This window comes from Juglans microcarpa x Juglans regia, chromosome 2D (assembly GCF_004785595.1).
Source record: "Juglans microcarpa x Juglans regia isolate MS1-56 chromosome 2D, Jm3101_v1.0, whole genome shotgun sequence".
NCBI lineage: Eukaryota > Viridiplantae > Streptophyta > Magnoliopsida > Fagales > Juglandaceae > Juglans > Juglans microcarpa x Juglans regia.
This window is the reverse complement of record NC_054596.1, coordinates 42,831,983-42,963,993: the sequence shown is the minus strand read 5'-3', so window position 1 is coordinate 42,963,993 and position 132,011 is coordinate 42,831,983. Positions and strand designations below refer to the sequence as shown.

The window sequence follows — 132,011 nt, the reverse complement described above, 5'->3', positions numbered from 1 at the left end:
TAAATTTCTAGTCATAGCTGGAATTGATAAAAGATAAACGTGGATAGCTTCTTAATTGCATGAACAAAATCGTCACACGAGTCAATGTCAGCCTCTTGCTAGCTATATAGCTATGACTCTCCAGGTCAGCTCCTTGGCTTTCTCTCCATATATATTACAGATGTGAGGCAAGCATGTCATGATCTCCTTATTTAATATACTGATTATCAATATGCATGTATGGTCAAATTAATATCAAGAATATTTTTGCTTGATTTCTATTTTTTTTTTTTTATCTTATATATTAAAGATGGGAAATTAGATAGATAATAATTAAAACTCGTTTCTTTAAGGATTGACCGGAGTAGTAGCTAGCTAGCTAGTTTCGCAAACAAAAACAAATTTGAAATATTCTGCTTGCAGCATGGAACGTTCGAACTCATGATCTTTGATCAGCACAACTTTCTGTCTAAGCTGGAGATCACACTCTAATGGAGCTCCGTTTGAATATATATGGATCGAGCTAGCAGTACTACCACTCGAATTCTGTCCTTCCTTTAGTGATTATATTTTTATCAAATTTGACACGTAACTGTGCTGCCATGGTTTCTAGATCAACCGCTAAATGCATGAAGTCCTCCAAATTTCTGTACATACGTACGTGTACATACTTACAATAATATTATAGTACTTTCGAAAAAGTCAAGGTCGTCCAACAACGGCCTTGCAATTTGGGCTGTAATGGGTAGGCCGTCCATGGATGCAAGGTCGAATTTGATCTAACATATGAGCTTTTGGGGGCAGATTTTACATGGGCCAACAGATTAAAGTCCATTGAACTCATGAGTGATTTGCGCTCTCTCTCTCTCTCTCTAAGCAAAAAGCATACTGTGGATGTTCGTCTCGCTATTCTCTAAATATATAATTAGAGTCCACATCAATGATCACGTCAAACTCCAGAAATATTCCCCCTAATCCTTGTCTTTTCTGCAGGACCCACCTCTCCTGATGATCTGAACACCCTAGAAAGGAGAAAAAAATAGACGAGCAAGTTCAAAAAAGATACGAAATAATATATAATATCACTCCAAAACCCACCACAGTAAGCACCATATCTTCTTCAAAGCAAACAGGATTTTAAAAGACAAGCCGACATCATGTGCATTACCTAACCATCTCTTCCCCACAAAACTCCTTTCCAAATGCTACCATCCATTTCGTATTGGACTTTCTCTCCCACCCTTTTCCTTCCTTCAAAAAGTCCTCTTGCCCACACATCCACCAACTCAAGCCTCACTAGACTAGCCTCCGAACCTCTCCTCTTGGATTTTGTTATACAGTAGCCGATTCCCAATTATATATGGCATCATGCCGAATCAATTTTTAAGAAATATAAAGACGCAAATGAATAAACTAATGATAATTAAACAGAACTAACCTATCTCCTGTATAATGTATACACTTCTGGCCCGGACCCTTCATATAAAAAGGTACTCTTTTCTCCAATATTGGATCATAGGCAAAGTAGTGATATCCCACCATGGCTAGCCCCTCCATTGCTCTCCTTCAAGAAAGGTTTAGGCACTTGGAGAAAGTTAAAGAAAGAAGGGAGGAGAAAGAGCTTCAAAAACTGTTATCAGAAACTACTGAAAGGAGTACTGCACAGATTATGCATTCTGAGACTTCAAAGTTACCATTTCAACCTCATGAAATGATCACTCCACAAATTAGGTCAAATCTTCAAGATCCACTCTCCCTTGGGCTTAACTTGCAGACCAAGCAAGATGATATTCGAGACAGGAAGATGCTACCCTTGACAAACTTATGGCCGCCTAATGGTGCAGCGACGGCGAGCACATCAAGAAGTTCTGATCAGAATTCGGACGTTGATACTTCTCTCCATCTGTAGGCAAATCGTAGTACTCTTTTTGTTTATGGTTTTCGACTGCAGTATACATTAACTTCTTTGTTTGTATTTAAGGATGGAATAATTTAAGATGCTAATCTTTATCTATGCATGTTCTCTTAATTGCCTCCGTGTTCAGCAATAATAAAGGCCATCTTAGAATTAGCCGGTCGGGAGTTGGTCATGGAGATGTCAATAACATACATGAGTTTTTTTTTTTTAATTGTTATTATTCATTTAAAAGTCTCATTTGGATACATAGATCATCTCATCTCATCTCATTTAATCATTATAATTTTTTTAAACTTTCACACAAAATATAATAAACAATTCAATTTTTTTTAAATTTCAAAATAAAAATTATATTAAAAAATTATATTCTGACTATATTTTATTCAATTTTCAGTTTTCATCCCATCTCATTTGTATAACCAAATTAACGAGGTTTAGTTTAATTTTCATTTTTTTCAATCGGTTTCACACTTGAAGCTTGAAGCTAGCTTCAGTAGCCAAGATTGCAGTGATTTGGAAATAAACCTATACATATAGATAGACAGTTTAATTCCTTGACAAACCATTCTAATGATCTTGAAGTACTAGAAATACTCAAGGAAATATACATATGATTCTAAAGAAATGACAAAAATAAACTTCTAAAGTGACGTGTGTACATTATATATATCATAAATTTTTTTATATATAAAATATATATTTAGATTATAAGTTTTACTGCTCATGTGAATCTATTAATCGGATATTTGTCCAGCGGTGCTTTGAAGTCTCAACATAATTACGCATGCATCAATATCTCAGAGAAAAGCGTCCATCTACTATATATTTCGGAGTCAACAGTACTTCTGCCATAATTATACTTCATCGGAGGATATAATTCTTTTGAAAAATCACATGATCTCATTGTCGTCATTTACATGAGATGATTCTTTAGAGTTAAGTTGTGGTGGTTGTTATTTTTTGCAGTTGAAGTTGTGATTGTTTTATCATATGTTGTATTAATATATATATATATATATATATATATATATATATATATATATATATGCGCGCCTGCATGTTACTATATATGCCAGTAGTGGAGGATTTCATTTTCATGGGAGTTCTAATATTCTGATTTGATGATCTTATGTAATGCGTGAGGCATGCATGATATAACGCCCCAATCGCATATGGGGCTTTTTCTTTTTTCTTTTTCTTTTTAAAATAGACGAAAGTCCCTTATCCACGAGAGACCCCATCTCAAATTTATTAAAAAAGCCTCAATTATGGCGGAGGAATACCGTAGTAACAATCTCAAAACCACCAAAGTATCCTAACAAAATTGTAATACTCAGAACCAAAAATCACCAGTAATAAAATAAACCATCACAATCACTTTCTAATATATGGCATTCCAAGTTTATCTAATCGAATTAATCCCCGAATACGCCCTTGAATGATAGACGCATCACAAAAATCTGACGTCAAACCTTGAGCTCCCTGCTTTGCCAAAAAATCTGCTACCATATTAGCTTCTCTATATATATGTCAAAATCGAACATTGAGCTCACGTACCATGCTTGTCACTTCCTCCCAAAAATTCCAACAGAACCAATACTTGCATATCTCGGAAGCTAACCAACCAACAATAACTGTCGAGTCCGATTCTACCAACACATCCCGTAAATTTAATTACCGGCATAACCGAAATCCATCATACAAGGCTCTACATTCAACAATGGTATTAGTGGCATAAACATATGAATGTGCAAACCCCCCAATGACATCACCATTTGCATCCCGAAGAATACCCCTTCCCCAGCCTCACCCGGATTACCACAAGCTCATCCATCCACATTTAGCTTTATTTTACCTCTCTCTGGTGGACTCCACACAATTAACTTAATAGGCTTGGAAGAAATAGGTATGATCAGACAATCTAGCCACTCCATGACCTCCCTATCCTCACCACCCATATGCTGGAATTTTGTAACTTTGCAAGCAATATTCCTAATCCATACTTTAACAGATCTAATAACATTTGCAGGAATAAAATTAATACCTTCCATTTTAGCCTCACATATTTTCCTCAATATCGCCCAAGAGATGACTATCGGGAGAGACCCTCGAAGCCACCCAACCTGAGATCCCATCGAAGCTCTATGCCACCAACTCCACATCATCCCCTCCCAACTTCTGATCTGGGTTAAACGAACTCGGCATGCATCTGCAAAAAAACTCCAAACCATTTTAGCCCCTTCCCCTTCACATAATAAATGGTTGAATGTTTCAACCTTGGGCTAAGCACAGCACTCGCATTTAGACACTAAAGGAATTCCTAACTTCTGAATAACATCGTCAACCGGAATAGCTCTCCTCTTAGCTCTCCAAACAAAACAAGACATTTTCTTTGGTAACCAATCATTCCAAAGCCATTTCTTCCATGTACAAATTTCACCCCGATGCCGAATTAATTGCCATGCAGATTTGGTGAAAAATTCCCCATTGACCGAGCATTTCCAAACACACACATCACGACCCTGTCCAAGTCGAATCCCCGCAGCAGAGATTTTTGTGATGATCTCTTCATTAACCAAGTCACCTAAGCGGCTCAATATGGGACCCGTTTCATCAAAAACCTCCTGCACTTTCAACTCAACACTTACAGTAGCAGGAATTAAATCAATTAGTGGTCCATCTCCTAACCAATTATCCAACCAGAAATTCACATTACCTTCCCGGACTAACCACTTTGAATTATTCAGTACTTTCGGCATTAAGTCCATAATCCCCCTCCAGAATCTCAAGCCTTTGTTCCCCTACATAGCTGAATGAACATGGCCATTACCAACATATTTTGAAACAAAAAAATCTAACCACATCGTACCACCTTTGATTAATTTCCAAGCAAACTTCTTAAGCAAGGATTCTTGAATCTCATGAAATGCCTGAATCTCGAGTCCCCCTTCCTCCACCAGTAAACAAATTTGCTCCACCGGTAAACAAATTTGCTTCCAAGAAATCCACTTTCTTTTCTTATTTTCTGCCAAGTATCCCCACAAAAAATTCGAAAAAATCTTCTTAATCCCCAAGCTAATTCCTTTTGGAATGTTCATAACTGATAACATATAAATCGACATGCTATTTAGCACATGTTTGATTAATACAATTTTTTTCCCAAAAGGCAACAACTTACTCTTCCACCCTGCCACTTTCTTCTGGACTCTAGCCAAGAATGAATCAAAAATATTACTTCTCATGACCCCCACATATAAAGGCACTCCAAAGTAGGTGCATGGCCATATTCCCCCCACAAAACCAGACATTTCTCTCAAGCCCCTCTTCCTCTCAATCGAAATAGTAAAAGAAAAAAATATTGCTGACTTACTCGAATTAATCATTTGACCCGATATTGATTCATATTTCTTCATAACTGCCATCAGATTTTGCATAGATGACCTCTCTCCATTAGCAAAAATCAATACATCATCTGCATATTACAAATGGGAGATCAGTGATCCTCCATTTGAATGAAAATGTTTAATCCGTCCCAAACTAAATTCTTTGGTAATCATACGCGAGAGAATCTCTTTAGATAAAATAAATAAGTAGGGTGAAAGGAGAGGGGATCACCTTGTCGAAGACCACATGATGCCTTGAAAAAACCTTTAGTACAACCATTCAGCATCACCGAGAAAAAAGGGGAAGAAATAGCATTAAACATAATACTACACCATTTTTCCAAAAAACCCAGCCGACGAAGGACCTCTAAAAGAAAACTCCAATTGACCCAGTCATAGACTTTTGCCATGTCAATTTTCAGCATCACATTTCCACCTCTCACTTTCCTGTTAATTCCATGAACCAATTCCTGAGCTATCGACATATTATCAAAAATACTTCTTCCCCGAATGAACGAGGCCTGCTCATTAGATATGATTTTATCTAGAATCGGAGCCATTCGAAAAATCATAATCTTTGACATAATTTTATAAACTACTGAGCATAGACTAATTGGCCGGAATTGACTAAAACCCATAGGTTCATCCACCTTCAAAATCAAGACCAAGTTGGTAACCCCAACAAAAGTGGAAAACGATCGTCCTGCAATTACATCAGTAGCCATTTCTAACAAATCATATTTAACAATATCCCATGCTATCATGAAAAAACTGGCAGCAAACCCATCCTGAGCCGGACTACTATATGCTGGAATAGACCATAACGCCTTCTTCACCTCTTCCAAAGTAGGCTCAACACATAAACTCTCATTTTCAGCCATAGTAACAATCGGATCAAGTAATTCCAAACTATTCGGATTCCTTTCCACCTGCGACGCTGTAAGTAATTCCTGGAAAAATAAAATCGCCCCCTCATATACAGCATCCGAAGTATCTAGCAGTATTCCGTCTACCAAGCTCATCTTTTCAACCCGTTTATTCTTTCTCTTCATCCGCATTGCAGCCTGGAAGAATTTAGTGTTAGAATCACCTTCCGCATCCATTTCATACGCGATTTCTGGCATGCAAATGTCTCCTCCCGATTAACCCATTGCAGATGCTCATGTTTGCACTACAGCAGCTCATTTTCAACATGCCTCAAGTATGTATTGGAAACCTCAATCTCCAAATCAATAATACGCTCTTCTAGCCTTTTAATCTCATCCTCTACTCGGCCAAAAGTGGTTTTATTCCAATTCTGAAGAGCACCTTTGAGTAACTTTAATTTCCTACTGATCCTCACCATAGCACATCCAGTAATACTAGAATTCCACACCTCCTTCACTAGTGGGATAAACCCCTCATGCGATCCCCACATACGAAGAAATTTGAAAGGCTGAGTAACAAACTCTCGTTCTCTAATAATCTGAACAAGCATCGGGGCGTGATCGACTGATGACCGAGGCAAGTAAGATATCTGAATATCACCAAATAAATTCAAAAATTGCAGATTGACAAGTACTCAATCCAGTCTTGCTCATATTTTTCTACCACCTGACTGTCCATTATACCATAATAATTTATTCTCAATACAAGGAAGGTCCACCAACGCACAATTGTTTATACAATCATTAAATTCCCTTTTCGAGCGAGAAGCATGTAAAAGACCACTCACCTTTTCATTATCACTCCGAACAATATTGAAATCCCCCCCAATAAACCAAGGAAAACCTCCAGAATTTTTCCCTCTCAAAAAATCCCATAGCTCCACTCTCTTAACCCGAAAACAACTCACATAAACAAAAGTGACAAGAATCCGATGGCTGCCATGGACAAATCATCCACTAACCGCTTGATCCGACATAGCCAAAAGTTCAAATTCCAAATCATCAGCCCAAAAAATCCAAATTTTACCCCTACCTCCGCATTATTTATAAACGACAGCAATTTCATCCATCTTGCCCATCGACTACATTTATTCGAATGTAAAAATGGTTCTAAAATAGCCACCATTGAAGGGTGACTTTATTCAAAATATGTCGAAGCCTACTTTTCGACGAAAGAATTCCCCTGATATTCCAAGTAAGAATATTCATCATGATTAAAGAAATTTTTTTGAGCGAGTACGCCGCTCTAGCACCACAATCGATTTTTCTTTTTGGACCCCCTTCAATTTTTTTAAAGGCACATTTATGTCCTAGGGTTAATCATATCATATCGTATTGTATCATACAATATCACCATATCATGATATATATATATATATATATATATATATATATATTTATATATATAAATCTATATACCATGTTTAAATCCCGTGGTAGGATTGTACTATCTTCGGTGGCCAAACTAGACAGTATCAGAATGTGAAATTTTCTCTCATTCATTCTCGGAACCTCGAGTGTGGACACAAGAAAGAACACATAGAAAAATCACTTTGTTTTCAAAGTGGATGCACTCGTATCAGAGATGTTGGTACCAACCATATAACAGAATCATAACCATCGTATCAGAACCAGAAACAAAATCAGATATAGAATCATAACAGAATAAAAAAGTCATGTCAAAGGTTTTTCAGATGTCATATCATATCAAATAGAATACTAAACATTTTCATATCATTTTCCCATAATCAAAACAGATTCAAGCACCTTCTTATAACATATACGAAATTCACAGATTTCATATTTGTTCTTTTGCATATTTAAGAAATAACATGTCAAAATATTGTTTATGTTTACACCAGTAATGTCAGAAACACTTTCTCTTTTATACAGATTTCACGAGTAATGCAGAACACATAACTGAGGTTGTTTTCACATTTCTTTTCAAAACATATCATGCACATTTTTCATAAATTCAACCTCAGTTCATTTTTTTTTTTTTATGTAAACCCCGCTTATTTGAAATTTTTAACTTTTTTGAATTTTTTCACAATAGTAACAAGAGAGTATAAATCATCACCTATAAAAAAAAATCATGTAACTTGTGTGAATTTTTGATTGAATGCATACTTCGTAATTAAAACTTAAGATATTAAAAATCTATTTTCCCTAAATCCCAAAAATGGTCTAACTTATTGTGGGCCTAAATTCTCAAAAATTGATAATCTCTCTTAAACTCATAATGCATCGGTATTAAAATTGCACAGCCCATGTCCTTGTCAATATGCATGGCCCAATATCAAATATACGAACCTATTTGCAAGCCCATGGCCCATGTCAATATGCATGGCCCGTATTGAAGAAACAACTAATTTACTTGAGAGTGAGGGAGAAAAAGAGAGAGATACTTACGTATGGTGGGAGGGGTGTGTTAACCGAGAGGGAAAATGGCATGGGGAGGAGCACGACTGTGAAGCACGAACTTAACCGATAGGAAAAATGGCATGAGGAGAATCAATGATGGGTAGTGGTTGGCCGAGGTCGACGGTGGAGCACGAAGGCGACAAAAAGGTGCAATGTCAATGGGATGCTTGATTTGTGATGATACGGTTTCCGTTTGGTGTTGGGTAAGGGTGGTTGGGCATGGTTGGGGTTCATGTCATTTACTGCTGAGGGGAGGCCGTGAGGGTGCCGCTATGAGGGACTGATGTCTGTCGTGCTTTGTTGACGCGATGCTCTGTTTTCACCATACTGTTGTTTTGAAGTTGCACGTACGGGGCTGAGCAGTGGCTCTGTCCTTTTGATTTCAAACTATGGTGCTGGAACCAGGCGAAGTTTACATTGGTTAACTTGCCACCTGTGGTGTTGTTTGTTCGTGGAGGAGGGGACGTGTGGCAACGTGGTGCACAACGACTACCTAGCAGCTCTGCTTCGTGACTGTAAAACAAGGGTGACGGGCTCTCGGCTCAGTTGGGGTTAAGTGATTCTCGCTCGAGGGATAGTGAGGCACAATTGTTTATGCCTAAGAGGTGAGAGACAGGGGTTGTCAGCATGGAGGAGACTGGGTGGCGGAAAGGAATCCATATATGGACTGGATGCTATCAAGACCGAGAACGGGGCCTTGTGAGAGAGAGAGGAACCAATGCGTGGGATTAAAAGGAGGGAGAGAGGGTGGCGTGGGGCTTATTCCATGGTGGTTGATGGTTGAGTATGGTTTGAGAGGGAATGACTTGCGGCCTGAAGTGGTGGTTTCTTGGCGAAACTCATAGAGAAATGAAGAAAGAGAAGTCTGCATGTTGGGTGCAAAGAAGAGAAAACTAAAAATAGAAAAATTGTGGGAGAGTGAAGTAACTGTTGAGAAAGAGACTTTTGGGAGTGGATAGACCGAAGTGGCGTGAGAAAGGAATGATATGGTGAGCACACAAAAAACAAACGTGGGAAAGAAGCGAAGGGGAGGAGATAAATACAGGGAGAAGAAAAATAGAAAGGATAGAGGGAAGAAACTGCTGGGCGGGTGTGGGGAAGATGAGAAAAAAAAAATTTACCAAAACCACTCGTTCTTACAAGCGGGTTAGGCTTAAATGATCTTGGGCGTAAGTTTTGGGCTGGGTATTAGAGCACTCTCAATTACTTTTGTAATATACAAAAAATATAAATTATTTGAAGAATTTCTCTAAAAATGAGTTCCATCCGATTATGTAAAATGAATTGTAAAATATAATTCTTTTACTTTGATTTTCATCATATAAGTAAATTCTTTTTATTGTTCGTCATTTAAAATACATATATTTCATTTTCTTCTAAAAAATATCTTGGAAATATTTATAAACAAAATTTTTCATATTTTGATTTTCTTTTTCATTTTTATTTGGCTCATAATATATTTTTGTTTTACGTGTATAGGATTGAATTATTTTATATTGTATATATAAAAAAATTGCAAATATAAAAAAAAAATATATGGATATTGTAAATTTATTGATAAAAATGAAACATTTAAAAAAAAGAATATTTAAATGATATAGAGAAAAAATAGATAAGCTGATGAATGACACATTGTAAAAATTAGTATATAAAATAAGAAAAAATAAATTTTGATGATATATTTTAAAAGATAGGATAAAAAATTTATTAGAAGTGCTCTTACACATGAGGCAACTAATACGGGCTTCAAAGTTATTTTCATCAATTTAATTTGATTTGGGATGGGATGGGATGTTATTGTTGTTTCCGCTTTGTGCTCGTGCATGACAAGTATTATCTAAAGTCGCCAATATTGTACACACTGTTTTAGCACCTAAACATGTAATTATGATCTTTTCTAGTCATATAGCGTCAACCCACTATTTATTATGAAATCCATTTTAATTATAAAAAATCAAAATACTATTTATTAGTTGATTTGGTACATTCCTATATGATCCTCTACGTTACGGGTGTATCGTGATGTGTTAAAATCTAGACTTATAAATAGATTTTTCTATCCTATTTTATGCTTCTCTCATCTTTCTTCTTTCCTGATCAAGAAAAGTCTCTCTGTCTCCTTGTTTCATAAGAGAGGAGGGTAGTGCCGTCCTCTCATCTTCGTTCCATGCACCTTCGGCAACACATTTTTTTATATGTTCTTTTACTATTTTTTCTAATTTTTTCTTTCTACCAATTTAGTCTAGGCCGATTTATCGTTTTCTAACAACTGGATGTCTACATGTGCCCCACTATACAACTCTTCAACCACTGATCTACTAGTACAAGGCAGAACCATCCTGAAAATCTCGATGCACGAGTCTCACGCGTGGCTTAGCCCACATGTGGCCACCACGTGACATTACATCGAAACACTTTTTGACAACACATGCATCGTATCAATAGATTCATCATCCCAATATTTGTTAGATCAAACCCACCCCATTCTAATACCATCTCCACATGGAGGTGCATGGCCTCCATACGTTGCCATAGTTGTGCTTGAAGAAATCTAGCGACTGGCGATTCGAGCTAGTCGATACTATCTATCCCACTATATTTTTGTTTTTTCTAACTGAAAATCTTGAGAATGAAAATGTCAATCTCTTTTTCGAATATCAAGCCAACAAATTGTAATGTACCACACCACCTCTAGAGATGGTGATCAACTTTTTAGTCTCAAAATTTGATTTATTTTCTTCTTTTATATTGTGCTTATAGTAAAAGAGGTGTTTGTAACGTCGACTAATATTTTGTTCAAAAACACCAACCACCTCGTGTACCTTGATCTTTTTATTTTAATAAAATGTTTGTTTTAGATATATGTTTATGTATATATTTATGATGAGAAATAATATTTATAGTCGTGAAATGTATAAGTATTGTGTATTTTTTTAAAAAAAAAAAAGTAAGTAAATTCAAGACTTACATAATAAAAAACTAATTTTTTAATTGTAGATCTTGCTTTTTTAAAAAGGATTACACGACACTTATATATTTTCGATTGTATCTATCTTACTCATTTATGATGCTTCTTAAAAAAGCGACTTATAAAACCAAAGTTTTTTTTTCTCTAAATTAGTTTTTATTTTTATTCCTAACAAAATGATCAAAACACCCCCCAATGATCTTAGCCGTAATAGAGAAAAATGAAGGGGAAGCTGCACATTTCTATTCATCATTTAAAAATATATAATTTTATTTTTTATCTTTATATTCTATATTCTATATGAGAATAAAAAAAATAAAATCATATAGAATTATATGAAATATGAGATTTTATTCATATAGAATTATATGCAGGGCTTATGTTTATAATTTTTCAAAAGTGAAAGCCCAGGCCCCAGAGCCACAGGCATTCTCGACTCTCCAGAACCTTCCCAAACCCCTATCGGAAAGGAAACCCCTACTAAAACCCTAACACCCATTCTCTTGCTCACACTCGGACACAGTCGCACACTGATCAGAGCCCGCACTCTTAACGCACGTACTCTAGAAGCTTCTCTATTCAGCATGCACAGGCTCTCTCGGCGCTCCGTTTCCTCTATCCTGCGCACCGTCGGTGGTGCCGCACGGTACCGTAAAGCCGTCACCCCGATCTCCTCCTCCTCCACCTCCGTTCCCATCTTCGACTCCGTATGATCTTCAATTTTCTAATTACAATATTTTTTTTTTAGATTTTGATTAATCATTAAAATGTTAAATTCTTTTACCCGGTTTGTTCATTTTTTAGTGAAAAAGATCCTCTTTTATACCTTTTTAGTGGAAATTGATAAAATATATTTGGGTTTTTATTTTTTTGCATGTTAAAACCATTTTCTCTCCCTCTGTATGTGCGTGCCCGCATGGAAATTCATGTTTTGCTTAGATAATCATAGCTTTATGCTAGTGTAATCGCATTTAAGAGCTTATTATATTGTTTCACCTGTTTGTTACTATTTATATTATGTAAAGGCATATGTCTAGCATTTATTATTATTATTATTATTATTATTATTATTATTATGTCAAGGAACCTCTCCAAGTCAAGGCCTGAGAGTAACGGTCCAGTGCACCACACCTTCGGAAGTTTTTCATACACGAAACTGGTTAAATCGTTGGATTTTCACCGGGGTTTGTGGTCCTAAAGGATTGTTTGAACGCATATGTCTAGCATTTTACTTTTGTACTTTTTCTAAAATTAATTTTTTTTCGTAACTATTTATTGGTATTACTGTTTATACTGCATTTGATAAGTATGCAATTTATCTAAAATTTTCAGTTGCCCGGATTGGCGGATTACCTTATTTCTTGTTAATTTGTTTTCTAAAATTGTACGGACCTTTAAAATAGGTTAAAATTGTTGACACTTTTAAGACTGATCATATTTTTTCCATATAAATTGGTTCAACTGGTAGTGCTTCTAATAAGAACTGTCTTGTCCCAATTGACTTTGAAATCTTTTGGACGGTTCTGTTAAACTATTTTATCGCTTCATGTTATTGGTGTTTGTTTTGTGCTGCACTGCCTTTTTCTTGGGGAATGATGTCGGATGTTTGATAATGAGTAGGTGGGAGTGGACGAGTCCAGAAGTCGATGGTACTCAGTGTTACCTGGTGGTAGAAGTGTTGCTATCAAGTCTTCAACTCAAGTAAACTTGAAAGACTCTCTGATCTTGGGCAGGAGATATGAGTCTGCTGCTGCGGCATCTGATGCATCAGCCACCCCACCAGCTGAGAGATACGAGTATCAAGCAGAGGTACACCAGGGCTGGTGGAGCTTTTATTACACAGCATAGTGGTTTTGAACTTTTCTTATAATTTCGTCTTGGTTCAGGTCAGTCGTCTCATGGACCTCATAGTTAACAGCTTGTACAGCAATAAAGAGGTGTTTCTTCGGGAGCTTATCAGGCATGTTTTGATTCATCTGTGGTGCATGAGTAATATTTTCTTAAATACTTCTGCCTAGAATTATTTTCTATCTTGTTAAATTGGGATTAGAGTTTAAAATCTGCAGCTGTTGGAGCATAGGCCGGTCATTATCAAATTGCAAATTCTTCTCTTGTAATCCTTCACACTTTATCAACATTAACAGTTCAATGAATTATAGGATGATGATTATCGTTATTTTATTTTTTGTTTTTTGTGATTTCGCATAATATCATTATTCTGTCCTGAAAGTGGATGTGAATTTGATGGGAAGCTGCTTGGGTTTAACGGGGATGGCTGCATTGTAGTTGCTCACTAGCATTGAACTTCGAACATATTCTGAGAAATATCAACCCCAAAGAAAGTTCAAGTTACATTTGAGTGGGATGGCACTAATTATTTCTGTATGTGATCTATTAATACCAACAGCAATGCAAGTGATGCCTTGGACAAGCTACGGTTTCTGAGTGTTACAGACCCTGAGCTTTTGAAGGAGGCAGCTGATCTTGATATTCGTATCCAAACTGATAAGGACAATGGGATTGTAACTATCACGTAAGCTGCACTCATAGTTTCTGAAATGATCTTTCCATTCTCATATACCATTGCTGAAGCCCCTTCTGCTCAATGCAGGGATACTGGCATAGGTATGACTCAGCAAGAACTTGTTGACTGCCTTGGAACTATTGCGCAAAGTGGAACTGCAAAATTCTTGAAGGCATTGAAGGTCTTATCTTCTCAAAACACACTTTAAGTTCGCTCGATCCTTGTGCTTTAGTCCAAGAAATGTTATGTACTTAAGGAGATTGAAAAACCTCACAGGATAGCAAGGATGCTGGTGGAGACAACAATTTAATTGGTCAATTTGGTGTCGGATTCTATTCAGCATTCTTGGTTTCTGATAGGGTATGTCTCTGCCTCAAAATCCAGATTTCTTGCCCTTGAATTCCAAGTTTTAATGGTATCTGTAAATAACATATCTGTTGTTATTTTCAAGGTGGTTGTCTCAACAAAGAGCCCAAAATCTGATAAACAATTTGTGTGGGAAGGAGAAGCCAATGCAAGCTCCTATACTATTCGGGAGGAGACAGACCCTGAGAAACTTATACCTAGAGGAACCCGCCTTACATTGTATCTTAAGGTGAGAAAGTATATTTGTTTAAGAGGAATTTGTTAACTGTTGATTAACTCTCCAAACTTACTTTGTGCTTCATCTCCGTCTGATTTCCAGCGTGATGACAAAGGTTTTGCACATCCAGAGAAGATTCAGAAGCTTGTGAAAAACTATTCACAATTTGTTTCATTCCCAATATACACCTGGCAGGAAAAGGGATACACCAAGGAAGTATGGAAATTTGCTCCACACCCTTAGTTATAATGTACAAATTTCACAACATATTGTCATAAGTAACATGAGTGAATACACCCTCTAAGATCTCAAAGGTTCTTTTTACCTTTTTAATTAGCAAATAAAGTTTGCACATCTTGTGCATTTATCCTCTTGGGCTCTGTTTCAGGTTGAGGTTGATGAGGATCCAGCTGAAGCCAAAAATGATGAACAAGATGACAAAACTGAGGTATAGTTTCTTGATTTGATTTTCCATGTTCTCATTGAACACGAATTGCATTCTGCTTGTAACTAATATTATGGGTTTGCAACCATTGCACAATTGACCCATGACTTTATATTGTAGCAGAAGAAGAAGAAAACCAAGACTGTTGTTGAGAAGTACTGGGACTGGGAGCTAACTAATGAGACCCAACCTATATGGGTGAGCTTGAGATTTCATAATTTCCATATTTACTGAGCATCAAGTAACACCATTGGTTTAGAAAAATCTAAGGCATGATCCTGTTGATTGTGCAGCTTCGCAACCCAAAGGAAGTCACAACAGAAGAATACAATGAGTTCTACAAGAAAACTTTCAATGAATACTTGGATCCATTGGCATCTTCACACTTCCCAACAGAGGTAATTATGATAATTGCACTCTTTTACAATACTGCTCGATTATAACGCTCTTGCTTGTTCCCAGTTTCCTATTTTCCTCTTTGAAAGCCCATTCACACATCTTTTGAATCGTTATGTGCTACTATCATAAAATTCAAACTTAACTCTAATTGAATGAATAAATGACAGCTAGGCTTTTTCTTGTTCTCAATTTCCTTTTTCCTTTTGGATTCTCTCACGTATATTTCAAAATGGTATTTGCTTCTAACATTCTGCAAAGCTTAACTCTATTTTTTTTTTTTTTTGACAAGAATGCTGGACTCTAATTAAATGAGGAAAGAACGGCTTAATTCAGCATTTACTCTTTCGCGGAATGTGTGATCTTTTCTTCAGCACATATGCTTACATTATGGTGGCTGTTTATAGTGCTTTCTGAGCTGATGGAGGCTGTTATTGCAGGGTGAGGTAGAGTTTAGGTCTATACTTTATGTGCCAGCGGTTGCTCCCATGGGAAAGGATGATGTAATCAATACCAAGACCAAAAATATAAGGCTTTATGTGAAACGCGTGTTCATTTCTGAGGACTTTGATGGAGAACTGGTAAAAATAATGACCTGAGTTTGGTCGAGACAGGACTTTATTTAGTTTTAACCTATTAGTTTTCTGGTGCTAATCATTTTCATTTATGCTTGAATAGTTCCCACGATATTTAAGTTTTGTAAAAGGTGTTGTGGATTCAAATGACCTTCCACTCAATGTCTCACGTGAAATTCTTCAAGAGAGTCGACTTGTAAGCAACATCTATCTTTTTATTGGGGACTGTATCTTTTTTTTGTATAGCCATATCACTTCTAAGTTTGGTTCTTTGCTGTACTGAAGGTACGAATTATGAGGAAGCGTTTGGTTCGAAAAGCCTTTGATATGATTCTGGGTATATCGTTGAGCGAGAACAAAGATGTATGTCATCATAATCGTTGTCATCTTCTTCTTATTCATGTTCCTTCTCTCCCTACATCATGCTTGTTTGTTCCTGCATGGCTGTGTGTGCCTGGTGTACATAAGAACAAGCTTGGCAAACTGTAGAGGACCATATATTTCCATTGTTGTTTTTACATATCTACCATTTGTTCTAGGATTATGACAAGTTCTGGGAGAACTTTGGCAAACACTTGAAACTGGGTTGCATTGAAGACCGTGAAAACCACAAGCGTCTTGCTCCATTGCTTCGATTTTTCTCTTCCCAGAGCGAGAATGAGTTTATCAGCTTGGATGAATATGTTGAGAACATGAAACCTGAACAAAAGGATATCTATTACATTGCTGCTGACAGTGTAACGAGTGCTAAGAACACACCTTTCCTGGAGAAACTTAGTGAAAAGGATCTTGAAGTATGTGCTTGCTTTTCATATATGTTAGGGTTTATCCAATTAGGCTATGCCATGGTTTTCATCTGATAGTTATGTGTGTTTTACTTAATTCTATTGGTAGGTGCTGTTCTTAGTTGATCCTATTGATGAGATTGCCATCCAGAACCTGAAGTCATACAAGGAGAAGAATTTTGTTGATATTAGCAAGGAAAATTTGGATTTAGGTTAGCCTGTTGAATTCTTGTGTGAGAGGATGCATTTGTTTCTCTCATATAACAGCCATCTTGTTCGCCAGAATCAGTAATGTTAATAATGATAGGTGGACGGTTCTGAATAACAGACTTAATTGAATGGTGCAATTTGGATTTTTGCAGGTGATAAGAATGAGGAGAAAGAAAAGGAGATGAAGCAGGAATTTGCACAAACATGTGATTGGATGAAGAAACGTTTGGGTGATAAAGTTGCCAGTGTTCAAATTTCAAACCGTCTGAGCTCATCGCCCTGTGTTCTGGCATCTGGCAAGTTTGGTTGGTCTGCCAACATGGAAAGGTAAATTTCCTTCTTTTATTGCTGTTAAATACCATGCTTTTGAGAATATATATGACGTAGTCTACCTATAAAAAAAAAAATTATATGATGTGGTCTGTCACTTTCAATTCATCGTAGGCTAATGAAGGCACAAGCTGTTGGCGATAACTCTAGCTTGGAGTTCATGAGAGGCAGAAGGGTGTTTGAGATCAATCCTGACCACCCAATCATCAGAAACTTGAGTGTACTGTTAACATAAAAAGCCTAGCTAAACGAACACGCAGATACACACAGAATATATCTAGTGGCAACTTACACAGCTTTGTAATAATGTCTCAACACTGTTTTGCAGGTTGCATCCAAGAGTAACCCAAATGACGAAGATGCTCTGAGAGCCATTGATCTTTTGTATGATGCGGCTCTGGTTTCCAGTGGTTTTACTGTGAGTTTTCATTCTTTCTGAATATCTCCTGCTCTGAAGATTGCTCTTATAATGTTGTATTTGGCCTACATTTTGATTCTTGAATCTGACTATCTAAGGAAACCCATTATCCGGTTTGGTGAGGCACATGAATGTGCTTTTCTTGAAGTCAGAGAGGTGCCAGTGTGGCAAGTGGGACAATTGAATTCCCCAAATAAATTCGGTACCACCTAAGAATGCAGTAGAAGAACCAAAGTGTTCGTCAGTGCATTTGTTATGAGTTCTATAATAATATATCTAGATGACATAATCTCTTGTTTTGTAGCCTGAAAATCCAACACAGCTTGGTGGGAAGATATATGAGATGATGGGCATGGCTCTTTCTGGCAAATGGTCAACACCTATTGTAGAAGCTTCTCATGCAGATGCCAAGTTGAACAATACAGAAACAATTGAAGCTGAGGTGGTGGAACCTGTCGAAGCTGGTAGTAAAAAATGAGGATCCAGAAATATAAATACATAATATATTTTTAATTTATTTTCTCATTCGACCTCCTATAGGACATACTCTAATTAGCATCACCTCCTCATTTGGAGGTCTCGGCTTAGGTAGACTTTTTGGTGTAATGTTGAATTGATGGGATTGTCTTTTTTGTTTTTGTTGGCTTGGCAATCTGAAATTTATTCTCTTTTGGGACATGGTTCCCGAGTAGTAACAAATAAAAAAAAAATTTTGTAGCGGTCGAGTAGTAGCATGGGGTAATAAACCACTAATTACACCTAGTAACTGGTCGATGTTTCCCAAAGGTCATTCTTTCTTGACCTTCGATGTGGCAGTAAGAGGAAATTGTAGCACCACTACAGCAGTTTGTTCATCAGTAGCAGGGGGCATTCGGTTCAACACTACTGGTACTAATCCAAAGTACCAGACCGAACCAACGGGAAGCGATGGCTCTATGTGAAGGCATAAGGGAAGCAATTGCCAGGTCTATTAAATATATAGTTATAGTCGGAGATTTTCATTGTCATTGATGCTGTTAAAGACCCTGAAAAGGCCATGGACTGGTCAATTCAGCCTATAGTAAGAGACATCAATCATCTCCTCCTTTCCTTTGAAAGCTGGAAGCTTTGGAAAATATATCAAGATTGCGCATTCAATTGCGTAATGGGCAGCTTCAACCAAAATGTTTGGCTGCCTTCCTCTCACCTTTATACCGCAAGTTTGCTGCCATTACATAGTGGGAAAGATTCTCCAGTGGATCTATAGCATGAACACTAGTTTCCGTTTTGTATTAACAATAGACAATGTAATATAATCTTGCCTTAAAAAGAAAAAACAAATAAAAAAAAATCATAAAATAAAGCCTGCATTATGTATTTATTTCTTTTAAGGATTAATTTAATACAAAAAAAGAGTTGTGGGCAAAGATGATTCTTTAGAACAAATATTGGAATTATTATATATATATATATATATATATATATATTATTGATGTATCGAGAATAAATGAATCATCCTTCCAATTAAAACCAATCAAATTCAAAACTCTTAAGGTCAAAAAATTCCAAAAAGCAGCCGAACCGAGCAGCGTCTTTGACCAATTTGTCCAATCATTGGCCGTTAATTCTAGAAGACTTTTTTCCTGCGTAAAATATAAGAGAAAAAAAAAAAGTATCTGTAATGGTAAATTATGCCACCGTCTATAATCATTTTGAAAAAAATAATAAAATATAAAATTTATATGAAAAAACTTTATATATATCTATATATAAAAAGGCGGGCTGTGTTCCCATTCTGCCCTTGAAACACGGAGATTTATATTTTGGGACCCTTCCCACTCCTCTCCGGGCAATCGAAGTTGTAGTCTTCATCCATCCGCTTGGATCTCAGCTCGGCAAAGTTATCTTCTCAAGCCTTCTCTTTTCTATCTTCCGGTGAGTTCTATTTCCTTTTTAATTATCGCCCTCATAAAAGGGCGCAAACTTCAACTATATTTTTACTTTCTTTTTCGGTCTTTTTTTCAAATTTTTTAAAGCTGTCCTCTTTACGAAGCGGAAGTGGCTTTTTATGCGCTGATAGATTTTTTTTGGGGGGGGGGGGGGGGGGGGGGGGGGGTTACTTTTTTGTTCTTTCGTTCTCTCAGTAATCAAACATGTTGGGAAAACTTGCTATAAACAGGTCCGTGGTAGAGTGTCTTTTCCTCGGTGATCTGCTGGTTTTATTGATATGCTGTATTGTTTATATTATTTTATTTCTAAAATGCTTTTTGACCTGTGTTTATATTGCCTGAATTATGTGCTGTGCTACTTTGTTCTGCTGATAAATTGATCTGCATCAGCATGATTGTGTTTGTGCGCAAAGCTTGAAAGCTGATAAGACACTGAAATATTGGTTATAGATGAATTTTTGATCGAATATTGATCATAGATGATTGAATTTGTGTGAAGCTATAATACATGCATAAACATTTGAAGCTTGAGAATACGCTGTTTTTTTTTTCTTTTAATTGGCACTGAGTGTCCGGAAATACCGTCCCAACTAATTCCGGGAGTGCACAGGCCCTCTACAAGGAGTATCCTGCAAGTGCACTTTGGGTAATTCAATGGAGAAATCCTCCATCCTGACCCCTAGAGATTGTTTGCACCTAAGGGGATTTGAACCTTAGACCTAGGGGGAGCATACCCCAAGCCTAAGGCCTTTACCACTTGAGCCAACCTCTTACCCATCTTGTTTAAGTGACTGTTTGCCTAATTTTCTCAGTCCATATGTTTTGTGGAATGATAATAATCTTTTGTCCTCGATTTTATGAATGAAAAGTTGTGCTTTTGTGTTTGTTTTCTACTCTATATAGCTTTGCATGCTTGAATGTTTGGTTTGAGGTATATTCTGCTATCTTAAGTTTTCTTGGTTCTTCATTCAATGTGGTCTTTAGGATAAGAGATAAGAAGTTATAACTTTTGGATATGGGTGCCAATGATAATTAGTACAATGATCCTATTGCCGACCGGCTTCAGGATTAGTGGGAAACTGATTGATGGGTACACCATCTAATTCTAATATTCACCACCAATCTTCTTTGAAAATGCTGCCTCCCCGTCAGCACCCAAGGCCTGGAGGACTACAAACCTCACTATCCCTTGTCTCTTCAGATGCCCGCCTCTCCCCAGAGGAACCCAGATCGCATTCTGATCAAATTCGTGAATCCCCAACCGAGAGTGCTAGTTCTCGAGAAACTTGGCCCACTGCCGATGCCATCATGGCAAAGAAGATGATGGAAAATGGGAAAGCTGAAAATGATTGTCCTGCGCAATCAGTCATTCGCCGAGTTTCTATTGCAGATAAGATATCTCTTCGGGACATAGCAAGAGAGAGAGTTGATATTATTTCTGAAAAGATGCATCATTTACCTGATGAGGTTCTAGAAGAGTTGAAAAATGGACTCCGAATTATCCTTGAAGGCAATGGTGGTTCACAGCAAAGAGAAGAATTTTTAATGTTGCAGAAGCTTCTCCAGAGCAGAACTGATTTAACCGCAAAGACATTGATTAGAGCTCACAGAGTACAGCTCGAAATTCTTGTTTCAATAAACACTGGTATTCAGGCATTCTTGCATCCTAGTATCAGTCTCTCTCAGACTTCACTGATTGAGATATTTGTCTACAAGAAATGCAGAAATATAGTATGCCAAAACCAGCTCCCAGCCGATGACTGTACATGTGATGTATGCATTAACAGAAATGGTTTCTGCAATCTTTGCATGTGTGTAATCTGTAACAAGTTTGATTTCGAGGTAAATACCTGCAGATGGATTGGGTGTGACTTGTGTTCTCATTGGACTCATACAGATTGTGCTATTCGTGATGGACTCATTAGTATGGGTCCTTCTGTTAAGAGTGGAGCAGGTCTATCTGAGATGGTTTTCAGGTGCAAGGCATGCAATCGGACATCTGAGCTTCTTGGTTGGGTTAAAGATGTTTTCCACAACTGTGCACCAGCCTGGGAGCGGGAGGCTCTGATGAGGGAACTTGATTTTGTTAGTAGGATCTTTCACGGAAGTGACGACCCTCGAGGGATTAAACTCTTTTTGAAGTGTGAGGATCTCAAAGAAAAAATGAAGAGTGGATTAGAGTCATTGGCAGCTTGCCGGGCAATTTTAATGTTTTTCCAAGGTACATATACTTAGAAGCATTCTAAAACTTATAGAATGTATGGTGTTTTTGCTCTTTCTTTCTTTCTTTCTTTCTTTAATTATGATATATCTTTGTTCCTTATGAAGAGCTTGAGGTGGACGGTTCGAAGAGTATGGAAAATGGGGAAGGTGGACGGATGATTGCCCCACAGGAGGCATGCAATCGTATTGCTGAGGTGGTGCAGGAAGCCGTAAGGAAGATGGAAATGGTGGCTGATGAGAAGATGAGAATGTTTAAGAAAGCCCGCATGGCTTTTGATGCTTGTGACCGTGAGCTTGAGGACAAGGCAAGGGAGGTAAAAGAACTGAAGCTGGAAAGGCAGAAAAAGGAACTGCAGGTCGAAGAGCTGGAGAAATTTGTGAGGCTTAAACAGGCAGAAGCTGATATGTTCCAACTCAAGGCCAATGAGGCAAAACGAGAAGCTGAGAGGCTTCAGAGGATTGCTCTTGCCAAGTCTGACAAATCAGAGGAAGAATATGCGAGCAGTTACCTGAAACAACGGTTAAATGAGGCTGAGGCTGAGAAGCAGTTACTGTTTCAGAGGATTAAGCTGCAAGAGAGTTCTCGTGCATCACAGAGCAGTGGTGGGGGTGACCCTTCTCAGATGCTGATGTATTCCAAAATCCAAGATCTAATTTACAATGCCCCACCTAAGTCCAACGGCCAGCCAAATGAACGTCACCCTCTCAGGACAAATCCGTAAGGAGTGGTTTGTAGTATGTTGCTAACTTCACCATATAATTATTGAAATCACTTTGTTGCTACGCTAATGTGGATGAATTGCTGTTTGGTTGTGTGTGATATTTGAACAATTTTATCTGTCTAAGGTGAGCATACTACTAAAAATCTATTTGGAACTAAATGCCGACTCTTCCATTGGTATATCTATGTACAAATGCTTTGGTGACCACACCATGGTGCTGGTGCTGCAGTATGTATATGAAATGAGATGAACTAAATTTATAGATATTATACTGCTTTTTAAAATTGGTGGAACTTCAGATGTGAGGACTTATTTCATTACTGGCTTTTTCTTAAACCTGTTATATAGATCATGACTTGGACCAAGACTTTGCTTGATTATTTGTCCCTGGAGTGGCAGTATTATTTTCCTACATACATGTTGCTTTTAGGTTAGTTCGCAGATGGCTTATGCATGAGGAATTGGTCTCCTTTTTCTTCCGTCTTTCGTTTGTGTACATTCTCCTTTGCGGGCACTTGGTTGGCCAAGACACTATAGGAGCAAATAAGAGAGTAATGAAATGAGGTTTCTGCAAAGTTCTAGCAGACTGGCACTAAAACACATATGAAGAGTGCTAATAAATAATATCATCAGATGTCACTAATAAAATCTTTATGATAGTGGAGAGCTAATCCTTTCTAGTTTCTTCAAAGTGGGTTGGATGTAAAGTGCTCAGGAGGTTCACATTACAGCTAGAGAAGGCAAACGTGATCTAGGATATCTTTGCCTGCTTGTTTGAAGATGGGTTCGAACATTATAGTAAAAAAATAAAAAAAAAAACATTTATTATGGATAAAATGATGGAAAAAGTTCTCTTTGTCGTGAATGAAAATTGAACAAAAAGACAGCACCATGAAAAAACTTGATAAAAATGTTCTGATTTCATGAAATCACATAGAAAAAACGCAGATTACTCGTGTTGCAAAAGCCACAAAGTAGAGTTCAAAAAAAGAAGGCCAAAAAGTATCATGGTTAGATGAACAGCTACAATCCTCCAATGTCTGCAATATTGTCTCTACCTTGATTAGGTTGTGTGTCACCTTCTGCTTAGTACCTAACGGTGTTTTATTATACGATGTGGCAGGACCCATATCCAAAGGAATCGTGCCTGTGACCTCACAATTAATTCAAACCTCAATCTTAATAGTGCTTTGTCATTTAGTTGATAAAAATCTAGGATGGCCTCCCATTTAGGTCGGGACAAGCAACAAGGGTCAAAGCTGATATGTAGAAGAAAGACGATGGCTTACTGTACTATCGATTGCTTCTCATTTCCTATATATAATTGAATCCGGTTCTGGATTTGCAATTGCATACGGAAATTGGTAGGAAAAAACAATGAAATTCAGGGGGGAAAAAAGAAAGAGTTTTAGGAGAGATAAGCAAGCAAGTGAAATGATATTTGCAAATCGTGAAATGTGTCAGCGTCGCGCAATCCCTTTAAGAAAAATGAGTAAATATGTGATCCACATGAAAAAAAAATTAATTTTTTAATAATGAATCTCACTCTTTTTCAGAACGATTGCGCGATGCTTGTGCACTCTACGATTGTATGTAACATTACTCACTGATCGATCATATTGGTCAAATCGAAATATTTTAGGAAATAACTTAAAGCCATTTAGTTAGGTACGAAACTTCCTACAATTATATAAACAAAAGCTAATAATTGTATAAATTTAAGGCGAGAATTGGATGGGTTTTTAAACTCAATCCAATAATCATGCATGCAAAAGGCTAAAGCCAGTAAACAAAGGATTAAGCCTGCGTGCATGCATCTTCCAATAAACCAATTAGCATATGCTGACTTTATGTTAAATAGATTATTTTAGGTCATATACTAGTTTTTAGGTTCAACATTGATTGATTAGGTACCTAATCAGAGACAGCAAAGCTAGCTTAGCTACGACTGCATCATGCAGATATATTTAAAAGAAAATAAACAAATATTAATGTGACCTAACCTCACAAAGAGGCTGATAAGGAAAGGCCAGAAGCAGCCCAGAATCCCGAATACCCTCAAAATTTTTGAGCATATCTTTGGGGTGAGCTGACCACCTGCATTCAAACATATATGTTATTTAAAGAAAATAAATTCATACAAAAATTATAAAATGAATAAATAAATAAATAAATGTTGGAATAGATCTTTTTTCTTTTTCCCATGAATACTTTCACATGAATATTGTTATCAATAACTCATGAGAATAGAGAATGCATGCATGCAGTACTGGCGATTCATGAACATGATCATGGGATTTGCAATTTCTATATATGTTTTCTTTAAGGTAGTTTCAAGATCAAGGAACAAAAATCCTAGAATATTCTTTTGATCCATCTTCTCCAAGCTCCAAACTTGGGCAAAATTAAAAGTAGGCATGCATGAGATTAAGATCATAGATAGATACTAACTACTGTTTGTAGTGCTCGATCTAAGAGATCTTTCTATCTCGGAAGATTGAAAAACTTAAAAAGCTAACTCAATTATTTACTGTTAATCATGATTATTAATACACGGGGGGCGTGGAGAATCTTAATTTCCTCCTGTACCCCACCACCACCACCACCACCACTTGGTATCACATGGCATACAAAAACCAAACCATGCCCTACCCTACAGTGCAATGCATTAATAATTTATTTGTAAGAAGGAGAAAAAAAAAGGAAGCTTGATTCAAAGTATGCATCATTATTGTCTACATCATCAATTAATTTAAACCAAAGCATGTGATCAAGCTCACATCATCTGCTAATTCATTCTATAATATCCATGATCACTATATATATATACACATATATATCGTGATTTTGGACACATGCATGCAGGAGCTGGGCACCATATACATATATATATATATATATATATATGCTTCTGCACTCATGTTTCCTTTTGATTTCTTTGCCACCAAATGAAGAAAAAGTGGAAGATATCCATCCATCCATCCATCCATCCACGTTCAAAGTCTGTCTGTCTGTCTGTCTCTGTCTGTCTCTCTCTCTCTCTCTCATCTAGCTAGCTTCTCGTCTTGTTGACTTCTTCCCATTTAGACAAAGGCAATGAATGAATTAAAGGCCCTTGCAAAGTGAGCCATATGCATCACTATCAACAATAATATTGGTGCATGGTTGCTCACAGATAGTACTACTGATCATGATCTTTCCTTCACCTCTCTTGAAAAAAAAAAAAAAAAAAAAAAGCATGTATAACCTTCTCAGGCTTTCCATGTCTCAAATATTATTGTTTCCCTTTCTTTGACTTTCAAGTGCAGAAGGTGTCCTTGTCATTTTTTTATTACTATCTATATACGTACTATATATGTATCCACTTGTGTGGAGTGGTCATTGCTTAATTAATAATCCATACATTATGCCAGTTTGCTTTCAGAAATGAGAATAGATAAATTAAAATTAAAAAATTAAATAAAATATTGTTAAAATATATTTTTTAATATTTTTTTTATTTTAGAATTTAAAAAATTTAAATTATTTATTTTATTTTATATAAGAATTTGAAAAAGTTGTAATGATAAGCTAATAGCTTTTCAAAGTTTTTAAAGTTTTAGATTTTAGTCTTGAAAATAAGTTAGGCTACTTTTGAATATTGAGCCGAGTTGAATTCTTTATGAATAGTCATGAGTTGAGATGGTAAAGTAAGTTTTGTGAGGCTCACTTAAGATGAGTATGTGTGTTTAAATGTTAAAATGAGTTTAGATATATATATTTATGAGAATTTGAAAAAAAATTGTGGGTCTCGTATGTAAAAATGTATTGAATTGAAAAAAATTGTGGGTCTAGTGTGTAAAGAGGTTTTGAATTGAGATGAGTTTAGTGATTTGAGAATTGGATGTTTGAATATTAAACTCAGGTTAAAATTAAATTGAACTGAATTGATCTCAATACAATCTAACAATCAAACGAGGCCAAAAAATGCATCTCTACTGTTAATGTTACTCCATTTATATATAATTGAGTTATTCCATTCTCAATTTTTTAAATTTATCTTTTAAATTAAATTATAATATGTAAATATATTTATTTTTCTGATCCAATCAAACCCCGGAAAAATAAGAATTATTAAGAATTGAGAGAGAAGGTGCAAAATGTTGTGATCTTTCTTTCAAGTGTTTGTCACTTTGATGTACAAAATGCATTTACTAAAGCGATTTGTAGGACTTTATTTATACAAAATAAAACGATTGTTGTATACAAAATAAATTATTTATATTATATCTTAGAACTTTATTTACAAATATTCACAAGCATGTCAACGATCATTTGCAAGCATACAAGTCTTTTTTAGCTGGACTTTTCTATTTCAGCATAATTTGTAGGACTCCAGTTTTCATGTTTATGATAAAAAAGAAAAAAAAAAAAAGGGCACTATTGAAAGTACAGAAAAAAAAAAAAGAAATGAAAGTGAAGAACAGAAAAATAAGGGAAGGAAGATGCTTGTTGAGAATAATTATAGAGTAAAATAATAATTTGGAGATGAACAGTAACTAGTCAAATTTAGAAAAAAATATAGAATTGCTATAACTCAAAAGTGGAGTTTTGAATGTTTGCGTAGTCCAATGCAGTTCACTTTTGAGCTACCTAGCCAAATTTTGACTAGCCTTAGAGCATTGGCAATGGCTAGGCCAAGTTTAAAATTTAGCTAGAATCTTAACTTTCAGTTATAGTATCAATTTTTGACTAAATGAGTCTATATTGGATTAGCTATCTTAAAGTTAAAATAATAATATAACATTATATATATATTTTTATTTTTTATTTTTGCAAATACAATTCATATATTTTCTAGATCTTCATGTTTTGTAGAAATAATGTGTCTACTCTATCAATATTCGCAATCAATAGAATAAATAATATGCATACCATGCATGTTTTACCATTCAAAGAGAGAGGGAAGTGATGAAATAATAAAATATTGATTTCCATTGTGAATAGTAGCTAGCCATATTTGGAGAGGACTTAAGATTTACTTTAGTTCAAGTATTAAGTTTTGGACCATTGGCTAATCCAATGTGGAGGTTTTTTCTCACATCTAGCTAAAGTTTGGACTTGCATTGACATTTGGCTAGTCCATTACCAATGCTCTTAGCATTTATACATTTGGCTAATCCAATGCCAAGTCTAAATTTTGGCTAAAATTTCAATTTTTAACTATAACATTAATCTTTAGCTAGGTGAATTCATATTGGACTACTCATCTTAAAGTCAAAATAATAATATAATATTATATATTTTAATAATATTTTATAAAAAAAATTTGTAATATTTTATAAATACACTTTATATATTAATTAATAATTTAATTTTAATTTGATAATTTAATTATTATTAATGAAAAAGATTAATGTAGAAAATAACCAACTATTTATCAAAATAGAAATGGATAACATAGACTTTAATATAGCTAGATAATATAATGGTTGTTAGAAATAATTAAAATATTATTTTGATGAGTAAATAATGTCTAGTTAAAAATGACTATAGAGCTTAATTTCTAAAGCTCGGTTTGAATAATCTAATGTAGAAGATTTTACTATGAATATGCATTTAAGTTATATAAAGACTTTTAAATATAATTATTATTTTCATAAATTTCCGTTTTATCACCTGTAAGTAAATATCGGGATTGCCCCTGGCTCCATAAGATGATCAAGAGAGTAATCGAAAAAATGGTCGGTGGAACGTGCCTTGACGTAGCTGATGTGTCGATTTTTGTGATGGTCCAACAGATTCTTTTTATTTTTTATTTGTTTTTACTTTGGAACTTATTCATAATAATAATAAAATAAAAAAAGTAGAGGTGGGAAAAAAGGTCAGAAAAGTTAAAGAGAAACGTGATATGTCAGTTGCAACTGTCATTGGGCCCACTTTCACGATTCCCCATATATCTTCCCTCCCTCCTACATAATAATATATATATATATATATAAATAATTTTAGAATTTTAAATTTTCACCATTGGCCTTGGGTTTACGTGTCATCTGATCTGCGTTTTTGTTTTTTTATCAACCATAAAAGAAATCGATTTTAAACTCAATTCATATAAATTATAATGTAGTTGAAAAGTATGTATATATATATATAATATTATTCAAACTAAATAATTTAAAATACATTGTTACTATATATTTTTTAAAAAACCATAATAGATTTAAGATTAAAGTTTAAAAGTATTTTGATCATTAATCATGAACATAGTAATTGATTATTCTTCATTTTGAATTTGAGACATTTACCAATCATATTAGTTGATATAACTCAATCTAAATAGCGTTTTATATCAATCATTTAAGTAATAAATAAGTCAAAATATACTACATCATTAAATATAATTCAAAAAATCCGTAAAAATAACCATATTTATTATTTCTCATATTATAAATATTAAAGAATAGTTTTGCTACATACAATCGCTTTTGCATAATTCTTACGTACTTCACTAATTTGATTGATCAAAATAATTATTTTATATTAAAAAAAGTGTACAGAGTCAGAGAATATGCAAAATGACTGCACATAAAACTTTTGATTAAAGAATTGACCATGATCGACTTTTATATTTTTAATATAAACATCATTAAAGACGATCCACTTCTTATAATAATCAAGAATCCCCACCTTAGTGAGTGAGAGGAACATGATGCTTCTTAGCTCATTGGACCATATGATATGATTTGCTACACAATCCATGATTTTACTCATCATCTAGGAGAAACAAAGAAATTAAAGCAAGTGCTAAATATTATTATTTCCAAATAATAAAAAGGAAAAAAAGAAATCTTCATTGGGAGAATAATAGACATACATGTGTGAATATATATAATGCCAACCGGATATTATAGTAATGATTGAGGTAATGCTTTTGGTGAATATGGGCCATTGGCATTTACAAAGCAAGCGAAAGAAGAATTCCAAGGGGTTCGCACGTAGTAAAAAACCAACACCCCCATCAAATGGCTACAACTACCAAGTGCAAAAGAACTTGACCAAAAGATTGGAATTTTAAAAGCTTCCAATTCCATCATATACATATACATATACATATATATGCATGTATGTATGAAAGTGGGTCACATTTATGGAGTTTGACCCTTCCAACCAACTTCTTAAATTAACCATATCACAAAAAATAAAAATTCTAGACTTAAGCTGCATACTCCTTATATCATTTAAAAATATGTAATTTTACTATTTTACCATCATATTTCTTATTTAAAATATGAGGATAAAAAAATAAAATCACATATTTTTTAAATGATATATAAAGTGTAAAATTTTTGTATAGCATGACTCCACAAAAAAATACCCACACAACAACCCTTTCAGCTACATGCTCACCTTCCTATTCTTTTTTTTTTCTTTTTTATTTGTAAGAAGAACGATGATGAGATTTTTGTCATTTACCTTGTATCATATGAGTTTCTCACAAATTGATTGCAGCCCATCTCCTTTTATTTTGGACAATCTTAAATTTACATTAATACATCAATCTATTTATTATTTATTAACGTAGGATCTATTTGTAATTAAAATATTTTTTTAAAAAATAAAAATAAAATCAATATGTACATTGGTTTTGAAAATATAAAGACAAATTAGACCCTAAAATGATTTTCACACGTGGGTTTAATATCAAAATAAAAATAAAAATAAAAATAAAAATTTATTTTGATAAAATATATAATCTCCAAATAATCATAATGGTTGTGTTATAAAGTGATTAGTTCAAATGATGTTTTCTTTAGTGTGCATTTTCTTCATTCATTATTTTGAAATGGTGGGTAAGGTATAAAGCCGACATGAATTTTCATTGATGCCAGTCAGCAACACCAAATGCAATTATGCATCTTTGTTTAAAGCACGCACGGGGAGATCAGTAGGTTAAGCAGCCTGCATTGACACAAATTCCCCGACTAATTGCCCATCTTTTAATTTTCTCCTACAAATTACATTAATTGGCAATGCCTAATTTCTACGTACCTTCCTTCCTAAATTACTCCATTACGTTTGAGTGTTGAACTGAGTTGAGTTGAGTAAAATATTATTAGAATATTATTTTTTAATATTATTATTATTTTAAAATTTAAAAAAGTTAAATTATTTATAATATTTTATGTTAGAATTTAAAAAATTTATAATAATAAGTTGAGATGAGTTTGATAACCAAACGTATCCAGAACCAATAAAAATAACACATGAGAGCCAAGATGGCAGCATGCAATTAGAAACCAATCAAAGACTCGAGCCAACTTAATATCCCGTGATGCAATGTTGCAAAACTTTCACAGTACTCATCTATGAAAATTCATGTTGCTTGAAGAACGGAGCACTATAGATCCTTCATTTTTCTATCGTGGGTGATAAAAGATGCGAAAGATTTATACAGTAATGGCTTATAAGCCAAGGGAGGAGGAAAAGGGAGAAGGGAGATCAGGAGTGTGGGGAGAGAGATATTAAACGAATCTTCTTAATAAATTTATTAGTTTTAATTGTAGTGAACACAATATTTATTTTATATAATCAGAAATGGAAAATGCTAAATGTATTTAAGTAAAATTTACAAAAAATACTTACGTTTCGTTTGTTTTTACAGATAAGATGAGATAAGTTGAGAAAAGTTGTGAAAACAAATGAAATCTTATTTTTTTATAGGTTAGTTATTAATAGGCTGAAAATCATGAAATTTAAAATTCAAAACTTGAATTTCAAAAAAAAAAAAAAATTAATAGAATGAATTTTATAAGTAAAATTGTAAATATATATAGCAATGCTCTTTAAAAAAATATATCTCAAGAGATGCGGAAATATGGCGATTAATCACATCTAATGAAAATAAATGAAAGGCAAAAGTAAAACACCCTCGAAGGATGCCCCCACAATATTTCCCATTTTACAGATTACACATAAAAAATATAAAAATGTTACTCATAAATTGATATTAAAGAGAAGAAGTTTGCTATGTTTATTTTGGGTCGACCCCAAGTTTACTATAAAATCATTTATATTTTGCAATTATCTCGTGAAAATGTTAATAGTTTTAGTGGATCATGCTACAGTCACAGCTCCTAGCTCCAGTTAAATATTGGATTTTTTTTTTTTAATTTTTCATACATGTATTTTTTAATACTTTTTAAATATTTTTTAAAAAATAAAAAAATTCATAATATTATTAAAAAATACATTCTTGATCATTAAATAAAAAATAAAATAAAAAAGATAAAATAGAACGGTAAGAGTATCCATAGTTTTATAACCGATTGTCAAGACCCAAGACTCAAACGCATTGGTGGCCATTTGCCCAAAAAAGAAAAAGAAAAAAAAAAAAAAAAAAACATTGGTGGTATTGGTAACACCTCACTCGCTCTGTCTCTCTCTCTCTCTCTCTCTCTCTCTCCCCTTTTAATTCTCATTCTCTCTCTCACTTTCAAATCCGTATGCCTGCAGTCTGGCAGTAAACGAATGCCCATCTTTAATCGCTGAATGGCGCAGTCTCTTTCCATCTCTCTCATACTCAACACAAAAGCAAAAGTACAGCAAAAGCAAAGTAAGTATAAACACATAACGTTAAAATAAGAAATGATGCGTTCGAAACTTGATAAGTTAATTTACGAAGGTTTTGGTGAGATATGGGACATGGGTTTTGTTTGCTTTTGCTTAACCTTCCCCACCACATGATGAGATAATCATGCGGCTAACCTCAATATCAAGCGCTGGAGACCAAACTGAACAGTAACAGAGAGGAGAGAGAGAGAGAGAGTGTGTGTGTGTTGGGTTAAAGAGGGAAAGGAAATGGGTTCACTTTTTATCCCCGCCTGATCATTGATTCCACTTAGGTTGGGTTTAATCCAAATTTTCTTGATGATGGGTCTGCTTTGAAAATGTTCCACTCTTGATGCTTCTTTTAGGCTATACGGTGCTGTGGGAGGCAGAAAAACCAGTTATAGAAAGAGGCCAAGTTTTTTCTTATCTCACTGATGATTCCTCACAGATTTGTCAAAATGACAACTGGGTTTTGTTCAACTTGTTTGCTTGCCATGATTATGACTGCTTGGTGTCTTTCAAAAGATGGGTGTGGTTTCGAACGGCTTTAATGCTTCACTGATTGTGGAGAAAAAAACTTGGTACTAGATAATTGAGACCGGGAAGTGGAAGACATATGTAAAGAGGTTGGATCACTTTGTTTTCGTGGCATGTGGATAGTTGGAGCTGCTTTGTTAATATAGGAATTGGGTTTCCAGCAATTTCACCTTTTTCTGGAGCTTATTTGAGTGGGCTTGGTGAAGAATCTGGTCGATTTTCAGCAATTTCACCTTCTTGTGGAATTGTCACTGTTTTCTTTAAGAGGTCTGATTTTGATGACTTGTCCTGCCGGAGCTGGGGGCTTTCTCAAGCTTTCAAGGCTCTTCGTGAAGATACATAGGTGGGCTTTGGCAAGGATGTCTCTGAATTGCAAGCTCGCTGGCTTGAATGGAAGATTGCCAGCCTGCTCTAAGTTGAGGAAGGCAAAGGAGCCGTTGCAGGGGCCAAATTCTGTCAGAAAATGGAGAAGAAAGCTTCTGTTTCTCTTGCTTATTCTTGTTTCTTTAGGAAGCATATGGCTTTTCTCAATTTTAAATGGTGGGACTTTGAGGGAGAAGAATAAGAATCCAGATTCCTGTGAAGAAAAAGCTCAAATCTTCCTACAGGAATTCAATGTCAGCAGGAACCAGCTTCACGCTTTGGCGTCCTTATTCCCTAAATCAGATCGGGTACTGTGTTTATAGCTCTTAGATTCCATCTTTAGTAGTTCTGGACTCTTTCATGTCTTGGTCTCAATTTTCTTATTGTAGCTTGAAATGTTTCTGGCTTTGCTTATGTACAGTTTTACTCTTCGTGGAACCTTGTTTCGTATTGGAACTTTTATTTGGACGTGTAGTGTTGATTTTCTTCCCACCTTATCCGCTCTTCTTCTTCAAAATTACAGCCATCTGAATATGATGAAGTAATTTGGAAGCATTAGAAATCATGCCAGGAACTTTAAACTACGATGTAAATGCTTTATTAACGTTTTTTAGTTTGGATGTTGATGTTACAGTTGGGAATGTGTATTTATTTACACGGGGATATGTAACTACGGCCTTTCTCCGTCCTAAATGACGGCCATGGGCCATCGATATTAGTGGGGTGCCTTTTTTTTTTTTTTTTTTTTTTTTCTGTTAATGTCAGGAGTATCAAGGAAATCATGCGGAACAAGGGGTGTAAGGAAATGTAAGTATAACATATAATAGCTGCCATGTGACTAGAAAGTGTAATTTTTGTTACAGATAGTGACTTTACATAAGCAATATTAATTAGATGGCATGTTGTGAAAGGATGAGACTACCACATCGTCCGTACACCAAGTACCTAATAATTTTACCGAAGGATGAGGACCAAACATGAACTTCACACATCTGCAATTAGGAAGGAACAGATCAATTTAAAGGTTTATAATCAGACTATATTAGGAGTGTCAAACAATTTCTTGACTGAGTTGATCTGCCCACATAGTTTCTTCATTCTGATAATGATATACTGGGTTAGGGATCCTATCTATGTACAAAAAGGGCCCAAGGCATGTACAAGATACTATTAGATGGAAAGGATGCATGGTTTTGTTGTCATTGTTTACTTGCTTTGTATTTTAGTTCCTCTCACTAGTCAATTCATTGCAGATAACGTCTCTACGGTGTACTAAAGAGTTAGGGCCCAAAATGCTGTTAAGTGATGGTGTTACTTGTGCTCTGAGTTTACCATGTTCAGAGGTGCAGGAGTTTGACAAGCAGCATATATGGGTTGCAGAAAATGATGAACCTAGAGACCAATGCCCTGCTAGAGATGAGTTCATCTCCAGGAAGCTTGGAATGTCTATAATAGACGATCGACATGTACCATTTGTTTCGCCATCTAAAGTTTCACCAATTTCTGCCAATCATCAGATTTGTGGAAAGGTATGATCATGTTGTTGTAAAATGGAATGTGAATGCTTCATGCTTGACAATTTTAAAACCTTTCATGTACTTGGATATCAGTCTCTGATTATCAATTGAGTCTTGACTTATTTATAAAAAAAAAAAGAAAAAAAAAAGAGAGGATATATCAATAAAGTCTAGACTTAATAATCAACCTACACACGTGTGCCTAGACGAGAGAGTTAGAGAGAGTAATATGTATGGCTACTGAGTGCACAAGAGTATACCACCAATATACTTTATGCATACCATATGATAGGCTTCAAGATTAAAATTTGTTGTGAAAAAAGAATAGATTTTTTTCACTTCCTTTTTTCCTTTTAGAGTAGTTTGGGGTGGGATGGGGGGATCAAGTTAACTAGTCAAGGGTTTGGTGTGGCGCCATGCTCACGAGATCATGCCATTAATGTACTTTTATACATAAACAATGTGCTTTAAATATGAAAGTTTGAGCAAGGGCTTTGCATGTCTTAGGTATACTCATGTATATTATAATACCTCTTAGACTTTCTGATTCAGAATTCTAATTGAGATAACTAAATGTTTCGACAATGCAAAAGATTATATCCATGCATGATGATATGAAGAAAAAAAAATCTTTCTGTCTTCAACCAGAATGTATTGCTTATGGTGGCACTGGCCGGCTGTGAGAAAGAGCATTGTGAAAGTTTCTGTACTTTTGTTAAAGTGAGTTGGTTACTCCTCATAGTTGTAGTGAGCTGCACGATGTTTGGCTTGCACTTAAAATTGTCGGGGAACCAAAGGGAGAAGGTTGTTCATCAGCCTACAGTGGCCCAGCAGCAGAAGCAGCAACAGCAAGTGCACAGTCCTCCTAAAGGTGCTGGGAAGTGGAGGAAGAAGCTCCTGCTTGTATTTGTGTTGCTTGGAATTACTATGTCAATTTGGTTATTTTGGTACTTAAATGAAGGAATCGCTTTGAGGAGGGAGGAAACACTAGCCAACATGTGTGATGAGCGAGCCCGGATGTTGCAGGATCAATTCAATGTGAGCATGAACCATGTTCACGCCTTGGCTATTCTAGTCTCTACCTTTCACCATGGAAAACATCCTTCTGCAATTGATCAGGTTAAATTCCCATCTTCCTTAAATGTTTTCTTTATATATTAATTGTTTTACTTTAATTATATTTACAAGCATATGTCAATGATTACAATCATATTCAACCCTCTGTACATAATAGTTGCTTCCTTTACAAAGTTACCCTCAAGTATTAACTAAGAATCCAATGGTATAGTTTCTTGAACTGTAGTTGTAATGTGCAATGTGGATAATAGTCCATGATTGGAAAAAATCATGCTAATGGCTATCTTTTCCTTGTGTGATCATGGGCATATAGTCATGCAAAACCTTGCTGAAAGGATGAAATCTTTGTGAAGTGTTGACTTTATCTATTTGAGAATTCAGCTTTGATGTAAGAAACAAGTCATTAATTCACGAATTAGTATGCCGTCACGTGATGTTCACTTTGGAGTTTTCTCTTTTATTACAGAAAACATTTGGTGAATATACCGAGAGAACAGCTTTTGAGAGACCACTTACTAGTGGTGTTGCTTATGCTTTGAAAGTTCCTCACTCAGACAGGGGGCAATTTGAGAAGCAGCACGGATGGACAATCAAGAAAATGGAAACAGAGGACCAGACTTTAGTCCAAGATTGTATTCCAGAAAATTTGGATCCTTCACCTGTTCAAGATGAATATGCACCTGTAATATTTTCTCAAGAAACGGTCTCCCATATTGTCTCTATTGACATGATGTCTGGAAAGGTGTGCTTCATTGAGCTAATGATGTTCCCGTATTAGTTTACTACTTTCCACTTAATTGAGCAAGACACTCACTCAGACTTGTATTCACAATTTTTGCCCTGCAAAAAATCTCAAGTCTCCTTCAAATTGATGTGGTATAGAGCTGCCAATGGATAAACTTCCACGTAATGGAGCTTATCCTGATTGATTTGATTGACTTGGACATTGACCATGTTGATGATTGAAACCGTTTGCAGTACTTTGATATAAGAAAAATGTTTATAGGAGGAATTTAAAACATTCATTTAGTGCCGTGTTGTTTGTCAGTGTGCTTAGGATGTCATCAGTCAAAGTTAGGCAACCTTCACATATGCATAATCAGGTTTGATTTTTATGGGGCTACTTATAGTGGTCCAGTAATGAAGAACTTTATGCAGCCACGTGCTTTCAAAGCAGATCTCCCATTTGAGATTTTAATCTCAATGTGTCATTATGGGTCAAGATTACAAGTACTTCAATATGATTGATGTTTAGGCGCACCACTTTAAGGTCAAGATTTATGTTTAGGCACATCTTTAAGATCACACGTCTCTTTAAGATCTTATACTGTAAAATAGGAAGATCGTGAGAACATCTTGCGAGCAAGGGCAACCGGAAAGGGAGTGCTTACATCTCCTTTCAAGCTATTGAAATCCAATCACCTTGGCGTTGTTCTCACATTTGCTGTCTACAACACTGACCTCCCTTCAGATGCTACGTCGGAGCAACATATTGAAGCTACTGTGGGGTAATTCTCTCCCAGTATTTTCTTTATTCTGGTGGCCTAGAACTCATGTATGCCTTGTTGTGAAGTATACAATCTTATACCATTGAGCCAGAACTGACTCTTATTCTGGGACTCATTTTGTATAAAGGTATCTGGGTGCTTCTTATGATGTCCCATCACTGGTGGAGAAGCTTCTGCACCAACTTGCCAGCAAGCAAATGATCGTTGTGAATGTTTATGATACAACCAATAAATCTTCTCCCATCAACATGTATGGTCCTGACATCACTGATACTGGCCTATTGCACATTAGTAACCTTGATTTTGGGGATCCACTCCGGAAGCATGAGATGCATTGCAGGTTAGCCCCTCAAGTTATTGTTTTCAAATCAGCCCTTGATGTGGAATCACATATTTTTTTAAGCTCTAATTATGTTCCTCTGGTTGCAGGTTCAAACAGAAACCTCCGTTACCGTGGACGGCAATAAATGCATCATTGGGACTCCTAGTTATCACTTTGCTTGTCGGACATATCTTTTATGCTGCCATAAGTCGAATTGCGAAAGTGGAGGATGACTATCGCAAGATGGAGGAACTCAAAGTTCGTGCTGAAGCTGCAGATGTGGCAAAATCTCAGGTGCATTTTATTTCTGATCTTTAGTTCTTTTTGGTAAGCTTTTTGGGCTTGAGAAATATTGATAGATGACTACTCCCTATGTTTCTCAGTTTTATTTTTTTTTTTGATAAGTTGTGTTTCTCACAGTACATAATTTTTTGCATTCACAGCTTTAGATAATAACATCATGATTTTCTCTTTTCTTTTTTCATTTTGTTCCTTCTCTTTATTAGTTTATTTCTTACGAAATGTACCTTCGAGTCATCATGTCACTAAAGTTTTCTCTCCTCTGCAGTTTCTTGCGACTGTTTCCCACGAGATCAGGACTCCAATGAATGGTGTTTTAGGTATAATGAGTCTTTTAATTACAGAATATGATATGCAACTCCCAAAGGATTAACTAACAAGATACTATTTACAATCATATTACAGGTATGCTGCAGATGCTGATGGACACTGAACTTAATGCAACTCAACTGGATTATGCACAGACTGCTCATAATAGTGGGAAAGATCTAATATCACTGATAAATGAGGTTCTTGATCGCGCTAAGATAGAATCAGGCAGGCTTGAGCTTGAAGCTGTACCTTTTGATCTGCGTTCTGTTCTTGACAATGTTTTGTCACTTTTCTCCGGAAAATCTAATGAAAAAGGGATCGAGGTAAAATCGAGTTATTTTCTTTTAAACTCTTTTGCTGTTCTTGTTGATATCAGTTCTTATGTCAACTTGAATGTTGGTGTTCTTTTGGGCGAGAAAAGTTGGCAGTTTATGTCTCGAATCAAGTACCTGAAGTCATCATTGGTGACCCTGGACGGTTCAGGCAGATAATCACGAATCTTGTAGGAAACTCAATTAAGGTTAGTTGTTATTTTTCAACATATGTGAGTTGAGTCCTTAGGGAAATTACGCAACATATGTGAGTTGAGTCCTACTGTCATATGGAATTGTTGTATTTTTTATTTATCCATAATAGAGGAAGGCATATTCGAAGTACTTGGAGGTATACAACAGATTCACCTAGTGTGTGTGTGAGAGAGAGGGAGGGAATCCTGCAAAGTAAAACTAGAGAAATAAAGGTTTGCTGCCATCCACTGGTAAAGCATATTGAAGAAGTCTTGAGAGTGGCTTCTCTAATCTCTTATACAACACCATTCTATCAAACTGCCCCTTTCATTGAGATTATGTCCGTTGTCAGGAGTGAACTGCAGTTTAAAACTAGAGAGAGAAAGGTTTGCTGCCATCCACTGGCCTGAAGAAGTCTTGAGAGTGGCTTCTCTTTTTTTTTTTTTTTTTTTTATAGGTAAAATAAATTTTAATTGAAACATAAGAAAAGGCATTGCCCAAGTATACAGGAAGTATACAAAAGAAAACATATAGCAGAAAACCAAAGAAATAAAGTGTGTAAGAAGAGATTTCTAAGTTCATCCAAAGAGCGCTCCCTATCTTCAAGGCTCTTCTCATTCCTTTCCAGTCAAATACACCACATAAGACAAAGGAATCATTCTCCGTGCAGCAGTCACATAAGGACTGCCTTGAAGACCATTGCAACAAGTTAGAAGATTCACTATTCTTCTTACACATATAGCACCAATCTATAACAATAAGTCCTCACTTCCTCAAATTGTCCGTAGTCGAGATTTTCCCAAGGGACAGTCCCAACGAAAAAAGTAACTTTGGAAGACACCTTACTCCTCCAAATACTATTCCAATGCAACTTGAGACTGGCTTCTCTTATCATACAACACTGTTCTATCAAACTGCTCCTTTGACTGAGATAATGTTCTCCATGCATTTCCACGTGTTAAACTTGTGCTACAAGCATGCCAATCAGATGGTCATTTTTTATAGTTCTTTTATACATGTTAATGCACCTTTAAGGATCATTTACTGGTTGGATAATGTTGGTCTGTTAACTTTGTACATATTTAAACTGCAGTTCACTCGTGACCAAGGACATATATTTGTTTCGGTGCATCTGGAAGATGAAGTGAGGGGCGCCCCAGATAGCATGGATGAAGTCCTGAGACAAGGCTTATGTTCTGTTCAAGACAACTCTGACAAAACTTATAATTCATTGAGTGGGTATCGTGTGGTTGATAGATGGAAAAGCTGGGATCATTTTAAAAAGCTACGCAGTAGAAATCCAATGGAGGAACCTGAAGTGATCAGATTACTAGTAACCATTGAGGATACAGGTGTAGGAATTCCTCTTGATGCGCAAAGCCGCATCTTCACACCTTTCATGCAGGCAGACAGTTCCACTTCACGAACGCATGGTGGGACTGGAATAGGATTGAGTATATGCAAATGTTTGGTGGATCTCATGGGCGGTGAGATAGGGTTTGTGAGTGAACCTGGCATTGGCAGTACTTTTTCATTTGCCGGACCTTTCAGAAGAGGAGAAACAAGTTCTCTGGATACAAAGTGGCAACATTATGACACAGCTGTTTCAGAGTTCCAAGGATTTAGAGCATTGGTAATTGATAAAAGAACCATCCGAGCCGAGGTCACGAGATATCATCTGCAGAGGTTAGGGATATCCACGGATATAGCTTTCAGTCTGAAATCAGCACGTTCTTATCTATCAAATGCTTGTGACACAAGGTAGATTTTACTTCCTGAATCCTAACTATTTTTAGCATTGGCTGCTTCTTTTGAACTTTGTTGTTTCATGAGCTGGACCCATTACATCAAATAGATTTTTCTAGTCAGAGCCGATATCTTGGACCGTCTACTGTCTAAATAAAGGTTTATTATCTGCCTTATCACAAAATTAAGAAAAAGGAATGAGCTCATCATCGGTAAATTTAATTATAAAGAATACTTAAAATTTTACTGTGTAGTCCATGCTCGAATTTGCTAACACATTTTTGATTGATTGGTTTGCAGTGTGTCAACAAATTTGGCCATGGTCCTTATTGATAAAGATGTTTGGGATGAAGAAACTGCTCTCTTTTTCCATCATTCACTCAAAGATCATGGGCAAAACAGCAGGACAGAGATCCCCCTAAATCTTCCAAAGATTTTTCTCGTGGCTACCTCCATTTGCCCCAATATACGCAGTGAGCTCAAATCTGCTGGGCTTGTGGATGATGTACTGAGTAAGCCTCTTCGGTTAAGTGTCTTAGTTGCCTGCTTCCAAGACGTATTTGGAAGTGGTATGAAGAGGCAAATAAACAGAAAAAAAGCATCTACTCTTGGGAATTTACTAAGAGAAAAGCACATTTTGGTGGTGGATGACAATGTAGTTAATAGAAGAGTGGCAGAAGGTGCTCTAGTGAAGTATGGAGCAATTGTGACCTGTGTGGAGAGTGGCAAGGCTGCTTTAGCAATGCTTAAGCCACCACACAACTTTGATGCTTGCTTTATGGATCTCCAGATGCCAGAAATGGATGGGTAATCAATCTTTCTGTTCTTTACTCCAAAAATTTCCTATTTAATTTTTTACTGCAAAGGGATCTAGATGTGTACACATCAGACAAAATTGAGGACCTTGAAATTGTCTACAGCACCTGTTGGGGACCTTGTTTGAGTTTCTCAGGGCAAACGGTCAGCTTATCACCTAAAATTCTCAATCCAAAATCTATCTTTTTATTGGTCTCTCGCCCGAGTTGTTTGTGATAGTCACTTAATCTCTGTTGATAAGAACTCGTTGAATATAGGTAATAGAGAATGTTTCAGTTGGGCAGCATATTAATCAGTCGGACCTCCACCTAGTCACTGTTATAAATTTTTGTTTAACTCTAGTTTGAACGCTGCAACTTTTATTGTAATTATTCTCTCCTTTCTTCTTCTTCTTCTTCTTCTTCTTCTTCTTCTTTTTCTTTTATTTTTTTTATTTTATTGAATGGATTTTATGCCAAATTACCATGAAGTTTACAATGGGGTTATAAAAGTGGGAGTGCCTTTAATTTAGCATCTCATATGGCATGCTTTCCATTAAATAAATATTGTCCTGTGTATGGGTTTTATTCTTATACTCTATCTGCAATTATGCAGGTTTGAAGCAACACGACAAATCCGCTTTGTAGAGAGTGAAGTTAATGAGAAAATTACATTAGGGGAAGTATCGATAGAAATGTTTGGGAATGTAGCTCATTGGCACACACCAATATTGGCTATGACGGCTGATGTGATTCAGGCTTCAAATGAAGAGTGCATGAAGTGCGGGATGGATGATTATGTGTCAAAACCATTTGAAGAGGGGCAGCTTTATTCAGCAGTGGCACGTTTCTTTGAGTCTGGTTGACGAGCTGGACAAACATATGACTGAGGTTGTTCATCAGTGGTTCGGCCAAGCAGTTCATCTGTTTTACCTACCGGATTGACCGTCATATCATTAGAATTCTCCAGCTAACAACAAGCTTCACAGCAATGAGCTTGTGGTCAGGCTAATCCTAACTGCATTTTCCCATCTTCACAGATATGGTAATTTCAACATTACTCTAGTTGATGTATTGAATTTGGGCATGCATACTGGCATCATATTTTAAGTTTTTTAATGTATTGCAAGATTCATGTTGACCATGTCAATTTTAGCAAGTAATAATAATAGTCTCGGCGAACTTAGATTTTTGGTACAACATCGACATTCTGTACACAAGAGAATATGGTCTCGTGTCCATGTTTGCTCATAATTTTCACCAACTAGTATTTATTCTCAGGAATCTGGGCGGCTGACCAAGGTAACATGCTCAACTATGTGTGAATTCTGGAGGAGAGCGATCAAGTACCTACCAGTATATCATCATCCATTCCGCATTGCCTGATCACCCTCTAAGGAACATATGGCCTACTGGAATGTATTATCCCACTATTTGTTTGTATATGAGTGCCCCGATTTTTTTATTTATTTTATTTTATTTTGTATGCATTATCCAATGAAGTAGGTTAAAGATAAAATGTAATGAAGAATCATCCATTTTTGAAACACTTGTGAGATAATATATATTTCATCTTCTCAGGAATTGTATTAGACTGTGTTACTGACTTGTAACATATAGTTTGGTATATGAAATAACAACTAGTAGCTTAACAGGTAATATCTCTTGTTTATTGAACCTGTTGATCAAACATTTAACCCTCAACAGGAAATCAGGAAAGCGTTGAGAGGTATTATGATATCATTGAGAGTGATTGTAAAGGCATATAAAACCCTTTGTTCAAACTATAATATCTAATGCACAGGATATTATAGTTTAGATTGCAACCCCATCAAACCATCTCTCTCTCTCTCTGAGATCCTCTTTTATAATTTCCAGCAGATACAACTAGTCGCTCTTTCATTTCCATCCATGGATTTCTTTTGAGAAAAATGGGGGAAAACATGTTAAGAGTGCAGGAACTTTGAATCTAGTCTGAATAATGGTACGCTAGCTGTTGGGCCAGGATTCCTTTGGTTTCTAAGAGTTCAAGCAGAAGAGAGAGCTTGGAAATACATGGGAAAGTTAAAGTAGATGGTGTTAAGTTGGAAAAGTAGGTTGGCTTTGTTGTTCCATCATTGTATTCAAGTACCTCAGATAGCATGCAGCATGATTATGACACTAATGTTTGTCTGTGGCAAACATGCCTGACTTCCACTTCTAAATTCACTTGTCCACAACTGCAAAGACCATCATTAATAAAGATCAAAGATGCGTGGTTGAAACTACTTAAAAAAATAAAATCTCTCTGATTGCATGTTTTTCGATTTGACAATTGTGTCTCACCGGCAGACAAGGAATGGGTCCCTATAGACCGCCCAATGAAGGTGGTGATTGAGAAGGAGCCCATTTTGCACCCACCAATCAAGTAAAGTGATGATAATGAAGCACTCAATAATCAAGAGACTCGTTGGTGGTTAACGGGTACTACTATATTTACACATCTTATGCTTTTTTTTTTTTTTTTTTAAGAATCCCAATTTTATTAAAAATCCTAACTTATGGCGGAGGAAATCCGTGGTAACAATTCAAACACCTAGGATTCCATATAGACCAAACCCAGGCATCAAAAGAAATAAAGACCCAAAACTATTTTGTACAAACCCAATAAAAATTCTATCTTGAGCGAATATAAGGTAAAACCTATCTATCAGTATGTACAATAATTAAGATAATACTGTTAAAAAAAAAAGAAAAAACCTTTGAGAAATTGTTGGGTTCCTTCTTTTCTATTGGATTCAATCCATTTATGAACATATAATTGAAAACACACAGCTCTGCAGCACAGGTCAACAACTTTAATATTTTTGGGTTGATTATTTATATTCTTGTAAAATTGTTTACTACCTAAAAAGATAGGTCTTCCATCGAATTAATCAAAACATTATGCAGAGTTTGGCGTGGAATTGAATTTTTCTTATGAATTTATGTTACATACTAATTAGATTTAGAGAGATGCTTAATGTCAAGTTCTCTGTACCCTTATTGACTATCACTCAGGTATATAATTTTCATTACATTAATATGATTAAACAAAAGTTATACAATCACAAATACATTGAGACAGAGGTTGACCTTTTAACTCTAAATTATATAAAGAAATTCTGTATGAATTTAACATATTCCTCTAAACAAACACAGTACTTTTGGAACTGAACAGGTAGGGCAGGACAACTCACATTGTTCTTTGCAATAAATAAATAAATGGATGAATGGGGGAAGCACGAGAATTCAAGAATATTGAGTTCCAAAAAATAGACACACAAGGGTCCACATGTGACCTAAAATGCAAAGGGAAAATGGGTCCGAAGTTAGAAAAAGGCTTAAATCTAGCTTGGGCAGAAGAAGACAAGATGCAAATGCCAATGCTGCAGAAGAGTTTGATGCAGTCAAAATGTACCCCCAAAAAAGCCATAACATGGTCGGCGTGATGACAGGGAAATATGCATACAAAGTCAAGCTCTCTCATTATTATGCCTTTGCTTCATACAACTTTGTAAACTTTAGACAACAAACTATTACTACCTTCATTCATCACTCTTTGTATTTATATATTATGGTCCCAAGGTTTTAGGGAGCTCCATCTATTGGTTTGGGCCCTATACTTTCCCTTTCCTTTCCTAGTATTTTTTTTTTCTTTTTTACTGCTACATCCACAAAATAATTACACAAAACAATCACATAAATTGACGTGACTTTATCTGATATGTTAGATCTACTTTACAATAAAATTAACTTTACAATCTGACAAACGACATCAAACTACATCAGTTTATAAGATTACTTTTGTGTAATTTCTTTGTGGCTAGAGTATTTTCTAGTGAATAATGTCGACTGTTGAGTAGTTAAGATGAATAGTTGATTTTATTAAACATGTGGTTTATATTTTCCCTTTAAAATAACTTACCTAAATTCTCATGCAACTTTGTGGATCTTATTTATAACTCATTTGATAAGAGCCTGGCATAAACATGTAGGGAAGATTTCGAAAAGGCAGTCAGTGGTGGTGATAAAAATTCATATCTATCCAAATGGTATCAAAGATCATGTAAACAATCAAAGCAAATTTGAAACATTTAGATGATATTAGAGGTCATTTTCACTTGAGTTGCATAGAGATCATTTTAACCTTGGCAAGTTGCAATCTATATGAATTAGAAGCAAAGCAATATATATAATATCTCTCTCTCCCCAATAAAAATACAAGAACAAACACAAAGTTTCAAAAGGGCAATCAGTAAAGGAACTAAGGGTGATTGAAGATAAAGAGTGTCTGAGTGTGGGCCATAAAAACACTCACTTGGAGGGGACAAGAAACAACAAGATTCCTTTTTTCTTAGCTCTTTTGTACATTTGATTCCAAAACATTTTATTTAAGAGTAAGAGGAGTGGATCACTTGCAGCACTACATCGGTGGGGTATTATTCTCCCAAAGCAAGGAACCTTGTTTGTCATGAGCTGACTCAGCTCCGAGATTGGTTTTTAAATTTAACCCTTGTTAATATTGATTAATTTATGGCTCTTCTAGAAAAAAGGATCTGCTATTTTAGCATAACATCTCTCACAATTCAATATTTTAAACTTATATTGGCATGCGCATAAAGTGATGGGACAAAGCTAGCAATGGCCAGATACCAAATTCCATCAATGAGAAGATGTCTACAATTCCTTGGCATTGCTTACTTTTTTCGGTTTTCTTCCTCAATGTTATCTCTCTCTCTCTCTCTCTTTTTTGGAATAAATATAGATTTAAAATATAAAAATATATTATTTTATCCACTCAATTTGTCCATTTATTTTGACACTTCATATATTCTATTTTTTTTAATTTTTTTTTTTACTTTATAATTAAGGAAGTCATTATTTATTTATTAGTATATCGATTTCCTATTTTTTAAAAATATTTTAAAATGATAAAAAAATCTGAATAAAAAATTCTAAATAAATAAAAAAATATTTTTAACCTACTTACCACTCTGAGCGGTAGAGTAACACTACTCTTAAAATATTGTTACCTGTAGACTGCATGTTAAGATCATCTTTAAAGTTGCATAATGCTAAAAACTAAGAAGACAAGTACTTTTACCAGTTACAAAAATGAAAGTAACTCCCATTTGATTGTTTTGAGATCATTTTCGTTAGCAATTATCTTCACAATTCACTTTTCACCATACCCGAGTATCTTGACAAACTTAACTGTAGAGACTTAGATCTTTGAGACGAACAAAAGCATAAAATCACCATTTTTTTAGCAAATCAGACAATCAACTTGATAATATATTATATTGAAGATACTGTAAAAAGGCATATTATATATTGAAGATTCTATAGGGCAATTTGCAGACGTGACGAGGCTTTTAGGAGAAAAGAGGTGCATGTTAGCTGAAGTGTAAGGCACTTCTTCCAACGTCATTTATGCCTTTAATGTAAAAATTATGTTCTCTCAGCTCAACCGTGTGGGTCACTGTCCCGGAGGCAGACTAGACCCCATCTTCCTTTCAAACCAAAAAGAACCTCCATTTTCAACAGAATTACAATGTTACCACTCCATCAACAGCCATTACCACTTCTAAATTAATTCTAAATTAATTAGAGGTAACAATACGTGACACGATTTATTAACCTAATACGAATATAAAAAATGGATTTAGATTTGATCTTAATGGATTCAGATTAAAACGAGTTAATCCATTAAGACACAATTTCCTTAACGAATCACTAACGGGTCAACTCGTTATGACTCGTTAAGAAAGTTAAATTTACATTTACACCCTTAGATCTAAGATTGTAATATTAATATTTTATAATATATGTTTATCATATTTGGGATTGTAACTATAATATTATTACAATGTGTGTTTATCATATTTGTGTAATTGTATGTTTATCATATTTGGTACTGTTGAAATTTTAATATCGGTATTTTTATTGTTTGAATTGTAATTTTAGACTTGTAATTAGTTTTTTATTTTTATTTTTATATATATTGTTTATATTTTAATATTTATATAAAATCAATAAGGTCAAACGGATTGAAACAGATATATTCAACCCATTAATGTAAACAGGTCAGTTCGGGTCGATTTCGTATTCAATAATGGGTCGTGTCGTGTCAACCTGTTATCTTAATGGGTCGTGTTAGGGTTTGAAATTTTGACACAAAATCATTAACTGGTTATTGACCCATTAAGTATAATGTACATATGTTAAAACGATACGAACATGACTCGTTAACATGAATTGACACCTCTAAAATTAACATGTTGTTGCAATAATGGAATGGATGAAATAGCCTAAATGTACAACTTAGTGAAGATTAAATTGTTTGATTATCTGTTTGCAACAATTTCTATAGGTATTTTGCAGAGGTCAACTAAGATTTAATACATTTAGCCTAAAAAAAAGAAAAACTCTGGGGAGAAGCCACTGTAGTGGGAGCATCCACTACACACCCTACGTAGTATAAGTAAAATACGAAAAATACTATACAATATTCATCTTCTAAATTTGAAATTACGCACTGAGAGAGCTGATGAGAGAGAGAGGGGATATGAGAGAGAGAGACCGACGATGAGAGAGAGAGCGGAGATGAGAGAGAGAGCTGATGAGAGAGAGAGTGACGATGAGAGAGATCGAGATGAGTGAGAGAACTCGAGATGAGAGAGAGAGAGATGAGAGAGAGTCGAGGAGAGAGAGACGATGAGAGAGAGAGCCCGAGATGAGAGAGAGAGAGAGAGAGAGTCGAAGTCGAGATGAGAGAGATGATGGGATGAGAGAGACTAGAGAAGTCATCTGGTAAAAAAAATAAAAATAAAAAAAATACATGACCAAAAGCATCCACGTAGTAAGTGCATTGTGTACACCCACTACAGTGGATGTTATGTAGCATCTCTAAAAAAAAAATATAATTTAAGATTACCTTGGTCATGTGCAAGCAGCAAGCAATCTTATAGATTAGTTTTGGGTAACGTTTAACTCAACAATTCTCAAAACGTGTATTTTGTTTTAAAAAAGAGTGAGATTCATTATTAAAAAAAATATTTTTTTTTTCATGCGAATTCTATATTTATTTATTTTTTCAAATAGATTATGCATTACTTAAATACTACACGACTATAAATATCATTTCTCTTTACCGATTGAGCCGTGTCTTCTTTAAACGTGCTACTAAGTGGTTAGTTTAGCCGGCTTAGCCTTAATGGAATTGAATGAGCATTGTTAGCATAGTTTCGAGTAGAAATTATAGGGTGGACCCAATAAAGATGGATTACTATTGAATTGAGAGCTACTTCTTGATTTCTACTTTCTTTGAGTAGGTAGAAGAGGAGTACTTAGCCCTTAGGAGGGAAGAAGTTCTCCTTGATTCTACATGTTACTACGTTTGGATATTAAGAATATCTCAAGTATTCTCATTATTATTTTTTATTTTATTATTATTTTTTACCTATTTTTTTATTATTCATTACTTTTTATTTATTATTTATTATTCTATTATTATTTTTTCATTACTATTCATAAATATTTTCAATACTTCTCATATATTCTCAGTATCTAAACGTAGCCTAACCAAGGAAGGGGGAATTTCTTTGACTCGTGACTCGTGACTCGCAACCCCAACCTTTAATCTTCATTATTTTTTTAGCTTATTAGAAACTTTATTGTGTGTAGAAAGGACAGAAGTTCTGCAGATATGTATCGTCGTATTATCAAGTAGATCCAGAGCCAAAAAAGTCTTTTAATGTAAGTGTCATACACCCTCCGACCTTGTGTACAAAAGGCAGAAATCATGGAATTTGTTTTTTTACTCGAAACTCTCTCGTTTAAGTTGCAGGAAAACACAAATTAAAAGGATCATAGTATAGTCAGTGTCAGCGAGGTGCCTTGCAGCAGTTTAAACCAAAAAAAAAAAGAAAAAAAAAAGGATAAAGCAGTGCAGTTGTTAGAGATGCCATCGCATCCTCACGTATAGAATCTTATCTGCGCTTGTTAATATGCATTAACAGCAACAGTTCTATATACTATGTCCACATAAAGCAAATGACCCCGAATCATTTAATGCAACGTCCAAACGAAATACTCATATTAACTTCTGAAAATACTTTTTACTTTGCTGCATAGTAGTAATAGACCTGTTCTTTATTTATTTATTTATTTTACAATATTCTCATTAGGTTTGACGGCTGATAAGAGTAAAATTTCACTTGGATGATGAGAGAGAAGGAAGGGTCGTTGAAGCACATGAAAGTATTCTATGATAAAAGGGGTAGATATGTAGTTTCGTTAACCAGAGGGCTTTTGCAAATTTCCTATCTTTTTAGTCCACAGGTGGTTTCTCTTCAGCTGCGGACTCTGCTCTCTTTTCTCTGCTCTCTCTCTCTCTCTCTCGGTGAAAGACTCGAGTTTGATAGTGGAATTCTAACCTTGGAAACTCGTGGAGTAAGGTGGGTTTGAAAACAACCGATATTAGGATGAAACTGAAACTTTAATTATAGCTATGGTTCGTTTGCTATTGCTTTCCTCTTGAGTGCTCTGTTTTGCGGGATGTTAATTGGTATGTCAAAATCAGTTCCGTCCGGGCAAAATTTGAAAACGAAGTCATTTTCTTTTACATGTTTGAGCATTGCTTGAAAATGGGTTGGTCCCGAAGACGAAATAGAAAATGCGCAGGTAATGGATCGCTGAAATGTTTTGCGCATTTTTTCCTTTGGATTTTATTTTTTCTATTGAAGTTCTTTCCATGATGTAAGATTGAAGCTTGAACCTTTTCATCACCTCTAAATGGTTTAAACTTGGATTTCCATTGTCTGTTGTCTTTGTGTGTGCCTGAGAAAAAGGGGGGGGGGGGGGGGGGTTGGTGCATATTCAAGGAATGAGATTCTTAGTGCTGAACTTATTTGTTGATTGTACAATTTTCTGAAGAAGGATTTGGGTTGTTATGAAGGGTATCATTGGTTAGTGGCATATGTTTTTTTTTCGGGAAAAAAAAAAAAAAAAAACCTTTTTGGGGTTGATGGTGGTGAATGTAATCGATTCGAACTTGCTGAGATTCAAAGCCCCTTTGATTTTTTGACAGTGGGATGACTGCTGATTTTTTTTTTTTAACCTGGGATGGCTTATGATCCGTTAGCTGATATTAGATGGGTGAAAAATGCTGTTAATTATCTATTTCATCTTGTAGGGTTTAATCTATATGCTGAAGTGTATACTGAACTTCACCAGACCTTTTCTAATATGATGGCCTTCCAAATTTTCTTTGTAAAAGTTGCACTTATGTGATGCGTTTAATTGGTGAATTCGTTATACATTATATGCTGCTATAATTTAGAAACAAAGATAGATGAATTTTGTGAGTTAACGAAAGATCTGTTAATGTTTGATGCAGAGTGAGAATGAAGCAGCATACCATAGTAAGGGGTTAAAAGAGAATTTAAGAATGCCCGATCTTACCAGTTTTAGTTAATCAGAATTGGAGACCTCTTTTTATGTGTAGCTTAACTTGTATCTATCATAATCTTCATAATGAACTTACTTCCCATTTTCTGATTTTTTAATTTAAGTTTCAACTGGTCAATTTCTCTTCTTTGTTTATCATGTAATTGTACCTGATTGCACTCCCATGGTTGTGAATGCTTGAAACTTTCCTACTATGTATCGTTAAGTTTCCTACTTGAGTATTCATCTCTTATCTGGGTTCTGCAAGTGGTCAGAGCTAGTAGAACCCCATATAAAAGTTGAAAATTTGTGAATTTAATTTTGTAGGACCCCATATAAGAGTTAAAAGTTGACCACTTCTAACACAATTACACACCCCTTTCACATTCGCACAGTGCTATTACCAATTCATATGTAATTTATCTTCCCTTCTATCTCCAAGATAATTTTAACCCCCATCCCAAATGAAAGATTTCCCCATGTTATCAAATTCCGCCCCAGAATTTGAAGAACATGATTTTTATTCGTTCTTTTTTATTTTTTTAGGGAATGATTTGCACGATTCTGGTACTCTTTGTTGATTATGTGTAATCTGTTTATATACATTTTCTTTGGGGAGAAGTCATCTGAAATTTATGCAGTTGCTGATATTGGTTTAACCAAGGTCTGTTGTTGCCACGCAGATATTGAGCTTGTTTTATGAGAAAAAAAATCCAAGAATTTCAAATTTTCTGCCATGAATACCAAATAACAGCTACAACAGGCCGCCTTCTGGCAAGTGGGTTTTTAGTTCAGTTCCAAAAACTACTGTGCCCTGAAAAGATTCCTCAGTCAAGCGTTTTGACAGGGACTTGGCAGACTCTGCTGGTAGATTATTCTTCAATGCAAGCATCACAGCAGCACAGAAGTTCGGGCATGTCCAGTGGATTGTACTATCAACCAGTTCGAGAAGTTGAGGCCTACTGCTTGCCTCAGTTTCGAGCAATTGACCACCAGCTACACTCCATTGATGGGAGCCAAGGGACCCACTTCTTGGCTCAGAATTCCTATGAACGGTACTGCACTTTGGAGTCCTCAGCAAAGGGAAATTATGCTGTTTATACTTCCCCATCAACTGTCAGTTTCTCACCCAATGGAAGCCCAATGTCGCAGCAAGATTCTCAGTCATGCCCTGCTGACCAGCTTCATTCCCCTGACAATACCTATGGCTCTTCAATAAGTGGATCCTGCATAACTGATGAAGTAAATGACTTCAAGAACAAACTGAAAGAACTGGAAACTGTAATGATGGGTCCTGATTGCAATTTTCTTGACAGCTATGGTTGTACCTTCCAGAATGGCACAAGCAATACCTCACCAGCAATGGACAGCTGGAGACAAATATTGGAGGCAATTTCCAATAGGGATTTGAATCATATTCTCATTCTCTGTGCAAAAGCAGTATCGGAGAATGATATGTTAATGGCACAATGGTTGATGGATGAGTTACGTCAAATGGTGTCGGTTACTGGTGAACCAATCCAAAGATTGGGAGCGTACATGTTGGAAGGGCTTGTTGCACGGCTGGCCTCCTCAGGAAGTAACATTTGCCAATCGTTGAAATGTAAAGAACCAGCAAGTGCCGAGCTCCTCTCTTATATGCATATTCTTTATGAGGTTTGCCCTTACTTTAAATTTGGCTATATGTCTGCCAATGGAGCCATTGCAGAAGCCATGAAGGATGAAAACAGAGTTCACATCATTGATTTCCAAATTGCTCAGGGGAGTCAATGGTTGACTTTAATCCAGGCTTTTGCTGCTAGGCCTGGTGGACCACCCCACATCCGCATAACAGGTATAGACGATTCCATGTCAGCTTATGCTCGTGGAGGAGGACTAAGTATTGTGGGAAAGCGACTATCTAACTTTGCAAAGTCCTTTAAGGTGCCATTTGAGTTCCATGCTGCAGCAATGTCCGGTTGTCAGGTTCAGCTAGGGAATCTTGGGGTTCGATCTGGGGAAGCTCTTGCTGTGAACTTTGCTTTCATGCTACACCATATGCCCGACGAGAGTGTCAGCACTCAAAATCACAGGGACAGGATACTGAGATTGGTCAAGAGCCTGTCTCCAAAGGTGGTGACGCTTGTTGAGCAAGAATCCAACACAAATACTGCCGCATTCTATCCACGGTTCCTTGAAACACTGAACTACTACACAGCTATGTTTGAGTCGATCAATGTGACTCTTCCGAGGCAGAGTAAGAAGCGGATCAATGTGGAGCAGCACTGCTTGGCAAGGGAGGTGGTTAATATAATAGCTTGTGAGGGGCCTGATAGGGTGGAACGGCATGAGCTTCTTGGTAAGTGGAGGTCACGGTTCAAAATGGCTGGATTTACTCCATACCCTTTAAGCTCCTTGGTGAATGCCACCATTAAAACGCTGTTGGAGAACTATTGCGACAAATATAGGCTTGAAGAAAGAGATGAAGCTCTTTATCTTGGTTGGATGAACAGAGATTTGGTTGCTTCTTGTGCATGGAAGTGAAAACTGGCACCGGTAGATGCCATATCTTAGGATTGGAGCAAAAAGCGGAGGTAGAACATGTAGTTTTGGTCCCTTTTTTATTTTGTAAGCTGCTGACTGTTATGAAGAAGGTGCCTTCCTGTGTGTACCTATTATTATAGATCAACCTTGGCCATTAAAAAAATACCTTGGCCATTTTCATCGAGACCATTTCGAAGTCCTGAACTTTCTTGGTTGCGGGTTGAGAGAGAAACCAATTTCCGGTGAGATTGCGTGTTCCTGATGGGATTTACTTTGAGTAATTTGACATAAATGTTATATTCCAAGAAGGTTAAATGCTGGTTTTGGCAAAGTGTCTTCTGTGATCCCGGCTACTATACTCTCTCTCTCTCTCTCGGGGTGGATAAGGTGCATGACCTAGACACGAAACAAATTGCCCTTACATACACAATGAGAATGCTTGTTTGCCCACACTTCTGCATATAACAACATAACGGATGGTATTAGACAGATCAGTGTTGATATTTCTATCGTATTGCATGATCATACCCATCTTCCATGCAAGAATAAGATCTTAATGAATGACACATCAAGACATTATATAATGCAGGAGGGGTAGCAAAAAAACACAGTGATGACGCTGTTAACGAGAAGTAGCTGAAACAGAGCTCATATATTCGTGGAACTGGCTTTGGTCCAGATCATTAGATGCTCACCCCCAAGAAAAAAGAGGAAGGCAAGGAAAAATGAAAGCTCCCTACTTGTCATATGCCCGTGCTGATCATGTCGAGAGACACCATGACGAGAGCATTTGTGACTTTCTGGAACCAGAGCTTCATCAGTCAGCTTTGGACAGGTCCTCATATCAGAATTAAGGAATAAGTTTCTAGGATAGCAGACATCGGCATGAACTCATATCTGTGAGACTATCCCACTAATGACCCCTCTCTGTAGGGAAAAACCGCCACGACACGTTAAGAACTAAGAAGAAAGTACGTTCTTTGTAATGAGCAAAGTGATTAATTTTGTTTTTCCCTTTCACATGCTTACAAAAATTGCAGAAACGTCAGATGCATAATTAGTGAAACTAGACTGACGATTTTAGGTCTTCAAGAAATGTTTGAATAATGATATTTGGCACCTTCATTTTCCTCTTGCATTTAATGGTAAAGGGGAGCCGAAAACACTGAGAAAGCAACCGAAACAGCATTTGAAATTCCAAAATCAGTGGATGCTGACTTTCTAGAATAAACTAGGTATATTGCTTGATTGAGATCGAAGCATAAATCCCTTGTGCAACTTAAAAAGGTTCTGTATTGCTTGAGTTCTCGAGATCTAAGATGAGGTCATTCTAATATCTGTGAGACTTACCAAACCCTGAAGGAATTACAATCTTTTATAAAGTATAAACCACCATGAATGAATGCAGGTACGTACTTGTGTACAAAAAATCCTTGAAACTCAAGACCAAAACATACCTATACGCGTGTGTGCATACCCACGAATATAAGTAACGAATGTTAAGATATAAAATAAAAATCTACCTCTTCCCATGAGCTTAAACTTTTGGGACAAGTGGTGACTTCACATGGTATCAGAGCAGAGGTCCTGAGTTCGAACCCTGATTCTACACTTTATCCCATTTAATTAAATATTCCACTTGTTGGGCCTACTCATTGAAGGGAAGTCTGGCCCACAAGTGAGGGGGAGTGTTAAGATATAAAATAAAAATCTACCTCTTCCCATGAGCTCAAGCTGTTGGGACAAATGGTGATTTCACAACGAATACGGCCTAAATTAGTGTAATAGTATTTCTTTACATGAGTTCTTATTGGGATTGAGAGTTGTTTGGAAAAAGCAAGCAAAGCTCCTCCTCCCAAAGAGCCCGAATTTCAGAAGCCGTGCCGTGCCGTCTTGGTTGGTTACCATATGCCACAAAACTTCATCCGCACGTCAAGTTCATTTCTCCCTTCTATCATATTTTATTCATATTATTTCTATTGTTTTCCGTCTTTCAATCTTCTTTTCTATTTCCCAACACACCCTTTCCATTTTTTCCATGAGATCCCCACCAGCTCCATTAATATTCTATACGAAGCATCTTTCTAATACATGTACATTTTACTCCCAAAACCTCCATCAATCAATCTTATCGGTTAGTATTTTGAACATCATGCCCAATAAGAGATGATCTACGTGATCACAGGAGTTCATTTACACCAATTGATGTTGATTGCAAGATCAGATTGACTAATCAGAAAATCATACGACTTATATAATACCTTTTAATCATAAAACAAGCTTGCAGTGCAAGCCACATATGTTAGGATGCCTCCATATTTTGCTAACCAAGGCCAAGTGTATGTATGATATTCAAACTTTCCACCACTCGAGAACGTTTTTGAAGCCTTAAAATTTGGCTATCAAGTTTCACTCGTGTGCATTAGACTTTGACTACAAAATGAAATTCACGAATGTGTGTGCAGACAAGCAGATCAAGCCACCTCTTTTCTCTCTTCCATTCTATTTTATTCCGCTGGTTTTCTGGGTTCTAGAAGCTCCAGTGCTCTTTTATTATGATTGTTGAGACGGGTTTCTACCATTTATGGCCATCAAAAGAGAGAGATTCAGAAGCATATGTTTACTCGATTGCTTTCTCTAGTTCCACTTTCAGTCAACAGTAGTTTGAGAGCAGTTGTATGAGCTTACTAATGGAAGTTGTGAGCACGAAAGATAGTTCAGTGGCCTCAAGTCCTTTCTCTTCACCTAACATCAGGGCCTTGCTCAAGATCAAAATTATGTCATGGTAAGGTTATTGGTTCGGTAGTGATTATTTACCTTTCTGATTAGCATGCATTGCAAATGTTCTTCTGAATTCGTGATGTTGGTTGGATCTTTGTCTCAGGAGCCAAGAGACTGGTTTGCCGGTTTCTCTTCGTGTTCGAGTTGGTGATAGAATATTCAACCTGCACAAGGTATGAAAACTGTCAAATATAAGTTCAATCTAGTGAAAAGTGTCTGTTATTGCATATACCAACAAAAATATTTGCAGCTTTGTTTGTGAAAGTAAAGATCTCAATTTAGAACCTTTACTATGCCCCACAAAGCAGGGTTTCTTGCGTTCTTCAGAATTGTGTAAGATTTAATAGGATTGAATGTAGTAGCACAAGCTTACTTTTAGGTTCTCTTCATTGTTGTGTTTACAGAACCCATTGTCTTCGAAGAGTGGATACTTCAAGAAAAGAATAGACAACTCGGCCAATGTTGAGCTACCACAAGATTTCCCCGGGGGACCAGATATGTTTGAAATGATTGTGCTATTCGTCTATGGTTCTTCCACATTGGTCGACCCTTTTAATGTAGCAGCGCTGCGATGTGCAGCAGAGTTTCTTGAGATGACAGAAGATTACTGCTCCAGTAACCTCTGTGAGCGGTTTGATCTCTATCTGAACCAAGTGGTTCTGCAAAGTTGGGATGACACCCTGATTGTGCTTCAAAAGTGCCAAACGTTGCTTCCATGGTCTGAGGAGCTGCTGATAGTTAGCCGCTGCATCGAGTCTCTGGCCTTCATGGCTTGCATGGAGATTCTTGACCCAGAGAGGAGACGGGACCAACCAGTTGTCACATTGGAGGCATTGGCCAGCCAAGCTTGGAACTGTGAAACAGTGAAGGAGATAGTGAGCAAGGACCTCTGGATCAAGGATCTGATAGCTTTACCGTTTGGATTCTTCAAAAGAATAATAGGATCTTTAAGAAGACAAGGTATGAAAGAAAAATATGTAAGCCCTCTCCTTGTTTTCTATGCAAACAAATGGGTACTCTCCAAGAAGACACGCCAATTTTGGGAGAAATCCACTGAGAAAATAGGGAATGATGACACAAATAACAAAGTTGCAGCAATCCTCCACGGCATACTTAATCTGCTGCCCATGGGGGAGAAAGCTGGTAGAGCTATTCCTGTCGGATTTTACTTTGCACTGCTTTCTAGATCCCTTGAAGTTGGTTTGAGAGGTGATAATAAGGTCAAGTTGCAAGATCAGATAGCGTGTATGTTGCACTTTGCTCAAGTGGAAGATTTTGCCCTACCGAAAATTGGAACAGAGTCAATTTCTTCTAGCATGGAGTTGGCTGCAATGGAGAGCATAATGTCAACATATGTATCATCTAACTTGGATACGAACCATACTCCTTCGGAAAGCAACTCAATAGTTGCAGAGTTATGGGATGCATATCTCTCCCATATAGCTCCAGATCCAAACATGGGACCTGAAAGATTCATGGAACTCATTGAAAGAATACCAATCCCTTGCAGACAGAGCCATGATCAACTTTACAGGGCAACGAACACATTCCTACAAGTAAGCTTTCACAAATCCCAGCTTTCCTTTAAGATGCAACTTAGATGAAATTATATCACATTGAAGTCTAACACGTATCAAAGAATGATTGGTTATGTTTGCTTGGATGATGATCCTAGAGCAACAGACCAATACAATTTTGGAATTGACAAAGCAATTGAAACCAAGTTGTGCAGCTTCTTGGCTACAAAAATGAAACAAATTCATGATGTTTAAAAATTACATGTCTGAATACATAAGATAATTATATAAAGTTTGATTCCCTAATAATGGTATATTTCTTTTCTTCAGGCACATCCAAGTATATCACAGGAAAAGAAGGCGGCAGTCTGCAAGTATCTCAACTGCCAAAAACTGTCACAAGAGGCATGCATCGAAGCTGTTCAAAATGAGTCAATGCCACTACGTTTGATTGTCAAGGCACTTTTTGTTCAGCAGCTCAACACACACCAAGTTTTCAAAGAATGCTCAGACTCATTTAGGTATACACATTGTGGAGAGTTCTCTGGAAGCCTCTCAAGCTCTAGGTGTCCAAACTCCAAAAGCCAGAATCTAGGAGAAAGTCCATACATGGATGGAGTAGAGCCAAGCAGTAGACCTTTGAGTCTCTTGTTACAAAAAGATCTTCCGACACAGAGGCCTGAGTTTTCAAGAAAGGAATACGAGTCCACAAGCTTGAGAATTCAGAATCTTGAACAAGAGCTCATGTCCTTGAAGAGGAGCCTTCAATGGCAGAACCATTCAAAGACAACAGAACCAATTTCAAACAAAACACAGAGCATCAAACCATATGGTGTGGAAACTAGATCTCTGAGCAAAAAGAGGAACCCTCTAGAACAAGTGACAGGTTGCATTGGCTCTGTGAACTTTGCTTCGCAAAGAAAGTATGCCAGTCGACTACTGAAGGTCTTTCACCACATTACCTTATTTGGAAGTAGGAAAACGAAGAGAAAGTCAAGTGCTCATGGTCTATGGTCCAAGTTAATGTAGCAGAATAACTATCAGCATAAAATGCATGTAATTGATCCTCTCTGGATCTAGTTGGGGAAAAGGAAATAAGATGTACGATTACATACAAGATCTTTATTATGAGAATACATAAAGAAATGCATGCAACCAATAACAAATATTAATGTCAAAATGGCAATGTGCATATTTACAAAGAGATTCAACAAGTAGATGTGGAGCAAGACAATAGGACCTCTCTATCAACTCATTAAACCAACATCATAGTGAATGAATTATCACAACAAATGGAAGAACACGACTTTTTGTGCTAAACATAATACAATACATCTCCACCAATAAGTGGATTTAACTCTATCCCATATACATAACGACAGGAAAACTTCAAATGAAAATGTCCAAATTCCTCATCCAGGCAACTGACTGAAAAAATATGAGCCAAGAGAAATATAGGGAGCTTTAAACAAGCCATATATGTTACTAAACAACTGAAGTTGCCTCAATAAAGGAATCACTCTTAACTTTGTAGGGTTCAAGAACATTCCTTGCTGCTTCCATGACAACTTGTCCATTGGCATAGTGCTGGCGACAGACAGGCATGTAGACATCAGCCCCACCAATAAGTTCCGTCTGTGTCTCTTTTGTCTTTCTCAAAGTAAAGAAAGCTCGTTTGCCACAGATTTCACAACGAGCTGTCAACTTGGTTACAGAATCCGCAAGGGGTATTATGTCAAGTACTGAACCAAAGCTCCTTCTGCCAATTATAGTTATGTGCGGGTCAAATGGGAAGCAATAGCATGCCAAACAATCAACGAAAGAAAGCTGTGGAAACAGGTAGAAGGCTATAGATACTACAAGAGGTCACTACAAAAAAATAATCTTATTGGAAAAAAAATGAAAATCATATTTGTAGAGCACCTCAAGTTATCCCCATCCAGGCCTGCAACAACTACAGTTTTCCCATCATGATCAGCAGCCTTACAGCAAAAATCATAGAGATCCTCAAAAAATTGAGCTTCATCAATACCAATTACATCCAGCTGTCAACATAATATAATATCAGATCAGCAACATTCAAAGCAACAGTTTTAAACACGAAGCAACACTCAAGAGACTTTGCAACACGAAGGTAAAATGTCACCATCACTTCAACTATATCCTCCCCATACACTGGATATGCATGTTAATTAAACTATTCCTCCTACATGTAAATCAAACTGGATAAAAGCCTAAAACTAATTCTACTAAAAGCTTCATCCCTCTGCCTGCCACTCCGCACCAAAACCCTGCACAATTTAGTAAGAGTTTCAAACAAATGTAGAACAGAGTACGTTTATTGATTTGAGCCCTTCTACATTTTCTTATAAGTAATTTAGCCCTTTTAACAGTTGATAATCTTACAAAGTTTTGAGCAATCAATTGGTGTGACCCATACATCACAACAATCATTAAATTCTAGGTGTTCTATCCTTATCTATAAGGAACCAAATATTACACACCCAGTGTACCCGTTTTAAACTGAGCGTTAAATTATTACTTCATATATCAATAGGCTTAAAAACCATCAATATCTAGCAGTTCATTCATTGAAATACCTAGTAACTGAGAATAAAGAAAAACAACATAGTTAAAGAAAAAGTAGAACCCAACAAAAATACAATACAATTTTTTTTTTCAACTCAAGAATCACCTTTTCATAAGCATCATCTCCAAACTTCTGTCTAAACGACAACAGATCTGGCAATGCCAAGCAAGGAAATTTCATCCCATCGTGCGTCACGACTGAATCTATAGCATATCTTGTATCCTTGCTTGATTTTATTATTGCAATATTCCTGCACAAATTCACTTTTGTGTAAAAGACCAAACTCACTTTTACAAAAGCTTCAAATTTAACTATATAATAAATTAGTCTTTGCTAACTTCAACTTAATCTAAACATGAGCCTAAACAATTGAACTAAAAATACGATCTTATTGAACAAAACTTCGCATCCATAGCGAAAACCCATCAGTAGACCAAGGTTAACCAATCCATTTAAAGAGCAGAGTATTAGAATTAGTTTGTAACAGAGCAACCGAATTAAACTATGAATTTCAGCAAAATTGTAAATTGCCTAATATACCTGCCAGTGCTGCCCATGGACTTGATCCGGTGGAGCAGAGCGGTGGTTTTGCCAGCGAACATGGGGCCCACGATGACATGGACTTCGCCGGAAGTCCGGACATGAGGATCACAGCTATTGTTCATGGAAATTGAGGACTTGAAGGAGGCCATGGAAGCAGTGGTCGAGAGACGAAATCCGGGACCTTTGAGAAATGGGAATTGGGGGAACTTGAAGACGTTGAAGGGGTCGATAGAACGAGTAGTGGGTTGGTGGAGATGGAAAGGGAGGGAGTCCATGTTCGAAATAAATACGCAAAAATGAATATTTGAATTTTGATTTTAGGGTTTGAAAGTGAACTTTGGAGGGAATTGGGGGTGTTTTTGGAGGGGCTTCGATTTTGGAGGGAAAATTTTGGGGGCAACGTGGGAATTAACGTTAACGGCAACATCGTTGTCTTGTACACGCCTATCTATTTTATAAGGTTAAAGTTAAACAACAACAACCTCTTTTATCATCACCACAATATTCTTTTTAGAACAATTCTACGAAACAGTATGTAGCTGTAACACACCTCACAATTTTTTTTTTTTTCTATACCGCAGTACATGAGGTGTGCTGCGGTTATGGGCTGATACGAATAATTTTCCTTCTTTTTATATATGAAAAAAACACATGACAACTATTGGCTCAGGCTGGCCCTTATTCTCCCTCCTCTTCTATTTGCAGATTTTAGATCATCTTCAAAGGTAAACTTGATTGGTAGTGTATCTTGGGCAAATAATTTAACAGGGTTGAGAGCTGTAGTGGATGGATTAATTGCATTGCAGCTTTGTATGAGGTGGTGGTGAATTGGCTGAAGGGTAGGTTGGGATTGTGTTCATTTGGCCTGCTTAGGCTCATGTTCTAAGACAGACAGAACATTACTATGTTTATGCCATGTTTATTTGATCAGGTTCAGGATATTCCAAAGGATGTTAGAAATCAGTTGGTTGTGGATAAAGCTGGCCTACCTGCCTTGAGGTGTCGATAATATCCTTGCACGGTGAAAGAGAGATTGTACAAACTTCTCTGTTTTTTGCTACCTTTGAATCAAGGCTTATCTTACATCCTTTCTCTAAGCTCCGGAAAGTTGTTCTTTGCTTTCTCTAAGTTTTTTGGCCATTCTTCCAACAACGAAGCTGAGTTAGGGACGGTTTTAGAAGGTTTGTTGTTGTGCAAGCAAATGGGCTTTTTGTTCATTGACATGTGTGATTCTTGGGTGGTGGTGTTTTGGATTTTGGCTAGAGATTGTACAGTTTGGTATATTTAGGATTTTTGAGATAAGATGTTATTCCTTCTAGATGACTTTGTGTTCTCTATTCATCATTGTTCTAGAAAGTGTAATAAAGTGGCTGATTCCCTAGCACGAAGGGGTGTGTTGGGTGAGAATAAGCTGTTCAGAGAAGTTGGCCAGCTTACATGTGAGATAAGAGGTTTGTACCTTTGTATAGGTTGGATAAGTTGGGTTTGGGTAGGGGTGTCAAATCGTGTTAACGGGTCGTGTTCGTGTTTTGTCAAGACATGTATATTATACTATATAGGTCGACCCTAACTCGACTCGTTAAGGTTATCGTGTCAAGATCTCAAACCCTAACACGACCTATTAACATAACGGGTAGTGTCGTGTCAACCCGTTTTGACCCATTTATATAAATAGATTGAAAAGACCCAAAATTAACCCATTTGATCTAGTTAAATTTAGTATAATTTTATATAAATGTTAAAATCACAATATCTATAAAAAATATAAAACTAACTACAAGTCTAAAATGACAATCCAAACAATAAAAATATCGAAATTAAAATCCCAAAAATTTTATTTTTTAAGTATAAGGGTATAATTGTAATTTTAACTTTTTTAACAGGTCATAATGGGTTATAACAGGTCATAACGGGTTGACCCGTTATCAACCTGTTAAGCTATCGTGTCTTAACGGGTCAACCCGTTTTGACCCGAACCTGTTAAGGCTAAACCCTAATCTACTTTTATCATGTCTTGTTCGTGTTGGGTTAACGGGTCGTATCACATATTGTCACCCCTAGATTTGGCCTCTATCCGTAGCAACTAGAGTATACTTTTTTGTTCAGGATGGTTTGGGCGAGTTGGTTTTTATTGTGGGTTGGGATTTATTGTTATTGAAGGCCTTCATTCGTCATAAATGAAAGTTAATAAAGTTTAAGAGGTGCCGTCCTCCCTTTTATTTAAAAAAAAATGGCTAAAGGTGCCCCGATATAAATATCATACTTGATATGCCTAAGGTCTATATATAAGAGATGTATTAAGGTTAAAGGTGGACTCAAGGAAACATGAATCTCACAAAAATGATGAATTCTTAAGGTTTAGAGGAATTACTTGGTGCCTGCGCTTCTTCTAATAACATGTCAAACGGTCAAAGTTCCAAACTTTCTAAATGGGTAAACATTTTATTTGATAATGGATGCCATGATCTGATTGAGTCCCAAAAAGCAAACTGCATGCAAGCAAGCAAGATGGTTAAATTATAATGAGAATCAAGGAGACAAAAAAGCAATCCACTTTGAAACCCATATTATATATATGCATGTGATGCATCTTTGCCTTTATTACCAACCCCAAACCAGTGCAGACTGGATACCAACAATTTAACCCACCAACCCAAGGTCCTAAGCAGATGTGTTATACCAAGATGACCTTTTTCCTTTATGTTTGAAAGATAGCTAAGATAGGCTTCTGATGGAGTAACTAAGGGTGCCATGGTCAATTCAAATGGTCTTTAAAGAAAAAAGAGAAAGGTATAAATACGAGAGAAATAGCTGGAGCTTCTAGGCCAGCTACTGCTACCGACCAAAGTGACTTTCGTGAGAAGCACGATATTGAAAGATGCTTATTGCTAATCATATTCCACAATCCAAATGTAATAAGATTTACCCTCCCCTCGGAAACCACATCAGAAATTGAAATGCCTGTGTGACTGTGCGTGCGTGTTCTTCTTTCGACTTTTAGACCATGTTAAATGGGCCAATCTTTCTGGACGCTAACCAAAAGATAAGTATATGCATCACACAGATCAAGAGGACAGTGCATTTGGATTCCTACAAATTCTTTGATTGAGCTTTTAAGGTTTAGAGTGAGAGAGAAATAAATAAATAAAGTCAACTATACAACATCTATAGTTGTATGAGTTAATTACTCAAATAGCATTAAGGCTCGGTTTAGATAGTGAGTTGAGATAAGATGAGATGAAAGTTGAATATAATTTTATTAGAATATTATTTTTATTTCGAGATTTAAAATTAATTGAATTGTTTATTGTATTGTATTTGAAAATTTAAAAAAATTGTAATAATTAGATGAGATGAGTTGAGATGGTTTCACTATCCAAACCAGACCTAAATGTTACGAAACTTATTTCATATTTCTATCTCTCTCTCACTATAGATTCTAGAGTTCGATCAATAATTCAAAACTTGGTCAAAAACTTAGAATCTCAACCCTATATGCATCAAGATGTTGTCATGAAAAACATCTCAAATAAGATTTGTTGGATTTGTAAAACTGATTGACATTACTTATGGAAGAGGTGCAACGGTAATTAATGATTCGGTTTGGGTCAATGAATTCATAACTTCGGGGCACATACCATAAGCCTCTAACTAGCTAGGTGAGATGAGACTTCATTCCCCAAAAATAGAGAAATTATATGTCAAAAGGAGGAATTGTATGTTTCTTGAAATGAATGGAGTAGAAAACTAAGCTTCATTGGTGAGATGGTAACTGGGTTAGCTGGACATAAGAAAAACAGATGCCTAGAGAAGAACGATAAAAGCCTTTAAAATAAACATATAAAAGAAGTGGGGTGGGGCATGTACAAGAACTTGTCAAATTCAAAGGCATTTCTTGGCTTAAAGCTTCTAGTACAGGCTTTCATGAGAAGTTCCAATGGTCTCATCAATTGTTTCTTAACATCAATATACAAAAAAAATATAATAAATGAATCTGATTGAATGTTTCTTCATCACCCAAATATGTTAATATGGTCATGATATGCTAAAAATGGAATTTTGACATTCATTGTAAAGATTTTGCAGATAATTTGAGAAAGCTTTGACATCATTTTTGGCCATTGGTTAGAGAATCAACTTCCAGTTTCCGACTACTCAAGTTGTCAAACAAATCAAAAGGTATTTACAGTAACATGCCCCCATATTTTTCCATAAATGGGTCACCATAACAACCTCAAATAGCCGTGTTTTCACTCAAGTCTCAACTAACAAAAGTCAAGACAAAAAAAGAAAAGATCAGAACCGTTCATCATCATCTGAACTCCTTGATCAAACAGAGTCATGCTTATCAATGGTTGATCCTCAAAAATCATACATTTAAGTGGCCTTTTCTCTTTTAATCAAATAAGCTAAAGTCACATTGCGTTGCATGCATGCAGACACAAAAACGTGTACCACCAATATGCAGTGCTATTTCTCCCATCAAGTATGTGAAAGGAATGAATGGGCGGACCAGCAAGAAGCAAATCCTTCCCATTTATCAGAAAAACCATCTTCCAAAACTCTTTTTTTCCTATTTTTAAAGATTATTTTCATAAATTTAAAATGAAAGTAACGTAATAATAAGTAATTAGTATAGTCTCGAAATACAGATATACAAATTTTATTAATTACGATATATAATATAAGGTAATGCTTACGTAAACAATTTTAATGAGATTATCATTGCTTAAATGAATAAGAGTACTGTATTACGTATATTTGCAAAGTAGTTCATAAATTTTTAAAATTAAAGAGTAGAGAAAATTAAAAATTAGAAAAGAAAACATTTCTTCTTCCATTTTCAGAGCCCATATATATTCTTCACACACCAGACATCTCAACCCTTCTCTCTTTCTCTCTCTAGAACCGCTTTCTTTCTGAAACAACATAAGTTAGAAATACACTTGGTCCAATCTGTTTGGTAACTGAATTTCCATTTGCTAATCCAATAAACACAATTGAAAGAACAAAGAAAAAAGGTAGTGGGGAGGCATAGTCCGCACTCTGTTCTTATTCTTCTTATTGTGCTTCCCCTCAGATCTTAGTTTTCTGCAAGATTTGGCATCTGCGTTTTGCTTCAACCGGTTCGTTATGGGGCAATTTCGATCCAAAGTTCGGATCTTTTTATAAATTTTCTGGGGGGTTTGGATCTTGCTGAGTTTTCTGATTGAAATTGAACACGGGTTTGTCTTTTTCAGGTTTGCTTAGTTGTGGGTCGGTTACTTGATCGATGAACGATCCGATGATTTTGAATTGAATCGGAGATATTGATTTTTGTGTTGGAGACAGAGTTGGTCGGCTTGTAGTAAACATAACAATAAGGTATTGGATTCACAGTCTAATTGGTTATTCATCTGCATTTCAATTCACTAGCTTGGATTCTTAAAGCAATACCGTGGGTATCGGATTTGGTCGATTTGTGTCGGAGATAGAGTTGGTGGGCTGGTGATAAACATATAAACAAGGTATTGGATTCATAGTTGGATTGGTTATTCATCTGCATTTCAATTCACTAGTATGGATTCTTATGACCGATATGGCGGCAATGCTTTGAGGTACGGGACGTGATTGGAATTTCATTTGCTTTCATTCAATCCACTACTGTAGATTCTTTTATGCAATTTTGAGGGCTATGTTGTCTTCTTATCTATAATGTGAAATTGTGCATAATCATTGGATCTGTTGTAGAATATTTTTGATTGTATATTATTTAGTGTTTGGTTATAAATCATGCCTTCTTTTTGTGTTGCTTAATGGAGCCATGTGCAGTTTTTAATTTTTGAAATTGAACTAATGGAGGTATTTTGGCATGTAGAACAATGCAATCTGATAGTGGTAAGTTATTTATCGGTGGAATATCTTGGGACACAAATGAAGAGCGTCTCAAGGAGTATTTTAGTTCATATGGGGAGGTGGTAGAAGCTGTTATTATGAAGGATCGGACAACAGGTCGTGCTCGAGGTTTTGGCTTTGTTGTTTTTGCGGACTCAGCTGTTGCAGACAGGGTCATAAAGGAGAAGCATAACATTGATGGAAGGATGGTAAGTTTTAACCCTCAATTACACCAAGATTTTCACAATGCAATATGGCTTTTATGTTTCCTATTTGAATTGCACAAAATGGAAAGAAGAAAGATCATTTTCTTATTGGAGTTGTGGCCCCAAAACTGTAGTTTTGGAAATTAATTTTTATTGCCCTTTTTTTATCCAATTAAATTTAAAATTGAACAAAGATTAATCATGTCTTTCTAACTTACTTTTAGCCTTTTCTCGATGAAGTCTTTTTTTTTTTTATTTTTTTTTATTTTATGGAAGTCTTTGTTCTCTGGGTTTGAGATCATAGGATTTATAGTTCTACAATTTGATTGTGATTTCATTGTTGAATTCTCTATTCTCAGGTTGAGGCAAAAAAGGCCGTTCCTAGGGATGACCAAAACATTTTGAGTAGAAACAGTGGTAGTATCCATGGCTCTCCTGGTCCTGGCCGAACTAGAAAGATATTTGTTGGAGGTTTGGCATCCACAGTCACTGAGAGTGACTTCAAGAAGTACTTTGATCAGTTTGGGACAATCACAGATGTTGTGGTGATGTATGATCACAACACCCAGAGGCCTAGAGGCTTTGGATTCATTACTTATGATTCAGAGGAAGCAGTGGACAAGGTTTTGGTCAGGAGCTTTCATGAACTAAACGGTAAAATGGTCGAGGTCAAGCGTGCAGTTCCCAAAGAGTCATCACCAGGTCCCAGTCGCAGTCCACTTGGTGGATACAATCATGGTCTGAATAGGGTCAATAGCTTCCTTAGTGGCTATAATCAAGGATATACTCCAAGTACTGTTGGAGGCTATGGAGTTCGAATGGATGGTAGATTAAGTCCAGTTGCTGGTGGTAGAAGTGGCTTTCCTCCATTTGGTTCTGGTTATGGAATGGGTATAAATTTTGAGCCAGGGTTGAGCCCAGGATTTGGGGGGAGTGCAAATTTTAATAGTAATCTGAGCTACGGACGGGGATTAAACCCTTATTTTGTTGGTAACTCGAATAGGTTTAGTAGTCCAATTGGGTATGACGGTCGTAATGGGGGAAACTCCTCCTTTTTCAGCTCAGTTACGCGAAATCTTTGGGAGAGTGGAGGGCTTAATTATGGCACCAACTCTGCAAGATCCAGTGCATACCAGGGATCAGGACGTGGGAGCATTGCAGAAGGTACATTTGCTAATGCTGGAGTTAACTGGGGATCTTCGGGAATTTCTACTCAAGTTGGAAATAATGTTTCTAATAATAGTGGGAACATTGGTTATGGAGGTGGTGATAACAGTTATGGTTTGGGAACGGGAGGTTACGGAAGAAACAGTGGTACTAATGTGGCCCAAACATCATCTTATCCTCCATCAAATGGTGGTTTTGATGGGGCCTTTGCTGACTTCTATAGTGGTGGTTCAGGATATGGGGACGCTACTTGGCGATCATCAAATGCTGAACGAGATGGATCTGGTCCCTTTGGCTATGGGCTCAGTAGTGCTGCTTCTGATGTCTCTGCTAAAACTCCTCCTGGTTATGTTGGTGGTTATAGTGTTAATAAGAGAGAGTCAAATAGAGGTAATAGCCACTTAACTAATATTTTCACACATTCTCATTAATCTTATTTCCCCCCGAATTACTCACTGAGATGTTGTCAAGATACATTTTTTTATTAAATCATTATGGTAAAGTAATATATTTCAGAGATGTGGGCAGAAACAAATTCCTTTGTTTTGCATGATGTTCTAATTCTTGTCTTACCCTTGCCAGATTTGGTGGTCCTTTTGCAACAAGAGAAGCATCACCTTATACATAAATGGAGCATATGATGCCTCCATCTGTAGTCCTTTAAGCTGATTACTCTAGTTTTGGTCATAAGTTTTGGCTTGATATACAATCTTTGAGAAGAATTACACTGTAGTGTGTTGGTTTACTAGGTGCTACTGGACCATGTTTACAGAACTAATATGTACACCAACATCTTGCTTTCTCATGTTATCGTGGAGCAAATAATGTCGTTAAACTTTTGCCAATGTTGCCTGGCTTTTCTTAGCTCCTATATGATGGGATAAAATTGAAAAAAGGAATTGAAAACATAGAAGACGTCCACACTTACTAAACTAGGGTAGCAATATATTGTAAATATATAGAAGCCACACAGACTTGGAACTAAAGGTCAGAGAATGCTTATTGTACTAGTGATGAATGGGGACATTGTTACATATTTATGTGGTATACATAGCTATTCAATGGCTGGTAATACCGTATATGGTTGTTCACCCTCTCAAGCGTATGTGTCCATGTACTTATGGTCCCCACCCCCCTTGTTTTTTTTTTTTAGGGGAGGAGAGGATTTGGTCCTTGCGCAAACCCCATAAACTCAAAAAGCCTATATTCCAACTAATTGGATTGTAATACATTTCTTTGTACTCTCTTTTTTTCCCCTCCTTTCACTAATGATGAAAAACATTGTTTATCACATGGATACATTTCTGATAGGCATGCATATAACTTTTGTGAGAATCTTGATGCTTCTTTGCTTTGTCTTGTGTCCTTGTTTATGGACTGCGCCATCTTCATATCCCCCCTTCCTCATGGTTGGTTTCTGGTGGCATATTTGCTCCATACTAGGAGGCCTTCTTTGCTTGGACAACAGAACTTGGTGATAGTAGGTGCTAACTGGAGGGATGGTGCTTCCAAACTGGAACTTTATGTAAAGGATTCAAGGGACTATGGACCATCCTTGTGTAGTGTGGCTAGGGAGTTAACGGGATGCCTATTTTTTTGTTCTGTTGCTTTTTCTGGGTGATGCCAAGGATTTTAAGAAGGTTTGTGCATTAGAATGTACATACATGGACAATAGGTCTTTTGTGTCTTTAAAGGACAGACATTGCCACCCCATTCAAGGGTTGGAGCTCCCATCACATATCCTGAGTTTGTCTTCTGGATAATTTTGTCTCAGTTGCTCTAGGGGTTGACCTTTTTCCTTTCTTGGTTATTCTTAGGTACTTTTGGATGAGTTATTTAAGAAGTGGGGCTCTCTCTCTCTCTCTCTCTCTCTCTCTCGCAGTTTGTTTTATGATGAGGTTCCTCTTGCACACACTGTATGCTTTGTTATGTGCTGATTATCACTCTATTCTGTAATCTGTTAGGTTGATATCCCTTAAGTGAAATGTTCATGACAGTCTCTGCCCTAGTCTACACATTCTTGTAAGGTTACTAAGGACCATATTTTTTTTTTTATTTCCTTGTCTTCATTTGGCTTAATGACAGTATGTGTTGTTGATTTGATTGTGAACCTTCTATCTTTCAGACACATGCACGCACAAACGTGAAAACAATAAGTCCTTTAGTGCATTCGACAAAATGTATAGCTAATTGCTCATAAAAAAAAAGTGTATAGCTTCACTAGATAATCATTCATAGGTAATGCTCTTGTATTACAATAGGCATAGGCTATAACTATTATTTGTATTCAATAAAATCATTTTACTGATTAAAAAAGTGTATGGCTAAATAAAAATCTGTCCTTTTCTAAACCATTTGCTCTGGTCTCTACTCTACAATTTCTCCCCTTCGCTTTTTTTCTTTTTTTTTTTTTTTTTGGTTTACCTTTCCAAACGTAGAAAGGAGGACAAAAAAAGAGATTGGTCTAGAGTGCTACTCCTATGTACTTATAGCAGCTTTCCCATCACTGTTTTTGTGAGTAAGGGAATTTTTCTCTATTCCTCTTCGACCTTAAGTACTCCCCCGTTTGTCTTGTTGAAATTATTATCCAAAAATTAATAAAGAAAGAAAGAAAACTTGTATAAAAAGTATCATGGCGAGACTTACAAGCTCACTATTAATAGTGGTCTGCTTTGATACTTTTTTTTTTTTTTTACTAATGCAAGTTTTCTTTTTGGAACATGTTGCTTGCCGTGACTAAGTTTGAAACTTACAGCTCCTTTTCCTACTTACACTTGTTTCAGGAATTGCTGCATAGGAGGATTTGGATTTCACAATGTTGTAGGCGAAGATAATCTGGTGAAGCAGGTGAATTATGAATTTCACACAACCCATGGTTTATATATTTCAGTTAAAACTTTTAAGGAGATTTGGTTATGTAGGGCTAACTGAGTGCCTGAGTTGAAGAATCAAATTTAGATATAGAAGTTACAGGGATTTTGTGTTAAGGCTTGGGTTTTTGAGTTACCATTTTTAGGTTTTTTTCTTTTTGGTACTTGAGTGAGATGTAAAATCAGATTGCGGGATGTAGTCGGGAAGTGTATTATGCATCTCTGGTGAGGCAGCAATACATAAACAGATAGATTTTGATAGTTTTTGTTTCCATATTTTGATATGTAATTTCTCTGGCAAAGTTGTGGGTTCTGGTCAGGGATGCATTATTTTCTCTTTGTTCCCATCAATTTGGTTTGCTTTTTTTTTGGCAGTTTGTACTGAGGTTCTTGTTCGATTACTAGTGTGAAACATTTTGGGGATACCTATCTTGGGATCCCGTGAATAAGTTACTCAAGATGCTGATTCTTTTTTTCTTTCTTTAGAAGATTTTTAAGCCACAATTTCAGACTCTTTTTGGTCTATTGGGAATATCATTTTTAACATGCTTTTACTTTTTCTATAGGAGATTAGGTATATTAAGATAAATTACTTTGATGAATCTGTATGTTAGTTAATGACCGGTGATGTTAGTGTTCAGGTTTCAATTTGATTTTAAGGCTTCAACCAAGTAGTTCCAAAGCTGAGACTTGATGTCAAATGTAAGCATGTGAAGTTGGTCAAAAACTATGCCAGCGTACTAGCAAGTTGCATCCTGCTGAACCGAATGACATAGTTCACCTGCATTTAGGACAAGTCACAAAACTATAAACAATAGCCAATATGTGTATTTGCCAATACTTATGTTAGACTGATTTGGAGACTTGGATGGAGATTAAATCTGTTGAATGCCTGTAGCCACATTTGACATCAATATCTCTTGCGAAGACACAATACCACTCTGATGGTAATGAGTTGCTTTATCAATTGCTGCTATCGTTTTCCAAAAAGAAAATTTTTCAGGAGAGCTATGGTTTTGAAAACTCAGGCTATGTATTAACCTGCTTCTCAAGAACCATTGGATGAAGTGAATTTTGGCAGGCAGTCACGCAGGACAGGCTGCTATATTTACACCATCTATATATATAATGGTATACAAACAGCTAGCTCAATGGCCAATATTACCAACAGTTACTCTTTACCTTTAGGAAGTGAATTTTACAAGTTAGCACCAACTATTGCAGAATCTGAGAACTTAATATATCTACATCTGTTGTTTGAAGATTAAGAATGACCATGTTTGAAAGCTAGAAAGTCGCAGAGAACACGCTCACGCAACATGGCGGAGGTCTCCACCAACGCGTGTCTGAGAGTGACAGGGCATGGTGCGTTGAACTAGCATATGATACAAGGATGTCCCTCCCACTAATCAAATCAAATTAAAGAAACCGTAATATTAGGATAGGGACACATTAAAGAGAGGCCATTTTCCCTCCCTCTCTTGGATATTTGTGCCGAAGCACCGGATATTTTAAAGTGAAGAAAAAGGGTGTGGGAACATGGCCTTTTCCTACCCCCAGTCAACTCATGCACGCAAGTCTCTCCATGAGATCGATATGATGAATCGAATTCCAACTCTCACAGGCTGCAAATCCTCAAGATCTCAACCGCACACCACACATGTTAGCATTTTAAAAGCTAAGTAATATTTTCTTGTTTAGGGAACCGACATGATCATTCATCAACATAATGAATGTCGTCCGTTGACCAGATGACCCACAAGAAGAAACATTTGATTGCAAAATTCTATTGTAAAAGAAAATGATACTTGTGAGACATTGGGTTTAAGTTTCCAAAGACAATGTGCAATACGAAAGCACAGAACAATTATCGTATCTTGAGATTAGAAAAAGAAGTTTCGGACATCATAAACACCAAAAACGGCCGGGCACCCAGCACCCCATGCATGGCATGCTATGATGAGACCACCACAACGTACTACAATTAATCATGTGAATGAACCTACACATTACAATACATATATATGGTCAAATATTGTACATACAATTACTTTGATATAAATTAAGTAAACAACATCATTAACAACGTCAAGATGGCCGAGTTGGTCTAAGGCGCCAGTTTCAGGTACTGGTCCGAAAGGGCATGGGTTCGAATCCCATTCTTGACAAACTATCTTTTTAATGGCCCCTAATTTATTTATTTTTATGAAAATAGTTATGTCTGGTGGCCCACGACCCTCTAAGGTCTCTTTTTTTTTTTTTTTTTTTCCACAAAACTTCTCAACTTATCATTTCATCTAATTATTATAACTTTTTCAAATTTTCACATAAAATAAAATAAACAATTCAACTTTTTTAAATTTCAAAATAAAAATAATATTAAAAAAATATATTTTAACAATATTTTATTCAATTTTCAACTTTTATATCAATTCATCTTATATGTGAAAAGAAACGAGGCTAAAGCTTTGTAATTAATTGTCACACACTCTTTGGCATCTCAAATTGGTTGTAATTTCCTCTTTTTTCTTTTGGGTTCTCTCTAGCCTTACCTTGATGATTAAGTGAAGTATAGCTGATCTGTCAATGGTGATATGCATTATTATAGATCATACTCGAAATTTAACTAGCAATCCAAAGTTGCACTTGACTAATTTTGATAAACTGCACATGAATGGATTAATATTAAAATTAAGAATCATTCTTTTAGCATGTAGTTGGCTATATATATATATATATATATATATAAATATTATCTATATTTGATCCATGAGACTGTGACAACAAGCAGCTTTAGAAACAGGAAAAAAAGAAAAAGAAAAATTAGAGGAATCCTTACATATTGAAGCCGAAAATTGATGACCTGAAGACCTTTACTTTCACAAAAAATAAGTTCCAAGCATGAAGAGGCTAAATAATCTTTTGAACGAACAGAAAAATTGTTGGTCGACATGATGCATATATAGTCAACTATATATGGGTTCCACTCCCTTTATCAGATCCCCCAATCAGTCCTTCTCTTCTCAGCTTCTCTTCCTTGGCTTTCCTACAAAAGATCACCCAAGAATTTACCTCCAGAGCTATGCAGACGCCAAGCAAGGTAGAGAGCCCCAAACAATAGCCTAGCTTAGCATAAGACCTGCTCTCTCCCATTACTTCAAATCCTTGAAAAACATTCACAACCCCTAGCACCACACAAGAATACCCAACAAAATGGTGGTAAGATTTCCAATACTTCCTAAACTTGTTTGTAGTTTTAGGCCTAAACAGTAGTGCAAGTGTCTGCAGCCCTCCTAGGCAAAATGCTGCAAACCCGAGCTTCCTGTGAAGCCCGTATTCCACGCCCGGTGACAGCTCCCCAAGTCGAATTCCTATGGCAAACCCCACTGTTCCTAGGAAAAATGCAAAAAGTTGCATGCCTGCATGAGCATAAAACCATGCGGGCCCTAGCGCTTGTATGTGCCTAAGGTAGCGTGCCGTCAAGGCTCCAATAGGCAGTATAAGTCCCCATGAGATGGCGTTTACGACACCATGCACGGTTTTCAGTGTTTTGATGTTGTCGTGCTGAGCAGTGGCTGAACCTGACTGAACATCTATGGTGGCGATGGAGGAAAGATCGTTAGAGGTAGTTGGATGGATGGTCGGTGAGTAGCCTTGGACATACAGTCCACGGTTCCACACGTGGTGGATTTTGGTCTTGTTTGGCACAAGCTTCAAACTGGCGTAGATTTGGATTGTAGCACCGTTGTGAACTGTGGCCATTTTCCCCCCATACAAGATGGCAGAGGAAGATAGGAGGCGGGTATCAAGGGGGCGAGATATTAGAGGATTCTTTTGGAGTTTTACAGTTGGGTCTAGGATGTATGGTAGTAGGACAATTTGGCCAGAATTTGGGTCGGGGAAGGCAATTAAGGCACGGGTTCCGGTCATTTCAGGAGATGTAGGATTGATGCCCCATCCAACCCAGCCAGAGGGTGAAATGAAGGTACCAAAGAAGACAAGGTCTAAAGTAGCATTGTGGGAATGGAAGGTCCATGCTATGGATGCTTGTTGGGTAGGGAGTGTCATGCATTTATGGAAAGTTTTGGTGGCGGTGACGGTGGTGCAATGGGCGGAAAACGCAATATGCAGATAGGAAGAGAGGAGGAGGGAGATCAGGAAGATGAGGAGGGCCATGGTATTGTGTTGAATGGCCTGAATGGGGGAGGAGGGGAAGATAGCTTTTGTTAACATTTTGTAAGTGTTAGGTAAGGATGTTTTTGAAGGGGGTGGGAGAGTGATGGGTCATTATGGCTCTTGAGCATTATAGGAGAATATATAAGTGTGCGTATCTTCGAAGGTAAGGCATGCAGTACTTTAGTGTTTGTCTTGTCTGCTAGAATTAGGAATGATAAGTTTGGGTTGTAATGTTTTTCAGTAGTGGGTACATGAAATGATCATACACGAGTTTGTCATTACGCACCGTCTAGTACTTGGCAAAAAGATGCTAACTTTTTAAAGTTTTTGAAGTTTGGTGGCTGTTTTCTTTTTGGGAAGTAGATGATGGTGCTTGGCTTTGAAGCCAAGTCATAACAATGGAAATGGTCCACTTTGAAACTCTGACAATTAACACAAACATCTGCATATATATAGCTTCTGCTACCATTAATATTTTTGAGATTGTGTAGTTCATGTCTTCTTCTTCATTTTACTATAACTTTCTTCCTAATCTTATTGCATGTTGCAGATCCAATAATGCTGCAAATGATTTTGAGATTGTGTACGTAGGAAGGAAAGTTTGTAAGGATATTTTATGCACCTTGAGTTTGGACTCTGTATTGTAACTACCAATTAGATATTTCATTACAATCACATTTTTTCTTCTGTCATTTGTGAGTTCTTTTTAACCTTAGATCAAGTCTAATCACCTTGTTAATATGTCATGAAAGTACATCTTGCTCAAGAAACTTGTAATTCTCTTGGAAAGAAATAATCATTACATATATATGATGATTATTATATTCTTGTTATATAAGTGTATAATTTAATGGTAATTACTAATATGATATCGACATTTAATTCTCTTGAAATGATTTGAGTCATGAGTTGTTTATACAGGAGAAAACAATCAATTAAGAAACATTAGATATATATTCTTGTGAGAACAAAAACTATAATAACAAGAATTATTTTATTTATAAGCTTAATGTGTAACACATGTGATCTTATTGTGGGATATAGTCAAAATATATAATACTAATACTTCTTTCTATGTAAACTAACATGGTTTTCACATTACTACAACATATGTTTGATGTATCAATAAAAAGACTTGCAAGTAGATTTATTCTAAAAGCAAACTCAATTTAAATTGTAACACTTATATATAGCTCTCCCTCTGAAAGAAGCTCCAGGCTCCGGCCAAGAGAACCCCCACAATAAATTATAAACACTTATCTTTATATCTCCCTCTCACTCCCTATTTGATATTATAATTATTATATGCTCATATTAGAAAACGAAGAAAATCTGAATCCGACCCACGGAGTGGTTTGAATTCAGAGATAAGTTGAAATGATTTGTGAATAGTAAAATAAAAATTAAATTGTTTGTTATATTTTGTGTAGAAATTTAAAAAAATTGTAATGATAAGATGAGATGAGTTGAGTTGAGGTGAGTTTTGAATACAAACGAGATGGACACAACTCATTCAACCTATTTCAATCCGTTTAACCTGTTTCATATAAATGAGTTGAGCTTACCCATATATTTATTTTTAACTCAGTTAATATAATTTCATATATAATATAAAGATAACTACATAAATAATTTACAATTACAACTGAACTCATGATAAAATATTTTATTATCAATATTCAAATGAATCAAATCAATAATTAATAAAACTAATATTTTCATAAAATAAAATTATATATTAACAAAAAAAAAATTAATAGTTTTAGATATAACATAGTCAAATAATAATATTAATATCGCATATTCCCAACAACAAAAAAGACATATAAGACTAAATATTTTTAAAAGAAATGATATTTATAGTCTTATTATTATATGACTTTTTTGAATTTTTTTTTTTTTAATGGTGGACTTTAATTTCTTTCGAAATGAGTATACGAGACTTACACAATCTCAATCTATATTTAACATTACTTTATTTTTAAAATTTAAAAATAAAATTTATTCATGTTATACATGTTGATTGTGAGTTTCACATATTGACTCATAATTAATTCATTTATTAATCGTGTGTTATCATATTAATCTATTTTTACCCAAATCGATTAATATGAAATCCAAACCCGTGTATACTTTTGTGCTAATCTATTTCTCTAATTTTAAAACTGTGGATTTTGGTAGGTTTGAGTTTGACCACTGCTCATTGGGCTCCATTTGCACTTCGGGACTCTTCCCTGTGAAATCTCTCACTTCTCGGCCTCTCTCATCTGCTTTCTTTGACTTGTTTGGGGCTTTTTCCTTCATCAAATCAAGACCACAGGTTCAAATATCCACCATTTTTGGCGTCTCTCAATCCGTCGGGAGGAACTTTCATGTGCTGCTATTTTCCAGGTTTTCATCGGCTTTTTCGTTTTTCTTCGGATGGCGTTTCTTTCTAAAGTTTTGGGCTCTCAGTCTTTTAAGAATTTTCTTTCTGATAGAAGTCTTCCCAAGGGATTCGTGGCATTATTTTGTTTTTCAATGAGGTTGTCAAAAGTTTATTGTTTGGTTTGCCTTTTGGGTGTAACTGGGTATGTCTAATCGTGACAATCTCGTTTGCAGAAAATTATCCTATGATTTATGTGGTTTTTATTGGCTGATCGTTTTATAGTTGTTAAATAATGGGTATACATCTTTTTGCAAAATCTGGGGGCTACCATTGATCTGGGTTGCTTTTTGGTCAAGTTGAATGTATGCTGATTCATGGGGTTCTGTTGTTTTCTATGAAAGAAGCGTCAACGGATATAAAAAATTTAGCCTTGATCCTTTATTAGCTTCAATCGAATACTAATATGTTTCATTGCTAGTGTATTACTACCAACTTTCTACTTGTATGAAAGTTGGTTTTATGATATTTCTTCTATCCCAAGCTAATTTTCACTTCTCTACTTGTGCTTGTACTATATTTACATGAATTTTTATCCAAGAAAAGTAAGCACAGTTGTTTCTTAGGAAGTTAAAGTACCAGCTCTTTTGTATATAATGGAGCGACCCGTTTGTTCTCCACTGACATGAGTCATTGATTCTTCAATATTATGTGGAGTAAAGGGGATGAATGTAATCTGATATTGGGAAAAGTTTCAATTGTGGATTTCTTTTTTCAATATTTTCTCTGGTCCGGCGCGATAGACTAAATTTCTCTGGACACTCTGATGAGTAGCACCCCCATCTAAAGCCTCGGTTTGAGTCATGGTGTGAGATACAGTCATTTTGTGAACAAGCACTACTCTGATGCGTTACTTGCTATATTCTGCCAACATAGTTGGCGTGCATGTCTAATTGAGAAGATTTTTATTTAATTTGAAACATGGCATTTCTAAGTTTTGTTTTAGGAATATTTGCTTTTGGATGCCATTGGGTGGGGGGGCTAGTGAATCTAATTTTATGCAGTTGCGGGATACACAACATGTTAGTTTGTGCTAATCTGCTTTCACAATTTTCATTATACTATAATTATTTGATTGTGTTGTTTGCGTATCCCTAGGATTAATTGAGAGCTGAGTTTGATTACTATGGCATCAAGACGCCATGTTCAGTACAATGCTCTCCCTACCGATGAAGATGATAATTATGATGATATTGCGAGAAGACAGTACGACGCACGGTTTGACTATACACCCAAAGCCTTGGATAAAATCCCATGGAAATCCATTGCCCTTGCCCTTTTCCTGCTGTTTCTTGGATCAGTGCTTCTCTTCCTTTCATATTTCATCTTCACAGGTCACATGGGAGGGGAGCACTCCCAGGCCTTCGGCCTTTTGGCCTTAGGAATTATCTCCTTCCTCCCAGGTATTCATATTATTATTACTAACACAATTATCAGCTTGCACAATACTAAGACATGACTAAAGTAATCATCTTGTTTAATTCCTATCCAATGCTTTATTTTCTTTGTAAGATAAAATCATATATGGGAAATGGAGGGTAATGGATACTCTGGTACTTGCAAATACTTTGTGGTTTGGATTTAATATTGGTGTAAAATGCCATTTATCACATACTGAATGATGTAAGCGAGTTCCCCATCATGGCAAGAGATGTTGTGTGGTCTGCTGTAGGCCTGTCTCATTTGTGCTACTCAATTTAGTAGCAGTGAGTCCTATGGCTGGCATCCTTATTTCTTTTTGAGACTTAAGCTGAAGTCTTTCCGGGTTGAACTTGGGTGAGTGCCTTTTATATGTGTTGGTAGAGTCTGAATTTGTCCACTACTGAAGCAATATTCCCTTCAAGAGCATATGCTTCCCCTCTTCGGGTTACCAGGCCATTGATGCCTTGGTGGAAGTGCAACCATTTTATCAGTCTTTCGTGTCGTTTTTGGTTAATTTTTTGTAATACATTGCAACCTTTTATGCAAATTAGGTTTGCATCTAGTGTAACTATTTCCTGCAACAGAGAAGAGTGGATGGTGCAGCTAAGTTGTGTTTTAATGCCTTTTCTGAGTTGTGTTTTCAGTATGGATCTGCTAAAATGTTTCCATCCATTTGTCAATAATTGACCACCTTTATATTGATCGATTGTGACTGCAGGCTTTTATGAGACTCGAATTGCATATTTTGCATGGAGGAATGCCAAAGGATATCGGTTTGCTTCCATTCCTGATTATTAGTACCTGTCTCTCTGATGTTTCTCAAATCGATGTACGGATGCCACTTCTAGTCCAAGTGTGTTGTTTGACACTAACTAAAAAATATTGTATAGAACCACAAGCATATGCAATTTGTTTGTTATTTCAAACATAGTGTAAAACGTGCCTATTCATTTGAATTCCCAGTACTTTAGGGGTCGTTTTGGTTGCTTTCTGCAATAATGAGTATCTTGGTGGATGACGAAGTACAGTGCCTTACCTATCCTCCTTGCTCTCGCAATAGGCTGCTTGTTATTGGTTGGATTCTTTGCAAGTACATACGAATTTGGGACGTGTATGTACAAAAATGACATAAGAGAAATGATATTTACAGTTTTAAAGATAGTCTTAAAGTGCGTAAGCGCTATCTAATCTTTTAAAAAAAAAATGAATAAATACGAGATTCACATGGAAAAAAATTAATTTTTTAATAGTAAATTTCATTCTTTTACAAAATGATTTTGTAGTATTTGTGTATTTTATAATTATATGTAACGTTACTCTACATAAACATAGATATAAGAACGGGAAAATAGCGAGGGAATTAAAATATATTAAATAACATGAAAATGAACCTCTGTGTGTAAATATGTAATGATATTAGCATACATAACCAAACTATAGATTAACTATTTTTTTTTATATTGATTTTTATCCAAATCAAACACATTACGAATTCGTGAATCGTTAATTACACAACTTGATTAGATGCGTATCCTAAAACCTCGCCCTTAATGTGGAATTCATTATTGAATAATTTCGAAATGTGTTGAATTTTAAATAATTTCTGTTACTTATTAATTACTCTTATTACTTTTCATTAATAATTTCCATCACGCTCCCTTTTGAGATGTTAGATTTGCACCAATCCACTCGTCGAAAGTCTACAATGGCTGTCAATCGTGTCGAGTCGTGCCTAGTTATTTAGGTTTATAATTTCAAGTCAATCCAACCCGACACGAATGGGCTTTACAGGAAAAATTTAAGAAAATATTTAAAACATGAGCTATACTTTTAAATTTCAAATTGAATTTATAGTAAAAAATATGTGGCAGGTCAATTGGGTCACAACTGACCCGTGACTTGATTATCTGAATAGCCATTTTATTTTTCTCTAATTAGTTCAACTCTTTCTTCTTTAAAAAAAAAATAAAAAAATAGTTCAACTCGTGAATCCACAGATTGACCCGACACAATTTAATTATTTATCGGGTCAAATTCGAGTTAACCCAATTTGCCCTAAACACAATTATGCACAATCCTAATCCAATTTTAATTTGTCAGATTGGTAATTTGTATAAAAGTTTGATAACCCTACTTACATCTAACTCCACTATTATAGGCCAAATCCAATCCAATTTTTTACAAGCATGTGTTCCATATGTGCTGCCATTGATATGCTTAACACCTACCCTTTGCTGCACTTTGCCATAGTATATTGCCTCTAGGGCTATGCAAAAATTCAATTATCCGACTTTGGCATCGACTTTGCACCTATTATATACTATAGGAGTCGAAGCTCTAAGAAAATAGCCGGAGTCAGAGATTTTAGTGTCATTTTTATTGGAGTCAAAGTCGAAGCTATTTGTTGATCGACTCTGACTTTTCATTGAGATTCACCTCTGACTTGTACCTCCGACTCCAAGATTAGTATAAATAAGTTATAAAAAATATGTATTATTTGTATAGTGATCATATATATTCACATTGAAAGTCTGTAATTTATATAGTTATATTCAATACTCTACTAACATGTGTTAATTATTATATGATAATATTAATAGATCAAGTTTCAAACCTTAGTAGTGATATCTTCTTGATGTCATGACAAGAAATGTGAGTACTGTTGATATATTGAGTTAGGATAGGTTGATTGTAATAGCATTCTCAATGACTTATGTATAATACAAAAAATGTAAATTTTTTTAAAGAATTGTTCATAAAATGAGTTCCATCTGATTATGTAAAAGAACATGTAAAATACAAATTGCTAGAGTAACCTGCTATTGTTCATCCTTCAATCAAGTTTTTTATTATTTATACTTCATTTACTCCTTGATTTACTTTTACTTTTACATTTCAATACAAATTGTTTTTATTGTTCATCATTTAAAACACATCTATTTTATTTTTTTCTAAAAAATATCTTGGAAATATTATTTATCCAATTTTTTCATATTTTAATTTTATTTTTAATTTTTATTTGGCTTATATATTTTTATTTTGGGTGTATAGGACTGAATTATATTAAATTTTACATAATAATATATTGCAAACATAAAAAAATATATGGATATTACAAATTTATTAGTAGAAAAGAAATGTTTAAAAAGACTAAAAAAATATGATTTAAATGATATGAAGAAAAAAATAGATAAGCTGTATGATATATTGTAAGAGTTAGTATGTAAAATAGAAAAAGTAAAATTTGATGATATATTTTAAAAGATAAGATAAAAAAATTATTGTGAAATTTGAATGCTCTAAGGTAATTGATATATTGCCAAGAAAACAAAAGTACTATTGTTTTTGAATAGGAGAAAAACGGGACGTCGTTCTCTGAGAACAAGCATAGTCTTTTTCCGAAAGAACAAACAGTTCTAACGACAAGGCGCTCACATCTCTCGCTTTGTACGAGGGGCTAGGACCTTGAGCAGTCAGCACAGCAGAGAAACCCAGAGAGAGGGAGAGATGGAGAAAAAGAGCGTGAGTTTGGAGGGGAAGAAGGTCATAATGGTACCGTACATGGAGGCACATGTACCTAAGTACCATGAGTGGATGCAAGACCCTGCTCTCCTTCAAGCCACCGGCTCGGAGCCCCTCACACTTGACCAGGAGTTCCAAATGCAGCTCTCCTGGACCCAAGACCCCCACAGCTCTCTCTCTCTCTCTCTCTCTCTTTCATTCAATCTTTCAGCGCACCAAATGAATTTTCTCATTAATTTTGGTTTTTGTGCATAAAACTTGGTTGAGTTTTCTCTGTTTTGATTGTATATGCACGTGTTTTAAAAAATATGTATTTGTTTTGGATTTCTTGCGGTATCATCTAAATTGGGTTTTTTTTTTTTCCTAGCATTAGTGATAATTATTAAGGACTCGTATATTCGTTTTGCAGAGAAGACTTTCATTGTATTGGATAAGGAGATGGTTGTTGGGGACTTCATTCATGGGGACCCCCATGTTGAAGGTCAGTTAAATTAACATCATTTTCTTTTTCCAATTATCCTCTTGGGGGAAACTAATCGAAAATCTCCCATCTTGGAGGTGAAAAGTTCTTGACTACGCATAGTCCGTATTTTTTCGCATATACAGATACAGGAAATCATCTGAACACCCTAATTAGCTTATTTGCTTGATACACTATATTAATCTATTATAAGGGATTAAAACGTCCTTTTCCAGCCATGATTGGTGATGTGAACCTATACATGAACGATTTGGATGATCCCCATATGGCAGAGATTGAAATAATGATAGCTGAACCCAAAAGGTAACTGACCTTTACTTAGTCTGATGATAAACAGATATTAATTTAAGTGAATTGCCTAAGTTATTGCCAATCCTATTTCTTTCTTTTTGCCTTCATTTATAATCATTTTCAATCTAGTAATTTAACACATTCTTACTCTTTTGCGGGGATTTAGATTTCGTTTGCTTCCTTATTATATTCCTTCATATTTATTTCTTTAGGAAGGGGAAGCTGTGAATACGACATATATGGTTATGCAATGAGTTATGAAATACAAAAAGTAGAGTGTGCCATTGTGTAAGAGCCTGCAGATTTGTTTGTTTTTATACATATGGATGTATGGACCATTTTGGGCACTTGGGCAGGCTCCGGATATCATCTCTCCACGGTTCTGTTTTGATTTTGGATGAACCCTTCTTCATTGACCTAGAGTGGATAATTAGAGAGTAAGGTAACACTGAATCTACTTCAAAATAGTGTAATCAACTTATCCGTGGTCACTGCGGTCACTGCGCTCGGACAGTTTGATTATTGACACTCTATATTGAATGTTGCGGCTGAAACGATCCATGGTCAATGACTCAATGCGTTCGGATAGTTTTATTATTGACACTCTATATTGAATGTGCGGCTGAAACGAAAATAGAGAAGATAATTAGAGAGTAAGATAACACTGAATCTACTCAAAATAGTGTAATCAACTTATCTGTGGTCACTGTGTTCAGACAGTTTGATTATTGACACTCTATATTGAATGTTGCGCCTGAAATGATCCATGGTCAATGCGTTCGGATAGTTTGATTATTGACACTATATTAAATGTTGCGGCTGAAACAAAATTCTAGCTTGCATCTTTCTCAATTTTCTTTTTGACTTGCTGTGAAGTTTATAAATACCTTTACTTATTATAGAAAGGCAAAGAAGAGTTGTAACTACCAATGCTGTCATATGTAGCACCCCTCAATCTTATTACTTATCATTTCCCTCTTGCTAGCGTAGCCGGGGTAAAGGACTTGGAAAGGAATGTGTCTTGATAATGATGGCATTTGCAGTTGAGAACTTAGAGATCTGTATCTTCCGTGCAAAAATTGGAGAATCAAATGGAACGTCTCTTGCCTTGTTCAAGAAATTGGTCTCTTTCTCTTTCTCTCTCTCTCTCATTTCTGCACGTCCATGCAATCTTGGCCATTCATTACATAAAAATTTTCCATACCCATTTGTGCAGGTGAAGAGCATGCATGTTGTTACATATAAATGATTTGCATTTATTCCCTCCCTACTTTACACCCACTCTTTCTTGTTTGTGCATCCAACAGAGGACCCTTGCATCTAAACTTTATCCTTCAATAAGGCTGATTAAATTCACTTGTGATTGGTGTAGGGATTTAAAGAGACTTCTTATAGTGAAATATTTAAAGAGGTAAGAGTATTCTATCTCTAGGAACACCAGTATTGACCCTGTAAAGATGCCATTTACTTACATTGATGAATTGAAATATGCTTCACCCAATATCAATCTTGTAATATTCTAGACCCTGTAAAGATGGCATTTACTTACATATTCTTTGGTGGCTTTGGCCTTTACCGATCGTATAGTTTTCAATAATTTATGTAATGTTAGTTTGAGAAAATGTAATTTTAGTTTGAGAAAAAGTATTGGCAGCCATTTTCTAGTTTGTTGATCAATTTAATCATTTGAAATCATCAGTTTATTGATGATTTTGACATTTGGGTTCTGTCATACTATATCAAATTATACACAAGAAAAGAAATTGTTGAAACTAGTTTGTTGACAGTCTCCAGGCAGGTCATTTTATAAGTTTAAGTGGATCTAGAATGCAGTTTAGTTATGTTCTATTTATTCTTTGCCCCAGTTGGGAATAGTTCTTTATTGTTAAAAACTGGCTGAACCGTATGCTTCCTAACCATCCAAAAGAATAAACTTTGATATTGGGAGAAGATATTCAAATGTTTGATTTAGCATCAATTTTTCTCTGGATACTCCTGCCATTTTTAGCATATATTTTTCCTTACATGACAGGTGACTTTGGAGTTACAAGTAACCAAGCCCAAGCAAGAAGAGCTGCTACATTTGATGGGTTCTGTCCTTATACATGCATAGCCCTAAAGAACGTGACCAATAATCTGATTTATCTGTTGTAGAATGAGGTCTTCTTCCAGTGTTTGAAGTTGTTTGGACTTTAAATACGCCAAACATCTTGTTAAATGATGGTTCACTTGAAAGTAGAGATTATGAATTGCCTAAGAAACCCATATTAATAGATCATTTTCTCCAGGTTCTTATTTCCTGGTTTTTTTTTTTTTTGGTCATTCATTCAATACTCCTTTCTATAGGCCAAGATGGTATCTTTACATATTTTAAAGGCTTAACTTCTAAGTCCTCAAATCGCTAGCGAAACCATGGTAAAAGATTCGAAAACTCTGTTGTTTTCATGTATTATGTTCTCTGTCTGCGTCAATCGTTTGGTCAAACCTGCAAGAACTATACTTTCTCATGCAACAGGACATACAGCTCATGCCAAGACCTTCCTGTTCCGAATTCTTCCCTTCACTGGTCCAATACTACGGACTGGGAGTGTTTATTTGTAGTAAGAATATAGTAATATTCCTTGTCTAGGATCCTAATTTTGAATCTCCTATTAATAACCCAACCAAATTAATATATTGCATGCGCCTTTTGGTTGGACTACATCATAAACCATAAGTTCCACCAAAGAAACATGATTTATTTACCCTTAAAATGATAGAAACAAACCAGTCTCTATGTGACATACCAGTTTTGGTTTTAGGGTATATAAGTAATTTTTCTAGTAAACTTATATTTTTAGAATTTATATTTTTATGATTATAGTTTTATTAGAATTTATATGTACTTTATCTTTATATTTTCTATTATAGTTGCGATTTATGATTTGTTAGAGTTTTGTTTTAATAAGGATTTCTAAAGTGTATCAGATTATGTTTACTACGGTTTTGTTTTGAAATTTAAAGTTTAAAATTTTTCTTCTAGTCACCGAACCTCATCACTTTGTTAGCCTCTGTTGAGAACTTCAAACCACCCAACCCGTATGTTTCTCTCGGTGATTTTGTTTGTTTTGCTAACGTCCTAGTGGAACACCAACTCTGTTGCCTAGTATCTTCTATACATGCACGTCTCCACTCTCTTGCACGTGCACGTCTATGCTCTTCTAGGGTTTCTCTAATTCTCTATCACCTACCATTATAAAACGTGCTTACCTGTACATGAGAAGACAAACTTGTGAGTTGCGAAAAACCCCTGTTGCCGAACCAGTGCCGTCGCCCCTTCTCCTCGGTGGCCACCTCAAGAGGCGCCGAACCTCTCCTCGACGACACAGAAGCCGCCGACCCACAACCCCCGTCGAGCCACTCATTTCTCCGGTAAGGCCTCGGCCGCCACAGCTCTCTCTCTCTTGGTTTCGGTTTAGTAGTTCCTCTCTCTAAACTCTCTCTCTCTTTCTCTCACTCGGTGCCGCACCACCATAGGAACCCTCAGTCGCGCCGCCGATTACTCCCAGCCACCAGCGCTGCCATCGCCTCAGCCCTCCCTCGGTGAGCCACCATCGCAGACCCTCTCCCTCTCTCTCAACTCTCTGTTTTCCTTTGTTTTTAGCCATGTTTTTGGATTCTTGAAAGAATCCGTGGGTCTTATTGGGCCGTTGGGCCCTAAGCCCTTGTGCGTACGTGTGTTGAGCCTGTTCTTTTGATTGGGCTCTTGTTGTATTATTATTATTATGGGCCAGAATTTTTAACCTTTTTACAGACTATAATGATGTTTAATTGAACTTGATCTTATTTTATTTCAATAATTATTTTAGTGATTTTTATTGAGTTTAATATTACTAGTTGAGTTATTAAATAAATATAGTTAATTAAAGGTTCTTTTTTTAATAAAAATGTTTAAAGAATTAGAAATATGTTTTTTAAAGAATAATGTTAAGTCTAATATTTGAGTTAAATTTCCTTTGTCAATTTAGTAAGATTTTAATAAAATTTCTATGTTAAGAATTTAGTGGAATTTGTTAAGTTTCTTATAAGATTTAATAATTATGTTGAGAAATGAAACTTAGTTTAAGAATTTAAGTTTTTTTGTGAATTATTTTAAAATAGCTCGAGTATTTCTACTAAATTATAAATTAGTATTTTAAGTAATTTAAATACTATGAATTATTGATTTTAGTGTTAAACAAATATTGGTTTGACTATATTTTAGAATTCCAAAATTAGTTAAGTAAGATATTAGCATTTATTTATTTTCCAAACAATTTAGTGATAGTTATTTATTGAATATAGGTCTCAAGTTACGAAGTATTATTCAAGAAGACACGCATCAAGGTAAGTAAATTTGATCATAAATTAGGATCATCACAATTAACTTATATGTATGTATTATCCAAGCCAGTTCATTGATAGCCATGAACTGGCTTATATACGACCATGTCATTCCGCATCATGTTTAAATTCAGAATTTATGATTATGTATATAGTATGTCATGCATCTCATGTATATAAGACACGTAAGCCATCTTAAATTCAAGTGTAAGATAATATCAGATCAGTTAATAAGATGGCCATTCAGATGCATGGTACCAATGCAGTTCAGTTCAGTTCAGGGTGGTGTGCAAGCCATGAACTCAGTCGTGGTCCACCATAGCATGCTAGAATACTATCAGCAGTTCCCCTTGCTGCAACGGGATGTGGGGCTGGTGCACAACCCTGCACACAGGGTTAAGTGTGTTGGCCAGTCAGATAAATCAGTTAAATCAGTCAGATCAGAGTTAATTCAGTTAAAACAGTCATACATAGCATAAGCATCAGCATGAACAGTCATGAATTTTTTTAAGCTCAGCATGAAAGTTGTTATGAAAATCTTATGTTTATTACGTTTACGTTGTGATAGATTTCTTACTGAGTCATCGACTCATTTTAGTTTGTTTTCATGTTTTTAACCACCCAGGTGAAGATGATGATTACGAGCAGGCAGGCCAGGAGTAGAATGAGCATTTATTTTTTTTAGTTCAGACTTTCTAAAATAAACATGTTTTTATGACATGAATTTATTTTAGTTTATTTCATTTAATGTTTTGGAAGACAGTTTTATTAGACATTTTTCCGGATAATAAAAGTTCAGTTTTTTTTAAATTATGAAATTATGGGATCTATTACCGGATTATTTTTATGAAAAATACGTGGCACTCCTAGCCTACGGAAAGGGCGTGTTACACTCTATGAGTCAAATTTGAGAAGTAGGACTCAAAAAGGAGCATTAAGCTTATCTTCTTGTTCGGAGGGCCTCTGCTAATCCCATTGGTGCATGGTTTTTGGTAGTGTTAATGATGAGAATGCCTTTTACGGATCAACCTAATTAAGGTTTGAGTAGAATGGTTCATTTCATTACAGGAGATGATGCTTGTAATCATATGTTAGTCAAGAAAAGCTGACTCATGAGTACTGCAGCTTCAATATGCTAGTTTTCTGTGAATTGCTGCAATTCCATGAGAGAGAGTTCTAATAATTTTGCCATGATAATCTTTTCTTGGTCCTACTTTCTCTTATCATGCACGCAACTCTTCTTTCCCCAGCATTAGACCAATTCAACGACAAAGCCAAAGCCACAAATGGGCACGGTTCGATCAACCAACAAGGACCTGATCTTAGCTTCAAATGGAAACTGGAATTTTCTTGGTATAATTATAAAGCATTCTAAATTATATATGATCATGAATCATGATCTGTATGCATGGAATGGAAAAGGGCTGCTATTACTTCCAAATAATTGATGATGGATGCAATGCAAAATAGGTGACTTTGGAGGCACGGATCATAAGTTGAATCTTTCTCAGAAATTGGCGTTGGATTGTTGTGACGTTTGGTCTGCAAGAAAATTTAAGGTTCTAGAATGACTACTGCATGCCAGAAAGCTACAAAGTGAGAAAACTCCGGAATTGAACTAAAAAGTGTTTGAATTATTAAAGTTTTGGCTGCCAATATTGAATATCTGTTAATGATGATGGAGTCTTTCTTTAGTCTCCAAAAAATTAATTTCTTTTGTGAAACCTCTCCTTTCTAATTTATAAGGTCATCCAGTAATGAGGTTTGGCTGTGAGTAATATCTCAATACTCTTGGATTTTAAAATTTCAGATCATCTAATATTTACTGACATGATGTTTCAAAATATCTTAAACTTAAATGAATAAATCATAATTATTTTAATGAAGATTGCATGACGTGACTAAACAATTTTAAAAATCCAATTATTTCGAGATGAAAAATGTTTTAACTATAAAAATAAATTTATAAATTAACGTTATTTAATATAATATGTTAGATTGTAAAATTATTTTTATTAAAAAGTAGATTTAATATATCATATGAAGTTATATTAATTTGTAGATTTAATTTTATAGAATATTTTTGTAGTTATAGCATTGCTCAAATGAGACTGAAAGAGGCCAGAGAGATGAAGTGCTTACAGTAATGATCAATTTGAAAGACAGATATATGGGATTATTTCTTTTTCAAACAAGAGGATGACAATTTAGCTTTTGTTTTTGTTTTTTCGCAGTAGTATGTTTAATGTGCCGCCCAGCTTGATATCACAAAGTTCTTTTTTTTTTTTTTAATCTTTTTTTTTTCTATTTTTTTTAATATATTTAAATATACCAATATATTTAAAATTATTTTCTTAATTATTAAGTAAAATAAATTAAAAATAAATAAATACATGAACATCAAAATAAAGAGATAAAATCAAACCGCATAGTAACATTTTTCTATTACAAAAGTGGGAAAGTCAAAAAGCCCACTTTTTTCACTTAAGTCGAGAGAGTTCGTTCTTGAAGTCATTATTCATTGTTGATTCTGAACTGGAATTAGCAATTTTCTCCACCACATCCTGCTGTTCACACAACTTATATACACTATATTTTTTTTAATTTTTATTATTTTTTATCAAATATTTAATATATAAATAATAAATAAAGAATTGCATTAGTTTAAAAAGAATAAACTCAAAAAAAAATTAAAAAATTTAAAAAAATGTGATGTGTGGATGTTGTAGAGATTGCTAAGAAAATGATAGGATTACTACTCTCTTACTACTTATTTACTACTCTTTTTATATTTGATTTTTTTTTTTAATTTTTTATTTTACTTAATGGTTAAAGAAGTGATTATTAGTATAATTTTATATTTTTTTAATTTTTTCTTAATTATTAAGGATGTTAAAAAAATATTTAAAATAAAATAATAAAAAAATAAATACATTATAAATAATAAATAAATAGTAAATAGGCAGTAACGGTGGATTGCTTAAAAAAAAAAAAAAAAAAAAAAAAAAAAAAAAAAAAAAACCGTCAATAGGTTGTGCTCGTTTGGCTGGCAAGTGGCACCCATGTGCTTTGGGGCAAAGATCATTTAATTCAATGTTACGATTAGTCCTTTAAGGCTCATTGGATATACCACCCTTTTATCTTATCTCATTATTATAAAATTTAAATTTTTATAAAAAAAATATGATAAATAATTTAATATTTTTAAATTTTAAATAATAATAATATTTTAATAATATTTTATTTAATTCATTTTAAATTATCTCATCTTATCTCATTATTCAAATAAATCTTAAGTTTGTCAGTCATACATATATATATATTTATATATGTATGTATGGATAATTCATTGGGATAACGGTGACTTATTTATTTCATATGAAGATATTAATTCGTAAAAATGAATAATTTCAGCTTTTGGTTTTGTAAAGATAAGAAAAGGAGAAAATATTTTTGATTTTGTTGTTGTGGATTTGGACTGGAGGACATTCACAGCACCAACCCAACCACTCAATTCATTCATAATTATTGATTCCTCCCTTATTTCAAATTATTGTTTCTCCACAATAATTATATTAATTATCACTTAATCTCAAAATTAAATACATGCTATTCTTATATACTTTTCTCAATCTATATCCTAAAGTTTGATTTAAAACTCTAGAACGTCTCTAATTCATTTTGTAATACAACATGATTTCAATATCATTATTGTAAAATCATCACTTGTTCAAAAAATTTAAGCTGATGAGAAGATGAAAATTTTATTATTTATTTTATATGTTAACACTCTCTCTTACTTGTGGGTCAAACTTCTCTTCAATGAGTAAGTGAAATATTTAATTAAATAGAGTAGAGTGTAGAGTCAGTGTTCGAATTCAGAATCTTTACTCTGATACTATGAAGAAATTCATAGGTCTAACTCATCTTATAAAATCGGTTCTATAAGATAAAATTACTCATTTCTTATAAACATGTCCAAGACTTTATCTACAAATAATATGAGATTATTCCTTAACAATCATATCCATATTTCTCAAGTTCGAACATTGCCTAATTAAGCACAAAAATCAAAACCAAAGCTACTCTTCAAAAAATTATATTTAGGGTGCGTTTGGTTACCAAACTCACATCAACTCATCTCAACTCATCATTACAACTTTTTCAAATCCCAATACAAAATATAATAAACAATTCAACTTTTTCAAATTTCAAAATAATAATAATATTAAAAAATAATATTCTAACAATATTTTATCATCACAACTCAACTCAACTCACTTCAACATTCAAACACACTCTTAAACAACTTTCAATTAGAGTTCCGATAAAGTAATATACATGTATCCCTGTTTATCATCAATCATTCAACATACAATCGTGAAGTACGTAACGCCGTGTAATCGTTTTGAAAAATAATGTGATTTATTATTAAAAAATTAATTTTTTCATATAAATTATGTGTTTTATTCATTTTGTTTAAAGCGATTATGCAGTAATTACATAATTTACGATTGTAAATATATTTCCTCATCTATCATCCATGCAGATCCCAGGTGACATGACATGACATCACATGGTCTCGTGTCCCCATTTGCTGGCATGCAATACATACTTATAATCAATTATAAACAAATGCAATCTTCATGTGATAATCTTTTATTAATTTCGAACTTAATGGGCCGGTGAGATATTGATTTAGAGATTTTACCAGTACGTCAAGCACTAGGAAGAACATCTCTCTTTCTTTGATTTTAACCGTTATAAGATCATGAAGATCATTCAACATAATACATTTTCAGTAAATTTGATTTATTTTTCTGAACGAATGTGTTAATTAAATATTATTATAATAGTCTTCGTGTCCTATTATATGGAATTAATAATTTGACAGATGATAATTATAGTCATGAATGCATAAGTACCGTACAATCACTTTAAAAAAATTTTAAATTTTTTTAATAATAAACTCTATATTCATTTTCAAAATGATTATGCAATAATTATACAACGCTTGCGCACTTTACAACTATATATAAAATTACTCAAATCGCATGTACTTTGAGAATCAAACAACCAAACCATAAGATGTTAGTTTACCAAGTACCCCCACTCCAAACTTTCATCCCCGTGTTGACTTCAGCCCCGGCCTTTGGATCAAGGGAACATACGGTGATGACGTGTTTATATGGTTTGACCGACTGGCAGGGCGTGTGGACGCCGGCCGTCAAGGTTGCAGAATTAATCTCCGTCCAGTCTGCAAGTTTCCCCCATGTGTGAAAATTCAAAAACATGTAAAATGAAATGGGAAATGGGGCCGAGTCAACGCGTTTATTTCGGTCTTAAAAGTGAAAGTACACTTATTTGTTTTTTCGTTTATTATTATTATTATTATGTACTGCCGTTTGGAATTGGTGATGGTCCATCCACCGTACTGCACCATTGAGAAAAGAAAATTAATTACGAAGGTTTGGTTTTCTCGGCACGCAATAGCGAAGTTTATGGTATTTAATTCTGTCATCTTCTTTGACGAAAATTGGTACGACTTCCCTTTTGCAGATTTGATTTTAATTTCTCATAGATATTTCTTCCTAAAACACCAACTGGATTCGATTTTCTTTTTCCGCGGTAGGTGGCCGGGGTTGAACTTCTGCCGATGACTTTGTTTTTCCAAACAGCAATGGAGACTTCTATTTGTTGGCTTATTGCTAATTCAACGTGTGGGACCTTGCCTGCCTTTACTTTTTAAACGGAATTAATTTCCTGGGTGGCTCTTCCACGTTCTCAGAATATGAACTAAGCTTCTTGGAAATTTGTAGGGTCTGGACAAAAGCAGGTGTGAACAAGGAGAGTGGTTGGACTTGAAGACCTAGCAAGGCAATTTGAATAGAAAGTTCAAAACTTTGGGAAGTGAAGGTGTGATGGAAACATGACTTCTTCTTCCATATGCTTATTACGATATATTACAAAACAACATCCTAATTTTTTAAGTTTCCATGTTTAGTTCTTTATATATATATTGGACTCGGCAACACACGAATAGATCACACATTCGTAGTAGCCTCATGAAGACACGTTCTACAACCAACTAGTCCAACAAACCCAACTATTCCAACAATATATAACACCCACTCTCTCTCCCCTTCTTCTCATTCCCACCGCACCTCCTCTGCAACACATCTATCTTCAAGCTTTGGTTTTTGATCCAAATCCTTGAAACCTAGATAGAGAAAAGAAAAACCCTTTGCAAAGGATTTCAGCATCATCTGGTGCATACCCAGATACCGAGAACTTGTTTTCCTCGTGCTATTGATTTCGATCTAGGCATAGCCTCAAAGTCCTCTGATTGGTATCTCTCACCATGGGAAAACCTTTGACTACTTTGTTGTTGTTTTCTTGTGTTCTGTTCTCTCTGTGTGCCTCATCGTTTGCTCAAACCTGCAAGAGCTATACTGGTTTCTCTAACAACAAGTTATACAGCTCATGCCAAGACCTTCCTGTTTTGAATTCATACCTTCACTGGACCTATGATCAATCATCCAGCCAAGTTGATATCGCGTATAGAGTGACTGGAACCTCAAGCTCGAGATGGATTTCGTGGGCTCTCAACCCCAATGGACAAGGAATGGTAGGGGCACAAGCTCTTGTGGCCTTTCAGAACAGCAGTGGAGGCATGAGTGCATACACATCCCCAGTGTCTTCATATTCAATATCAACATTGACAGAGGGTCCTTTGAGCTTTGCGGTGTCAAATCTCTCTGCAACATTTGAGAATAGCAATGAGATGTTTATATTTGCGACATTAACCCTTGATAGTGGCAAGACAACGGTGAACCAAGTCTGGCAAGAAGGTCCTCTGAATGGGAACAATCCTAGTTCGCATAATACTGCATCAAGTTCAAATAATATGAGATCAACAGGCACTGTGAATTTTCTCGATGCCACGGCCACAACACCTTCAGGAGTGGTCATTCCAAGGCTTCGAAAGAAGAATGTAAGTGATTCGAGTTATTCAGGAGTAAAGTCATAGACTAGCATAAATTCTTCTCATTTGGCTTAATTACCTATTGCTATTGTTAAATTAGTTTAAGGGGTCTACTTGCCATCTCAACTACCAATCTTCTGGGGTCCTTTTGATGGGTTTTTGTGTGATCGACACCTATATTAGAACATATATACTTACATAGATTTCTGGGAAAATATTCCATGGCAAGTTGAATATCCCTCGAGAGTTAGCGGTCGGAAATACTGATCTAGCTGAAACTCCCCAACTTCCCATTCCCTGACATATAGTGAGTGCATGCCCTTCCACATAGATCATCTCCTCTTGTTAATGAATTAATTCTGTAGTATGGATCACAATCTTTGCGATCGTTCTCAGAGAGGTAATATTTGGGGTTCGATCAATTTCAACCGTTGACAACCATATTTTTAAGTCCTTCCCTCAACTTTACATACATAACAATCTTTTCTTGCATAAATATTTAACAATACTAACAACACAGATCTATCTATTCATTTTTCGCCTGCTCAACAATATGAACCATTGTTCTTTCTTTGACTCTTCAAATATTCATTGGTCTAATGATTTTTATAAATTGGATTGATCATTTTACAGATTCATGGTGTACTAAACGCGGTTAGTTGGGGAGTTTTGATGCCTATGGGAGCCGTGATTGCTAGGTACCTAAAGGTGTTCAAGTCTGCAGATCCTGCGTGGTTTTATCTACATGTCGCTTGCCAAACTTCTGCCTATATTGTTGGAGTTGCTGGATTTGCCACGGGTATAAAACTTGGCAGCGATTCCACTGCCATTACCTATGATACCCATAGGAACATCGGCATAGTCCTTTTCTGCATGGGAACACTTCAGGTACTCCCTTACACCATGCATTATGTATTTGTCTCCCCAAAAATTTCGATGTTCTTTTCATCCTTTGTTCTTGCATAACATTCCGCTTATCTATATTAAAAGTGTCAATTATTATATAAGGTGTCTGCTATAGTTTTCTTACAGTCATTTTGTACATGTTTGTAGGTGTTTGCTCTGCTTTTGAGGCCAAAGAAGGATCACAAGTACAGGTTGTATTGGAACATCTACCACCACTCTATTGGATACGCTGTCATCATCCTGAGCATTGTTAACGTCTTTGAAGGTTTTGACATCTTGAGTCCCGATGGTAAGTGGAAGAAGATATATATCGGAATCCTGATTTTCCTCGGCGTCAGTGCAGCTATTTTGGAAGCTTTTACTTGGTTCATTGTTATCAAAAGAAAAAATACGAGCTCAGTAAAGTACCCCTCCCATGGGAATGGACTGAACGGGGCAAATGGCTATGGTGCCAGAACAGAGAATGGGGTGTAGTTTGTTTAAGGATAAGAATGACTAGCCTTTGTGTCTTTCTTAGATCGATTGATGCATCTCTTGATTACTTTTGTTGGGGGGTTTTCACCATATGTTTAAGAGAGAGCTTATTACTTTCATTTACTTGATTTTGTCTTTCACCTTGTAGGGATTTATCATTTCATTTATGAGTAGAGTGTTGTCTGGACAGTCATAGAGTGTAATTTTATTGCATATATATATATATATATATGCACTTCATGTTTTATTAAATCTTTTACTTCTTCAATTCATCTTTTTTGTTGTTGTGGGGCTTGAACATTGTGAATGAGGTTCTTCTGATGTGAAAAAAAAAAAAAAAAAAGAGGAGAAGAGCTTGTTTATAAATTTACTCTGAAGGAAAAACCAGTTTTAAATAAACAATTGAATGGAGATTGTCATCAATTTTCAAGCTGTAAACCAAATGTGAGCTATGATTTCTACTTACTTGAAAGCATCATTTTAAAATGAATAATTCTTCTCATTAGTCACTATTTACTAACCCACACCCTATACCTTATCCTTATGAAAAATATGTCACACTTTATGAAAAGAAAAAAGAAAAAACCTATCAGTTGTCAGGGTGAATAGTGACTGGTGCATAACAATACTCTATTAGAATACTCTCTTAGTACCTTTTTAAAAGGTATAAACAAAGAAGGAAGAAAAGGAAACAAAATGCTAGAGTTCTCAGACATAACCAGTGTTGCACATAGATTGACAACTTTGGCATGCAATTAAGATGAACAGAGATTTCTTTAATCACTTGGACCTTTTTGTATGCTTCAAACTGTTCATCCTCTGCCACAAAGCAGCGTTTAATTTTACTTATTAGTTCAAAAGATCACGTAATTGGTTTTAGATTTCAAAATGTGTTCTTATTTTAATTTTATTTTACTAACAATTAAATCCTTTATTATTTAACAAAAGGCTTTACCCATTTGGATTTGAGTTTGTGAGTTTAAAAAGTGTTTTTAAGTTTTTAATAGCTTAAAATTAAAGATATTTTTTAAAAAATAATATGTCTGGTAAATTTATAAAAAAAAGTTTTAAGCATCTAAAATAACATGAAACTCCTCTTTTGAAAAAGTACCAAATTGAAAAGCTCCTGTATATAACTATACATTAAAAAAATAAAATAAAAGGACTACTGTAACTAATTGTAAAAACATTTTAGACACATGTTTACCACACAATAAACTTTTCTTCATTGTAGAGCTTTATAGTAAAACATTATTACAAAAAACTCTTATTTCCTATCACAATATCAAATATGCACTATAAATATATAGGAAAATTACTTATATTAGGGTGTGCATGTCTCCTACATTTCTTCTCAGAGAAGTAGGAAAATGTGGGACACGTGTGAAACAGATTTATTTTTTAATAGTGAGCGTTATTTTTTTAAAAAAAGTATACGAGACTTGAGTACTCTAAAATTGTATCTAGTATTAGTTAAATGTATATGGATTTTTTTTTTAAATTAAAGGATATTTTTTGAGTGAATAAAATATAATCAATAAATAATGAGTTGTTATAAATCTTTAGATTATAATGTTATTTTAAAGTAAGATATTTAAACATTTTTTAAATGAATGTGATAATGTGATTCAATATCATCTTAGAATTCTTCTATTTGCAAGTTGATGTGTAGAACATATTATCTATATCACTTGAATGATAATATTTGATTTATAAGATAAAATTTTATAATTTTTCTCTCAAATTAAATGATACTTTACTATATATATTATCCGCCACTTGTAAATAGAATTTTTCAACGTTTAAACTCATATTTTGAAAAATTATACATATATCTAGTAAATATCGTAAATTGTAAATTGCCCCTCCTTAAAGTCTTCGCAGAAATCCTCCACCACATACACACCTTCACCCAAAAATCCTCTCTCAGGAAGTCAGAAGACTGACCACTCTAAAGGCCCGGAGACAGACCGACGAGAGGACTCAGAGCCAATGTTAATTCTTCAGAGAATGGCCATGGCAACTTCCATCTCCTTCCTATCCCCTCCTCTCCTCAAACCCTCCCTCTCCCACTTGCCAAAACGCCTCTTTTCCACTCCCACCTGTTGTCTCTCCTCGAAAATGACGTTGAAGAAGAAGCACACAACGGGTTCGGCTATATCCACGGATAGGTCTGAGACTGCAACTTTGTCACAAAACGACAACTTGGTGAAGAAGACGAAGAATGCCTGGAATGAGGAAACCGAGAAAATAGTCCTGCCAACCAACGAGTCCTCTGAAAAGCTGCTCAGAATCCGCCACACGGTAATGTATAATACCTTGATATAACTGAACGATCTTGTTTTGTTACTTTTGTGTGTGATTTCTTCAAATTTTTTGCTGGGATTTTTTTTTCATTGTGTTAGTGTTGTTTTTGTTCAATTCTATATTGATTTGAAGTATGGGTCTTTCACTCTTAGTCTTATATGACCAAATGCTACCTGAAACAAATGGTTTTTTTCTTTGTTTTTTACACTTGTAACGTATCAAAATTTTCAATTTGTATCTACTTTTAGTTCAATGGTAGAGCACTGTCATCATGCTAGATGCCAAGATAGTGCTAAAAAGGTCATGCAACTGATAGCTATAATGGCTCAGATGTCTAGCCGCTACAGTGCTAGCCAACTTTTGTTATAGCTGTTCACCTAACAATCCATAAATTTTTAATACAAAAATTAGTGCATTCCAATCAGGCATTCAGCTCTTTTTATCTCATACATCCGTGGGCACTCTCTTTGTCCTTTTGACCATGTCTTTGCACTGGTTGGGAAAATGCATGACTGTTGGGAAACTACAATTTTTTTGAAAATATAACGATTGAGAAAAGATGAATTTTTAAAAATATGATCATAGGAGAAAAAAGTAAATAAAGTATTAAGAACGAATCAAGGAGAGTATTTTTTTTTTTTTTATAGGTCTAAAGAAAATCAATTGTCAAGAATAATAAAAGAGAATTTTTAAATGGAACAATGAGTAGATAGCTAAAATAGAGAGTCAGATTTAGGTTATATGAAAAAGTGGATGGTTAAATTGATAAAAGCAATCTTTTATCTAAATTTGAGCTAAACATTTGTAAGCCGGATTTGAAGACTCTAGTATTACTTACCTGTGAGCGTACGTATCAATACACTTACTATTTTGCATCCTTTAGTAATGATTTATGCAGTATCATCAAATTGGACTACCACTCAAGTTTTCTGTTTTTGTCGTATGCTTTTTATTTCTTTCTTTGGACTAATAAACTGATATTCATCAATACAGTGTGCACATGTGATGGCCATGGCTGTTCAAAAGCTCTACCCAGATGCGAAAGTGACAATTGGGCCATGGATAGATAGTGGTTTTTATTATGATTTTGATGTCGAGCCATTGACTGATAAAGACTTGAAGAGAATCAAGAAGGAGATGGTAAGCATATTAGATACTCAATCCATGTGTTCCCTTTTCTTGTTTAGTTTTTTTTTTTTTTTTGAATGGAAGCTTATGAGCTTTGGAAACTCTTCATTCATTAGTCCATGGTTTCAGGGTACAGAATTTATTTCTTACATCATCTGTAGGATCGGATCATTGCTAGAAATTTACCTCTTATAAGAGAGGAAGTCTCAAGAGATGAAGCCCAAAGAAGAATAGCGGCTATCAATGAACCTTACAAAATAGAGATTTTGGACAGTATCAAGGAGGATCCCATAACCATCTATCATATTGGTATGACTTCTCACTGTTTTCAAATCAGTTTCCCTTAATAGTAATTTTCTACCTTCATATGCTATTCTATTGTCATTGACAAGTAATGACATGCTAAGGATCTTCTAAATTTTGTGGGGTTCTTTCAAAATATCAAGGTGTGAAATGCTAAACAATCAAGTGCAACTTGAATGGGCGCTGCATTGTGCTGTGCATTTTCAAGTCACTGTCTCTCTGCCCTTGAATTATTGCAGATGCCTCATCAGTGTGACAAAGGCATGCCATTTTTTTGTTCCTTCAAGTTCAAGTGAACTGTCTTCAAAATATGATTTATGCTTGGTGCAATAGATTTTAATGAATTGTGCCTGTTCCCTGTTTTACATGTCGGAAGAATTTCTTGATCTGGTAGTGATTTGTGCCACTGGATGTTAAATTTGTGAGGCCATGGCACTTTTGCTCTTTTCATTTGTTGGTGGAGAGTTTTTGAAGGGTCTGATAAAGTCAGCTATTGATGCAGATCATCTGTAGTCTGCATCCACTACAGTGCTAGAGAGCTAAACTGAGGATGAATTTTTTTATTTGGCTGATGGACTTGTGTAGCATCGGCTTTTCAAAGTGTTCAAGGGTTAAATTATAGTGGAGATAGATATGGGGAGATGAATATGGGGAATGTAAATGGGAGGGAGCAGGGTTGTGCCAGGGAAAATGATTTTGTTAGTTGCTGTTGTTCACACTGAAAACTTGAGTTATTAGTCTGGCATTGCTGTTCAAGTTATTATCTTCTTGATTTAACATAGTTGTGTGCAGATAGTTGGATGGACTCCAGATCTCAATCTTCTTGCCAAGGGAACTGGAGATTGAATCCTTGACTATGTTTTCAGTTTTATAATTCAATCTTCTTGTTTTCTTCCGTTGACATCATATACAAGTAAACGATGTCTTCATGTTTTCATGATTCTACAACTTCCCTTCCATCGTTTTTATTTATTGATTAAATGATTGAATTTCTTTTTTTTGTAATAACGTAAACTTTTGGGATTAGTGATAATTTATCATGGTATCCAATGAGATAGTCCAGTGTTCAAATCCCGATTCTGCTCAATTTCCTATAAGTAAAAAATTTCACGCGTTAGACCTTAAGTCTCGGTCCACATGCAACACGTGAGAGAGACTTTTAGAATGTTAATATATTAATCATTTTCTCTCATTTTTAGCTTTAGGGATAGTCTTGTCAAAGTATAACGTTGTTTAGTTTGGTAAAAGGATGAGGGAAAGTAACCTTCTTTCCTTGTGCAAAGTTTTCTTGAAGGTTTGAACATTTCTAATGTCTTACCTCATTGTGTTATATAATGTTCTTTTCAGGCAATGAATGGTGGGATCTTTGTGCTGGGCCTCATGTTGAATCTACCGGAAATATTGACAGGAAGGCTGTTGAACTTGAATCTGTTGCTGGTGCTTACTGGAGAGGAGATGAAAAGAAACCGATGTTGCAGAGGATCTATGGCACTGCATGGGAGGATGAAAAACAGTTGAAAGCATACCTTCACTTCAAAGAGGAGGCTAAGCGCCGGGATCACAGACGCCTTGGTCAAGATCTTGATTTGTTCTCTATACAGGTACTAATTTTGAATTATATCAAAATTGTTCTATGCTGCTTGTACAGATTGATTATGTACTATTCTACCTGATTGGATTTTGTTGTTAGATTGCTGTTGATTCAAAATTTAAATCTTGTATTCAATACATCATCTTATTTGCTACAACTGCACAGGATGAAGCTGGTGGTGGTTTAGTGTTCTGGCATCCAAAGGGTGCTACTGTGAGGCACATGATAGAAGATTCATGGAAAAAAATACACATCGAACGTGGCTATGATCTATTGTATACTCCACATGTAGCCAAAGCAGATCTTTGGAAGATTAGTGGTCATTTGGACTTCTACAGGGAGAATATGTATGATCAGATGAACATCGAGGACGAACTTTATCAACTTCGACCAATGAATTGCCCTTACCATATTCTGGTTTACAAAAGAAAGCTCAACTCTTATCGGGATTTTCCTATTAGGGTTGCTGAGTTGGGAACGGTATATAGATATGAATTATCTGGGAGTTTACATGGCCTCTTCCGTGTAAGAGGTTTCACCCAGGTGCAGTATTATTCAAAGTCTGCTTGTTCTATGATCTATAGTGACTGTAATATAGCACAATAGTTGGATGGACTTTTGCACTCTGTTGTCTCAAAATCGCACAATCTATATACTTTTTGGTTCAACCTCAAAATCTCTTTTGCAGGATGATGCACACATCTTTTGCTTAGAGGATCAAATCAAAGATGAAATCAGGGGTGTCCTAGATCTTACAGAAGAAATATTACTGCAATTTGGTTTTAGCAAGTATGAAGTAAATCTCTCTACGAGGCCAGAGAAAGCTGTTGGAGGTGATGATATATGGGAGAAAGCAACATCTGCCCTTAGAGATGCTTTGGATGATAAAGGGTGGAGCTATGAACTTGATGAAGGTGGTGGTGCTTTTTATGGTCCAAAGATAGATCTTAAGATTGAAGATGCTCTAGGAAGGAAGTGGCAGTGCTCAACCATACAGGCAATTTCTGAACTCAAAACTTGCAGCATTTAATGTGTCTATGGATTGATTGGTTAAGGTTAAAAAACTGTTTTGAATTTTATAAATGACCTCTTATGGTTATTAATATATCTTTTTTTGGCAAACTTTACAGGTTGATTTTAATTTACCGCAGAGGTTTGACATCACATATGTTGATTCGAACTCAGAAAAGAAGCGGCCCATCATGATCCACAGAGCAGTTCTTGGATCCTTGGAGCGATTCTTTGGAGTTCTCATAGAACATTATGCAGGGGATTTTCCATTATGGCTTTCTCCTGTCCAAGCTCGAGTTTTACCAGTTACAGACATCCAGGTATATATTACACATGCTTCTGAATTTCAGAATCTGTTGGGTAGATTTCTTGATCGTTTTCGGTTGCCTATGCAATTTGAATTGCCCTTTTTGTATATTGCATAATCTGAGGCGTAATTTCCTCATAGTAAATGGGGCCGCTCAAGCACGGCAACCATCACCATAAATTTCGAAATGGGAATATTTCACGAAATTCTAAGAAACAATTATGCTCCCGATAGATAGTATAAATTTTTACAAAAAGGCCAACTTAATTTGTTGCGCAACCAAGAAGGTTTGAAGATAGTACTAAATAAATAGTTCCATGTCTTTACACAGCTTGAATTCTGCAATGAGGTGACGAAGAAATTGAAAACAAACGGTATTCGAGCTGAAGTTTGCCATGGAGAGCGTTTGCCAAAACTCATTAGAAATGCAGAGAAGCAGAGAATCCCATTAATGGCTGTTGTGGGCCCCAAGGAAGTTGAGATGCAAACTGTAACTATTAGATCTAGGTTTGGTGGAGAGCTTGGGACATTGACGATTGATGATTTCATAGGCAGGATCAAGTCTGCCACCGAGAACAGAACCTCATTTTGAAGTACCTGTAGCTGGGAAATGATGCCATCTACCTATTTTTGTCTTCGTCTGTGCCAATAGATAAAACACACACCTGGAACTAATACATGGATACATAGAAACAATGTTGTTACATGGATGTAGTTGACTGCAAAAACATTGTACGTGTCCATACGTTCTTTAGTAATCGTTTGCTGGGGAAAATGTGTAGGAGAGTTCCCGAGGATACAATGTTTCTGAAGGGCACGGTAAATAATACAATTTACATACCATTTGTTTCATTCTATTTTCAACGTGTACCGACACCCATGCTGTTACTACATCAAGCTTAACGTAGCACATCACATATATGGCAACAAGACCAGCACCTGACTAACTACTTACTCATAAGGTTTATAAAAGATAGCATTGCCAACATTGTCACAGCAATTGCGCCATGCGGGTTTTGTTACATATCAGCTACTATTCACCTTCACACTCTACACTTGACAGTTTTTTTTTTTTTTTTCATAGAGTGTGGGGTGTGGGGTAGTGAATAGTGGCTAACGAGAAGAATTATTCTCTCTCTAAATACATGGTTAGGGCCATTATTTTCTTTCTGAACAACGAAGAAAAACCTACTATATATAGACAGCTCATATATATATACTGAAGAGATTGTGTAACAATAATGTTGTCAACTAATTTAGTCTTAACCTAAATAAAGCCCAAGTTATGTTGGTTCCTGGCCTAGGCCTGCAGTTCAACTATATGCGAAAGTCATAGTTTATTAGGTCTGTACGTTGGCTGGAGATCCATAATCATCGTCTTCAACCACACAAGTGGTTTCTGATAAAAAGGAAGGTATAATTTGACTACGTTTGAATGGTTGTAGATAAGCCAACCTAATATTAGGTTTTTGAAGTTCTTGTGGCGTTGAGCAATATCCTGATCTATTACTCTTCTACTTGTATATAAATGTAACCCCCTATCGATCGTTGGGAAACTCGTATCTCCGTCCTAACCATTCAAGCTAAAAAGAAGCTAAGACTTTTACCATAGAAAATAAGAAAAAAAGAAATCCAAACATGGTTTCAAAAAATACTGATCATCTCATGGCCGGAGCAACATGTCTCCTAATATTAATCTTGCTTTCAGTCATCAGAATAGCCCATGGTGCAGATTTCAACATAAAAAACTTTGGAGCAAAGGCTGATGGCAAGTCAGATGATAGCAAGGTAAAAGCAATTGCATGCATGTAACTCGATTGTTCTTCATGTCGTTTGGATTTCGAAGATATTAACGTGACATATATAAAAATCTCTCTCTTATTTCTCTTCTTTTAATTAATTTCTGGGATTAATGGTGGTCTTTGATTAGGCAATCAGTACTGCTTGGAAGGCAGCATGCGTGTCGAGAGATCCTAGCACTGTTTTGATACCAAACGGGAAATACATGGTTGGTTCATTAACGTTACAAGGACCCTGCAAGGCACCAGTCAGTGTTCAGGTTCAAGGAAACCTTCTTGCTCCAATAGACCTCAACATTTTCAACTCTCCTAACGGCTGGATCAGTTTCCAAAACATCGACAGATTGATGGTCTCAGGAGCAGGAACTTTCGATGGCCAAGGATCACTTGCTTGGTCCCAAAATAACTGTTCAAAAACTGGGACATGCAATTCAATGCCCATTGTATGTACCATCTCACATGCATGCATACATACATACATATATGTTAATGTTGTTTTTTTTTTCAATATGGCACATAATGTGTATAATAAGCCTAAATATTATAATTCTTTGGTTTTATGCGCAGAGTTTGGCATTCACTTCGATCACCAACTCGAAGATTCAGGACATAAGTTCGCTGAACAGCAAGTTGTTTCACATGAACATATTAAGCTGCAAGAACGTGACCCTTCAACATATTATAATCAGAGCGCCTCAAGAAAGCCTAAACACAGACGGAATTCATATTGGCTTGTCATCCGAGATCAATATTACTGGCGCAGACATCAAAACAGGGGATGACTGTGTCTCTCTTGGTGATGGAAGCCAACACATTAACATTGAAAAGGTGACATGTGGACCTGGACATGGCATTAGTGTTGGAAGCTTAGGAAAGTACCATAACGAACAACCTGTTAGGGGAGTTACAGTGAGGAACTGTACCCTCACCAGCACAATGTACGGTGTTAGGGTAAAAACATGGCCAGATTCTCCTAGCGGTGTTGCTTCACATTTGCTTTTTGAGGATATTGTGATGAACAATGTCAGCACTCCTCTTCTTATAGACCAAGAGTATTGCCCTTATTCTCATTGCAAAGCAGAGGTACATAATTAATTAATTACATAAAAAACAATATTTTCTGAAACTAATAGTTAAGATTAGTACTAATTTTGGTATTTGTGATTAATGACTTCGTTAATTTGCATGCATGCATAAATAGGTTCCATCACGTGTCAAGATTAGCGATGTCAGCTTCAAGAACATTCGGGGAACATCCGCAACTAAGCTGGCTGTGAAGCTTACATGTAGCAGACGCATTCCCTGCAAGAATGTGCAGATGAGCGACATTAGCTTGCAATACAATGGAAAAGATGGCCCTATTACATCCGAGTGCAAGAACGTGTTGAAGCCTTCAGCTTCTGGCAAATTGAACCCTCCCGCTTGTGCTAATTATAATTAATTAACCAGCTTCCTTTTGAATATGCTTAATTAAATGCAAAATCTCAAATATGCATGCAGCATGGAATAAGTTCATTCATAGGTTTAGAAAACAGTTAGACGTACGAGTACGTTGCACCCCCGTCGTCATGCTTGCATGCGTGATGAACTGAGTGGTGAACCAATATAATTGTAAGCTATACTAGCCATATATATATATATATATATATATATATATATATAATAAGGTATTCTGTCTTTCCTTTATTTATTTATTGGATTTGCTAAAAACAAATATATGTGTGTGTTTTTCTATATATAAATATTGTAGGCGCTAGCTAGCTAGGAAAAGTATATGATATTGATCAAACCAACTATATATATGCATAAAAAAATATCATCGATCGTTAAAAATATTTCTTATGACATTTTCACAAATTAAACGGCCGGGTTGAAATATGATATTTACATTATTCGGACATGATCTAAACATTACGGTTGAACATGCATAGATAAACATTCAAATATATGTAAATTACTGTTATATAACATATATTCGAAAGTAATTAAATGTTACAATGGTTGTCATTTGTATGCATGTAATCATTTTGTAAATGAAATAACGTTCGAACAAAAAATAATTATATTAAGATGTTAATATATGTCCGAGCGTTTAGTTTTCAAGTGAACGTACGTAAGTGTATAATTTATAACTTCTGATCAAATACTGTCTCATAAAGCTGTTCGGACGGTATATGTTAGGGCAATAATCTAATTTATTTGTATGGTGTCCCTTGTTTTTAATGAAATTATAACGTTCGAACACAAAGTAATTAAGTTCGGACGTTATTATAAAGTAGTTCATTTATGCTGGAATTAATATACACATAACATTTGGACATCAAATATCATTACATGCATGGGTAGTCATTTAAAAAAAAAAAAAAAAATGAAATCCAATTGAACACGAAATGATCATTAGTACATTCTGACCTTAATATTTGTCTTAATTTACATTCGGACGTCAAGTAACTTACAATCTTACATTCGCATTTATGGCGTGTTACATTCGAACCATGTTTAGTTTTAAGAAAATTTGGTCAATAACTTTCCCGATTGAGACTCGCTTTATAAATGTACAATATTATTAGAAATAACTCCTTGTACTTTCAATTCTAATCACATTTTTAAATTTTTTTTGAAAAATTCGTCTTTCTAGCTATAAATCCCATTTTTTTAATAGCTAGAAACATAGGTCTTTACCATTTCTCGAAAGATCAAACATAGATCTTTTTCTCCTTATGTTGAAATTAAATCAATCCCATTTCTCTCGGTCCGTTTCTTCATTATCTAGAGAGTATAATTCAAATACTTAATCTTTTGGAACAATTATTAATTTAATATAGTATTAAAGTAGAAGTTTTGGGCATGAATCTCAATTTCACACTTCATCTTAGGGCTGTTTATCCAGGATGGATTTTTTTTAGCCTAGTTCGAAACCCGGATAATTGGATTTTGGTTGTTGGTTTCGGCCCGGATTTTTATCCGAGCTGGTGACCGTGTCACAAACCCGGGTACATAATTCTCACATGAGAATTTTAGGATGTCTTTGTTTTGCCTCTACCATATCTCAACATAGACAAAAATTTGACCCTCAAGGTAGACATTGTGTCTTTCTTGGTAACCCCTTTTGGATAAAAGGATATACGCTTCTTGATCTAAACACCCAATCAGTTTTTATTTCTCGAGATGTTACCTTCCATGAACATGTGTTTCCCTTCCATCAACCCAACTTCACTCTACTTTCTTCATTGCCAACTCCTCCTGCTTCAACTCAGCCTCCTATTCTTCTAGTTCAACTTCTTCAAATTATTTAGCTCTACCTTGCCAATCATTTCAGAACCACAACAACCATCACCCATATCACCAGCCTTTCTTATCATTTCTCCTCCCACTTCCCCCATTCCATTAATATCAAATTCCCAATCCCCTCCCCCTCTTAGAAGATCCACTCGAACCAGAAAAACTCCTCAATACCTCTAGGATTTCCATTGCTAGCAAGCAACTTCAATCTCATCCCATCAATCAGTGAGCATGGCATTCGTTCCAACAGATATACCTTTTCCTCTAGCTTCTTCCATTTCTTATCACAACTTATCTCCTGCCTTCTCTATGTTCTTTGCTACTATATTTTCTAATCATGATCCACACACTTACACACATGCTTCCAAGAACCTTGACTGGTGTAAGGCAATGGATAAGAAATTGAAGCCTTAGAGCTTAGCCATACATGGACCCTCACAGACTTATCCCCTGGCAAAACTGCAATTGACTGCAAATATGTATACATAACTAAGTACCATTCTAATGGTACCATTGAGAAGAAGAAAGTAAGGTTAGATGCTAAGGGTTTTACTCAACAAGAAGGGGTGGATTACCATAAAACCTTTTCCCCAGTAGTAAAGATTATAACTGTTAGAACTATACTTTTTTTGGCTGCAATCAAAGGGTGGCATCTCCACCAATTCGATCAGTACCAAAGATATAGCAGTAGCAGGGGTAGTTTGAATTTTGAAAAAACTGCTCCGTAATTTATGCGAGATAATTTTTTGGCGAAGTAGGTTTTTCTTTTTTTGTATGGCGCTAGCTGCCGAGCCTATGTCTTTGATGGTAGGCATGGTGTTGCTAGGATGGATCCTGATCAGATTGGTGCGTGTAAGCATACAGTAACGTCAAAAGGGAGTGTTGGGACATTAGAGGGGTTGGCATTTGTTGATGTTGTCGTTTCTAAGCCCCAAATGCTTCCAGAGGTGGATATTCCCTTTTGGGACCCAAGATTCAATGATGGAGAAATGTTCTTTCAATTCTCAAAGGCAGTAATCAAACAGTCGGCGGAATCGTTTAGACTCTCTGTGGTTTTAAAATTTTTATGTCGTCGGCCGTCTCTTGACCATGTCCGTGGATTTATTAAGAATAGATGGGGCTACATTTGGTGCCAGTGGTGGGTCAATTGAAAAATCCTCGAAATGTTCTCATAAGAATTTCGAATGAGGAGGACTTCAATAGTGTGATGGTTCGAGGGAATTCTGAGGTGGAAGGGGTACTGTATAGGGTGTTTCATTGGATGCCAAATTTCATTGAGGAAGAAGACTCCCCTTGGGTTCCGGTTTGGTTAACCTTATCAGGTTTGCCTCCAAACTATTTTCATGAATCGATTTTACGAAGTATTGGAGGGGGTTTTGGACGTTTCTTGAAGAGGGATAATGTGACTGCCTGTGTGACTCATTCGGAGGCAGCGCATATTTGTGTGGAAATGGATGTTTCTAAGCCATTGAGGCATTCATTCTGGTTGGATAATTCGGGGCTGGAAACTAGTCATTGCCAAGAGGTGATTTTTGAAATGCTTCCAGCGTTTTGTTTGCTTTGTAGGAAGCAAGATCATCACGAAAACAAGTGCTTGTGTCGAGATCTAGTCCAGAAAAAATCGGGATTGGAAAAGAAGATAGAGGAAAAAATAGAGCGGATGAAACTGATTTGGGAGGTGGTGGGAGTTCGGGAGAAGGAAAAGTTGGAAACAGAGCAGGGGCTTATGGTAGGGTCCTCCTCTAATCTGAGAAGAGTGGCAATTCTGGATGCCATTCATGAACGAAAGGAAGTGTTAGAAAGAAGGCAGACGAGGGTGTTATTTGTCTTATTGAATGGCCTGGTCCATAATAAAAACCAATTTGATCTTGTGAGTGCTGATGGGGTTAATAGTCAGTTGGAAGGTTATCTTGGTTAGGATAGTAGTACAGGGCAAGATGAGGCTTATAAAGGGGAGTCTACATAGATGAAAGATATGTTTGGAAGGTGTGAGAATTGGTTTGAATTAACTGAAGAAGAGCTGGAAAAGAATCCAGGATTGGGGGTTACTGGTCGAAGCTTGCCTAGAAGTGCATTGAGGTTGAATGAGGCTCTGGAATTCGAAGTGGGATGTATGGTTGATAGGGGACCTGTGAGGGTGGACTGGTTCGGTAATGATGCTCTATTTTCTCATTGTCAATCTATCTCAGATGTGGAGCTTGATGAGGAATTGAACGAATTGGCAGCAAAATATTTTGATTCGGACACATATATGAATGTGCCATTGAGGAAATTATGAGGTGTAAGGAAAGAAAAATCAATAGTTGTTATGGAGCGACGAACTTGTTCCAAAAAATTTCTTTAAACCATGTTGAACATACTTATGTGGAATATTAGGAGAATTCTTTCATAAAAAAGCAAGCTTCGATGCATTTTAAATAAAAGCCGTCTATTTGTGGTGACTCTTTTAGAACCTTTTCTTGGAGTGAATAAATTTGGTAGGTGGGCAAGGTGGATGAAATTGCCTAATTTTTGTGAGAATATCGAGGTTGGGGAAAAAATTTGAATTTTTAGGAATGAGGATTTTGAATTTGAATTGGTGTCAAAGTCGGATCAGGCGTTGAGTGGGTGGTTTGTGCAAGGAAATAAGCGAGTGCTCGCGACTTTTGTTTATGCGAGATGTTTCCGATGGAAGCATATGGAGCTTTGGGATTTTTTAAAGGGACAAGACCCAGGTAGCAGACCATGGTTCATTGGAGTGGATTTTAATGTTATTCAAAACGATGGCAAAAAAATGTGTGGTATTTTGCGGGTGAATCGTGCAAGGGTTGAATTTAATCTTTGTATTCACGATTATGGGTTGTTAGATCTTCCTTATGAGGGATAACGCTTGTCATGGTGCAATGAAAGGTTAGGGAGGAGACGAATTTGAGCAAGGTTGGATTGTGTGCTGGTGAATATGGAATTTTTAAATTTATTTGGTGATGCTCGTGAAGTATATATGCTAAGAACATCTTCGGATCATTCTCCGATGATGGTTTCTTTAGTTCGTGAAATGAGCATTGTGGTGAGGCCTTTTTGCTTTCAGTGCATGTGGGGTACTCATGAGGAATTCTTGTCGTTAGTGAAGGCGGTATGGGATGGGAGAATTGATGGAAGTCCAATGGTGTGCATGAGCAAAAAACTGAAATTGTTGAAAGGAGCTTTGAGGAAGTGGAATTTAGATGTCTTTGGGAGATCTGAAGTGGAATTACGGAAACTTGAAGACATCATTTCTGGTTTGGAGCAAGTTGTTATTGCAAGCTATAGTCAATAGGAAGAAAACGAATTATTGTAGTGTAAACAATTGCATTTACAATGGGTGCACTGTGAGGAAATGTTAAGCTGCCAAAAATCTCAAGTGAAGTGGATTGCAGAGGGTGATTCTAATATAGCTTTTTTCCATGCGATAATGAGAGTAAAGAAGAAAAATAAAAAGGTGGATCAAATGAGGATGGAGACTGGACATGTATTGAAATTTGTGGAGGAAGTACATAATGGTGCGGTGGAGTTTTTTTAGGAGTTACTAACGACGGAAGACATACAGTTTGTTGAGGAATCGCTCTCTTTACTTTTGCCGACAATTTCAGTACAGGAGAATGAAGCCTTGTGTGCCGTACCTTCCATGGAGGAGGTTCAGATGGCGCTTTGGTCCATCCCATTGGACAGTAGCCCGGTGCCAGATGGCTTCTCTGCAAGTTTCTTTACCCTTGCATGGGATATGATTAAGCAGGATCTTCTGGATATGGCTCGAGAATTTTTTGAGGGAAAGCTGTTCATGACTTTTTTTGGGTTGACAAATTTAGTACTCATTCCAAAGGTTGATGAACCTGTGGGGTTTGGGCAATTTCGACCGATTAGCCTATGTTTAGTGGCTTACAAAATCATAGTGAAATTTATGGTAATTCGTATGGCACCTATTCTTCACCGACTTATTTCTTCTGAACAATCCACATTCATTCTAGGAAGAAGTATCTTTGAAACATGGCTATTGCACAGGAAATGGTTCATGGAATCAATCAGAAGGTTAGGGGTGGCAATGTTATGTTGAAAATTGATATGGCCAAGGTGTATGATCGGGTGAATTGGCATTTTTTACTAGAGGTTTTGAGACGATATGGATTTTCAGAAAAATGGAGAGACCTGATTTTTAATTGTATTTCTTCTCCATTTTATTCGGTTATATTGAATGGATGTACTAGGGCTTTTTTAAGTCTTCTCGTGGTCTTCGGCAAGGTGATCCTTTATCACCTTATTTGTTTATCTTATCGGAGGAAGTGTTGTCGCGAATATTGCGTAAGGAGTGTCAGTTAGGAAGGATAAAGGAATTTAATCTCAATGGAGGAACTTTGATAAGTCATTTGTTGTATGCAGATGATCTCTTGATTTTTGTGAATGGAAGGTAATGGAAGTGCTGCATAAATATGAGAATATGTCTGGTCAGTTGGTTAGCCCTCATAAGTCTTCTTTGTTTTTCTCCAAGCATATCTTGGTTGATTGGAAAGAGGCTTTAAAACAAATATCTGGATTTGAAGAAGGAGCTTGGCTGTGTACATACTTGGGAATCTCATTACATGTGGGGTGAATGCTAATAAATATGTTCGATCTGCTGTTGGGAAAAATTCAAAAGAAATTAGCGGGTTGGAAAGGCAAATTGCTTTCTTTTGGAGGTAAAATTATTTTGATAAAGCACATTCTGAACAGTATGCCAATTCATATGCTTTCGTGCTTTCGGTATTGAATTTGCCAAAGGGGCTAATGTCAGCGATTAAAAAATTTTTCTCAAATTTTCTATGGGATTCTTCTATGGAAAACAAAAGAGGAAATGGATATCTTGGAAGAATATTTGTTTGCCGGTCGAGAAAGGTGGTCTTGGGATAAGAGATTTGGATGAGGTTCAAAATTCTTTACTTATGAAGTTTGCTTGGAAATTAATTATAGGAGGTTCGCTGTGGTCGGATTTTTTCTTTGCCAAATATGTGGGTAATTTACATATTTCTTTGGTCATGTCCATGGGAAGAGGAACTTGATTTTGGAAAGGGGTTATGTAATTAATACCAATCGTTTTATGTAATTCAAGATGGCGGATCGGGAATGTGGATGTTAATTTCTGGTATGACAACTGGGTGGAAGATGGGCCTTTGGCAGAGGAGCATCCGGTGGTTGGGAATGGAAACTTGAAGGTGCGTGAGGTGATGGATACAAAAGGGTGTAGTTTGGATTTGTTGAGAACTCTTGTTGCAGCACCAATGGTAGAGAAAATCATGCAGGAAGGCTTTTGGTTAAGGGAAGGGATAGATAAATGCATCTGGGTACATTCCGTGGATGTCAATTTCACCACGAAGTCGGCATGAAATTTGATTCGAAAGTAGGGGATTGTTTGCCCATGGAGGAGGTGGTTGTGGAAGGATTATGTGCTGGCAAAGATGTCTTTTATGTGCTAGAGGGCGAGAGGGAAAGCATTGCCTGTTGATGTAGTGGTCAAACAACTTGGGATCCCTCTGTGTTCCAAATGTTGTTGCTGTGTTGAACCCAAAGTGGAGAAATTAAATCATGTACTATGGGAAGGGGAGGGGCCGATTGAAATTTGGAGGTTTTTTGCAACTAGTTGTGGAGTGAGGATGCCACAATTTCGGAACTGGGAATGCGTGATGAATTTCTGGTGGGATCGTGCGAGGGGCTCCTCTCAGGTTGGATGGATTAAATGGGTACTTCCAATTTCTTGGACTCTTTGGAAATTCAGATGCAAAACGAGGATGAAAGATACAAGTTATGAGTGGAGGAGTATGATCCGGGTGGTGAAAGTCACGTTAAAGGAGGTTATTAGCAGATTGCGTCAGTTCAGAAAAGTGGAAGCCCAAGATTTACGTGTGCTGCAGGATTTAAATTGCCCCATTGTGCCAGTGCGTTTGAAAGTGCCGAAATGGATAACGTGGATAGTGCCAGATATAGGTAAGTTAAAACTAAATGTGGATGGTGGATCTTGTGGTAATCCAGGGATGTCAGGTGGTGGAGGTGTTATTCGGGATTCACATGAGAGAGTTTTGGCTGGATTTGCTCATTTTTATGGCCAAGTGACGAACATAATTGCAGAGTGTCGTGCATTACTCGATGGATTATGGCTGTGTCATGCTCTTGGGTTGAGGGACTTCTTGGTAGAGTCTGACTCTACGGTAGTGGTTGGATGGATGGTTACGGGGAATTGTAAATATTGGTATTTATGGAATTTTTGGGAGGAAGTAAAGATGTTGATCAGGTTGCTCCAGCCTCGAATTCGACACAATTTCAGAGAAGCAAATATAGTTGCGGATTTTTTGGCTAAGGGGCAAAAGGAAGGATAGAAGATTTTATGGGGGAAAACCTGGATAAATTAGGGTTTAGTTCGCTTAGAGAAATTGGGGATTCCTTATATTCGTTCTTGATGTAATTTTTTCTATGGTTGTTCCTCCGCCGCAGTGAGGGTTTTTATAATAAGAGACTGTGACCTCAAATTTTTTTTTTTTTTAAAAAAAAAAACTCTACCAATTTGATGTTAACAATGCTTTCCTTAATGGAGAGCTAAATGAAGAAATATACATAAAAAGGCCACCTGGATACACCAAAGGACAACCTGGCCAGGTCTGCAAGCTACACAAAAGTCTCTATGGGCTTAAACAGGCCTTATGACAATGGCATGATAAATTCTCTACTTCCTTGGTTCAATTTGGTTTCACTCAATCCAAGGTTGATTACAACCTCTTTACTCTCATTACTGTTACCAATTTTACTACATTACTTGTTTATGTCGATGACATAGTGGCTGTTCAAGGATCTTTCCATCTCTCACCCACAAGCTGCTGAACTTTTTTGTAACAACCAAGCTGCTTTACATATAGCAGCCAATTCAGTTTTCAAGAGAAGAAAAAACACATTGAAGTAGATTGTTATCTTGTTCGAGACAAAATTCAAGAAGGAAGCATCAAGACTGCTCATGTTCTCACAACTTCACAACTTGCAAACATTTTCACTAAGTCCCTACCTTCTTATGTTCTTTACTCACACCTCTCGAAGATGGGAATAGAAAACATCTATTCTCCATCTTGTGGGGGGTATTAGGGCATCATGGCATTAGTCCTTCCATTAGTCCAGATCATGTGGATGCAGCTGCTCATGACAGTACCAAAGATCCTGATATGCAGACACACTCTCCATCGAGTGAATCTGCCCCTTGTAATAATCCTTCAGTCAATTTACTAAATGGTCCCTCTTATAGATGAGTTGTGATGTATTTTTATGTAAATTTAGCGGTAGTTATTTGTGTCTGTACAGAATAGAGGCAGTACAAATATTCCTTAGTTTGTTAGTAGTGTCTATCCATTTTAGTATAAAGCAATGGCACTGTGTAAATGAAATGATACGTACAATGAATCAGAAGATTTTTGTGCATTCCTTTTATTCTCTGTTCTCAATCTTGTTTTCTTGTTCTTCTTGCAATTCTTACACTTGTTCCCTCTTGATGCATAGATTTGTGGGTTGTCTTTTATTTGGGTTTGTATTATGGGGGGTGGTTGAGGTATATTGTATCTTTTTGTTATATGGATTGTGGGTTCAATGAGTAGAGGTTTTATTTTCTGCTGTCTTATTATTTTATCTTTTAAACCCAGTGCTACTATGTATTCGGTTGTCATGGGTTTTGGACTTTGAGGTGAAAGTCAAATCTTGGGATTAATTTTGGATTCGGTGGGTAAGGTTTGAAAAGGGAGTGAAAGTGATGGGTTTTGGTGGGAGAGGGTTAGTGCAGGGATTGACTGTGGGGAAACAGCAGGAGCTCCTTTTGGTGGAAAAGACAATGTCTCAACCGTTATTAGGGTAGATATATAGATTATGTTGTAGAACTGTAAAGATGTTATTACATGTAATCCTGAAAGCTTTACAAGAGTGAAAACCCTTCCATAATTCTGTGTAAGCTACAATGGTATGACTGATTGTGTGAGACAAAGTAAATGCTTTCTAACATGGATCTCATATTTATATTATTTCATCTTACTGTGATGGTCCCTATTTGCCACATTTGACATATTTAGAATGTGAGAAATAATACATCGTACAAGGTTGGAGGAGCTTAAGAATTTCTTTATCCACACTCATTTCCTTTGGACTGTGTCTCTAGACTAAATGGATTTAACCTACATGAATTTTTAGTATCCTTTTCACCTTCTGGATAGGTGTGTCTCTTGTATACTTCTTGTGCATTTGGGTTGCACATATTGATGAAGATTTATTGCTTCTCAAAAAAAGGATCCTGCATTTTACTATAAAATAGAGCTAAGGAGTACTTTGGTTTGGACATAAAGTCAGATTGTGCTTTCTTAACTATTGCAGAATGTTTTTATTTGTTTATGATAAGTTAAACCATTGCAGAATCTTTTAAAGAGAAAATGCCAATGAATGACATAATAAATTATTTTGAGTTAGTTTTTGTTCTAATTTAATCAAGCTTTTGATATCTTGCTCTTCCTGTTTTTGATATAATGCTTATAAACATGTCAGTTGCTCTTGCTATTTCAAATATAGTGCCCTTTTTACTCTTTGTTGTTTGTGAGTCTGAAAGTGTCCTTTTCATGGTTTTTTGGAGTACCTCTCAGGTGAATATGGACAAGGGTTGTGAGCTTGTGATGGCAATGGCTGAGATTTGACATGAGCTTCCCCAACTATAGTTCTCCTGTACCTATCCCAACCTGGTGAGTAATAAGAGTACTAGGTAATTTATGCTCTATTGATGCTTGTGTTTTTCAAGTTGTCTAACATCATAGATTATACTTAATAATAAATAGAGAATGGCCTGTAATATTAATGGATGACTTTGGGTTCAACACTTGACAACATACGTACGTGCAGAGATATATGCTTATTATATTCAGATTGCACGACTAGACATGATGACCTTGAATTTGAGATGTATGAATTTGAGATTGCACGACTAGACATGAAATAATTAAAGGAGTGCATGAATTGAGATGTATGTTTTCATGTGACAAACAGGGGATGTAGCTTTGCCTAGAGGGAAATTTGAGAAAGGAGACGCAGATGACACAGATGACGCAGATGAAGGTTCTCAATACACATGTATCAGCTGTGGAGGAATGCATTGATTGCATGAAGCAGACACATTATCATGTATTGGCTCTCTGTAATCCACTTTTGATATGTAATTTTCATTTATTGTAATTTTGTGCTTTGTAATATAATGTATAAATACTAAATATATAATGTATTATGTAGTGAATTACATTATGTGTTGCATGAATTTTACATGATAAATATTGAATTTCTGGTTTTGATTCTTTTCGTCTCATATGCTGGTTTTGATTATCATTCAGCTTAGTCATACCTACTGAACTGGAACTATTTGCAGAAGTTATCCAACGTCTCCCAAAAGGATTTTCATACCATTCAGCACAAGTCATCCATGTCATTCAGCTGGCAGGTTTGGGGCACAGGACAAAACACAAAATCCTCATCTCATCATTATGCTTTTTTCAAATCTCCATACAAAATATAATAAATAATTCAACTTTTTCAAATCCCAATACATATTTTTCAAATCTCAAAACAATAATAATATTAAAACATAATATTTTAAACTTCAAAACAAAATACAAAATTTTCATCTCACAACCTGCCCAGCTGTGTAATGCCAATACCTTTGTGTTGCATGTAATGAACACATTTCTTAATCAATTTCTACTATTATCTACAACTTTTTTTTTCTTCAACTGAGTAAACGTGCCTTGCACGTTGACACTACAAGAGATTGAGCTTTTTGGGACGAATCATTTTGTCCCAAAAAATTCAAATTTCGTCCCAAAAAGTTTTTGAAGATGAAAACATTTGTCTCTATTTTGTTTCGAAAAGATTGTCGCAAAAAGTTTTTAGAGACGAAACCTTTTGATTTTTGTCTCAAAAAATTATTTTTAGAGACGAAATTAGACGGAACCATTCGAATCCGTTCGAACGGATTTTTTTTAGGCCAAAATTTTTTTCGTCCCTAATGATCTTTCGAATGCCAATATGTCCGTTTGAATGGATTTTTTAGGGATGAAAAAAATTTCATCCCTAATAGTTGTTCGAACGCCAATAGGTCTAACGCATTTTTTTGGACAAATTTTTTCGTCCATAATAGTCATTTGAATGCCAACAATTACATTCAAACAGATTTTTTGTGACAACAATATTAGAAATAAGTCAACAATTTTCTTATAATATATCATTTTTTTTTTTTTTTGCATTTACAACCTCAATAATATGAACTATTATTAACCGAAGTTAAATACTCAGAAAACATAGCCAAATAACTAGAGGAACATGCATAATTAAATCAGAAAACTACATTATGTTTCTAGCAAAGAAACAGATGGTGAGCCATTTCTTGGGCTAAATCCGTCACGGGTTCGTGAGAGGGGTGGTGCATGCGACAGTGGAGGGGCTTTATTGTAGGGGACTTGTGGCGCGATGCATGATGGTGAGCTGTGAGAGAGAGCGTGCGAGGGAGAGAGGGGGCTGTGAGATCTGGGGGAGGAGATCTTGCCAGCGAGGAGGAACTGATGACGCCGTTGGCGACGAGCGGCGGCTGTGGTCTAGGATGCGGCGGTGACATGGAGAAGCTGCGAGAGAGAGCTTGCAAGGGAGAGAGAGGGGGCTATGTCGGGATTTGGGGGAGCAGATCTGACTGACAAGGAGGAGCTGATGATGCCATTGGCGATGATCAGTGGCTGTGGTTTGGGATGTGGCGATGACATGGGGGAGCCGAGAGGGAAATTGTAGAGGAAGGGGGTGCGGCTGGAGGGAGAGGAGAGAGAGGGAAGAAGGAAAAATGAGGGATCTAGGGTTTCCTCTTGGGTATTTAATCTAGGCTCTTCATCATCTAGATTCTTAACCTAGATTCAACGGTAGAGATTAAACACTTTAAAATAACTAACTAATATCATAAAACTAATTTTAAAGAAACTTTAAATTCTAAACAATTTTTTTTTTGTTTTTTTAGAAACAACAATAATAGAAACAACATTAAAATATGTATGAGAGTTGTAAAGAAGAACTTCCTGGCTAAGTATGAAATGCTTGGGGTGAAAAATATTCATGCGAAATCATGCTGAGTGTTGTCATTTTCATCCAATTGTCGTAAAACTTGGAACCCGACAAGTGTCGTAAATTTCAGAGTCAATGCCATAAATCACGAAGTCTCGGGTTTTGATTCATGCTGTGAAACGCAAGCCGACAATTGCTTTAGAGCTTCGAGCTTCGCCCCTAGTCTCGCCTGGATTAGATTTTGCAGAGCCTTGAATGCTCTGGGTCTCTATAAAAGACTATTTTCACCCATCGAAATACACATCAATTTCTTTGCATTTCTCCACAATTTCTCACAATCTCTCAAATAGTTGAGCAGAATTCTTCTAGTAATGTTCCTGATTTAAATTTGGAACCACTTATGCGTCAACCACTCATCTTTAATCCTGAGGCCATCAACTCCATAATAGGGGCAAAGTTGCATTTTTGTAACATGAGTGATGCTGAGGTTGTTGCAGCATCGAGAATGCTCGACGCTCAATATGTTGGCGCTATTACCACCATGTCTCGTAAGTTACTTTCACGGGTTAGTGAGGTTGATCAGTTTAAGAATCAAATAATAGAGTTGCAACAAAGAGTTGCAAATAAAAGGAGAGAGAATAAAATATAAAAGCATGAAAATAGGGAGTTGAGGAAATATGTGGACCGGTATACCCAAGACATGCAACCACGCATAGAGGAGCTGGAATGAGAGGGGATACAATTACAAAGTGAATAACAACGATTAATAGTAGAGGTTCATTGTTCATGAGAAACATAGGGACAATCTGCAGTTAATCTCGTTGTTGTAGCTAAATAAAATATGTACTCAGAATATCATGTAATCTAATAGCTTGTCTTGTCCTCATTTCCATCCCTATAAATTTAGTCACGTGTTTCATTTCATTTGCATCAACTCTTTTTTGTTCTTTGAAGTTCATTTGCATTCTCGTTCTCTATGTTTTTTCTTTAATAGCTTAGCAATCTTCTTCCAGCAACCCTTTTTTTTTTCACCATATGTGGCATTCTGCATCTCGGCTACCAATTATTTTCGCGTCCACCATAGGTGCCGGGATGCAGTAGGAAAATGATTTAACTAACAAGTCAGATGATGATGTCATTTATGAACTGGTGAGTCTCAATACTCGATACTCATCAGCCATTGTTGTATTTTCCCAGCCATTGCAGTCTAGAACTCATGAAGTTGAAAAACTCAACGAGAAGATTTATGAAATTCATCGACTTGTTCATAAATCTAACAAAAAAATTGGAGACTTAAAGCAGGAGAATAAGGATTTAAAATCCTTACTTGCCTCTTCATTTCGACTTCCTACTCCTTTAAATATGGATAACATGTCGATTTATGAAGAGTAAAAGCGCTTGAAAAGTGAGGCTAAAAGTCTCAAATTTTTGTAAGTCGTTTGAGATGATGAAATAAAAATATTTTCATGCAAGCTTTATTTTATTTTATTTTTTGTTTTTGTTTTTTTTACAGGCTAAGACATGCATAAGATCAACTCAAGCAGCAAAGGAAATAGAAACATAAAAAAAATTAATCGTTCGAATGGAAACTATCTTTGTTCGAACGGAGTTTATGAATTAAAAAAAATGGCGCATTCCACTTCCCGGATAATATTTTGTTTGACGCATTTCACTTCCCGGGCGACGCATTTCACTTCCAGGGCAATATTTGGCGCATTAGAACCAGATAGTTCGAACGTGATCGTAATTGTTCGAACATATTTCTTACCATTTGAACAGATTTTTTGCATTCAAACTAATATAACAATATGTTCTAATGAAGTACACACCGTTTGAACGGTATAACCAACCATTTGAACGTACATCATTTTTTGGGAGGACTACTTTTGTCTCTAAATTTTATTGTTTGAATGATAAATTATTGTTCGAACGGTGGGACTATTTTTGGGACGAAATTTTGATTTTGTCCCTAAAAGTGACTTTTAGAAATGAAAAAAATTTTGTCTCAAAAATTTTTTGTCTCTAAAAGTTAAATTTGTTGTAGTGTGAGCTACTACTAGTGTGCATGCGTGTGCATATATATATAAGATAAGAGTAATGCAATTTTAATATCTTACACCATACGTGCTCGCGAATGATGTGACATATATGGTTTGATTAGTAAGATAAATTTTAAAATTTGAATTTTATAAATTTAATTTTGTTATGTAATTAATGTGAATGATGCGTTTTATATACCGACTTGAAAAATAAAATAACTTTATATAAAATGGATCGTCGACTAAGAGCATCCATATTGGCTTAGCCAAATGGGAAAATTAGCTAAAATTTACATAATTGATGTAAAAAATACCTCACATTAAATTGGTCAAATCTAAAATAAGATGGACTTCTGCTACATTGATTGGCCAAAGATAGAGAACTACAATTGATTCATCAAATATTAAAATACTAATTTCTCACTCCGAGCAAACATTAAAATATTAGTTTTTCATTCCAAGCAAAAATACTATTTAGTTTGTAATTAAGAAATTTAGATAAAATTTTAGAGAGTTTAATCAAATATTTTTTGTTATTAGCATTAAATTATTTTTGAAAATATGATTTTTTTAATATTAATTTAATTAGAATATAATGATTATTAATATGAAATTGGTAGAATTATAAAATGTGATACAAGTAAATTAAATACAAAATTATTAACTTAATAATATTTTATTATTATATAGAGAGTAAATGATTAATTCAACGTGGGAATTAAATTTAAATAAAATAGAGAAATATAAAAAAATATGTTATTAGTTAAATTTTAAAGATAGTTTTAACCAAATCAATAAAGATGCTATAAAGAGAAGGACCAGTTGAGTGAGAGCTTCAAGGACGAAGCCAAGTTAAGAATAGAAGTCATTGAATTAGTTGAATAAACTAAATACCATAAAACTTATTAAAGGTGTTGCATAAGATTAGGAAACGATCGATTGACAGTTTCAACAAGTTTGGACGTACGGTTTAGATTCAAGACGCATGCAGTATAAATAGCTGGGTAAACCAAAGGATCTTTTCATCGATCATTGTTTCAAACACATTTAGATCAGACAAAGAAAGCTGAGAAGCGATAGACAGATAGATAAAAGATCAAGATGGCTGTGAATTTAAAGCTCGCGTTGATGTCCTTGGTGTTTCTGGTGGCATTTAATGCCATTAACCATGCCCAAGCCGCAGTTTTTGATGTGACGACACATGGAGCAAAGCCTGGTGCAGATATGACCGCGGTATATACACATATAATATATATATATATATATATATATATATATATTTATATGATGCAATATGCATGCAGTACCTGCAATTCCATTTAAGATTATGCTCATTTTGTTGATCAGCATAAATGTTTAAATGCTATACTCTATCATAAATATTGATCTTCATCAGTAGTACCACTTATGATCTAAAAAGAAGAATTAAGGCTTAATTTACTCTTTTTTCCGTTTTCGGTTTCTGTAATCATCAGGCTTTGACCGGTGCTTGGAAAGAAGCATGCGCAGCAGCTGGTAAAAACCAAGTTGTGGTTCCAAAAGGGACATTCCATTTAGGTCCAGTGAGTTTAGAAGGACCTTGCAAGGGCCCTATTGAATTCCAGAATCAGGGCACCATCCAGGCTCCAGCAGACCCCAGTAAATTCCAGGATTTCTGGATCCAATTCCTTCATGTTGATGGGTTCACTCTGTCTGGGGCTGGAACTTTCGATGGGCAAGGACAAACTGCTTGGAAATCAAATATCTGTGCCAATAACCTCAACTCATGCGGAGTACTTGCCGCTGTAAGAATTGATCGGCATGCAATAGATTTTCCACCACTCGACACTAATCACTTATTATTATTTATTAATATGTGGTTCTTAATGTTTCAAAAATGAACGTATGCAGAATTTGAAGTTCAGCTTCGTCACAAATGCAGTAGTCACGGGCATAACATCACTAAACAGCAAATATTTCCACATAATCTTGTTGGGCTGCAAAGGCATGCGGATGGAAAAACTAACCATCACTGCACCTGCAGACAGCGCCAACACCGATGGAATCCACATTGGACGTTCATCTGGGATTACAATTACCGATATTAAGATTGGAACTGGTGATGATTGTATCTCTCTTGGTGATGGAAGCCAAGACATTACTATCACAAAAGTAACATGCGGACCTGGCCATGGTATCAGCGTTGGAAGCCTTGGAAGATACAAGGACGAGGAACCTGTGAGTGGAATCACAGTCACCGGTTGCACCATTACCAATGCCCAAAATGGCGTGAGGATCAAGACATGGCCTGCTAGCCCTAGTGCTGGTTCTGCAAGCGGTATGCATTTCGAGGATATTACCATGATTAATGTGGATAATCCTATCCTCATAGATCAGGGATACTGCCCACACGGTCAGTGCAAAGCTCAGGTAAGAATATCGCGTGGAATTTTATGTTATCAGCTTCAATCGACTTCATTGTGCAAGTAAAAACTAAAGTTTTTTTTTTTTTTTTCCTTGGGTCTATCTTCCTGGTTCTAGGTTCCCTCTACGATCAAGATCAGCGACGTTAGCTTCAAGAACATTCGAGGCAGTACTAACAATGTAGAGGCTATCAAGCTAGCCTGTAGCAAGAGCGTACCATGCGAGAAAGTGAATCTTCAGGACATCGACCTTAAATTCACAGGGTCTGGAGAGGCTAAAACAATATGTGAGAATGTCAAACCCACAATTTCTGGCACTCAGAACCCTCCGGGTTGCACGGGGGCAGCTGCAGCAGCGGCGCCAGCATGAGCGGGGGCAACAGAACCAGCTTAAACAGAATGCTTCTCAAAACTAAACGAGTAATATTAATATTCCTCGATCGAGCTTAAATAAAATTAACGTAGCAGTCAAATCTACGTAGTAAACTTTTGTCCTGTGGTGGTGAAAACACCTTATACCCCGATCCTCATGATCATGTTCATGCATCCCTTTAAAGCAATGCATGCAGTCGGCAACTATCAGAAATAAGATTGAGAAGAGTTTCCATCAATGATAATATGATAAGGTTACTACCTTTTTATTATTTATTTACTATTTTTTATATTTTTATATTTTTTAATTTTATTTAATAATTAAGAAAATAACTATTAATAAAATTTTTAATTTTTTCTTAATGATTAAGAATATTAAAAAATACTTAAAAGAAAGTGATAAAAAAAATAAAAAATCTCAAATATAATATAAGTAGTAAATTAAATGTGTAGTAACTCTTTCACTACCCTTCGTGTAATCTATTCCACAATACTTTGCCATTGGTTGTATCCCGTTGGCTTTTGTCAATAATAATAAAAATAAGAAGAAGAAATATTCTAAATATTTATTTAGATATTTGAGAATTTTGTTTAATAGTATTAATTGCTGATTGTTGCATGCAGTCTATCATTGTGAATATTCTAAGGAGTGATGTTACTTATCATTCCTTGATATGATATTAAATAATTAAAAATTATTTATTATATTTGACTTGTGAACCTATCATCTAGAAGTAGTGGAGAAAGTAATACGGTCATGATTACAAAAAAGGGCTTTGAGGTATCAAAAAATGACTATTTATTAAAAAGTGGTGGAGGAAGTAATACCATGGTTACAAAAAAGGACTTTGAAGTATCAAAATCAATGTTTTGAATATCGTACCAGGGACCGTTTCAGTCGAGGTATTGAAACGAGATATTTCGGCATCGGTACCGTTTCAGAATAGTCTATATATGAATATAAATTATATATATAAATATAAATAAACTATATTCCAAAATAATAGTCTATGTATGAATAAATTATATATATATATATAAATTATAAATAGTCTAATTTAAATTGGCGAGTCAAAAAATGAGCATGGTGTTTGAGGAAAAGAAAAAAAGAAAAGAAAAAATTAAAGGCTGAAATATAGGTCGATATGGGCCGAAACGGCCGAAATTCTGATCGGTACGAAATTATGCCCTTATCTATACCAGTTACGCCACATAAATAAAATATTTGGACCATACCAGCCGTTACGGTACAAAATTCAAAACCTTGATCAAAATTCCAAACCAATTAGTCTAACTTGGCTAACTAGCTAAACAATTCCGCTACAAATTAATTAAGTACCCGGCCAATATATCTAGCTAGCACACTTGTACGTTGGAATGAAATGTTATAATAATAATATTGCCATGGCGATAGGCAATATAAATGAACCATTCAATTCAATAAGCCAATTATTAGAAATAATATAAATGACAGCAGACAACATGGTAGCCAACCTCCGGCCAGTTTGTTAGCCTAGCTTTCTGTCAATTGAGAATGAAGCATTAATGTCATAGTCAATTGGGAGGTTAATTATCAAAATTAATATATATAGCAGCTAGCTAGCTTCCAGCCAAAATCTGAAATTTTTTGAGGAATCAAAGGATCAATCCACAAGACCCTAATTTGCTAGACGTTGAAAGACTACTAGGCGAAATGTTGTTCTTTATTTTATATATATATATATATATATATATATATATATATATATATATATATAATAGACTTAAGACTAATAAATTGGTGATCTATCTCTACTACTCATCCTTTCTAAAATTGGACAAAACAAGCTGGAGGACCGTCTTGAATGGCCGGTGCTAACGTCGTATTTCGCACACCTTTAGATCAAGTTTCGAAAACTCAGATCTTTGAAAATGTGCCTGCAAAACTTGGAGAATAGTAAAACTAGAAGAGTGCGGCCTTGGGGCCTGAGAACTTCTAATGCCAAAGTCAGTAAATGTTCTTAGAAGTTTATTAATAAGTAAAGAAGTCTAGGGATAAGAGAGACGTATTCTCATACCTGGGATCTGCTATTTATACTATAAGTCTGGGGGGACAGATCGTGCATGCCCCCATGAAGTCTATGTCCTTCGTATTTTTCCCTACCTCAAAGTCTTTTAATGCGGCGTGGTTCTCTAACGTCCTTCTCCCAAACTGTCTTCTTAATGGTCCATTGATGTCTTTCATATTAGTAGATCAAGGGTTTCCCACATATTATGTCTGCTATGTGGGTAGGCACTTGAGGGCTGGACACTACTAGAGGAGCCTTCACATCGACGAGTCTCATCCCCCGCAGCACCATCTCTCCTGCAGACTGCGTCTAGAGGACTTTTTCTGTGGGCCGGGTTGAAGACTATTTGCCCTGGGTTGGGCCTTTGGTCTCAATTCCCTTTCATTCATAAGCTTCCTGGGCTTAGTGTCGAGGAAGGTGGAATCCCCTTATAGTTACCCCGCTAATTCTCACTAGACGAGTACGATGGAAATTTTATCACTATTCGAACCTGCCTAGCCATTGAAGTCGGGATCCCTTTGTTGATGTGTGCATAGCTTCGGAGTATGGGGAGGCTCCCATTGTTTGATAATCTTGGCAACGTTTCCCCATCATTTTTTTTGGCTCACCTTTTGATGATTTTGGTACGCCTTTTTAAGTTCATTAATGTGAGAGTGTCAGGCAGCTCTTTGTGTTCACGTTGCTTTGTAGATTACACTCCCAAAATTCGAAGCGGCACATAATTCTCCCTTCTGCCATGGGGTGTGGGAGATTAACCGTCGCCTTCCTCCTATATAAAGTTGGAGTGGGGTGTGGTTTCTTCTTATTACGCTGCAACCTTCTTGTTATTGTTTCCCATTTTTTTTTCTTTCCTCTGCTCTCCCTCCTTTACGATCTTCACTATCTCATACATTGGTGGTGATGTCCTCCGAAAAATCTACTCAACCCAATGTTTCCGGTGGAAGTTCTACTAATGCTAGGTCATTGTTCGGAGTTAGTGGTTTGAGTTCAAGTGCCACAACGTCAATGTTGGCTTCCCTGGCCCTTACTTACCAGTTACCAGAGTCAGTGTTTTTTGAGGTTCCTGGTTCCAACGAGGGTACCTTCGATGCAGAGGGTCATCCCACATGGGTGACCCTATTTCCTTCTATGTTTTTGTGCGGCTTGAGGCTGCCTTTCCCTCGCCCTATTCTAGACCTTCTGGGTCTGGCTCCCTCCCAACTGCATCTAAATGCCTAGAGACTTTTGATATGCTGCAACATGATCTGGCGGCGTGCTCTATTGGAATCGTACAAGGATGATGCAGATCTTACCTGCCGTGAGTTCCTTCTTACCCACAAGGTGTTACGACAAAATGGGAATGTTTGCAGTTTTAGGGCAACACACACCCTAGTTACCCTGGGGTCGAGATACTGCAAGGTGAAAGATTTGCCTCCCAAGTTCTTCATGTCCAGTTGGGGATGGGAGTTCTAAGTAGGCCAAGTGGATCATTGCGAGTTCCCAATACTGATGAACTGGGGGAAGGTCTCGAAGGACAACACTGTGCATTCGTCTGCTACTTCTTATGAAATGTGGCATATTGCAGTTGTCCGAGAATGGGTGCAGAATAACCCCGAACGTGTCCTCTCTGAAGTTCTTTTTTCCAAGGAGAGCTTAAGAGGTTCCTTGCCTCCCCCTCCATCACCATCCTTCTGATGATAAGCCGATCGTGGTCCGACCTCAGGTTATTCTTCTTTGAAAGCGCTCCTCGGACCTTTCCCCATTGGATTAGAGGAAGAAACCTCGTCAGGAGGGTGCCTGGGTCAACAACAGGCCCTCTTCTAGAGCTTTGAATCCTCCTTTATCGGAGTCGGCTATCATGGAGGCTCGCCGCCCTGCTGTCGTGGAGACTCTGACAAAGGTGCCGACGAGTGGACCGGTCGGTGATCCTTTCGTGACATCATTACCAGCTGCCACCGCTGAGGTGTCCATGGACGAGTTTACGATGGATGTCCTACTCCAGAATCTCTTTGTGACCACTATTCTTGAACGAATTGATGAGTAGCAGCGTTCTTCTTCATGGATTTCCCCTCTTCTTCGTCTTGCTCTGCTGTTGATAGTCACTCCCTAGGGGATGAGGCCGCTAACGAGGGGGCTGCAGCTACTACTTCCAGCAACTGTGTAGAGATAGGGGGTTGTAGACCCGCTCGTCTAGACCGAGCATCCAGAGGGGGGTGATTCCCCTCTAGATGTTATAGTCGAATAGGGTCCGTATGAAGAACTGGCCCCCTAGGCTGAGCACCCAACGAAGGATGATCCCCTTCTGAATGTTGTAATCAGCCTCGGTTCGGAGGGTTCGCGCAAAGGTCAAACGGCTCCTCTTGAAGTGCTTGGAATTGCCTAAAGCTAAAGGTTCTGTAGAAGTCCTCCCTCCTTTGGCCTAGTTGGCAATGGAAGGAAGTCATGAGGAGGCCATCAGTCAGGTCGTCAAGTGCTTGTCTAGCTTTTGTCCTGTGGTGGTGAAAACACCTTATACCCCGATCCTCATGATCATGTCCATGCATCCCTTTAAAGTAATGCATGCAGTCGGCAACTGTCAGAAATAAGATTCAGTAAAGTCTCCGTCCATGATAATGATAAGGTTACTACTTTTTTGTTACTCATTTATTATTTTTTTTATATTTATATTTTTAAATTTTTAAATTTATTTAATAATTAAGAAAGTAACTATTAATAAAATTTTTAATTTTTTCTTAATAATTAAAAATATTAAAAAAATACTTAAAAGAAAATATTAAAAAAATAAAAAATCTCAAATATAATATAAGTAGTAAATTAAATGTGTAGTAACTCTATCAATACTCTTCATGTAATCTATTCCACAATACTTTGCCATCGGTTGTATCCCATTGGCCTTTGTCAATAATAATAATAATAATAATAAGAAATATTCTAAATATTTATTCAAATGTTTGAGAATTTTGTTTAATGGTATTAGTTGCTGATTGTTGCATGCAGTCTATCATTGTGAATATTCTGAGGAGTAATGCTTGGAGTAATGCTACTCATCATCTCTTGATGTGACATTAAATAATTAGAGACTAACTATTATATTTCACTTGTGAATCTATTATCTAAAAATAGTGGAGGAAGTAATACGACCATGGTTACAAAAAAGGGCTTTGAAGTATCAAAATCAATGTTTTGAATATCGTACCCTTGACCATTTCAGTCGAGACATTGAAACGAGATATTTCGGTATCGGTACCGTTTCAGAATAGTCTACATATGAATATAAATTATATATATAAATATAGATAAACTATATTCCAAAATAATAGTCTATATATGATTAAATTATATATATATAGATTATAAATAATTTAATTTAAATTGACGGGTCAAAAAATGAGCGTGGTGTTTGAGGAAATGAAAAAAAAGAGAAAAAAGTAAAGGCCAAAATATAGGCCGGTACGGGTCGAAACGGTTGAAATTCTGATTAGTACGAAATTATGCCTTTATTTGTACTGTTACGCCACATAAATAAAATATTTCAAGCATACCGGCCAGTACGGTACAAAATTCAAAGCCTTGATCAAAATTCCAAACCAATTAGTCGAACTTAGCAAGCTAGGTAAACAATTCCGCTACAAATTAATTAAATGCCCGGCCAATATCTCTAGCTAGTACACTTGTACGTTGGAATGAAATGTTATAATAATAATATTGCCATGGCGATAAGCAATATAAATGAAACCATTCAACTCAATAAGCCAATTATTAGAAATAATATAAATGACAGCAGACAACAGTAGCCAACCTCCGGCCAGTTTGTTAGCCTAGCTTTCTGTCAATTGAGAATGAAGCATTAATGTCATAGTCAATTGGGAGGTTAATTATCAAAATTAATATATATATATGTGATGAATCTGAGGAGCAACAGGGGCTACCATTTCTGAGGCTGTGGGTGATTCAGAAGATTCCTCTTCTTTATCAGCTTCATTATGAATAGGCTGGTCTTTAGAGGAACCAGCACCCTGTGCTGAGTAAAAAACAGAAGTAACTTGAGAGGACGTAGAGAGTCCTTTCAGTTTTAAAGCAGGATTAACAGGTTGGGTAGTTTTAACAGAATCTTCCAGGAATTGTTTGAGATTTTGGTCTCTTTTTACTGGAATTTCTGACCCTTCAAAAGAAGAACTAGATCCAGCATAAGAATTTCTTCTTAGCCCTAGAGATCTATTCTGATCAAAACTAATTTTAATGGTTCCATCCAAATACTGTTGAATGTTAGTTGGATAACTATCAACAGGGTTTCGAGGGATAGCGATTGGAGGAACTTCATCTTCCAAGATCCATTCTTTGGGAAGAGTTATATCTTTCCAAAAAATCATTCTTGGGGTTGAAACTTCCGCATCTGGGGTGGAACTCTGGATCAGTAGAGTTTTTCCCTGGATGGGTTTTGCAATTGCTCTAGGATTTAAATTCGTTTTTAAAAGACGATAATAAATCCTGTAAATCAAAGTGAGAGGTTTACTCCCTTCAAGCATATCATAACCAGAGGTCAAAATATTTAAAGTTAAACATTTTGAAATATGATTATCATCAATAGCAAGAGTTAAATCAGGATAACAATTAAAATGGACTGGTCCGTTCGTTAAAGACGATTGGATCATTCCGAGAATACTTGTTTCAAAATGATTGAATCTGGCATCCCTTAGACAGAAAAGAACGGATGCATCAATGCCTCTCCTTGTTAAAGGTTTGGCAGCAATTTGGACAGATCCAATATGTATATATCTAAATCCTTCCTGGAAAAACTTAGTCATCTGTTCTTTTGGGAACATGTAACATTTTTCTTGGGATTTAGAAATAGCATAAGTTTGTTCAACAGTACGCACGCAGTTTCTTGTGTGCAAAGTTCTTTCAAACCAGTTGGTCCGATAGAGCTTATTAACATCTAGATTTGGAATCTTCCATGATCCCAAAGTAGAAGACTCAACTGCTTCAAAAGCATAGTCTTCCTCATTAACAATGTCAGGCGGCATAGCCGACCTGGAACTAATTGTTGAATTGGATCTATTTATCCAACTCATTTTGTCCTAGGACAACACCGACCGTCGCATCTCAGGGGTCTGCGAACTTACCACTCTCGGCCCTCGGGTTTGCACCTATATCTGCCCTAAACGCCAACCTCAGCTTAACACGGGACTTACCAGGTACCTCACCTACTTGTCGAAAGATGATCCTGAACCAACCAAAGTAGAAACTCCGGGTGGGGGTTGTCAGAAAATAAAATACGTTCAACAAAGAAGAAGCAATTCACAACAATTAGATACCAGATTGGCTCTGATACCAAGACAGCGAGAAGAGGAAAGGGCGGAGCCTGACTGAAGAAGAAGAGAAGGAAGGGAATGGAGGAGACAGAGTAAATTGCACAATAATTAAATTATGCAAGCATAAAATAAACAGGCGGTTAAACCGACCATATGCATGTATGAGTATGCAAAGATAATTGTAATAAACATATAAGCTTTATTAAAATTAACAAGCTTAAAGTAATTACAGGCACAAGGTAGTGCAGATTTGCACTTACAGAAATCAGGGTAAATAAGGAGAGTCAAGAACAGGGTAGAGAGGGTCAGATGTTTTCTCTCAATTGAGTTCAGGTATGAGCTCTGCCTTAGCTTAGAACGAGGTTCTCCTTTTATAGAATAAGGAGTTCATGTTTACAATCATTAAAGTTAAACAGTAATTCAATCCGTGAGTGAACAGTAGGGGAACTGTTTAAACACGGGGCTCAAGGTGTCATCATTGTGTCTTCTAGCTGTCCTTGTAGGCGGCTATTCTGGCGCAAGACGACAAATTAGGATTCGGTCGACTCTGTATCTTCCAGCTGTCTCTGTGGGCGGCTGCTTTAGACTAAGAGTGTCAATCAACTCAAAGAAGACTATGGTCGGTCTTCTTTGAACTCAAGTAGTAGTCAATCATCTTCCAGCTTTGGAATGCCTTCTGAATCATGACCGAAAATATTGCTGTATGAAGCCTCAGAGGAGGCTTCCGAATTTTCTTCAGAATTATCACTCGTAGACTTAGACAGTTGTTGTTCCAACAATTTTATCAAATCTTTTTTACCAAGTTTGCGGAGGATATTATCTTTGGCAGACTTGGAAGATTTCTTCGAGGATGAGCTGGTGGCTTTTCCTCTAGATGAAAGAGTTGGTGAATCAGGGGCCTGAATTATCAAAGGATATTCAGGTATTGCTGAACCAGGTTTGATTGCAGGGAATTCCTTCTTGTCTTCTAAATCAGGAGCGACTTGAGGGAAATCCTTAATCATCTGGCTGATCACTTTTTCAGTATATCCGTACCTATCCCACCATTTTGTGAAATAATCTCGGTCCATTATATTAGCATTTTTCTCATAAGTCCATTTGAAGATCCATGGTAGTTTATAGGTCTTACAGAAATGGAGCTCATAAGGAA

The 132,011-nt window shown here is 36.0% G+C and overlaps 15 protein-coding genes, 1 long non-coding RNA gene and 1 other non-coding gene across 38 annotated transcripts; 14 read left to right on the top strand and 3 right to left on the bottom strand.

The window, feature by feature from the left end:
• The first annotated feature begins 12,018 nt into the window (after positions 1-12,018).
• On the top strand, positions 12,019-18,542 carry LOC121250169 (heat shock protein 90-6, mitochondrial). Of its 2 annotated transcripts, none has more exons than XM_041149153.1 (20): positions 12,019-12,305; positions 13,219-13,407; positions 13,485-13,558; positions 14,006-14,131; positions 14,210-14,303; positions 14,399-14,482; positions 14,574-14,717; positions 14,808-14,921; positions 15,094-15,153; positions 15,271-15,348; positions 15,444-15,548; positions 15,987-16,127; positions 16,225-16,317; positions 16,407-16,484; positions 16,661-16,915; positions 17,016-17,118; positions 17,269-17,443; positions 17,561-17,666; positions 17,775-17,864; positions 18,169-18,542. In XM_041149153.1, the coding sequence occupies exons 1-20, from the start codon at positions 12,183-12,185 to the stop codon at positions 18,340-18,342; spliced, it is 2,406 nt and encodes an 801-aa protein (XP_041005087.1). In that variant the 5' UTR covers positions 12,019-12,182; the 3' UTR covers positions 18,343-18,542. The 2 variants fall into 2 exon arrangements, with proteins under 2 accessions (XP_041005087.1, XP_041005088.1); XM_041149154.1 differs by having other exon boundaries at positions 12,020-12,305; positions 15,274-15,348.
• Positions 18,543-19,621: 1,079 nt separating this feature from the next.
• On the top strand, positions 19,622-23,021 carry LOC121249165 (OBERON-like protein). Of its 5 annotated transcripts, XM_041147869.1 has the most exons (4): positions 19,622-19,778; positions 20,777-20,882; positions 20,994-22,013; positions 22,121-23,021. In XM_041147869.1, the coding sequence occupies exons 2-4, from the start codon at positions 20,879-20,881 to the stop codon at positions 22,735-22,737; spliced, it is 1,641 nt and encodes a 546-aa protein (XP_041003803.1). In that variant the 5' UTR covers positions 19,622-19,778; positions 20,777-20,878; the 3' UTR covers positions 22,738-23,021. The 5 variants fall into 5 exon arrangements, with proteins under 5 accessions (XP_041003803.1, XP_041003800.1, XP_041003804.1 ...); XM_041147866.1 differs by having other exon boundaries at positions 20,777-22,013; XM_041147870.1 differs by lacking the exon at positions 20,777-20,882 and having other exon boundaries at positions 19,645-19,778.
• A 9,118-nt stretch (positions 23,022-32,139) lies between these two features.
• On the bottom strand, positions 32,140-64,313 carry LOC121250442. The gene is made up of 4 exons (XR_005937787.1): positions 64,303-64,313; positions 54,848-55,015; positions 33,722-33,734; positions 32,140-32,151 (listed from the first exon to the last, which is right to left on the bottom strand). It is a non-coding gene; the product is annotated as an uncharacterized LOC121250442 (long non-coding RNA).
• LOC121250438 (histidine kinase 2-like) lies at positions 32,360-42,969 on the top strand. 3 transcript variants are annotated; one of them, XM_041149570.1, is made up of 15 exons: positions 33,398-33,536; positions 33,863-34,035; positions 34,482-34,757; positions 35,394-35,864; positions 36,289-36,564; positions 37,161-37,330; positions 37,458-37,670; positions 37,760-37,946; positions 38,221-38,272; positions 38,358-38,587; positions 38,686-38,784; positions 39,864-40,531; positions 40,817-41,323; positions 41,927-42,355; positions 42,592-42,969. In XM_041149570.1, the coding sequence occupies exons 3-14, from the start codon at positions 34,521-34,523 to the stop codon at positions 42,174-42,176; spliced, it is 3,360 nt and encodes a 1,119-aa protein (XP_041005504.1). In that variant the 5' UTR covers positions 33,398-33,536; positions 33,863-34,035; positions 34,482-34,520; the 3' UTR covers positions 42,177-42,355; positions 42,592-42,969. The 3 variants fall into 3 exon arrangements, with proteins under 3 accessions (XP_041005502.1, XP_041005503.1, XP_041005504.1); XM_041149568.1 differs by lacking the exon at positions 33,863-34,035 and having other exon boundaries at positions 32,360-33,536; XM_041149569.1 differs by having other exon boundaries at positions 33,391-34,035.
• LOC121250439 (scarecrow-like transcription factor PAT1) lies at positions 49,128-53,612 on the top strand. The gene is made up of 2 exons (XM_041149571.1): positions 49,128-49,790; positions 51,465-53,612. Exon 2 carries the CDS (start codon positions 51,481-51,483, stop codon positions 53,302-53,304), a length of 1,824 nt encoding a protein of 607 aa, XP_041005505.1. The 5' UTR covers positions 49,128-49,790; positions 51,465-51,480; the 3' UTR covers positions 53,305-53,612.
• Positions 55,983-58,716, top strand: LOC121250441 (BTB/POZ domain-containing protein At5g48130-like). Its single transcript, XM_041149573.1, has 4 exons — positions 55,983-56,089; positions 56,189-56,258; positions 56,490-57,641; positions 57,933-58,716. The coding sequence occupies exons 1-4, from the start codon at positions 55,983-55,985 to the stop codon at positions 58,629-58,631; spliced, it is 2,028 nt and encodes a 675-aa protein (XP_041005507.1). The 3' UTR covers positions 58,632-58,716.
• Positions 58,749-61,167, bottom strand: LOC121250440 (thymidine kinase a). Its single transcript, XM_041149572.1, has 4 exons — positions 60,733-61,167; positions 60,298-60,442; positions 59,526-59,647; positions 58,749-59,361 (listed from the first exon to the last, which is right to left on the bottom strand). The coding sequence occupies exons 1-4, from the start codon at positions 61,008-61,010 to the stop codon at positions 59,088-59,090; spliced, it is 819 nt and encodes a 272-aa protein (XP_041005506.1). The 5' UTR covers positions 61,011-61,167; the 3' UTR covers positions 58,749-59,087.
• Positions 64,314-65,580: 1,267 nt separating the features above from the next.
• On the top strand, positions 65,581-71,766 carry LOC121250021 (heterogeneous nuclear ribonucleoprotein 1). 15 transcript variants are annotated; one of them, XR_005937691.1, is made up of 6 exons: positions 65,581-66,332; positions 66,593-66,818; positions 67,175-68,374; positions 69,936-70,004; positions 70,766-70,829; positions 71,494-71,766. XR_005937691.1 is itself a non-coding variant. In XM_041148927.1 (6 exons), the coding sequence occupies exons 3-6, from the start codon at positions 66,295-66,297 to the stop codon at positions 70,777-70,779; spliced, it is 1,476 nt and encodes a 491-aa protein (XP_041004861.1). In that variant the 5' UTR covers positions 65,582-65,861; positions 65,976-66,099; positions 66,210-66,294; the 3' UTR covers positions 70,780-71,310. The 15 variants fall into 15 exon arrangements, 10 of the variants coding, with proteins under 10 accessions (XP_041004861.1, XP_041004862.1, XP_041004866.1 ...); XR_005937690.1 differs by having other exon boundaries at positions 69,936-70,009; XM_041148927.1 differs by lacking the exons at positions 69,936-70,004; positions 71,494-71,766 and having other exon boundaries at positions 65,582-65,861; positions 65,976-66,099; positions 66,210-66,332; positions 67,175-68,372; positions 70,766-71,310.
• Positions 71,767-72,939: 1,173 nt separating this feature from the next.
• Positions 72,940-73,020, top strand: TRNAL-CAG. The gene has a single exon. It is a non-coding gene; the product is annotated as a tRNA-Leu (tRNA).
• Positions 73,021-73,596: 576 nt separating this feature from the next.
• Positions 73,597-75,100, bottom strand: LOC121250903 (cytochrome b561 and DOMON domain-containing protein At2g04850). Its single transcript, XM_041150146.1, has one exon. The coding sequence runs from the start codon at positions 75,083-75,085 to the stop codon at positions 73,823-73,825; it is 1,263 nt and encodes a 420-aa protein (XP_041006080.1). The 5' UTR covers positions 75,086-75,100; the 3' UTR covers positions 73,597-73,822.
• Positions 75,101-77,245: 2,145 nt separating this feature from the next.
• LOC121250683 (transmembrane protein 230-like) lies at positions 77,246-79,897 on the top strand. Its single transcript, XM_041149865.1, has 3 exons — positions 77,246-77,419; positions 78,552-78,856; positions 79,594-79,897. Exons 2-3 carry the CDS (start codon positions 78,580-78,582, stop codon positions 79,671-79,673), a joined length of 357 nt encoding a protein of 118 aa, XP_041005799.1. The 5' UTR covers positions 77,246-77,419; positions 78,552-78,579; the 3' UTR covers positions 79,674-79,897.
• Positions 79,898-82,298: 2,401 nt separating this feature from the next.
• Positions 82,299-85,495, top strand: LOC121249533 (N-acetyltransferase 9-like protein; the record flags this gene model as incomplete). The annotated part of the gene is made up of 6 exons (XM_041148235.1): positions 82,299-82,566; positions 82,807-82,878; positions 83,094-83,181; positions 84,160-84,292; positions 84,542-84,580; positions 85,202-85,495. Coding segments are annotated over 6 exons (681 nt in total), but the record flags the coding sequence as incomplete, so codon positions are not given.
• Positions 85,496-93,001: 7,506 nt separating this feature from the next.
• Positions 93,002-96,164, top strand: LOC121250324 (cytochrome b561 and DOMON domain-containing protein At5g47530-like). Its single transcript, XM_041149426.1, has 3 exons — positions 93,002-94,525; positions 95,150-95,404; positions 95,570-96,164. Exons 1-3 carry the CDS (start codon positions 93,893-93,895, stop codon positions 95,894-95,896), a joined length of 1,215 nt encoding a protein of 404 aa, XP_041005360.1. The 5' UTR covers positions 93,002-93,892; the 3' UTR covers positions 95,897-96,164.
• A 1,593-nt stretch (positions 96,165-97,757) lies between these two features.
• Positions 97,758-103,398, top strand: LOC121250322 (threonine--tRNA ligase, chloroplastic/mitochondrial 2). The gene is made up of 8 exons (XM_041149423.1): positions 97,758-98,200; positions 99,197-99,343; positions 99,493-99,640; positions 100,982-101,235; positions 101,391-101,768; positions 101,914-102,222; positions 102,356-102,556; positions 102,875-103,398. The coding sequence occupies exons 1-8, from the start codon at positions 97,889-97,891 to the stop codon at positions 103,133-103,135; spliced, it is 2,010 nt and encodes a 669-aa protein (XP_041005357.1). The 5' UTR covers positions 97,758-97,888; the 3' UTR covers positions 103,136-103,398.
• A 133-nt stretch (positions 103,399-103,531) lies between these two features.
• On the top strand, positions 103,532-106,002 carry LOC121250323 (exopolygalacturonase clone GBGA483-like). Its single transcript, XM_041149424.1, has 4 exons — positions 103,532-104,331; positions 104,474-104,785; positions 104,910-105,425; positions 105,544-106,002. The coding sequence occupies exons 1-4, from the start codon at positions 104,182-104,184 to the stop codon at positions 105,781-105,783; spliced, it is 1,218 nt and encodes a 405-aa protein (XP_041005358.1). The 5' UTR covers positions 103,532-104,181; the 3' UTR covers positions 105,784-106,002.
• A 2,736-nt stretch (positions 106,003-108,738) lies between these two features.
• Positions 108,739-109,542, top strand: LOC121249532. Its single transcript, XM_041148234.1, has one exon. The coding sequence runs from the start codon at positions 108,739-108,741 to the stop codon at positions 109,540-109,542; it is 804 nt and encodes a 267-aa protein (XP_041004168.1).
• Positions 109,543-121,849: 12,307 nt separating this feature from the next.
• Positions 121,850-123,601, top strand: LOC121249531 (exopolygalacturonase-like). Its single transcript, XM_041148233.1, has 4 exons — positions 121,850-121,981; positions 122,224-122,532; positions 122,639-123,157; positions 123,269-123,601. Exons 1-4 carry the CDS (start codon positions 121,850-121,852, stop codon positions 123,518-123,520), a joined length of 1,212 nt encoding a protein of 403 aa, XP_041004167.1. The 3' UTR covers positions 123,521-123,601.
• Positions 123,602-132,011: the final 8,410 nt, after the last annotated feature.

Coding starts and splice junctions, on each gene's coding strand:
- LOC121250169 (XM_041149153.1), top strand. CDS start 12,183: ATGCACAGGCTCTCTCGGCGCTCCGTTTCCTCTATCCTGCGCACCGTC. Junction 16,916..17,015: donor TTAGTGAAAAGGATCTTGAA/GTATGTGCTTGC, acceptor TTCTATTGGTAG/GTGCTGTTCTTAGTTGATCC. Junction 17,119..17,268: donor CAAGGAAAATTTGGATTTAG/GTTAGCCTGTTG, acceptor GGATTTTTGCAG/GTGATAAGAATGAGGAGAAA.
- LOC121249165 (XM_041147866.1), top strand. CDS start 20,879: ATGGGTACACCATCTAATTCTAATATTCACCACCAATCTTCTTTGAAA. Junction 22,014..22,120: donor AATTTTAATGTTTTTCCAAG/GTACATATACTT, acceptor TTCCTTATGAAG/AGCTTGAGGTGGACGGTTCG.
- LOC121250438 (XM_041149568.1), top strand. CDS start 33,144: ATGACTTGTCCTGCCGGAGCTGGGGGCTTTCTCAAGCTTTCAAGGCTC. Junction 33,537..34,481: donor TATTCCCTAAATCAGATCGG/GTACTGTGTTTA, acceptor AATTCATTGCAG/ATAACGTCTCTACGGTGTAC. Junction 34,758..35,393: donor ATCATCAGATTTGTGGAAAG/GTATGATCATGT, acceptor GTCTTCAACCAG/AATGTATTGCTTATGGTGGC.
- LOC121250439 (XM_041149571.1), top strand. CDS start 51,481: ATGAGAAAAAAAATCCAAGAATTTCAAATTTTCTGCCATGAATACCAA.
- LOC121250441 (XM_041149573.1), top strand. CDS start 55,983: ATGAGCTTACTAATGGAAGTTGTGAGCACGAAAGATAGTTCAGTGGCC. Junction 56,259..56,489: donor GAATATTCAACCTGCACAAG/GTATGAAAACTG, acceptor TTGTGTTTACAG/AACCCATTGTCTTCGAAGAG. Junction 57,642..57,932: donor CAACGAACACATTCCTACAA/GTAAGCTTTCAC, acceptor TCTTTTCTTCAG/GCACATCCAAGTATATCACA.
- LOC121250440 (XM_041149572.1), bottom strand. CDS start 61,010: ATGGACTCCCTCCCTTTCCATCTCCACCAACCCACTACTCGTTCTATC. Junction 59,648..60,297: donor GAGATGATGCTTATGAAAAG/GTGATTCTTGAG, acceptor TTATGTTGACAG/CTGGATGTAATTGGTATTGA. Junction 59,362..59,525: donor CTGGATGGGGATAACTTGAG/GTGCTCTACAAA, acceptor TATAATTGGCAG/AAGGAGCTTTGGTTCAGTAC.
- LOC121250021 (XM_041148927.1), top strand. CDS start 66,295: ATGGATTCTTATGACCGATATGGCGGCAATGCTTTGAG. Junction 66,333..66,592: donor TATGGCGGCAATGCTTTGAG/GTACGGGACGTG, acceptor TTTGGCATGTAG/AACAATGCAATCTGATAGTG. Junction 66,819..67,174: donor ATAACATTGATGGAAGGATG/GTAAGTTTTAAC, acceptor CTCTATTCTCAG/GTTGAGGCAAAAAAGGCCGT.
- LOC121250903 (XM_041150146.1), bottom strand. CDS start 75,085: ATGTTAACAAAAGCTATCTTCCCCTCCTCCCCCATTCAGGCCATTCAA.
- LOC121250683 (XM_041149865.1), top strand. CDS start 78,580: ATGGCATCAAGACGCCATGTTCAGTACAATGCTCTCCCTACCGATGAA. Junction 78,857..79,593: donor AATTATCTCCTTCCTCCCAG/GTATTCATATTA, acceptor TTGTGACTGCAG/GCTTTTATGAGACTCGAATT.
- LOC121250324 (XM_041149426.1), top strand. CDS start 93,893: ATGGGAAAACCTTTGACTACTTTGTTGTTGTTTTCTTGTGTTCTGTTC. Junction 94,526..95,149: donor CAAGGCTTCGAAAGAAGAAT/GTAAGTGATTCG, acceptor ATCATTTTACAG/ATTCATGGTGTACTAAACGC. Junction 95,405..95,569: donor TCTGCATGGGAACACTTCAG/GTACTCCCTTAC, acceptor ACATGTTTGTAG/GTGTTTGCTCTGCTTTTGAG.
- LOC121250322 (XM_041149423.1), top strand. CDS start 97,889: ATGTTAATTCTTCAGAGAATGGCCATGGCAACTTCCATCTCCTTCCTA. Junction 98,201..99,196: donor TGCTCAGAATCCGCCACACG/GTAATGTATAAT, acceptor TCATCAATACAG/TGTGCACATGTGATGGCCAT. Junction 99,641..100,981: donor CATAACCATCTATCATATTG/GTATGACTTCTC, acceptor TGTTCTTTTCAG/GCAATGAATGGTGGGATCTT.
- LOC121250323 (XM_041149424.1), top strand. CDS start 104,182: ATGGTTTCAAAAAATACTGATCATCTCATGGCCGGAGCAACATGTCTC. Junction 104,332..104,473: donor GCAAGTCAGATGATAGCAAG/GTAAAAGCAATT, acceptor GTCTTTGATTAG/GCAATCAGTACTGCTTGGAA. Junction 105,426..105,543: donor ATTCTCATTGCAAAGCAGAG/GTACATAATTAA, acceptor ATGCATAAATAG/GTTCCATCACGTGTCAAGAT.
- LOC121249532 (XM_041148234.1), top strand. CDS start 108,739: ATGGGGCTACATTTGGTGCCAGTGGTGGGTCAATTGAAAAATCCTCGA.
- LOC121249531 (XM_041148233.1), top strand. CDS start 121,850: ATGGCTGTGAATTTAAAGCTCGCGTTGATGTCCTTGGTGTTTCTGGTG. Junction 121,982..122,223: donor CTGGTGCAGATATGACCGCG/GTATATACACAT, acceptor TGTAATCATCAG/GCTTTGACCGGTGCTTGGAA. Junction 122,533..122,638: donor CATGCGGAGTACTTGCCGCT/GTAAGAATTGAT, acceptor GAACGTATGCAG/AATTTGAAGTTCAGCTTCGT.